Source organism: Stenella coeruleoalba (genome assembly GCF_951394435.1).
Source record: "Stenella coeruleoalba genome assembly, chromosome: 6".
NCBI lineage: Eukaryota > Metazoa > Chordata > Mammalia > Artiodactyla > Delphinidae > Stenella > Stenella coeruleoalba.
This window is the reverse complement of record NC_137151.1, coordinates 93,303,335-93,447,513: the sequence shown is the minus strand read 5'-3', so window position 1 is coordinate 93,447,513 and position 144,179 is coordinate 93,303,335. Positions and strand designations below refer to the sequence as shown.

At 41.5% G+C, this 144,179-nt stretch overlaps 2 protein-coding genes across 6 annotated transcripts; both read right to left on the bottom strand.

Moving 5' to 3' along the window:
• Window positions 1-37,861: 37,861 nt before the first annotated feature.
• AOX1 (aldehyde oxidase 1) lies at window positions 37,862-107,512 on the bottom strand. Of its 3 annotated transcripts, XM_079924058.1 has the most exons (36): window positions 106,883-107,512; window positions 105,857-106,691; window positions 100,722-100,779; window positions 97,958-98,054; window positions 96,339-96,447; window positions 94,703-94,829; window positions 92,484-92,545; window positions 91,394-91,483; window positions 90,665-90,745; window positions 89,693-89,837; window positions 88,892-88,984; window positions 87,915-88,066; window positions 87,631-87,724; window positions 86,179-86,288; window positions 84,972-85,156; window positions 83,840-84,002; window positions 81,679-81,771; window positions 76,945-77,114; window positions 76,471-76,597; window positions 74,150-74,272; window positions 70,734-70,830; window positions 67,876-68,000; window positions 65,681-65,814; window positions 64,552-64,639; window positions 60,057-60,143; window positions 59,028-59,219; window positions 56,479-56,706; window positions 51,734-51,829; window positions 49,542-49,670; window positions 48,776-48,850; window positions 47,307-47,359; window positions 45,968-46,082; window positions 42,038-42,103; window positions 39,754-39,942; window positions 38,954-39,121; window positions 37,862-37,994 (listed from the first exon to the last, which is right to left on the bottom strand). In XM_079924058.1, exons 2-36 carry the CDS (start codon window positions 105,950-105,952, stop codon window positions 37,944-37,946), a joined length of 4,068 nt encoding a protein of 1,355 aa, XP_079780184.1. In that variant the 5' UTR covers window positions 105,953-106,691; window positions 106,883-107,512; the 3' UTR covers window positions 37,862-37,943. The 3 variants fall into 3 exon arrangements, with proteins under 3 accessions (XP_079780184.1, XP_079780186.1, XP_079780185.1); XM_079924060.1 differs by lacking the exon at window positions 51,734-51,829; XM_079924059.1 differs by lacking the exon at window positions 105,857-106,691.
• A 2,707-nt stretch (window positions 107,513-110,219) lies between these two features.
• SGO2 (shugoshin 2) lies at window positions 110,220-140,600 on the bottom strand. Of its 3 annotated transcripts, XM_079924492.1 has the most exons (9): window positions 139,991-140,600; window positions 137,225-137,359; window positions 134,926-135,101; window positions 133,909-133,986; window positions 133,122-133,207; window positions 123,862-124,070; window positions 118,967-122,155; window positions 117,360-117,510; window positions 110,220-111,979 (listed from the first exon to the last, which is right to left on the bottom strand). In XM_079924492.1, the coding sequence occupies exons 2-9, from the start codon at window positions 137,355-137,357 to the stop codon at window positions 111,964-111,966; spliced, it is 4,038 nt and encodes a 1,345-aa protein (XP_079780618.1). In that variant the 5' UTR covers window positions 137,358-137,359; window positions 139,991-140,600; the 3' UTR covers window positions 110,220-111,963. The 3 variants fall into 3 exon arrangements, with proteins under 3 accessions (XP_079780618.1, XP_079780619.1, XP_079780620.1); XM_079924493.1 differs by lacking the exon at window positions 139,991-140,600 and having other exon boundaries at window positions 134,926-135,069; window positions 137,225-137,360; XM_079924494.1 differs by lacking the exons at window positions 123,862-124,070; window positions 133,122-133,207; window positions 133,909-133,986; ... (1 more) ...; window positions 137,225-137,359; window positions 139,991-140,600 and adding an exon at window positions 123,350-123,743.
• Between the last annotated feature and the right edge of the window lie 3,579 nt (window positions 140,601-144,179).

Sequence of the window (144,179 nt, the reverse complement as noted above, 5' to 3'; positions counted from 1 at the left end):
TTTCTTGTAGGGTAGAGCATGGGGTTTGAACACCAGCTCAGCTCTGCCACCACTTGCTCTATGACCTCAGGCAATTCACTAGAACTCTCTATGCCTCAGTGTCTTCATCTTAAAATGCCAACCTAGGAGGGTTCTTCGCTGTCTCAAATTCATTCTGAAATAAGGCTTAGTACAAATAAATAATCTAAGGTTCTAAGGTTGTGAGGAGGGTTACATGTGGTCCTGTGTATAAAGGCCTTTGGAAAATAGCACCAGGGAGTAGCAGTTGCCACTATGAAAGCACCGTGAGAATCTGAGACACTCTGGTCATACCACCTGGTCCTATGCAGATGGCCTTTCTACTTCACGGCCATTATCATGGGTCATCCTGAGTTTTTATCAGGTGGACCGCACCAGGCAATGCCAGGGCCTTGGAGGCATCAGTGGGACTGGGGAGGAAACAGAACCACAAAGGAGCCAAGTGTTACATGGGATGTCGTGGCCCTCTTATGTGTGAACAGCATCTCAAGAACCCAGTGTAATTCACAGGAGCACCACCAGGCAAGTCTATAATGGCAGTGTGTTAAAACCGTGCTAACGCTATGGAAGTGGAAAATATTGGTTTCATTGGATGCTGAGGATGACAAAAAAGGGCGTCCGCAGGGTGAGCATTTTGTTATTCTCACCTTCCACTGAAGGCATATCCTTGAGGTTTCCTAAACCAATGCTCAGCTTGTGGCACTTCTGGGAACTCAGGCTCCTTTGAAGATGGACATTCAGTAAAACAGTAGAGAGAAGTGTAGCTCTTTGGGATCTCATGAGCTGAGGAAGTAGTTGTCATCCTTTATATTCTCGGGTAGCAATGGCCAGCTCTTCATATACCAGCTCCTTATCTTGGCAGGGATGCACTCTTTACCTGCTCCCAAACCCAGTTTTCTTTCTTCTTTAAAAATTTTCTTTGACCAAGCTAAGTGCTGGGATTGCTTTGTTGTGAAATACTTTGATGTACTGAGTTGGGTAGATTGTTAATAGACAATTATGCCTTTATAATACCTGCTAGATATTTCTGGCTTTCTAACTCTGCCCTTGTTTACTTACGTGATTTTAGCATGTGGTGCTGGTTGCGCACCCAGGAAGCGTTCTCCTGCTAAGACAGGCGTGTCATCACAAAATACAGCCTCTCCTGCGGCATCTTTAATACCTAACGGGTGCGTGATGGAGCATCTTCCTGGGTCTTGGAGGGGCTGCTGAGGATCGACACTCCATGTTTACAAAAACAAAGCCAATCACGAAGCCAATCAGCCAAGCAGGAGTGTTGATGAGATGGAGACATCCACGAAGAAGTGGGTAGATCTTTCCCTAGTCTATGTGAGAAAGAACTTTCCAGACTAGTCTGTTCAACTTAAACTGGAATTTTCTTCTTCCTCGTTGTCTTACCAGTGTGAAGCTAAGAGGGTAGGTGTGATGAAGATGAGTTGGGGTGGGGACTGGACCACGAGAGAAGATGGACTTGGGACAGCTAATATGTGGGAAAGTCTGCTTTTCTGAGAAAGCATACATGTTTCATAAAACAGATCTTAGTGAAAGTCCACTTGAGGTAAACATCTCTAATACTGGCAAGTGGAAGGCCATGGGCTCTGGTCAGCGTCATCTGACAGCTTTGGAAGCCAGCCTATGTGACATCTCCCTCCAGGCAGGCAGTGCTGATCAAACGAGGGTCACATGGGAAACTGGGAGACAGGAGTTCTAGTCCCGGTTCTGCTGTCTTAATTTTGGGAAGGAGTTTTTGTTCATTTGCTTGTTTGCTTTAAGCCCTTTGGGCTTCAGTTTCTAAACCAGCAAAAGTGCAAGATTAGATCCATGCTTCTCAGCTAAAAAACATTTGAACTTATAAACCGAGAGCAGAGAATTTTCTGTTGACGTGGGACTCTGAATTTGGAGGTGGACTGAGGATAAAATTCCATTCGGGCAAATGGGGCAACATGTAGAAGAAGATCTTTAAGGAGTGTCAGTTCTTACCTTCTGTAATTCCATGTAACCAGAGGAATTCCATGTAACACAGGGAATACTCCTATCCCCTGCAGACGTCTTCCAGAGATCCTGGGGATGAACACCGGGCAGATCTCCAAATAACAGGCTCTTTTGTGCTATCTGGTAGACCTATGTGAGCCAACAACCAACCCAGCCACAGCAGATCAGTCAGTGCCAGTGCGAGAACCAGCTTTCTGATCTGGGAAACACGTTTGACCACTGCTCTGCCCTCTCTCTCCTGTTCATCCCGGGTCTATAGCAGTGGGTTGGTCTGGGGTCCTGAGGACCATGTGAATGTGACTGTCTGTCGTACATGCATACAACAATAAGTCTTTCTGCTTCCAGCCACAGGGGTCAGCCACAAAACCCTTTCCCTCTGCATTTCTCTCACGCTTCCTGCTGCCTTTTGTTGTATTTTTGTCCTTCAGATCTGTCTGTAAATCTCATTTTTGTGAGATTTTATTAGCATAAAAACATAACAGAGCTATAGGGAGGGTGGGAGGGAGACGCAAGAGGGAGGGGATAGGGGGATATATGTATATATATAGCTGATTCACTTTGTTATACAGCAGCAACTAACACAACATTGTAAAGCAATTACACTCCAAAAGAATGTTAAAAAAAGTCAATATAATTTTTTTAAAAACGTATAACTTCACGGATAATTAAAGAAATGCTAATCAAAATAATAAGATACCCTTTTTTCTAAACTGTCAAATATTAGAAATATATATGTTAGAAATATATATACTGTATATATACAATATATATAAAATATATATATACCCAGTGTTGGTAAGGGTGTGATGAAATAAATGTAATCATACTCAGTTGCTGAAAGTATAAGTGGAAATAATCTTCCTAAAGGCTACAAGTATTAAGGACCTAAAAAGTGGACAGAAACTTCACTTCTAGGAACTAATTGGAATTGGACATAAGTGGAAATGAAATGCAAAGATTTATGTACTAGAACATTCACTATAATGTTATTGTTCTCAACAATGAGGGATTGGTTACATAAATTATAGCACATCCATCTGAATAAAAAAACATAGCCATTAAAACTGTTTTTGAAAAATAGTGACATGGAAAAATGTTCATGATACACTATAAAGTGAAAAAAGAAACATGTCTGATTATATATAAAACATAATCATCACTTGGTAAAAATATGTGTTTTATTTATTCACATATTTATATACACCCTAAAAACTCTTAAGACTAGAGGAAATCTATTAAAATCATAATGATGTGTTAAGAAAAACTATCCAAGGCTTGGAAAAAAGAATGACTGTATGTCCTTTCCATGTCATATCAAAACAGTCTAGCAGAGCCGCTCAGTGATTATCTGATTCTCTAGGGGAACACTCCTTTGTTGTCACCTCTTATCTGAAGGGACTGTATTCCAAGACCCCCAGCGGCTGCCTGAAACTGCAAATAGTACTGAACTCCATACATATTGTTCTTTTCCTCTACATACATACCTATGATAAAGTTCATAAATAAGGCACAGTAAGAGAATATCCAGATTGCCAACATCACTACTCTCGCTCTTTGGGACCATTATGAAGTAAAATAAGGGTTACTTGAACACAGGCACTAGGATACTGTGGGTAACCGAGATGGCTACTAGGTGAATAACGGGAAGGAAACGCTGAACTAAGGGGTGATTCATGTCCCTGCCGGGATGGAGTGGGACGCCGAGAGATTTCATCATGCTCCTCAGGATGGCGCACAATTTAAAACTTATGAATTGTTTATTTCTGGAATTTTCCATTTAATATTTTTGGAGTGCGATTGACCAGGGGTAACTGAAACCACAGAAAAGTGAAACTGCAGATAAGCAGGATGACTGTCTGTACTATTGATTTAGAGCCTGGACTCTGTGAAGTTACATGACAACAAGTGGATTTTTCCCCCAGTAGCTAATCAAGTTATATCTGCTCTTAAAGATTACGGTTTTATTCTCTGCAAGATAGGAACCATCTTTGTATCTAAACTAGCAGTCTTCCTTCCTTGTTCTCTCAGTGCGTGTACACTCAGTCTCTCAAATTCACTTTCATTCAGTTTTATCATCTAGCTGGTTCCCTCAGTGCTGAGTTAAATAAATCTTTCATGTGTGCTTAGTTTAGATTTGTATGAGAATCAAGTTTTTAATATTTTTGAAATACTTTGACTGTGGCTGTATATTGGAGGTAGGTTTATAAGAGATTTCAGTGTTCTTCCTTACATCCTTCCATATTAGTCAAACATCCATGAAAGGACATGTTTCACTTTTATAAAGAAAGCACAAAATGTATGTGTATACGTGTATACGTACATTCTAAGTTGATTTTTCAGTCCATACTTGACCTGGTCCTATACCCAGTGAAGGGCTTACTTCCCCGATGATTTCCAAACGTGGCTTTGCAACTGACAGGGCAGACTCTGACTCCAGGGGACAAGAAAAGGCGTTATTATGCTCCCAGAAAACTAATCTGTGTTGCTGGATAAGTACAGGTAGATTGATAAAATCCATTTCCACTGTCAGCTGAGCTGGACGGGGAACAAACTTCTTTAGTGGGAGCTGAGGACAAGTGCCTGAGTAAGGACACGCCTCCTCCTGCCCCCTTCATCAATGGAAACGAGTCAGAGTCCTGAATGAGGGACAGGAAGCACAGGAAGGTCTGAAATGTGAGACCCAGGGGAAGACAGAGAGGACCACAGGAGGAAAGGGGGCCAACCATGAGAAAGAGCGGGAGGCAGCAGACTGGAGGGGGAGCCTGCGGAGACCCCAGTGCCCCCTTGTAGGCTGGGAAGGGAGCTGGTTCAGGCTAGTCTGTTGCACCCACACTCTGAATTTATCTTTCATCTTCCCCTCCCAACTTCACCTCGTTTCCAACCCCATAGCCATGCAGCTGACATGACTGTGGTCGCTGGTATTTGCTTAGAAATGCACATGAGAATTTCTGGCAGTTTCTTACTTTTGTTGCTCTCCTTTGCCTAATTTATTGACTATTGGAAACAATTCTTAGTGAAAAATCCAGATTCGAGTGCTTTAAATGCTGTCTTCCTGCAGAGACAGCTGCCTCACTCAATAATAACCTAGGAACAGAGGTGCTGTCATCCACTGGGCTCTGTGGTACGTATTCTGGCCTGGAGACACCACCTAGACAGCGACCACCTGATTTCTCATTGTCACTAAGGCCAGGACTGATAACACATCTGTTTTCTTGGTTCTGTCACGTCAGAAACCATATCAGAGAAAAAGCCACATCCCTAAAACTAGAACATAAATTACACCGAGGCAGGCGAGAAGGTCTTTGCTGCCCCCTGTTGGTGGGATCCTACTAACCCCTAACATTTTATTTCAAACATTTAAGCAATATGCTACTTGGTTTCCGTATTTTTACTCTTTGAGAGTTCTGGTCCTGGTTTTGCCACCTATTCGCTGTGAGACCTTGTTGAAATAATTAAATTTCTTTGGACCTCAACCCTCCTCACCTATACCACAAGCTTATTAGTCTCTTTCAATGATAGGATTTGTGGTGCTAAGGATCCTAGGTTTTTAGAACTTTTACAGAAGATGGATAAGAAACTAGTGCAATGACCTAAAGCCCTCTAATGACGTAGATCAACATCTAATCGGTTATTACTGTTTGCACCTAGGCATGTGTAAAATATTTGCTGCAAACTCTATTTTTATTATGTTGAATCCAATTCAAGATAAAAATAACTGAAACAGATGAAAGTGGACATCATAAACTTCATAATCTTATACCTTTCTAAAGACAGAAATGAAAACAGAAACTAGGACTTGATCTGGTTTAAGGCTTGCTTGTGTTTCTCCAGAAAGAAAATGATCGTTTAAAGGAATTTACTGCGTTCCTTCTTGTTGGGGAGTGGGGGAAGAAGCATTAATTTTAGGCACCATATACTACTGAAACAACCTTATACTTTATTAATCCGGTAGTATTCTTATTATAAAAAGGCATTCTAAAGTTAAAATGAAATTGAAAATAGCCACACATAGTATCGTGACTCTCCCATGATATGGTTATATCCAGATGTATCTAGGGACCCTGCCCTGGAGAAAAAGCTTTCCACCTGTGCTAACAGAGCAAGACTCCTCCAGCTTACGGGAAGCACTCTGCCGAGGCTACAAGGGGGCAATTTATTGGGCAGAAGGGTCTGAGTCAGTGAGTAAATGTGACAGTGGCAGACAGATGGTATACTGTGGGAGAGAGCATGTGGGAGAGTTTGAAGAGCTGAAATATCTTGAGAGGGTCAGTGGTAAACACAGGTATGTTACTCACAAGAACAGTGACATCAACAAATAAAATCCAAATGACAGCGATAACATCAATCAATGAAAGACAGCCATAGAGGCATGTGATTATTTTCAATCCAAATCCTGAACTGCAGACGTGCAACTAAATATTACTCCCCTGGAAGCAGTCTCCTTGGGAGAGACCACACGCTTATCTCAAGAGTGCTGTCCTCCTCAAGACATTTGGGGAGCCCTCTGGGAGGGATGTTCTTTCAAAGCCTGTGGCCTCTGTGGCAATAAATGTTTATCCTTTGAAGGGGGTTTGCTTCATGGTAGGAGGTAAAAGACATTCAAAAGCCAGCGTGATGGATAAGGCAGAGGGTCAGATTGGCTAAAACATTTTTTGGTCCAAAGTCAAGTAAAGGGCTTCCCTGGTGGTGCAGTGGTGAAGAGTCCGCCTGACAATGCAGGGGACACAGGTTTGAGCCCTGCTCCAGGAAGATCCCACATGCCGTGGAGCAATTAAGCCCGTGCACCACAACTACTGAAGCCCGCGTGCCTACAGCCTGTGCTCCACAAGGAGAGAAGCCACCGCAATGAGAAGCCTGCGCACTGCGGCGAGGAGTGGGCCCCGCTCACTGCAGCTGGAGAGGGCCCGTGCGCAGCGGCGAAGACCCAACGCAGCCAAAGGTAAATAAATAAATTTTAAAAAACGAAAAAAAGTTATTTAAAAAAAAAAAGTAAAAAGAGACCTATTTTTCTCATGTAGTTTGTAAACCAAAATGTGTTCTGTTTTGTCTTCAGTTTCACCACAGAGGGGCACTTCCCCAGGCCGGTCCTGTGGCAACTTCCGTTTCCAATTAATTTACCTGACAAGGTCAGTATAAATCTAGGTATTTTATAGTCAATAGGCTCTTGACACCGTGAAAGATGTCTTGTGATCCTCATGAATCCTCTTCTGGGGATTCCACTATAGTTGAAATTGTTCCCGGTGAAGCACTATTGAACCCATCCCATGGCTGCAGTACAGATGCAGGCAGCCCAGAGCTGACAAGGAGCGAGGGCGTCAGGTGTGAGTGAGGGCAGAGTAACGATGGCCCGTGGGCAACACACAGTCACAACCTTCCTTCTGGGGAAGCTGCCCCCCAGGGAAGGCCATGGATGAGGATTCCATCTTTGAAGAATTCACTTTGAACACTGGACTGCAGATAGACTGAGATTACCATCAGTGGTTAAAGGCCCTCACAGAGAGAGACAGCCGTTCTAACTCAAGCAGCTAGAATGTGAACAGAACAGGATCCCGAGGAAGCCAACAGGAACACAAAGCCCCAGCATTCAAAGAGGGGCGTTTAGACTGGGCTGCGGGCACAACCCAACAATTCTTTCATACAGAGACACTGAGGGCTAACAAGGATAACTCTGTGGTATGTTATTTATATGTAGATTATAGTTTATAGTTAATAATGTATAGCTATATATGACATATTATAGTTGCTATAATATAGAATTACCCTAAAAGGTTGAATAAATTGTGTCATTCTCATTCACATTGATTACCAGTTCAGTTGCTCTCAACGAATCCATTAGTTGTCTTTTTAAATCTCCTTTGGGGGCTGTTAACATAGACTTTCTGGATGGGATAGACCCTCAACAGACAATGGCAGACAGGGCCTGGGTGGGGGGACCAGGAAGGCAGCACCCACCTCCCTTAGAACCTGGTCATTCAAGTGGCTTGTGCCACGAAGATCTGAAATTAAGTAGTCCGTCTGATTTGGCCTTGTGGAAGCACAGATGGATGTAGCAGGAAACGGCAGCAATACTGAGTGACACAACCTTTCCTCACTAAGGTACCCACACCCGGAGGTGGGCCAAGAGAACACAGAGCCATGATCTGCTGTGAAGCCCAGGTTCTCAAGTGACTCACGGCTGTGTTTTCGCCTCTGGGAGCTGTGTGGCGGCCTCTCCCAGGCTGTCCTGCCCAAAAGCGAGATATCATCATTCAGATTCTGTAAGCCTGGAAAAGAAGGCGAGTAGGGAAAGAAGGCTCCAGTGGACATATGGTGACAACTTTTTCGTTCGTAAATGTCCCATTTTTCTGATTATTAAAGTAACATATACTCATTGTGGACCATCTTGTAAATACAGAAAGTAAGAAAAAGAGAGTCAAAATAGCTTAGAACCCCTGAAAAAATATGGACGGAAACCATTAGAACCCTTTCTTGCTCCACAAAGTCGGCGCTCCCTCCCGGGTGATGGGTCCATCTCCAGCCTCTCCCCTCGTGGTCCAGCAGCAGCACGTTTTCCATCTCCAGCCCCTGGCATGCGCTGCGCTCATCCTCTTTACCTGGTTATCCCCACTTACCCTTTGATCTCAGCTAGGAGAAGCCTTCTCTAACTCCCCTATAAAATCGGTCCTCCTGTTATCTCTTCCCCTAACACCATGCACCTCTCCTTTGGAGCACTTGTCCAGTTGAAATTTTAGTTTGTGTGATTATTTGTTTGACATCTATCTTCATGCTTAAACTGTAGGTTTTGTGAGGGTGGCGTCCATGCCTTTTTTTTTTTAAAGACCATTGTATCCCAGTGCCTAGCACAATGCTTGCTTGCTTCCTTGTCTAACTTGACCAAACCCTCCCCATCTTTAAGGTTAAGCCTGAATTCCACACCCTTTCCCTGTGCCTTCAGTAATTCTCTCTTTCTCTCATTTCCTACTAATTTGTATCCAGTTCTACATGACTGGCATGGAATCGTTCTCTAAATGGGTCACATTCCTAGGTGACGCTTTCAGCAAGTGCTAACCTGACTTCCTGCTTCCCTCTCTTCCTCCACCCATTAACAAATATTCCTGTGCACCTACTGTGTGCCTGGCACTGTTCCAGGGCCGAGAGCAGACAAGTTCTTCTCTAACAGGAAGCCAGCATTTTAGCAGGGGAAGACAGCCATCACCAGATCAATGAATAAATAAGGACGGTAATTTCAGATATGATTGAGTGCTGTGAAGAACCAAAGCCAGGTAGTAGGGTAGGTGTGAGAACAGGGGCTTGTAAACACTTCCTGGTGATTCCAGCAATGGTGGTTATAAAGCGTCACCATGCAGGAGTGAGGTTTAGGGGGAAAAATCTCAACTAACGAATCTCTACCTTGTAAATTACTCTCCTCCACCTTTCCATTCCATCCCATATTATAGTCGTGATTTTTAAAAAGGAAAATATTTTTTTCACTTCATAATTGCTTGTTTATAAGAATTTTCTGGCATCACAGGCACTGCACAAATTCTGTTTCATACAATAATTCACTCAGCAGAGGGAGCTCATGCTTTAATTTTGGGAAGTTGGACAGAAAGCAAGATTCTTTAAAAAGAACCTGAAATAAATGCTGCAACTCTCATTTTAAATAAGGTTTTCTTTGAGTACTTCTTGGAGCTAAGACCATTTGACTAATACATAAATAGATGTGACTGATGAATTCATTTTGGGGAAGAATTTTCTTTAATAAGGTTCTGTTTTACATATCAAATAGGCTAATTTAGAACAGGTATCCCAGCTCAGGAGTCTAAGGATTTATCTAGAAAGAAGACAGCTGTCCGCTTGTCCACCTTTCTGTTAAATTGCACTCTGAACTCAGAACATGAACTTATTTGACTCATTCTAACATGACTGTGATTTGACACTGAATGTGTGCATGTTGAGGTCCCTGCCTTTGAAATTATAAACCAGATATTTATTTAGACTTCAAAGAATGTTTACTACAACATGAGCCAAGGTCAAAGGCAGAGTGAAGATTGAGAGAATGAGTTAATCTCTTAAAGAGCCAGAACCATGAAGTTGACTCAGCAGTTCTGAAACCACAGATGAAATCAGCAGCAGTAACAGCTGGGGTTTTGTGTGTGTAAACTACAATTTTCAGTTTCCCAGAGGACTACAATAATGACAGAAAAGGTGTATTAGGTAGACTTTCTCTTACTGTACATATCTGATTAGTAATTCTGCATTCTAATTCTCATTTCTACAAGATAGAAAGCAACATTTAAAAACACACTGTCTTCTTATTAGCAAAGTCAAACATTTATTAATAGAAAATTGAGGAAAAAAACGTTAAGAAGAGCATAAAAAACACAAGATATTTATTTTAGATTAGCACTTGCAACTTTATATCTAGCTTTAAAATTAATGTATGCAGTGTGGGGTTTTTTTGCTCTGTTTTTAAAATTGACGTATAGTTGATTTACAATGTTGTATTAATTTCTGCTGTATAGCAAAGGGATTCAGTTGTACATATATATATATATATATATATATATACATTCTTTTTTATATATTCTTTTCCATTATGGTTTATCATAGGATACTGAATATAGTTCTCTGTGCTATACAGTAGGACCTAGTTGTTTATCCATTCCATATATAATAGCTTACGTCTGCTAACCCCAACTCCCCACTCCATCCCTCCCCCAACCCCCTCCCCCTCGGCAACCACAAGTCTGTTCTCTATGTCGGTGAGTCTATTTCTGTTTCATATGTATGCAGTGTTTAAAATGGTTATTTATTTTTGTCTTTTCCTCACTTAAAAATCCCCAAATTCTCCTTCATTAAAATTTAAAAATCGCCTTAACTGGGCTAATCCAAAAACAGTACAATTTTGAAAGCATCCCTTAGATTGTAGAGGAAGATTCCACTGATGAAAAAGAAAATATTGGGAATTCCTTGGCGGTCCAGTGGTTAGGACTCCATGCTTTCACGGCCTAGGGCCTGGGTTCAATCTAAGATCCTGCAAGCCGAGTGGTACAGCCAAATAGTATCACACTTATCGCTCTTTTTCTACGTCTATCTTTCCCACAATACGATGAGTTCCTAGGGAAGAAATCATGTCTTTTTCATTATTTAGCAGCATATAGCCCAGTGCCTGGCATATGGTAAGTGCTTAATAACTATACAATTAGTAGACAAATGAGTGTTTTGGGATTGCATTGGGTCTTTGTTGCTGCGTGTGGGCTTTAGTTGCGGCGAGCGGGGGCTACTCTTCATTGTGGTGCGCGGGCTTCTCATTGCGGTGGCTTCTCTCGTTGCGGAGCATGGGCTCGAGGCGCAGGGTTCAGTAGTTGTGGCTCGCGGGCTCTAGAGCGCAGGCTCAGTAGTTGTGGTGCACGGGCTTAGTTGCTCCGCGGCATGTGGGATGTTCCCAGACCAGGGTTCGAACCTGTGTCCCCTGCGTTGGCAGGCGGCTTCTTAACCACTGCACCACCAGGGAAGTCCCCCAAATGAGTGTTTTAAAATGATTTTATTTTACCTGTACTTTTCACAGAGTAATATTGGTCTATGGGATTGAGTACAAAAAAATAAAAAGAAAGAATTGAGTTCTAAATAGTTAAAAAAAAAAGCCTCTCCTTGTTGGATACCTTTGGGACAGGCTGCTTGGAGAAGGGAAAGCTGAAGGAGTGAGTGCCTGGTGACTATTTTGACCTGTGAAAACACCACGGGCTGTTTAACAGGGAATGTGGTCGCTGTTGCCCTCTGCTGCTGGAGGGGAGAAACTCACTAAGCCTGCTTGAACAATGGAGGTAGCTGGGGCAGCTAGAGGAGTTTCTGGGTGAATCAGCAAATATTTGTTGAGCCACAGCTCTGTGTAGAAAACTGAGTCTGAAGAGAAAATGTACAAGAATGGGCATCAACAGAAAATCTACAGACAACAAATGCTGAAGAGGGTGTGGAGAAAAGGGAACCCTCTTGCACTGTTGGTGGGAATGTAAATTGATACAGCCACTATGGAGAACAGTATGGAGGTTCCTTAAAAAACTAAAACTAGAACTACCATACGACCCAGCAATCCCACTACTGGGCATATACCCTGAGAAAACCATAATTCAAAAAGAGTCATGTACCACAATGTTCATTGCAGCTCTATTTACAATAGCCAGGACATGGAAGCAACCTAAGTGTCCATCGACAGATGAACCGATAAAGAAGATGTGACACATATATACAATGGAATATTACTCAGCCATAAAAAGAAATGAAATTGGGTCATTTGTAGAGACATGGATGGATCTAGAGACTGTCATACAGAGTGAAGTAAGTCAGAAGGAGAAAAACAAATATTGTATATTAACGCATATATGTAGAACCTAGAAAAATGGTACAGGTGAACCGGTTTGCAGGGCAGAAATAGAGACACAGATGTAGAGAACACACATATGGACACCAAGGGGGGAAAGCGGTGGGGGTGGGGGTGGGATGAATTGGGAGATTGGGATAGACATGTATTCCCTGATATGTATGAAATAGATAACTAATAAGAACCTGCTATATAAAAAAATAAATAAAATTAAAAATTTTAAAAAGTCAGTTTAAAAAAAAAAGACAATGTACAATCTTTACCAGGATTTTCTGAATTTTCGAAAGATCAGATGTGGTTGAGCATCACACTGGAAAGTATGATTTCTTCCAGCCTCATGATCCTGTGATTTGGTTAGTGGCAAGTAGCCTTAGCTTTCTTTAGCAGAACCATCTGTAACGTAAGGGTCTCGTTATAATAAATGAGAACACACCTTTTGTCTTAGTCACTATAAATAATTCCAGCATCCTTGCAAGAGAGATAAGAATTGGATGGAACATTTCCTTAAACTTTGTGTCAGGCCCTTACAGGTAGGAGAATTATCATTAGTGGGAAAGAAGCCAGCTAGATTTCATGTTGCAAATAACACTGTGACCTAGAAGCAATTATCATAGGCCTAATAAGCAAAGTGAAATAAAACTGTGACAGATGAGGCTTGTTTTCGACCACATTCTAGATTTGGACTGAGGTGGAATTGCTCTTTAGAAGCCAGAGATTTTAATTATATAACAAGCTGGCTATTAGTTGGGCAAAAGAGTGAGTTTGAATCGCCAGGTATGTATTTTGATTTGTGAGCAGATGCTGTGACACATCTTCTTTCATTAATTTTGATTTTCAATCAAAGTAGGAACTGTGGTGTCATTGCTGTCACCATCACAAGTGTTCCCCACAAGGGGAGCTTTAGGGTCCTTCATTTTCAGTCCCAGAGGTCATTTATGGTTCCTAGGGTGATCCAGGGGGTCCTCTCCCCATAGAAAGCCAGACATTTCTTTTTGGGCTCTTTTGCCAATCTCAGCAACAGATAAATTCAGAATTAATGCTGGTGTCAATGACAAACACACGGCCTTCATTAGAGCTTACAAACTGAACAAGATTTAATGGAACCCACCATGGATAACAAAACAAAGACAGATACTCATAGAACAGTAGCCTAATCACTTCACAATTAAATTCACTGCTTTGCATATTTATTTTTCCATCTCTTCTAGTTTAAAAAAAAAAAACTAAGTGGATTTTAATTAAATCTTATCTTATAAACAAACAAGAATCTTATGTGCTAGGGATGAGATTTCTAATGTCAACTTCTCAACCGAAGAAATAATTGCTGGCTAAGTTACAAATGATAACAGAACATCAACAGAGAATTAACTGTATGTGTGCTGGGAATGTGTGCTATTTATCATCAGGCAGGCTTGCAAAGTGCCAGAACACTGAGTCCATCAGGAAATGGGAGACCCAGGTTCTAAGCCCTGACTGACCACTAGGGAGCCAGGCGAATGTAGGAAAATCTCAGTGAGTCTCTAGGCTTGATTTTATCTGCAAATTAGGGATTTGACTAGAAGCTACTTTGGTTCTCAGAGGCCATACTTCTGTGAGGTGAGGCTGGCTGTGTGTTGAAACATGGTAAAAGAACAGAATGTCAGACTTTTTAAAGCCAATAAGGACCTTCCTTTCACCGACCATCATTGTTTCCCAAGCAAGATTGAGGGGTTTTACAGCTACAGCGGAAAGTTGGACTTTTCTCAGTTAGCAGAAGTAAAGAGCAGAATTTTGTTAAAGTTTTCCTCCCATTTCGTTTCTGTAAAGGCAACGGCACTGCAAGTGAGAGCTGACAATAAGATGGAAAGAACAAGTAAATATTTATGAGGGTAATTTGCAAAGAGTAGATCATGCTTAATTGGGTGACCGTTTCTTTTCCTTTTTCTTTTTTTTAATGGACTTCTATGCTTCCTGTTTTGACCTGGTACAGGGACCATATAATAAGTCATATTTTCTAAGTCTGAAATAGTTCCTATTCCACTCAGCCTAACTAAATTTGCCACTATTTTATGATGTTCAGCAAAGAAAATGGTGTTCAAGGAAAAGCCCTGGACTTCTGCTTGCTCCTGCACATGAGTGAATCTGAGAACCACTGGTCTAGTTTTATAGACGGGAATAACAATGAGGCTCAAAGAGGGGATGTGACCTAGTCAAGGAGACACCGATGGTTAATGTGAGCAGAACCATGAGCCCGAGGGCACCAGGCTCCCTGCCTGGAGTTCTCTAAAGTTGAAATGGTTCCATACATCTGGAAAAACCATGGTTTAAACAACTTTCGCTAGTTAAAAAAATTAAGGAAACCATTTCTCAAGGGAATTGAATTAATTTATTTGAAATTAAATTTGATGATACCTTTATAAAAATATTTTATGCAAAACTGTTTTGCTCTTTGTGGGAGCCATCAAAAGGGCAGATCTTTGGGTGGAGTTCTGTGTTTCCATAAATCATTTCACACTGAATAATTTCAACACTGAACAAAAATCATGGTGGAAGTTGCTTAACTGACTAAAGTGATGGAAATTGAACAGTAAAGGCAGATTGGCTAAAAGAGAACTTCTTTTCATAAGAATTCTGTAAATCTTGTCTTAAGTTATGTGTTTTGTCGGAAAGAATGACAGAGAGATGGAAGTTTCTGGGAACTGATTAAAAGCTCCAGTTAATGAAACAATCTGTACGCTTGTCTCACCAGGTTGGGCCAGTGGTTCTCAGAGGATAGTCCATGGATTCCTTTCAGGGGTTCCAAGGTCAAAACTATTTTATAGTAATATTTACCCTCTTCCTTCTCATTCTCTCACGAGTTACACTGGAGCTTTCCAAAGGTTGCATCATGTGTGGTACAGCAACAGGCTGAATGTAGAAGCAGATATGCAAGTCCAGCTGTCTTTTAAGCCAGTATTAAAGAGCTTTGCAAAAATTGTAAAACAATGCCACTCTTCTCACTGATTTCTCTTTGGAAAGATAGAGTTATTCTTCATGAACCATATGTTATTCATGCTAATGTGCAATGTGTTCACCCATGTTATTTTCTTTTTTTAAAAATTTTTATTGAAGTACAGTTGCTTTACAATTTGTGTTAGTTTCTACTGTACAGCAAAGTGAATAAGCTATACGTATACATATATCCCCTCTTTTTTTGGATTTCCTTCCCATTTAGGTCACCACAGAGCATTGAGTAGAGTTCCCTGTGCTATACAGTAGGTTCTCATTAGTTATCTATCTTATACATAGTATCAATAGTGTATCTGTGTTGGACTTCCCTGGTGGCGCAGTGGTTAAGAATCCACATGCCAATGCAGGGGACATGGGTTTGAGCCCTGGTCCGGGAAGATCCCACATGCCTGTGCGCCACAACTACTGAGCCGGCACTCTACAGCCCAAGAGCCACAACTACTGAGCCTGCATGCCTAGAGTCCATGCTCCTCACCAACAGAAGCCACCGCAATAAGAAGCCCGCGCACCACAACGAAGAGTAGCCCTTGCTCGCTGCAACTAGAGAAAGCCCGCGCGCAGCAACAAAGACCCAACACAGCCAAAAATAAATAAATAAATAATTTATTAAAAAAAAAAAATAAAAGGCTTCCCTGGTGACGGGGTGGTTGAGAGTCTGCCTGCCGATGCAGGGGACACAGGTTCGTGCCCCGGTCTGGGAAGATCCCACATGCCGTGGAGCGGCTAGGCCCGTGAGCCACGGCCGCTGAGCCTGCGCGTCCGGAGCCTGTGCTCCACAAGGGGAGAGGCCACAGCAGTGAGAGGCCCGTGTACCGCAAAAAACAAACAAAAAACAACAAGACAAAAAATTCCCAGTTTTAATTTCACATACTTCAAATGTTAATAGATATAACCCACATAAACAAAGGCTCTTTAGGGCCCTCAGTCATTTTTTAAGGGCTTAAGCAGTCTTGAGACCAAAAAACTGAGATGCCCTGCAGGGCAATGGTGACACAGCAGTGAATGCCACATTCTCCTCACAGGTGGCTTGTGCTCACAACCTAGTGAGTACATAGGTGATGTCAGTCTGGCAGAAGATACCCTACAGGATAAGGACAGAGCTCTAGGGAGCACAGGGGGATTCCTCCCCAGACTTGAGAAGACTGTTAGTGAAAGGTTTCTGAAAGAAATAGAGAAGGCATTCCTCAGTCTATGCTTTCGACCCACCCCTTCCATCTCTGAAGTTTTCAGCTTCTCCCTTTTACTTGTATTCTTCCCATCAATCGTCAAGCTTCTTCCACTAATAAATAATACAAAACTCAAACTCTTCAATCCCAATTCTCCACCAAACCCTATTGATTTTGCCTCTTAACCCTCTCTCCCGTCTGCCCTCTCTCTCCACCTCCACCACCAGCACCCTAATCCTAGACACCATTGTCCCTCTCCTGGGCTGTGTGATACCCACCTGTCACCCTGCATTCACTTGTGACCCCTTCCAATATTTACCCCATACAACAGCCAGAGTAATCTTTCCAAACGGTAAATATCCTTTATTGAAATCCTTTCATGACTCTCCATTACCTGCGCAAAATATTTATATTCTTTAGATCTGCACTAAAGGCCCATCAGGATCTGCCCTTCTCTGCCCTTTCCAGTCCCACACTTTGGGGTAGGGGTGGGGGTTACAGTGAACCCTCCAACAGGCGATGCCCTCATCATTTGGGATTGTTGGTTTTTCCTGAAAGCTCTGAGTTCCACAAAGCCACTAGCCAATACACGTGATTTTTACTTTACCTAGAATTCCCTCTCCGTGTCCCATTCATTTCCCCTTCCTACTTCTTGATAACTTCTATTGATAATTCAAGTCTCAGCTCAAGCTTGGCGCTTTGGCAAAGTCTCTCTGGATGTCCACCCTCTCCCACCTCTTGCTCTCTGCTCCACTCCCAGCCCCGGTTCCTAGGTCTCCATACAGCCCTCTTGGCCTTCTATCATTAATTGTTGTGGGCACATCTGTCTGACTCTTCCATCCGACTGAGCTCCTGAGAGACAGGCAGTGTATCATTTCTGTATCCCAAGGGCCTAGCAAAGTGCCGACGTATGGGATGCTCCCCATAGAGTCCAAGAGATGCCTGGAGGAACAGGTTTTTAAAAAGAAAAGAAAATGCTTTAAACCTGTGCCAGGCTGTCAGGTAAGTGATACAGGGAGCTGGTAACTGCCCTCACCTGCTTACAGTTTGTACCCTGGGTTTTCTCTGGATTTTAATAAAGATGCCTGTGTGCCAAAACAGACTCTGACTGTCCTGCTTTGGACACAGAAGGAGATGAGTTCTACTAGATGAAAGGTCATGGACAAGGTGGGTCCACCCAGGGGCAGGGCAGGGAGGGGAATGCCTTCCACAGTTTCCTGAAGGTGACGGTAGTGCAAAGGTACCCATGGGACAATTTGATATTAAGTCTATTAACATTTTGAGTAAGTAAAATTTCCTGTGATAGATAGTAAATCCTTGTTCACTTTGGCTTTATTTTTAGTGGGGCAAAAACCAAAGAAACAAGTTCTAAGGAAGAGAGTGTTTTTCTTTGAAGATGTTTTACATTTTCCTTTCGACATTCATGTTAAGATATCTGAGTTAAAGATGCTGGAAAGTATCACCTGGGAATGTGCTGATGGACTGTTTATTCCCTTAGAGTTGACATAAAAAGAGAAATAAATCAGGAGAAAAGAACATACCATTAGTTCAGGTGGAACTATAAGTTCCTGGGTTGAGTCCAAGGGCTGCAGGTCTTCTTTTTTACACAATTTGGTACAAACTTTAAGAAGAAAAATTAGTGTTTTAATCTTTTGATTAAAAAAAAAAAGTCAAAGTTTGATAAGCACCACGGTCATTAACAGCCAAGTACTGAGCCTCTCCTGTTTGAAAGGCCCTGGACTGGGCTCGGGATACATGGCAGTGAGGGACAGACCAGTCCCTCAGTTTTACTCTGACAAGAGGAGCATCTGTCAAGCAATTGTCCTGTGCCAAGCACAGGGCCTGGCTGGAGCAAGATGAACTACAATTAGGGCCAACAGAAGCCACGCATCAGAAGAGGGGTCCAGAGGCAGGCTCCCCGGAGGTCAGGGAACAGTGGTTGCAGAGGCTTCCTGGAAGAGGGGCGAGGAGGGAATGGAGCCAGCCCAGACCCAGATTGGGAGGCTGTCCACAAGGTGTTAGGAAGAAACCAAGTCGGTGGCTTTGACCACAGGGAAGTGATTAGAAGGAGGCGGTGTGAGGGGTCAGAGCAGACAGACTGTGGAGCGTCTTCAAAGGCGGGCTTCAGTTTTGAGACAGCATTTGGGGCCAGTGGGAGCCACTCAGCATCTCTGAACTGATAGTTCTGGAAGGTTTCTTGAGCTACAGTATGCAGTGGTTCCTGATTCCGGACCTGCAGACTGGTTGCGTTTGTCACCTGGGGAGTTTTGTAAAAATTCTGAGCTATTCCCAGGCTACTCCGCACGAGGTTCCAATCCAGTAAAACTGAGGGAAATCCTAGGCCATCACATTTTTTAAAAGCTTCGAAAGGAATTCTGGGAAATGTGAGGACCCTGCTGTGAGTTGCGTTGTGTGGGAGGTGTGGGAAGGAAGGTAACCAGGTGCAGAAGTTGTGTAATGATCTCAGTGTAAATGAAGATGGTCTGGATTAGGGCAGCGTGTGTGCGGAGGAAAAGCGACAGATGAGCTTGAGGGCTAGTGCATGTTAAAATCATCAGGCCTTGGTTCTGGGTGAGAAAAAGCACACAATGATGGTACCATTTACCATAAGCATGGAAGGCAGGAGAGGGGCTGGTTCAGCAGAGTAAGAGTGGAGGTTATAGTGAGCTCAGGATTAGGTATGGGAGGGAAGGGTCCAGAGAGAGCAGCGGTAGGAGAGGATTCAGGAAGCATTTATGGAGACGTTACCTGGAGTCTCAGGAAGGAAGAGACGTTAGAAAAATGTATGACAATAACTCAGCTAGAAAGGGGACAAGGAATGGATGCCAGGGTGGGGAAAAAAAGAAAAAGGAAAGGGGACAAGGAGGGTGAGTGCATAAGGATAGAGGGGATGAGAACTGGCTGCATCTATGGGAAAGGCTGTCTCATAAATGAGGCACGGATTTGCCCAACATTATCCCATATGTGGACATTACAGGAAAGCGGGTCTCAGACAAAATTAGAAATGGCTTTCTAAACCAGAGTTGGCCTGGGGAACCACTGAATCCAGTTCTGTCTGTTGGCTATTACAGTTCCAGGGAAGTCTACCCGTTCTAACAGGGACTAAACATGGTTAGTTGACACTTTGCAGGGAGGTGATGTAAAGAAAATTATAGCTGAAGAGTGAGGAATGGTGAGATTAAGCACTTTATTCGATTTCCTGTAACATTATTTTTTGTGTATATGAACTACCATCCTGGAGTCCACTCTTGTTTATATTTCTGTTGATGTCAGGAGTATCAAATGTGGCTTAAGGAGTCCATTCCCAACACCGTCCTTAGTCTCAGATTGTCGGGACTGCACTCTGGGTCCCAACTCTGGCCCCTTCTTGCCACACCCATCCCCAAGGGGCAAGGGTCCTTGGGACCAAAGGGACATTGCACTCACAGCCGGTACCCCACCTTCCAGCCACAAGCCACGGACACACACAACCTCCGAATTCCCTGCTGCCAAGGCCCCAAACCCACTTCCAGGGCCCATGTTGGCCCCTGCTCTGGTCCCTCCTCCCAGAGAGGGCAGGGGTACAACCAGGGGCTCACCCCCAGGCCTGTGTGGTGGCCAAGGACAGCTCTTTGGGGCATGGAAGGAGCTTGGAGACGTGAGCTGAGCGCCCAGTCTGTGATGACACCAATGCAGGACTTTAATCCATTCTTTAATCTTTCCTTTAGACATATTTCCTTGCACATCCCCCTTTGGCATCATCATAACGCTTTCTCACTTTTCCACATTCTTCTTAACAATTTAGGAATCCAAACATCTCTGGATATTTAACTTCTACAGTTTATACATTTGTAGGAAAAAGGTTATGTTTTTAAAATGAATAATTCTATATAGTCTTTCTTAGCGACTTATCCTAGGTTTTTTAGGGAGAGGGATGTGGAGGCAGTAGGCATGAGAGGGTCTGAAACAGAAGCTCTATGGATGGTACGTATACTTAGTGGCTATTGATTCCACACAGCATGAAAGATGGAAACAGCTTCTCTCTTCCCCATAGACCATTAGTACTAATCAAGGATGGAATCGCATTCAGAGAGAACACACGCAGTTATTTCAGAAAAACGTTTCACTTTGGCTATGACTCCACAAAACGTGCTGCTGAAATGACAGTGTGAGAAATAGATTCTTTTCTGTTTCTCCCTATCACAAAGCTAGATGTAAGGAAGATGGCATAATCTGTTTTCACTTAGAACATGCTAGTTTATAAACTTCACCTTCAAAAAAGCCATTAAGCCGCTCCCTGACTGTATTTCTGAGAAGAATATCTAGTTACCCTCATTGAGAAGGGCAAAATGGCAAACCTCTGAGTCTCTGATGCACAGTATTGTGCTTTCCTTGAAAACCAATTCCACGTAATGGGTGTGATGCTTTGCTGTTTCCTCCAGAAGTCCTGGCTCGGCAGCTCTCAGATGTTTTATACTCACAGGACTGAAACTTTTCCCACTCTCCACGATGGGTCTGTAGCCAGTACAGCAGCATAATTGCCTGGGTAGAAAGAAATATACAATGATTCGACCCAAAGTTCACTCCTCTGCCCTTGGAATGTCTCCCTCATTCATAACTAAGACTCCTCTCCCCTCCAAGAAATTACTGGGTCTACAAAATCCCAGTAATTTTTCTAGATTGAACTAGCGTCAGTAATTTTTCTAGATTGAACTAGCGTCATCAGAAGACATTTAGGACACATTTCTGGACTGCACTCTGTGGAAGGGGGCAGAGTAGGAAACCAGTGAAGAGAAAGGGCAAAGGACTGAGGAAACGTCTTCAAGGGTACAAGTCACGTGCCAGAGATGTGCCCATCTCGTGAGCAGAGGCTCTGCCTGTTTTTGTTCCAGACCCTCTTTCTTCTGTTGTCGTTCTTATTTCTTTTGTTCTTGTTTTTAAAATTATAATATTTATTTTTTATTTACATACAGTAAAATTCACTCTTTTTAGTGTCCAGTTCTGCAAGTTTAGACAAACTCAAACAATTGTATATCCACTACCACGAACAAGCTATGAAACAGTTCTGTCTCCCTCACAAACTCCCCATGCCCTTTTGGAATCAACCCTCCAGCAACTCCCTGTCCCCAGAAACCACTGATCTGTTTTCTGATTCCAGACCCTCGTTTTAAGGATGTTGGTATAGTGAACAGCTTTGGAAGATAAAGCAGTGTCTCCCATGGAGGAATTAGCAGACATTCTTACTGTCCAGTATACTAAAGATAACGTCACCTTCTGGCAGGCTTACCATCCATTATCAAAGATTTGAGTTCCCTAATCTCAGGGTTCCTCTCCTGCAATGCAACCCTTTGCACATCCAGGTGTCCACTGGCCCTACTCATATTGCCTTCGGAATTGAGGCTCAGGAAGCGGGCATAAATTCTAATAATCTAGCTCTGCTGTTGCTGTGAAGAATAAAGTCCTTTGTCTCTGATCCAGGAGTCTTGTGTCTTCTGCTAGCATCCATCAAACTGTGTCAGGCTAACTTGTTAGTTTGTAAGTAGGGTAAAATCTCAGACCCTTTACAGTTCTTGGAGGTCACTAGGTGGTATTAAGATATCTTGTAACATTGGAAGGACTGACCCAGACACAGAGGGAGTATCTCTTACAAAGGCTGGGAAAGCGTGTTTGCGGGAATGGCTCCTAGATCTGATCAGGATGTCACTGTATTGTAATTAGCTCTGTGTCTCTTTAGGCCAGTGATTCTCACCTTTATGGGAAGTGGTCATAGACTCTTTGAGAATCTGATGATAGTTTTGTTCTGTGAATGTTTCCTCAAAATCACATGTGGATACACACATATTTTGCACATTCACGGACCCCTTTAAAGACTTTAATTGGCCCTGGATCAGAACCTCTGGTCTGGATTGATTCTCACTAGGTGTAAAGACCATATAGGCATACTGCTCATAACACAGTAGGCACTGATGCTTGTAGAAAGGAACATGAATACATTTGAGCAATAATTAAGTAAATTAGAATACTAAAAACTTATATAGATGATACCCCACAATATGAAACCAAAGAAGACACTGGTTATAGTGGGGGGGAAAGTGATAATAATAAAAGAGGTCCTGGTAATTCTCCAGAGAAAATAACAAGGAAAATGACCTCAGGAAAATAAACATATTCAGATGAGTGGTTAAGAACGTGGATGCTGCAACCAGATTACCTGAGTTCCAATCTTGACCCTTCCACTTGCTAGTGACGTGATCTCAGGCAGTAACTTACCCACTCTGTACCTCAGTTTCATCATCTGCACAGCCAGCATATAGTACCTACCATAGAATAGCGCCCGGTACATAGAAAGTTCTCAATAAAAGTTAGCTGTTACGGTGGCATCTAGATATTAAAGCACAGACTATGGGTGATAAAGAAAGAAGACTTGCAATTTTGGTGCAATGATGCTACTGTTGTCTAATGGACACCACCAAAGCCTAGAGGGATGAGATCCACGTGGTACCTGGCAATGTTAAAAACAAGAAAACTAACAAAGGGCGGGACCATATGATCATAAAATATAAACTCGAGTGGAAATCCAGGAACTTCACAGGAAGAAAGGGAGTAGAGACCATTTGGGTGAGAATGCAAATAGAAACAAATAGAAATGTACCTACGACTCTCTCGTACCTCACACTACGGGCCCCAGTGCTTGCTAAAAGTAACTGTCCAGATTCCCAGCTTTTATTTTCCTAACTTAGTGGGTTTTTTGTTTGTTTGTTTTGGTTTTTTTTTGTGGTACGCAAGCCTCTCACTGTTGTGGCCTCTCCCGTTGCAGAGCACAGGCTCTGGACGTGCAGGCTCAGCGGCCATGGCTCACGGGCCCAGCCGCTCCGCGGCATGTGGGGTCTTCCTGGACTGGGGCACGAACCTGTGTCCCCTGCATCGGCAGGTGGACTCTCAACCACTGCGCCACCAGGGAAGCCCCCTAACTTAGTGTTTTTATACCTGACCCTCTGATCCTTGGCTTTCCGTGGCTTTTTTGTTTTAAATATCTTTATTGGAGTATAATTGCTTTACCTTTGATATCTGCCTCTAGCCACTTAGTTTTGGGGCTGAGACTTCTACTTCTGGCTTATTGCATCCAGCTTCCTTGATCTGAGCATATAGTTTCAGCATCCGCTGCGGCCCCAACAGGGGTTGTCTTCGTGCCTCCAAACCCATCCGACCACTTGAACCAGAAGCTTGCTCCCAGCGGGGTTTGGACAACACAAGCCTCTTGGCCCAACGAAAGGTACGGATGGGGCCTCCCTAAAGCAAATCACAAAACTTAAACAGAGGGAGAATATAGCTGGGAAGGGATCCTTCAATTACCCAGGTTTGAGAAGCTCTACCTCTTTTAAAGAAGAAGCCCTAAAAAATGCCTGCGTGGCTCAAAAAGTGAGAGGAATAAATGAGGAATGGCTGTCGAGCCAACCACAAAGGCTGTGATAGGAGAGTGACAGAATGTTTGGGGAGAACATCTTTGGGTTCATAACAAGAGAAAGACAAGAGTGCTGGGTGTTGTTATTCAGGGCTATAGGCTCCTCAGAAGTCCGTTTCAGAAAGTACAGAGCAGTGATGGCTCTTCTCCCATTTACCAGCAACTGTAAAAAGGAAATATAGCATAAAATGCCCAGGAAGCTCTCAGAAATGAAATTTGGAGGATGTAACTGTAAATGAAGAAGAAAAAAGCACTGTGGGTGCGGGGGGCACTGTAACCAGATTGTTCTCTGCTAGGCAAAGACAAAGAAAGGACGTGAACAAATTATGGAAGTAATGGGGCAAACTGACGCCAAAGGCAGAAGTGTGAACCAGAGCAGTGCCAAGTTGGCTAAGTGCCAGACAGAGAGAACTTTTGTGGGAAATGCTATCGAACATAAGATGTATCAATCAAAGAACAAATATACTGCTCAATGAAGCTAGAGTAATATTAACAAGTGTCAGAGAGAAGGCACAACTATTTTATTCCTAGTTTTGCTTCCGTATTTCTCACCAGAGGAATACTTGGTAAACCAAAAGCATCAGATAAGCACATTTAAAAAGATGTGATGCCCACCACGTGTGGAGATTTTAAGACAGCACTTAGCTTCTTTAGATCTGTTCAAGTGGTCAGATCGATCAAGGTGAACTTTGTCCCATGACCTTGAATTTATAGATGAGATCATGAAACCATGGTCAGTAGTGTTTTGGGACATCACAGGAAACCAGAGCAGAGCTGGAGCCTGGGAGACAGGCAACCATTGATCCTGGTCCTCGAAAAATGCACGCTGATGAGGTTGACTTTGTTCTCGGGCAACTTTCTGCATCTATTCTGGAATGGGTTATTGATGAGGGGGCCTCGAGAAGTGGTCCCTAAGAGGAGAGTGAATACTGAAGAAAACTAGCCTCTTTCCCTTTTGAGAGAAGATTTCTTTCTTTTTTTTTTTTTTTTAATATATTTATTTATTTATTTTTGGCTGCATTGGGTGTTCGTTGCTGTGCACGGGCTTTCTCTAGTTGCAGCGAGCAGGGGCTACTCTTCGTTGCGGTGCGCGAGCTTCTCATTGCTGTGGCTTCTCTTGTTGCGGAGCACGGGCTCTAGGTGCCGGGCTTCAGTAGTTGTGGCTCGTGGGCTCAGTAGTTGTGGCACGTGGGCTCAGTAGTTGTGGCTCACGGGCTCTAGAGCTCAGGCTCAGTAGTTGTGGCGCACGGGCTTAGTTGCTCCGCCGCAGGTGGGATCTTCCCGGACCAGGGCTCGAACCTGTGTTCCCTGCACTGTCAGGAGGATTCTTAACCACTGCACCACCAGGGAAGTCCCTTGAGAGAAGATTTCTACACTGAGAAGCTGGTCAGTGCTGTAGACACAGTGCGCGGGGGTTTTATGAGGCATTTGATGCTGGCTGTGCTCCCTCTGTGGAGGCGATGAAGAAATGTAAATGCATGATACCCCAGAAGGGTTTGTACTTGAGTGAACAAGTCCAATGTCAACAGTGTTGATTAATTTTCTCATAGTTCTCCACCTGGCTTATTCTATTCAGTATTTTAATCAATGACATACAGACAGAAGGTAATGTTTATCTGATTTGCAAATAATAGTATCAAAGTTAGAAAACAACGTGACAGGCATATATGCAATTTAATAAGAATTTGAAAGTTTCCAAAATGGCAAAAGGGGAAACACTGCTTTAAAAGTCTTAAGGCTTTTTTCAATTGAGTACAAGTTGATGAGTCATAGGGAGTTTCTTCTGATCCCTAAGAGTCTATAACTTCATAAGCGTTAATAATACTTAAATAACAACTGTAGCAGCTACAGCCACAACAAAACGTAAAGCAAACAAAAGTTCATTGCTTCTTTTGGCTGACGCTAAGTACATAATTAAAAGATTTTTAAAGGCCTAATATTTCCAAACACCATTCCAATAACATTGCAACTGCATCAGAATCACCCGTGCAAAGACTGTTTCCATAAACACGTGCTTCCCAAACATACATCATGTTAAAGTGAGCAGAAACGATTGATATGATGCCAAGAATGTAACAGTCATGTGGAAAACTCACTTTACTTCTTGGCTGGCTGCCTCAGTTTCCCCTCCTGCTAAATAGGGATGGATAATATTTGCCAACACAGCTTGAGAGAAGTGGGTCACAGAGATCAACGAGTCAATCTTTGCCAAGTCCTTTGGCCTGATTCCTTGGAGGGAAATTCTTGAGTGTCCTGCTCATCTTGTCAAGGATGGTACTCGTTCTACAGTGTAGAGGTTTGGGACTCACCACCCAAGCTTCCCATTGACTGCTTCCCATTGACTGCTGTGGTGGGGCTCTGGGTGGTTCCTTAGGAGAGTGAAGGTGCTCGTCACCATGCCTGGGGTGCAGAACTCGCAATGGGTACCCTGGCCTTTAGCAATCCTTTTCTAAAAGCAGAGAACACAGAGCACCCAGCCTGAAAGCTGAGGGGTAGGAAGCTCTCAGAAATGAGGCAGAGGCTCCGACTGGTGCAACTGAAGGTCGGCACGGGCCCGGCAGGTATAGGCTGGAAGTGCTGTGATTATTCACATGTAAGATGCCAAGGGATGCTTTCTGGGGAGAGAGTCCATTGATGTCGCTGGGGAGGAAGTCCTCGAAGTTAACCCGGGACATGACTTCAAGGGCACAGTTTGGATTCAACCAAGACCACAGACATTGAGATTATCTGCTTTTATTTTGTTCTCCCTCTCATTCTGCTACCAATTGGGGAAAAAAATTGAATTCGAGGGATTTGTTGTAAAGTCTTCTGTCCATAGAGAGAGCTCCAGCTTTTCTTCTTATTTCCACTGAAGGGTTACCTGGTGTTTCATTCATTGTTGGACATTTGTACTCATGCAGCTGAGTACCTGAGTTTAAAAATCCCACACAAACTCAGCTTTGAGACGAATGCGCCCAGCTGCGTGTCTCTGATGGTGTGAGGGGCTTCGTGGGAGTAGAAGGACAAAAGGCCAGTGAGGTTCCTTCCCCCTGGCCTCTGGCTCAGTGGTCTGCCAGCGACCTTCCTGGTACACCAGTGCCTTATGGTGTGGGAGGGTCCTTTACACGAGACATAGTCCTTGCCCCCAAAGGGTTTAGTACTTATTCAACATATATAGTCTTGACTAAAGACTATCACATAGCATGCCAAATGCAAATATCTTAGTCACAAAAGTGTTTTTTTTTTTTTAAGTATTTTTTTCTGGCTAGAATTAGCAGCTTGGCCATTTACACAGAACAAACACAGAATAGGCAACCTTGTCTTTTCCATTTCGTTATAGGAAACAAGATAAATATGCATTTCCTTGTCTTTGTGCATAGGTCCCAAAACCTTCCTGCAGGAAGGATTCCTCCCTGAGGCAATTAGATGGTCTGAAGTGACTCAGAGAGTCACTCCCTCTGCACCCCTTGCCCGTACATTTTTACGGAAGCGTAATAAGCTTCAAATAATAATAAAGAAAGCCACAGAATGAAAAAAGAAATTAAGAAAAGGTTACCATTTTTTCCTATGAAAGGGACAGAGACCTTCACCTACCATATATATTTTTTTTACATCTTTATTGGAGTATAATTGCTTTACAATGGTATGTTAGTTTCTGCTGTATAACAAAGTGAATCAGCTATACGTATACATATATCCCCATATCCCCTCCCTCTTGCGTCTCCCTCCCACCCTCCCTATCCCACCCCTCTAGGTGGTCACAAAGCACTGAACTGATCTCCCTGTGCTATGCAGCTGCTTCCCTCTCGCTGTCTGTTTTACTTTTTCGCCTGCTATCTTTGTTCTCTGAAACCATAAGCCATGGCCCGAACAGCTAAAGGAGCCACCTAGATCCATATCTATCCTGAATTCATTAACATATGCTCTTACCTGAACTAGATCAATCCTGGTTTTGGTGCTTCCTATGACTTCTAAGGTGGTGGCAGCAGCCCCATCGAGAGAGCAGATGGGCACCAGGCAGGCAGTGATGGAGGAGTGACTTCAGAGTTCACACAGGGAAGCTGAAAAGAATTGGCACAGTGACAGCAGCAGTTTCCAAAAAAGAAAAAGGAAAATGTATTTAGATGATTATAATAGTAATTACTTTGATATGAATACAATTAGTTGAGTATGTATCAAAGCTGGGCCATTACATAAATGATTTGGAACTTGAGTATGGAGACCTAAAAATAAATATTCTGTTACTTGGAATTAAAAAAGCCATTTCCCCCTCCAAACTATCTTGTTGAAAAATATTTTTGGAGTCGAAATGGTCTCTGTTTATTCCTATGCCCTTTTCAGTTTGCCAGCTGTTATATGTCTGGTCAAATAAATTCGTTACCCTTCAAACAATCTCCAGGTTACCTGTGATCTTATAAAGACCCAGAGGATATGAGGAAGTTAAGAGACCACCTTGAAGGCAAGTCATTCAATAACTTCAGCAGAGTGTAAACTCCACGAGGGCAGATAACTTTGGTTCCCAGTGCCTAGGACAGGGGAAGCTTGATAGATACTGGTTGAATAAATGATGAGGATAATTGAGCATTTCCCCTAAACGTTCAGGCTTTTGAATGCACATGAAATTCATTGTACCTCTCGAGAGGAGGAGAGAACTTGAGTTTGACCCTGAATATGGTCATCTGTCTACAGGAGGGTTATTAGGAAGGGTGAGAGCAGGCTTTTAGATCTCTCCTGGGGTGTCTCTCTTTTTTTAATTCACACAAAGACAGGAAAGGAGAAAGTATCTAAAAGGCACACAAACCATCGAAAATGGAAAATTTCTAATATAATTGGAGCCTCCCCAGTACCACTTGTTTTAAACAAGGAAACATAGGATAATTGGAAGAGAATGTAACACAACTTTGGGTGCTTGGCCTAAAAAAAGAAAAAGAAATCTATAGCCATCCCGCACAAAATGCCTGAACTTTCAATTCATTCATAAATCGATGATGGAATGAGCAGAGGGGATGTAGTGAATTAGAGCTGGTTTTCTGCATGGTTGTGGGACACACCCCAACGCTGTCATGACACCTTTATACAGTCACAAGAATGTGAAAATGTCAAAGTGGAAAGAAGGTACACGAACAAGGTACTGCTGCCTGTTGAGTTTCTAAGGGCACTTTTCACACTTTTTTTGGGTATTGAAACAAGCAAAAAAAAATCAATGTCTCTCAGGGTCCTTCTCTTGATGGTGGCTTTCACTTCTTGCCTGATTGCAGGTATAGATGTGTTTTCTGGTCTCCAAACCTGCCCCAAGACAAGTCTACAGGGGCACCTGTCTTCACACTGTGATTGAAGGTTAGGAATCAGAACAGCCTCCAGGAGGCCGGACTGTCAGCCACAGTCTGGGGCTCAACTCTGGTGAATTCAGGCAGACCCCAGCTCTCCAGAGCTCTCACTGGTCAACCCTCAGTTCCATAGAGGGTCTGTGCAGACAGTGATCACATGCTCACAGCTGACCTGGCGGCTGGCCCTGGAGACCGAGGCAGGACCCTCAGCTACATGTGATACTGACCAAGAGGCTGAGGGCCCCCATGAACTTAAGTTTCTCAGAATGAATCAGGTGTAGGGAGTGGGGCTCAAAAACTTCCACATTTTAAACAATATCTCCACGTAATCATTATCCTTGATTAAGTTCAGGAACCATTGTTTTATACCATTCCATTTGCAAGACAAGCCACTTACTTTAATCCTACCTACAATCGAAATGTTCGTAATGCCTATTTAGGTCTTCCGCCCATTTTTAAATTGGATTGTTTGTTTTTTTGATATTGAGCTCCATGAGCTGTTTGTATATTTTGGAGATTAATCCTTTGTCTGTTGTTTCATTTGCAAATATTTTCTCCCATTCTGAGGGTTGTCTTTTTGTCTTGTTTATGGTTTCGTTTGCTGTGCAAAAGCTTTTAAGTTTAATTAAGTCCCATTTGTTTATTTTTGTTTTTATTTCTGTTACTCTAGAAGGTGGGTCAAAAAAGATCTTGCTGAGGTTTATGTCAAAGAATGTTCTTCCTATGTTTTGCTCTAAGAGTTTTATAGTGTCTGGTCTTACATTTAAGTCTTTAATCCATCTGGAGTTTATTTTTGTGTATGGTGTTAGGTAATGTTCTAATTTCATTATAAAGATATATTTTTTAAAAAAAGAAGCTTACATTACATCTCCTAGTCAAGGCCTATCCCTGTGAATACAGATCAGCCTTATTAAGCTACTGATTAGAAGAGGGAGGAGGTGGTAGAGTCAGCTAAGCTAGGGCTGGTGTAAGTTGGCACAGTTGCCTTATTTAATATTATTTAATTGCTAAATAAACTGATTCAGTGAATCAGCCCCACAGTAAAATGATGTAACAAGCAATAAATCTGGTTTAAAAAAAATGTTTGCAATGAAGCATGATAGGAAGAAACAGTTCTAAACTTTGCAAGAGAGATTGCAAAGTTTCCAGAGTTTCTTATTAGCTTTGATTTCCCAAACAAACAAAACGATACAGTGTTTTCTCAGGTGGAATAATAAATTTACTTCAGGATCTGAATTACTCTCAATGACCCCTGCGGAGGAAATGATGCTATAGATTGAGGCAGTTTACCTGTAGCCCGTTATTTCTGAATAATAAGAATCATTCGAACTATGCTTGTTGATCTTGTTTGCCTGAGTTGATCAAACATCACTCTTTGCAATTATAAAATTACGTAACACTGTATTGTATTTGGCTTTATTTTGGCCAAATGTCTGCCTTTGTGTCAGAGGATAACCAACAAGGATTTGCATTCTAACACAACACAGGTTTCAGGAAAATAATAAAAGATTATGAAATACTGAATATTATAAACTTTTTAAATTCTTGAGTTCACAGAGTTGAGTAAAATGGTTTTAACTCTCAATACTACCTAAAAAACATACTCCTGTTTTTCACTCATATTTGCAAAGTTAGAAAACAAGACCTTGGCAGTAGTAATCAAATAGCATTATTTCAGCACCCATGGGAAAACATTTGCACAACTCAGTGCCACTTCCCGTTGGTGAAGGGATTCTAGAAGGCTTGCTACCACCTGAGGAGAGGAAACTTGGTCCAGGGGAAGCAGCACAAACTCTGGGAGCAGAAAGATGAGAAGCAATGTCCCTCTGATGCCTATTAGCTGAGTGATCTGGGGCACATTACATAGCTGCCCTGAGCCTCCATTTCTGTACCTGTGGAGTGGGCGCACATGGGACCATTATGCTCAGTTTCAACCTCAACTGCCTCTTCCTCTCTGCCAGTGGGACTGAGAACAACGATGCTGGGTTGTCCTTCAGGCCCAGCGTTAAAGACAGTGAAAAGCAAAGTGCACATTCCATTCGTGGATTGTGTCTTAGTTAAATCTCAAGAACTCAAAACAAAAGTGGGACCAGAAAATTATTTTGCCCTTTGTCCTAATTTAAGGACAAAGGTCTGATTTAAGCCCACTTAAAGAAGTAACAGATTAAAAGGTAAACTAACTGTAAAATTTATCCCTAGCTTTCTCTTCTAGTCTTGCTGGTCAAAAGTTTTATAATTATTTGCAAATGATCTGAAGATTTTACACTTCTAATTTGTGTGTGTCGGGGGAGGGTGGCTTGGGGCAGAGGGGAGGAAGGAAGTGGGGAGGAAGAGAGAGATGGGGAAGATGGTCATAAAGAGAAATCCATGCCTAACACTTAGATGAATACAACCTAATTTGGCATGCAATGACCAAATGTAGTCTGAAGACATCAATATAATCAAGTGCTTTTCATCTAGTAGTCCTAATGCATTTTACAAGTAGATTCCACCCCCTCCTCCCAGAGACCTACAGATTGATAGAGTGCCATGGTCACTGAGTCAATCACCAGTTCACACGCTGGTCACCTAAACCTAATACCTTCTTGCTACCATGGTTTCTTTCTCTACATAAATTTAGAAACTACAGCGTGATAAGCTTACCTTCCTTCCATTCACAAAGAAAACAAGTTCATCTGACTCCTTAGAATGAGACATTACGCCAGAATAATTGGCCGAATGTTGTGGAGTTGCCCCTAAAGCACCTGCTGTTGTGTCCACCTGAGCCGGGGGCCGGGATGCTCCCATGGGAGCGTGACCAGCAGGACAGAGGGCAGCCCCGAGGGGTGATTCTGGTCTGCTCTCTGTCTGCGTTCCTGCCATCAAATCTTGTTTGCCTGCGCTCTCAGTCGTCTTATTTCCCTACCTCCCTCTGTTACCCTCACTTTCCTCCTCCCTTAGGCCAATTTGAAAGGTCAATCTCAATCTAGTTCTTACACAATGTACACTTTTCCCTGCCCTGGGGGCGACCCACCGGAATAAAATTCCTTCTTACAGCCAGCAACAAGAACCTTCTTTAATCTGAAATGGAACTAAATCATGTAGATATAATGCGTTCAGGTGTGTTTTTAGGTGTTAATTTTTTTTTTTTTTTTTTTGTGGTACGCGGGCCTCTCACTGTTGTGGCCTCTCCCGTTGCGGAGCACAGGCTCCGGACGCGCAGGCTCAGCAGCCACGGCTCACGGGCCGAGCCGCTCCGCGGCATGTGGGATCTTCCCGGACCGGGGCACGAACCCGCGTCCCCTGCATCGGCAGGCGGACTCTCAACCACTGCGTCACCAGGGTTTTAAATTATGAAGCGAATGCTTATTTTTTAAAAGTCAAAACCACAGAATTGTATAAAGTAAAAGCGAAAATTCTCCTTCCCAATTTTCACTTTTCAGAGTTAACTATTACCAGATTCCTCTGTATCCATACAGAATTTTCCCATGCGTATATGAAATATATGTACATACATGAATCTAGAAAGTGAAATCAAACTATTCATATTACTTCGAAATTTGCTTTTCTCAAGTTACTTAGGTGCTTTGTGCCTCAACTGCCTCACCTGTGAAATGGACAAAATAGTAGTATCTCTCTGGGGATTGCTGTGAGGATTCAATCAGCTAATAGGTGTGCTTAGAACAGCACCTGGCAGCTAGTAAGTTCTCAATAAATGTTAACTATTTTTATTATTGTCATAATTAAACTGTCCTCAGTTTACATTGTTTTCCATTTTTCACTATTACAAGTAGGCTTTATCTTTGCCCATTTGAGCAAGTATATCTGCTGCACAAATTCTGAGAACTGGAATTCCTGGGTTGGAGGGTGTGCATGCTACTAGGTCCAACTAAACTGGCTTCCAAAATGTGCAGTAATACAATGAATCGTGTATGAGAGAGTGTCTGTTTCCCCATATCCTTTGCCAGCACCGAGTACCATCCACACTTGGCATTTTTCAAATATCTGGGGGGAATTTCAGTTCATAATTGGCATTTCTTCTGTTATTGTGAGATATTCCATCTTGCTATAGATTTAGTGAATATTTTTATTTATTCTTCTGTTCTCTAGTTTCTATTAGGTTTTTTACTTTCTTACTAATTTGAAGAATTTTCTTATATACAAGGGATATTAACCATAATCTGCTGTAAATGTTCAGGTATTTTATGCCGGTTTGTTAACTGTCCACTGGAGACATCACATATAGCCCTTTAATTGCGAGTATCCTGCATCTGGGAGGATGGCGTTCCATCCCCACAAGCCTTCCAGATGGCATGCCAGTTGTACCCTCTCTAGGTCATTCCATTGCCCAGGCGCTTCTGAGTGGTACAGATGTGATATGCCCATTGGATCCCATATCTCACGCTTACCCCACCCTGCTGCAAAGCAGGTGACAGTATTTGCTGTAAATCGTTCTGAGGTGATGTTATGTGGGATCTTACGAGAGCAGATTTAATACTAAGTAAGCCCTTAGGTAGTGGTGATGGCTGAGGTCCTGGAGGCAGGCACAGCAAACCTTCACCCAAGATATGCGTCTCTTCCTGTTAAAATAAATCACAGCTCCTTCCAGGGTAGAAGTGTTCGATGCTGTCAGCTTGCCACCAAGTGGCGAATTGGTCTCCTGGAAGGATGCTGCCAAACTGGGGACTAGCTTTAGTCTGTATTGGGGGCCGTTGGACATTCAGCAGCAGCTACATGGATGCCCAGGGCCCACCCCTGCCCCCCGGCCCTTCCCACATCCATTGTGTCAGCAGTGGAGTGACCAGGGACAGAGGTGGCTAATGTCAAATGCCATTTTGTCTACTTTGCCTCTTTCATGGTGGGTGTTTTCTGCTAGAACTGGAATTCCTGGGTCGAAGGGTATGTACACTGCTGGGTCCAACTAAATCACCTTCCAAAATGTGTGCGGTAGCACAACCAATGACGTATGAGATTGTCGCTACTACACATGAGTCCACGGGCCACTTGGGCCACTCAGCTTTCCACACAAAATGGATGACCAGGTGCGCCATCCAAAGCTCTGCCCATCAGGAGACTCTGCCCTCACCACCTCTGAGTGGGGCTCTAGTGAAGACACCACCCATACCTGGCTTGTACACACATACTGAGCCCACCCATTGGTGAACCAAGCTGACTTTTCCTTTTCCATCGGTCTGTCCTAAAGGACCTCTCACTCCACCGTGTAGCCACAGGGATGATTTGCGGGAGACATGCTGATGCAACAGAAGTGGGTAACGGGGTCTGGGTTACCTGCAGCTTGCTTGTTCTTTCAATTCCTTGTGTTTGATTTTGGATGTGCCACTTCCGGCTTACCTTATTGCCTCTGGGCTTGCTTAATTGCATTTTAACAAGATCCTCAAGTTATTTGCGTGCATTTTAAAATGAGAGAAGCACTACGTAGTATCAGACAGACAAAAGGATAGGTCAAAGTGATAGTGTCTTCCAGGCAGAGGACACAGGCAAAGGTTCCAAAGTGAGAAATAGAACGGGAAGTGCTCACGGTAAAAGAGAGGGGGTTGTGAGATAATGCTGGAGAGGTAGGCAGGAGCCAGAGCACTGAGGGTACACACGCCACCTTAGGGACTTGGAACAGTATTCTGGTGGGATGAATAGGAAGCCATGGCAGGATTTGAGGCAAGATCGTAACATGATCATATTGTGTGTGTGTGTGTGTGTGTGTCCATACTTCTACACATAACTTTGGCTTTAATCTGGAGAATGGTTTGGAAGGGAAGCAAAATGAACACAGGGCAAAGATGAGGAGACTACCGCAATAGTCAAGTTAGAAATAATGATGGCTCGGGACAACATGGGAACAAAGAGAGTGAGAGGCAGATGTAAGACGTTTCTCTGAGGTGGGATTAACAGGACTTGCGCACCTGGATGACGGAGCATCTCGGATCACTCCCTCCTTCCCCCCAACCCCAGGCTTCGGCTCAGCGTCTTGTGGATGGCTGCACTGACAAGAAGATCTGTTTGGGACCCATTAAGATGGAGGTGCCTTTGAGACATCCAAGTGGCAGTGACAGGCAAGTTGGGTTTTCAGAGCTGGACTTTGAGTGAGAGAAGCCCAGGCTGCAGGCAGAGAAGCCACAGGAGTGAAGGCACCCGCCAGGGAGAGGGAGTGAGATGAGGACCCAGGGCTCCCTGGGAAATCCCAGCATTTATAGACGTGGGCTGGAGGAGGGGTTGGCAAAGGGACAAAAAGAGAGGGGGAGAAAGCAGAAGAAACAGAAAACCTGGGGAAGCCAAGCTGTGAGGATCCCAAGAATGTGCCCTCCTTTGATCTGTGTCACCACAGCACAGGGTGAGACTTTAAAATGGGTCAGTTCGTGTTACTTCTCTGCTCTGCCTTTCACTCAGATTAAAAGCCACGTCCTCACAGTGGTCTCAAGGCTCTGCTTGTCTGCCCCTCCCCGGGCCTGTTCTGGGCTCACAAGCGCCATTTCTGTCCACAGAGAGGCAGGCACACCCCCCCGGCGCGGACTTTGCCCCCAGATGCTCCGACGTGCTCTTCCTCCAGGTACCTTCTTGGCTCAGACCCTCACCATCCTCATCCCCAGACCTACCAGCTGCAACCAGCTCCAGGCCTCCCTCACTCTCCGTCGCCTTAACCTGCTCTACTTGCATCGTTCCCTCAGCACTCGGCTCCTTCGATCACACTCTGTAATTCAATTATATTTGTTATTTTCTGTCTGTCTCCCCTGACTAGATTATAATCTTCACAAGGGCAGGGATCTTTGCTGACTTGGTTTACTGTTATGTCCTAAGTGACTAGAACAGCGCCTGGCACATAATAGGTGCTCCATAATCATTTGTGATATGAATGAGAAAGCCTGCTCTTTAAAGGGTTTTAACGTAACCATGTGTAACCGTAATAAGAATGACCTTAGTCTTTAGTCCTAGGTCACTGAAGAAGTTTTGCCGTCTTACCTGGCTCTGGGACAAGAGTCAAGAGTTGCAAGTGTGACAGGGAGAAGATATTATACTCTAGTCTCTAGTCCTTTATACATCAGTGCCGATGTTTGGAGTTTTTCAGTGATTCTGTCTTGCTGCTTGGTCCACTTTGAGGTTTCCCGTCACTAAAGGCCACTGGGATATATTTCTTATGAATCTCACAACTTCTCACTCTTTTCCTTGTTTTCTGTTTCTCACATGCCATAAAATTCACTCTTTTAAAGTGTGTGTAATTCAGTGGTTTTTAGTATATACACAGGTTGTTCACCCATCATCACTATCCAATTCCAGAACGTTGCCATCAGCCTGAAAAGAAACCCTGTACCCACTGGCCATCACCGTCCCATTCCCTTTTCCCCTCAGGGCCTGGCAACCATTAATCTACTTTCTGTCTGTATGAATTTGCCTATTCTGGACATCTCATAGATGGAATCATATTATTAATATGTGGCCTTTTGTGCCTGGCTACTTTCACTCAGATAATGTTGTCAAGGTTCATCCATGCTGTAGCACGTATCAGTATTTCACTCATTGTATGGCTCAGTAATATTCCCTTATATGGACATACCACATATATCAGTTTATAGAGTTGGGCTGTTTCCGGTTTGGGCTATTCTAAATAATGCTATGAACCTTTGTGTACAAGTTTTTGTGTGAACATACGTTTTCAATTCTCTTGGGTATATATGTAAGAGTGGTCATATGGTAATTACGTGTTTAACTTTCTGAGGAACTGCCAAGCTGTTTTCCAGAGGACCTGCACCATTTTCATTCTCCCCAGCAATGGATAAAGGTTCCAATGGCTCCACATTCTTGCCAGCACTTACTATTGTCCATCATTTTGATTACAGCTGCCCTAGTGGGTGTGAAATGATACCTCATTGTGGTTTTGATTTGCATTTTCTTCATGACTAATGAGTTTGACCATCTTTTCATGTGCTTATTGGCCACCTGGATGTCTTTGGAGAAATGTCTATTTAATTCCTTTGCCCATTTACAAATTGGGTTATTTATCTTTTTATTGTTGAGTTGTAAGAGTTTTAAAATATATTCTGCACAGTAGATCTTTATCAGACGTACGATTTGCAAATATTTTCAATATTTTCTCCTGTTCTGTGGTTTGTCTTTTCAATTTCTCATAGTGTCTTTTGAAGCACAAAACTTTTTAGTTTTGATTAAGTTCAATTTATCTGGTTTTTTCTTTGGTCCTACAGACTCTTTAGACATAGTGCCTAGATCCATTCTGACAAGAAAAAGAGGGTGATAGCAGATGGGGACAAATGAGAAAATGATAACTTTACAGTTCATACTAATAAAGTTACTTAGAAAACCACCTTTCACTAGACAGTATAATTTCTGTTGGTGAATACAAGCCAACTATGAATTACATATAAACCATCATCTTCCATTCCATTCAGCTGGATGGATTTAAGGGACAGAATAATAAAGAATACCATTCTAGAGGAAACCAGTTAGCATTTATGCCATTTAAAATATGATTTCTAAATTGCTTAAGCATATCTATCAAATTCCAAATGGAACATTTAAAATTAGCATCCTATAAAAGCAATACTCTGTGAAATGATTTCTGAACTGTGAAAATTTGTCTTTCAGACCCATCATCCTAGAGCATTGAGACTGGATAGATTGCTTTGTTGGAAGAGCCACCCCATCTTCGCCAGAGGTTTGTATTTGGTTCATATGGGTACACTCCAAGGAACATAGGATCCAGGTTCATCTCTTGGAATCTGGAATAAAAGGACAAGTTTGGATGTTTGCAACTTGGAAAATGTTTGTGATGTGTGACAAATAGCAGACTATAAAATAGGATAAAAACCACCCAGAGGGTGACCAGGACAACGAGAGGTCTGGCCATGACAGTATGAGAAATGTGGAGGAATCCAGGAGGAGACCGAGGGTCAGGCGAGGCAGGACAGCTATGAGAGTCATCTCATGCTTGAAGAGGGACAAAGGAAAGGTGGAATCAGCCTCTGTGCTTCTCCAGAGGGAAGCGGCGATTTGTGGGGTTTAGGAAGAGCTATAAGGGGTACCGTGAAGAGCCCTCATGAGAGGAGGTATAGGACGGGGCTCTCCCCTCAGTATAAGGAATAACTTGTTTACAGTCAGAGGAGTCGCTGGCAATGGCATGACCTCCTCCCACAATGAAAAAGCCCACTGGGAACGCCCAAGGAGAGCTGAGATGTTTGCTCAGCTGGAGGGGGGCGGGGCGGGAGGGGGTTGGCTTGCAGGAGGGATTCCTGCTGCTGGGGGTTGGGAAAGGGCCCGTCCTACTTTGTGGTTCAAATGAGGAATGGCACATACTCCCAGTGGTTTGGAAGGAAGTTTAGTCTGTCCTCTAAACTTCCTTCCGAGGAAGTTAGACTGTGGAGGTGGCCCAGATTCTCGGCCTGGGATTCTTGGGTTCAGGGCACGGTTCCTGAACTTTATCCCCGACTAATGTGTCCTGGGAAGGGAACAAAACTAATAAGGAGGAATATACAATTGATGAGTGAAGAAATGAAGGATGAACCTTCCTTTTTTAGTGGTGTAGAACTGAGCCCCACCGCAGGCAGGCTGCTCTCCTGCTCAGATGTCTTCAGGATTCCTGTCACCTCTTCTTCCGTGGAAAACCACCACGGTGGGTTAATGAAACTTAACCACAAGGACAGGGGAAAAAACAAGTCAGACTTGCATGAGCAGAACATACCATTTTTGTGAACTTGTCTTCACAGGCCATTCTAATCTTCTCTGGGGTCAGCGGACTATTGAGCTTCAACGGTCCAAACAGCCCTCTCTCCTGTCGTGCTGCACTTACCGCGTCCCGGATGGCGAAAAACACCGAACACCCCAGGAATATCCCAGACTCTCCCAGACCCTGGAAGGGAAACAAGTCAACTAGATTATGACTCTCTCTTTCTCTCTCTGTGTATATATACATATGTATGTGTATTATGTATATGTGCATCTATAGGTACATATGTGCATGTACAGGTACATAAAGTATTAAATATTACATGTACAACTTTTTCCTTTAAAAAGCTAATTCACTATTTTAACCCAGTATTCCCATTCTTAGGATTCCAGCCTAAGGAAATGATCCCAAATGGAGAGAGCAGATATAGGCATTAAGATGATTATTGGCATGAAGATGAAAAATCAGATAACCTGATGGTAATAGTAGTTTGTGTTGGTCTCCACGATTTGGAGTATTTTTTAAAAACTGTATAATGTTGTTAAATTACTTTAAAATTAAAATGTGTTGGGAATTCCCTGGTGGTCCAGTGTTTAGTACTCCGTGTTCCACTGCGGGGGGCACAGGTTCAATCCCTGGTTGGGGAACTGAGATCCTGTAAGCCGCATGGCGGCCAAACAAAAAAAAATGTTTAATAGGGCTTTTTTCCCCTACAATCCTGGCAAAACCCCCAAACAACCAAGAGATGAATGTAGCCCCTCCCTCCTGGCACAGATACCACGTAAACATGCATTTATTCATAGAGCACAGCTTACCTTAGACGAATACAGGGTATTTGAGTTTTGAGACGGAGGCAACAAAGAAACGTGCAACTCCGTGGGGACGTCACAGATGGCAGGGATCTTATATTGGTTTGGGCCCCGAGTGTACAGGACCCCCTGAGGAGAATAATTCAGTTCCTCTATTGTATAAAGTCCCACGCCTTGAATAAATGCACCTTCAATCTGAGGCAAAAAATAAATAAAAATAAAAATTTCCATATATGAGAAGAGACAGTCAACAGTAACATTTCACCTTCTTGCTGTTAGTCTGAATCTTAAAAATGCAGTTGAAGGGGGTTTTCAGCATGTCTTGGAGTATGTCTCCAAATGTTTACTTACAAGTTCACCTCGAAGCATGTCTGAACATCTTAGTGAACGCTAAGTTCACTCAAAGGACTTGAGTTCGAATCTCAGCCTGGCATTAAAATTGCAGCTCTGGAAGAACGCTCAGGGAGCCCGTAGCCCAAATGCCCTGACTTTTTCTGCCTACAAGGCAGATGAAACGCTCTCTGACTGGTTGGCGACAGACCCCAGCACCCCAGGAAAGACTCTCGGGGCTCCGGAACCTTAGCAGCTCCTCACTTACGAGCCTGCTGGCCTCACATCTCTGGACTCAGTTTCCTCGCTTGTAACATGAAGGGTTCGAACCGTGTGCTTGCTTAGCTTCCTTTACAGCTTTAAAATGCTCCAGTTCTGGGCTTCCCTGGTGGCGCAGTGGTTGAGAGTCCGCCTGCCGATGCAGGGAACACGGGTTCGTGCCCCGGTCCGGGAAGATCCCACATGCCGCGGAGCGGCTGAGCCAGTGAGCCATGGCCGCTGAGCCTGCGCGTCCGGAGCCTGTGCTCCGCAACGGGAGAGGCCACGACAGTGAGAGGCCCGCGTACGGTAAAAAAAAAAAAAAAAAAAAAATGCTCCGTTTCTTAGATGTCAGCACGTGGACAAAATTACCTTTCCACATAGACTTCTTTTTTTTTTTTTTGGTACGCAGGCCTCTCACTGTTATGGCCTCTCCGATCTTCCCGGACTGGGGCACGAACCCGTGTCCCCTGCATCGGCAGGCAGACTCTCAACCACTGCGCCACTAGGGAAGCCCCACACAGACTTCTGATTTCTGAGTCTCTTCTTCCTTTCTTTCCTTCCTGTGGCCATTTTTTTCTCCACCCATCTCCATCCTCACTTCTATCTATTAGCAGCGATGTTCTTCTCTACCACGATGTTAGAGGAAGCTTCCTAACACTCCAGACTGCTCCCCGGGCCAAGTCCCCTCCCCCTGCTAAGTGAGGTGCCTGTCTTTGGAGGCTTCCACCAGCCCGGCCCTCTTCTGCTCCCTACCTCCAGCCTCACATCCTGCTCCTGGGACATGGGTAAGCACTGCCACCAGCCTCTCCTCACTGCCAGCCATGAACACAAGGTGTGCAGAATCTTAGCTCTTTCTTTAGGTTGATTTCCTCCACTCTCCTCCCACCCGGAACACCTCTTCCCGATCATTCTTTGACTACCTGGTCCACACCACTTCCTCCCGGAAGCCTGCTTTGACTTCTCCAACCCATACATTCTTCCCATTCTCCAGTCAATGTCCTAATTGGAGAGTCCCTCAGACTATACGCTCCATTGCAAGTAGGGAGCTGAATGGCCCACTGGGGTTGAGGCAGGTAAAGAAAGTGAGTGAAGCTTCCAGAGAGCATGTGACTCTCTAAAGAAGCAGCCAATCAACTTTTCCTCGTGGAAATGTAGTGCCGGTGTTGGCAAATTTTCTGTGTTTCCAAGAGGTGCTAGCCATTTGAAAATTCATGTAAAATAGCTTGTGATTTTTCAATCTTGTTAATTAGTTCAAATTTAAATTTTAAAATGTCTGTGGGCAAAATAGGCTACCCATCAACAGCTGCTGTAACTATTTGACGTTTGTTATCTCAACCCAACATTAAACTCCCTGAAGCCAGAGCCCATCATCTCCCCAGGATTCAGCACTAAGCACTGCATTCTACTTCCAGCCCACAGGTATGGGGCTCACTTTTCACCTCTAGGCTTAGTCCTGCTCATTCAGGCTCCCCAGTCACAGACTGTATGTTTCTTCAAAATCTACCTGAAACACCTTTGTCCCCTTCCCTTTTTTAAACACTAAGAGATTTGAGTTCCGTGGCTTTCCTGAACGGAAGGATTCTGAATAAAGGGATAGAATAAGAAGACGATGAACAAGCCAACGGGATGTGTTCCTGGCAGATCCCCCAGAAGTTTTGACTTTTACAAATAGGGAGTCAGGAAAGTCAGTTCCACATACCTGGCCTACGTCAAGGGCCGGATTTATACTGCAGCCAACATCCATGACAATGTCTGTTCTGATGTTCTAGTAATTAAAAAAAAAGTAAAAACGTTTAGTTTAATGAATACAACTTGGGGAGACAAAGTCGAGAAGCAGTTCCTGTCAGGATGGCATTGGAAAAGAACCTATCTTTGGGCCACATTATATTTCAGGAGAAAGAAGCAACAAAGTTTACTATGTATAACTTTCAAAGTTATATAAATACTCAACCAGCTTAATCAGTGATATTTTTTTTCTTGGAAAAAATAGGAGAGAAAAATATTTACTTGACTTTGATTCCAGCTGAGTGATGTAACATATTCAGTTTAATCCACTACAACAAATAGAACATATGCCACAGAAAACAGGAAGTGTCTATGGCCCTCCTGATCCTTGTTGCAAAACTCTGTGGCTACCACACAACCCCACATTCAGAGTCCAGCTGGCTGGGTGATAGTTACTGAATCAAGAGCTCAGGGCACATCAGCAAAAAATCTGTTATATGCTATTGTACATTTTTCACTTTTAGAGCAGAGCAGAGATGAAATCTAACATTACCACCTTGGTGACCAAAAGTTCTCTGATAACCTACGAATGAGGAAAAGGACAGCAGGCCCAGCCAGGCTGGTGGTGACACCTTTGCTCCCCAGCAGGTCTGTACCTTCTTTTCTGTGACGTATGGTCTTTGTCATGACAGATTCTACTTATAATTATGAATGCAACAAAGGAAACCCAAGAATTTCCTTATTTGATCTGGGACTTTCATCTAGCATTTTTCTTAAGTAAATTAGATAGTGATCTAGAATGTTTTACTATGATAAAACTTCAGGTACCCACCCCTCTTGTTTAAAGACACAGTGAAATGTAAATTTCTCTTCCACACCAGTCAGCAAGGCTGGTGGCCTCTTCTAGGAGACCAGTGGCCTCAACTGGAGGCGAGCGGGGGTGCTCTCAATTCTGCAGTGTTAGTGAAGGTTTTGCTTTCAAGGCTGTGGACTTACTGCTGTCTGCACTGTCATCTGATAGGGCTGTTCTAGGCGGTGGCAGCAGACTCCACGCTGGCCCCCACCTCCCCGTATTCACGTTCTCATGCAGCCCGCTCCCGCACTCTACCAGGGGTGGCTTGTGTGGTCAGTAGGATATGGCAGGAGTAATAGTTCATCACTCCGAGACTAGGCTGACTCTGGCTTCTGTCTTGGGTTTTATCTTAATCATCCATACTCTCTCTCTCTCCTTTTCCTTTGGACCAATCCCTCACGGGGAACCAGCTTTCACGTCCTGAGGACACCGAAACATCCTATGGAGAGGTCCACGTGGTGAGGAATGGAGACCTCTGGCCAACAGCCAATGAGAAACTGAAGCTTCCTGCCAACAACCACGCAATGCAGCTTGGAATCGGATTCTCCAGCTGCCACTGAGCCTTGAGATGACTGCAACCCTTGGCGGTAGTCAACAGCTTGGCGGTAACCACATGAGGAAACCCAAGCCAGAATCACCCCAATAAGCCACTCCCAGGTTCCTGACCCTCAGAAATGGTATCAGCGAATAAATGTCTGTTAAAGCAATTCCATCAATATGAAGAGAATTTCTGAAAAACAGGCCACAGGGAGGTCCGTTAGTGGGATGTCACATTATGGCCTTTTGCCTTGGGGTGATACCTAACCTGAGCCTCAGATCTAGCTTATATGAAGACATCTGATAAGGCTTCTCGTGCATCTCTTAGGATTGTTCAGTTAGGCTTCCCTGGTGGCGCAGTGGTTAAGAATCCGCCTGCCAATGCAGAGGACACGGGTTTGAGCCCTGGTCCAGGAAGATCTCCCATGCTGCCAAGCAACTAAGCCCGTGCACCATAACTACTGAGCCTGAGCTCTAGAGCCCGCGAGCCACAACTACTGAGGCCGCATGCCACAACTACTGAAGCCCTTGCACCTAGAGCCCGTGCTCCGCAACGAGAAGTCTCTGCCATGAGAAGGCTGCGCACTGCAATGAAAGAGTAGCCCCCGCTCGCTGCAACTAGAGAAAGCCCGTGCACAGCAACAAAGACCCAATGCAGCCAAAAATAAATAAATAAATTTATATAAAAAAAAGATTGTTCAATAAATTATAAGAGCACACCTTAACATTTAACACCAAGGCTAATTATTACCCAGTTCTTAGATCTTAACAACACCAAGGCATATGCAAGACACAAGGAAACCCAAATGATTAAGTTTTCACCAACATTTTCTTCGAGGGAGGGGGGATGTAGAAATCAGTTAGCATGAGAGGACTTTCTACTGAACTCCCTAACACAGGACAGCTACTGTAGCATGAAAAGCATGCTTAGAGAGATCACTGGCCCCAGTCCAAGTTTCCCCAAAAGTAATCTGGTTTGAATCAGAATCCTGACAAGCTAGATACTTGAATGGGCAGATTGAATAAAGGTGTAGGTGCAGTAAGGGTGTATATACTTTCAAAGATTAGGCTGACTACAGCGTAAAAACATACAGGCTGGAGACATATTAAATGCAAGCTTATATTTGATCATGATCCAAGATGCAGGCACGAAGGATGTTTGGAAATATCAAGAACCAGAGCTTGCCTCTGGGTAGCTTTTGGGCAGATTATCACATGACAGTTGTGAGGGTATCACAGTCCCATTTAATCCATCGATGATCATTTATTGTTATTGATAGTGGCAAGGGACTTCATTTACCCTCAAAGGCCCAGCTACAAGAGGAGAAACTCTGAGTCCTTGAAGCAGGAGCGTGTGTGTGTGTGTGTGTGTGTGTGTGTGTGTGTGTGTGTGTGTGTGTGTGTGTGTGTGTGTGTGTGTGTGTGTGAGAATCTGTGTGAGCATCTCCTCATAGCTTTTTTTTTTTTTTTTTTTTTTTTGCGGTATGCGGGCCTCTCACTGTTGTGGTCTCTCCCGTTGTGGAGCACAGGCTCCGGACGTGCAGGCTCAGCAGCCATGGCTCACGGGCCCAGCTGCTCCGCGGCATGTGGGATCTTCCCGGACCGGGGCACGAACCCGTGTCCCCTGCATCGGCAGGCGGACTCTCAACCACTGCGCCACCAGGGAAGCCCCATAGCATTTCTTAAAAGCATAAGGATGCTCTTAAACTATCTAAAAAGCAGGACCTAGCTGGACAAAAGATATCAAAAGCTGGCCACCAGCTCCCCTGGGCTGGCCCTTGGTGCTTGTTAGCAGATTGTGGATGCTTATGAAATCCTTCAAGAACGCCATATGGGGCTTCCCTGGTGGCGCAGGGGTTGAGAATCTGCCTGCTAATGCAGGGGACATGGGTTCAAGCCCTGGTCTGGGAGGATCCCACGTGCCACGGAGCAACTGAGCCCGTGCGCCACAACTACTGAGCCTGCGCGTCTGGAGCCTGTGCTCCGCAATAAGAGAGACCGCGACAGTGAGAGGCCCGTGCACCGCGATGAAGAGTGGCCCCCGCTTGCCACAACTAGAGAAAGCCCTCTCACAGAAACGAAGACCCAACACAGCAAAAATAAATAAATTAATTTATAAACTCCTATCCCCAACATCTTCTTAAAAAGAAAGAAAAGGATGCCATATGATGGCATTTCATGGAAGAGGAAGCCCCCTGTAGGCTGTGTTTCTACATCGAAGCCCCCTGTAGGCTGTTTCTTCCTTGAAGCCCCCTGTAGGCTGTGTTTCTTCCTTGAAGTGATTTTTTTTCCTGATTCCATTTGGAAGAGCAGGGGAAATAAAGAAGAGAGGCTGCCAGTTGTTTTCCACATAAAACACCGAGGCAATTGCTGAGCTTCTATCTTCCTTGGTAAAACAGACAAATTATCCTTAGGCCGATTACATGGTGCCTCTCTGGTGCTCAGACAGATGGAACATGTGGAAAATAGATGTATCTAGAGTTCAACTTGAAGACCTTCCCAACTGGTACTGACCTTATGAGCACCTGTCAGACAGTCTATCTCAACCTCGGAACAGGCAGCTCCATAAACAAAGTATTCGAAAGGACGGCCTTCGCCTGTCTCCCAGTTCATGTTCGACTCATAACCCCTGGAGGAAATAGAATTCTTGAGGAGCGTTGTTAAGTGATCAAGTCCCCTAATTGCAGACCACATGATTAAACAGACCCGTTAAGAGCTATGCTCAATTTGTATGCACAGCAAACCAGAGGAGTGCACAGGTACAATGATGTGTAGCACATAATACATGCAATAAGTCTGCTGAATAAATAAATATTTACTTCTTTCTTATTAAACTTGCTTTGCCTGATAAAAACATGAAACCACTCCCTACCACTGACTCCTTATGCTTGGAAGTTAACTGCTGACTGTCTGGATATTCATCCTATTGCTTTGGCTAATATTGGGTCATGTAATCCTATCGTCATCAGATTTGGGGGATTCCACCTGGATTTTACACCAAACACTGCATCAGAGGTGCACGCTTGCCAGTTCACCCGTCTGCTGGCTCTAGGATTCAGCCTTCTGTGCGAGGGATCAGGCCCCTTGGCTCTCATTCTGTGCCCTACTCTGGTCGCTCCATCAGGCACCATGGCCTGCTCTGTTCCTAACTGTTCTTTAAGAACACCAAACAAATGCCATGATAGAGGAGAAGCATAGGCCAGCAGCTTGCCGGTACTTTCTACCCTTCTCTCCTCTGCTCCGCCCAGTCTGGAGGGGCTTATTCCTGAGAGCCAATTCCTGATAGCCTGGGACTCCCATGACAAGTGACAAAGAGACAAAATCAGGTATGACTCTCTATATCACTCTATTCTCTGGTGGCTTCCACTGTCCATTAAAATAACTCGATAAATTGACAGATTCTTTTCCAAAGTGTCTGAGTTCTAGTTGTGCCGCATCTTGACAACACACAGTTATCGTCAAATTCTTATATTTTGCCAATCTAGAAGGTGTGAGATGGTATTTATCTTATTATGGGTTTAATTTGCATCCCTTTTCCTTCATTTCCTAACTTAAGGGACACACTGAGTTTTCAACAAAAGGTCAACCACTGTTGTGGGTTCCAAGCACTAACCCCCAGGTTAGTACTTCCCAGTATGATTTGAATCATCGATTCAGCTGTATTTTATTTCTGTGTCTATTTTTTCCCAGGCTTTCTGGAAATTTGGATTAAGTAGCACCTAAATGTTCTTTATAACAGTGGGTTAACACAAGGTACAAAATCATTTTTTGCCAAAATGGCAAACAGAAATGAAACTTCCCCTCAAGATACCGCTGCCATTTTCCATAGCATGCGATTGAAAGGACTATTTACCTGAAGTATCCAGTAGCTGAAAGACTAATGCTTTCATCAAAAGCAGCCTGTGCCTGGAAAAGAAGAATACAACGTGATGCAATAAAGTTGTTTAAAGTAAGAATCACTCGAGACTTCAATATTAATTTTACTCTGTGTTAAATAAAGTGATCGGTAGTAATAACTAGGAAGGACCAAGTTTAATTTATTCCTTTCAGCATTTTCCATCTCTATAGGCATTTATGGTTCACTGCTTGTAGGAATAGCATTTGTTCAATGCATATCATCATAATAAACGACTCCCATGGTATGTGACACTTATAGATTGGACTATTGGGGGCAACACATGTTCTGCTTATAAAGAATTTCACTCAGTCACCTGGTAAGACTTAGCCTATTAACACAGAACATTTCAGGAAAAAATGGGTGGTCAGACATTTAATTTTAATATCATGTATCCATAACAGACTTAGGAGAGGGGTACAATCTTACTAAATTGTACCATTTACACCAAAAGGGTTCTCCTGACTCTGCAGTGTACACAGTTGACTAAGATACAAAATGATGCCCCCAAGTCTGAGAAAGAAAAATGTGAGAAGTGCAACCATTACAGAGGAAAGTGGGCTGAATGGCAGCATTTTTTGATGGTGGAGGACCAACTCTCTTGCACTGCATTTCTCTCCATCTTTCTCCAACCAGACTCTCCCAGGAAGCACTGGGCAAAGGGCAGAAATAAATATGCCCAGAAAGGATTGACAGCTCCTATAGATATGAATTATAGAATGAATCCTAACTCTATGGAATAGCAGGAACCATTTCTAAGTAAGACTCTCCAATGTTATTTCCTCCACACCAGTGCTTTAATATGACTTGACATCCTAGAACTGTCAGCCTTCAGTGGGTATCCATTCCACACCACCTGGTACTTTAGAACCTGTTACTCTGAAAAGTTTCCTAGTTGACTTTAGAATGTGTGTCTTCTCATCCAATTAGATTTTAGGTAGATGAAAGGAAAAGGTTGAATATTTCCATTCCATTTAGTGCCTACGACTTGCTGAATATATACCCAAATGGCTTGGTTTCCTCTGTCTAAAGAGTGCTTATATGATTTTTACTTTTATAAAAAGATTCTAGTGTTATCTTCCAATTTTAGGAACAGGGGAACCCCCCAAAAAGAACAAATAGGTGGACTGCTATTATCTAGAAAATACCTAGTTTCCTTAGGAAGAAACATTAATTAATTCTTGATTAAAACAAGAGTTCTGGACACAAGAACCATCTTTTCTCTAATAGAGAATTGTCCCAGATGTAGGAGTTCCTCCATCATGCTGTGATAACATCTCCACATGCCGAGAGCCAAGGGCTTCTATTGATCATGATGTAACCGCAGTACCTTTTAATGTGCCCTTTCTACTGGTATTTGATTCACACGTCTCACTCTCCTCTCTTTTTTTTCCTAACATACAACACAAAGTAACAGTGGTTCTCACCCAGTCCTTCCAAGTGCCTCCAGGATTCTTGCTGATGATGGGTTCAAGGCGTTTTAGAAGAGTTTGACAAGCGTCCTAGGGATTATTTTTTAGTTAAAATTATGACCAGAATGTCACGAGAACAACAATTTCAAAAACACACTATTATGTGCTGTTATATAGGCTTATTTAAGAGGAGAAGGAAGACACCAACCCCGTAAGAGGTGGGGTGAAAGGTCTCATGGAGTTGGGGGTGAAGCATGAGCTGGTCTTAAAGACAGACCGCCTGGGATGGGGGCCGTGTAAGCCCTGCTAAGCGGTCAGGACTTAACAGAAACGCTGTTGATAAACCACCGGTCACTGTTTTCAAGCACAGCACGGTCAGATTTATTTTGTGGGAAAGCTTTCCCTGGCTGCAGGAAGCCAGAGTGAAAGGCAATGAAACTGGGGTGGACAGACAGAGGCTCGCAATGGCCCTGACAAGAGGCGCGAGTTTGAACCAAAGCAGCCATGGTACTGCAACCTGGAACTGGAAAGAGACATTTCTGAGTAGAACTGATAGGGCTTGGGGACCAGTGAGCTGTCAGGAGTGAGGGAGAAAGGAGGTGGCATCTCCCGCTCGGGAGAGTGGCCAGTCCTGACACTGACTGAGCCCCCGACTGGGGGAAGGCGCAGTTTTCCCCAAGAGGGTGTGGGAAGGAGACAAGAGCTGGGTTGATTTGCCAGATCTTCTGAGCTCCAGCCTTGACGGGGTTCATGATTTGGGTGCCACTGCAACGATTTTTACCTTTACTGCCAACCCATTGAGATCGGCCACCACGGAGCCTCCAGAGATGTTTGCATTAGGGACGGTTTCCGTGCTTGTTCCCCGAAGGTGGATGTTGGACAATGGCATCCTTAATTCACGACTGGCCACCTGGATTTTGGAAGAGATCTTCTTTCACTTTTCTTTGGTTAGTCATAGACCCGTGCACTTAGCACATGATAGCATGTGTGTGGAACACCCCCATGCCCGACTGGAACAAGCGGCAGGACCACGAATTCTTCCAGCCACAAGAAGTTCCTCTTGTCTAAGACCCTGTAGCTAGTCTGGCCCCCCAGCCCTGAGCACACTTTCTTGTTCTTTGACTTTCTTTTGTGCAATAGCACCAGGAAGAGGAGGTGAAGCCCCAAGCCAAGCCAGGAAGAAATGCTTCATGTTTTCATCATCATGAAATCGGCACCTTCAAGGCCCCTCCTACCTCTGCACTCTGCAAAATTCTAGCAAATCTGACTTCATCAGAGAGGAGATGCCTTATGCACATTTCTGGAGATGCTCCAGGAAGAGAGCATTTCTGAGAAAGGACAATGGCTTTGTTAAAGCAGCTGCACCAACCAGAGATCCCAGAAGTACATGGTGCCAGTGCCACTGGCCAACATAAGGACTTAGCTGGCTGCTAGGTTCTTCCTTTGTGTTTAATGATGGGGCAAAATCATACTACTCATCTCAGCTGGTTCCACATTCTCTTTCCTGCTAGCAGTATGGCTTAGTTGAGTTTGTCCACAATTACGACAGGGGCATAAGGCATACAGAGCCCTCCCCATCACTGGCTTTCAGAAGACTGCCTATACCAAGTGCATAGGCTTAGAACAGAAAGGTTTCTGGTGGCCCAATAAGGAAAACACAGAAGTCTCACCCCAGAAAGGGGGACAGGTATGACCACACAATTCTCAAGCGAGTGATAACATGAAATAAAACATATATTCAGCACCTCTATGATCAGAAAAGTGCAAATTAAAGCAATAATGAGATACTTTCCTCTATTAAATTATCTAAGTTTTTTTTTAAACAATCCATAATGTACAATGTTGGGTAGTGGTGTAACGTGATGGATACTTTCTGGAAGACAATTTGGTAATGTGGCGAGTGACTTAAGATATATTCTGTGACCCAGTAATTCCATTCCTGGAATTTATTTTAAAAAAAAATCATTGGTTTGATCACAGGCTTATGGACAAAAATGTTCACTGAAGTGTTCAGCAATTGGGGATGGCTAAATAAATTATACAGACATATACATGCAGCATTAAAAATCATGATTGTAAAGAATTCTTAATGACAGGAGGAAATGGTCACTCTATATAAGGATAGGTGAAAATCCAGGATATAAAATTATATAAAAAGAATGCTAGTGATTTTTTGAAGAAGAAAAAACGTCAAAATAGAGAGACCCCAAAACAGTGATTATTGCTAAGTGGTAGAATTGTGCAGGGTTTTCTAAAATAATGTTTGCCTTTCAAATGTTTTATAATCTGTAATATTACAATAACTAGCAAAATAGAAACAGTAGCTAAAAATTATTCTAAAATAATTGAGCGAAAAGAAAACTGGTAGTTCGGTTAGAAATATCAAATGTGTTTTATACTATCAGTTGTTCAGAGTCCTTACTATAAAAAGGGCAAGAGGGAGATGCAAGAGGGAAGAGATACGGGGACATATGTATATGTATAACTGATTCACTTTGTTATAAAGCAGAAACTAACACACCACTGTAAAGCAATTATACTCCAATAAAGATGTTAAATAAATAAATAAAAAATAAAAGGTTGGGGAACCCTAAAAAAAAAAAAAAGAGGCATTAAAAAAAGGGCAAGAAACAATGCAATACATGAGAATTTCTAAATCTTTTTATTGCCCAGCAAAGGTTCAAAAAAGACAACACACTTGTTAATATATCCAAAGGAAAGCAGCAAATGACCAAACAACCTTCTTTAGCAGTAAGACAACCAGAGGCTATTCTACCACATTCTTTCAGGAGGGTCAGTTACAAAACTGGCTTGTTTACCCAGTTTCTGTGAATAGCTTAGCAGTTGAAGTAGTCAAAGCTAAAGTCTCCTATCCTTCTTATTTGGGAACAGAAGATGTACACTCCAGGTTTCTCTCTCCTACACATATCTACAAGCACACATCCGACTTAATCCAATTATCTGCATTCTTACCTGAATCATTTTAGTGTGGACCCCCTGCCCCATTTCAATTCCACCATGAGTCACCAGCACAGACCCATCTAGATAAATGTGAACCAGGGCAGCAGCCTAAGCAAAAAAGATGAAAACAGTTGCCACGATCTTTTTGATTGATATTATCACATATCTTGTCAATTAGAAAACCTTTTCCCCGTAAAGCATCCCCTCCCTCCTTTCCCTATCTGCCAAAATAAACGCAGACCCTTTCCCCATTGTCCTGAGAGCACTGAGCAGAGCCAGGGCAAGGCTGGGACAGGTGCTGCCTCATGATCGTCCCACAAGAGGCCAGCTTGTCGCTGGATGGCTGTGAGTCTGGGGCAGGATTAGGCTGCTTACGCTACTATTTCCTCAGTAGAAAAGCTGAGCGCACTGGTACCTTCAAGGATCCCCCCTACCCAGGGTGGAACAATAATCTGGATTTGGGTGTTTTGGGGGAGAGGGTGTCGTCAGTTTTAAATGCAAAGTTAAGTATAGATAGTTTGGGGAAGAAGGAAGACTTGTTTACATGAACACTTATCCCCATAGTTGTAGGTATGTTATAGAGAAGCAAAAATAAAAATCCAAATAAGATGGGGCAGATAGACATTACATTTTTGCTGCAAAATGAGCTAAGCCCACCCTCAGTCATCTTGGCCCAGAGTTATAGGACTTTAGAGTTCGAAGAGAACTTCGAAGTAATCTTATCTAACTGCACAGCTCCCACAGGAATACAGAACGAACCAAACAGCTAACATAGAATAAAAGGCTGCTGTGGTCAGAAACACCCAGGCTCTAAGCTAAGCATGTTTTACAGTCGATAGGAATGTGCCTTCTTGCCAAGTCTGCCTGTGCTAAACTAGGGGGTATGGAGATGGGCCAGGAGACTGAGATATCCCAGGAGACTGCAGAAAATGTGAATGGCGTCTTCACTTTGAGTCTCCAGTATACGAGCAATATTAACAGCATATGGTCCTAGAGAAAAATGCTTCTACTGGTTCCACTGTGATTCAGGGGGTCTCCAAGGCACACCTTTACTGCTGCTCAACTGGGAAATGTCAGCCTCTTAGATGTAGTCTAGGCCAGCCAGGGGTCACTAAAAGCTATCGGCTAGGTTTCTTAATATCTAAGCTTCTATGCAGAGTGGCATAATAATCTAGGATTTGTAAAGGCAGGTCTTCAGAAAATTCTGGTAACAAGCTAATTTCCATTTAATGAAGCTAAAATTTTTAAGCCTTGCTTTACTCACTTAGATTACTTATAAACAACCCTGGTCAGAAGTGAAAGTCAAAGGAACTGCATGTCAATCACCAGATATGCCCAAGGAAAGGAGTGCATTCCTAGATCGATTCTTTGCCCACCAGAAGGACCTTTAGAGCCACCTGTGGGCCATGGGCCACACTTGGAGAGCTGCCTCTTTACTGGCATCCAAAGGTTCACACTACTCTAGCAAATGACACGCAGAAGCCTCTAGCATTCCAAATCAGGCACTTTGACAGTGAAAATGGGCTCTATTTACCTGGTCAGCTGGTATAAACTAGGGATGTATTGAGAAAATGGGGACATAGGAGCACTTTCTCTGAGGACAAAGGCACCTACACTCACAGCCCAAGGGAGAATCTTAGAACCTTAGGAAAGGCATCGTTGCCAGAATAATCATATCCAAGTGCCTTGGGGAGACCCAGCAGAGCACGTTCTACTGTCTGTTGACATATCAGTCCTGGAAACACTGTCTTGTGCTCCTGGTCATTTATTCTCTAAACAATAAAGATAAGGAGTGACATCCTCTACAGAGCACCCGGGGCGGGCTGCCCAGGGGTTATGCACCAGACGGCGGGGGGATACCAGCTGCAGCGGCTGCTCCTGGGCTCTTTGTACTCTGCTGGAATGTAAGCCCCCTGAAAGGAAAGTCCATGTCCTAAGGCATCCTTTGCAAAGCCACATAGTAACCCATGAGTAGTAAGTACTCAATAAAAGTTTGATAAATGAATTGGCAACAGCATAGCCATTTAATCTGTTCCTCAAGCTTGTAGACACTCTATTTGGCCTCCTTGGCTCTGCCAGCAATTCAGAAGTTGCTTGTGGGTGAAATGTGTAACTGGCACATGTGATTGAACTACAAGTACAGGGGATTGTGCATTTCATCACGTGTGACCCCGCTGGCAGCAGCGCTCTGCCTGTGTGTCAGGGCAGCATTTCTGTCTGAGACTGCTGAGAAATTGTCCCACGTGCTGCTGCAGGCTTCTTGGGCCACTTACAATGTCGAATTCGGTTCAGTTAAGTGGTACCACCGGGTGGCTCATGGTTAGCGCCAGAAAAGATAATTCTGCAAAGCTGCATCTGCGAAATCAGCACAACTGGCACGTGGGAACAGAGAGTTGTCCAATATAAACTTGGAACTTAGTCTGTGAAATGTAAGTCCTCAAGCAATGACTGCTGGTGTTGGTGAGACATGAGCTTTGACCCAACAGATTCCCAAAATGTCTCAGCCATTCAAACGTTTGAGTTCCTCTTCTGTGCCAGGTGCCGTATGAAGGCCCTGGGAATACAGAGGTTCATTAGATACTGTGCGCACTTCAGTGCTCTCTCTAGGAATTAAATATAATGCAGGTGAGGCACCTGAATCCCACCTCAGTTCCCCCCAGAAGGTGCTATGGGGGAGCAGCTTGATGTAGCTACAAAGCACAGCTTCTGGAGCCTCTGAGACCTGAGTTCCAGCACCGGCCCCGCCTCTCACCAGCTGTGGGACTCTGGACAAGTGATTTAAGCTCTCTGAGCCTCAGTTTCTCATCATTAACATAAGGTTACAAATCTTATAGATTGCCCTGAGGGCTGAATGAGATAAAATCTAAAAGAACTTACAACATAGTAGGTGCTCAGTAATTACCGTTAATTTTTATCTACCTTTTGAGAAATTTCTGATGAGGGAAATGGGACAGACCTAGTCTCCTGTGGAGGCCAGGTATTAAGTAATGGCAACCATTGAATAGAGACAGCCTGCCATGTCTACCCACAGCCTAACGCCCCCAAATTTCCAGAAGATTCATATACAATGGAAATTGTTTTCTGCATGATCCTGGTCGGTGTACTCAAGGACAGACGGCCCAGACTGACCTCTTTGCTGGCCGCTGGCTAATCAGTTTGCCCCAAAGCTATATACAAAGCGTCACTGCTCGCTAACCCTTTTCTAGGGATAGTTTTCCCCCTTCCTTTCCTTTTTAATAACCTTGTTTTTGCCTTTATTCCTCAACCACAGCCTCTTGACTCCCTCATCTGAGTAAACTGTAGGCAGATGACTAAACAACATCTGTGCTGTTGCCATCGTAAACAGGAGAGGCATAGGAAGGCTGCACTCAGATCGCCACTGTGTTATGTGCCCCTCTGCGTTAACCCACCTACAATCAAAGCTGCATGAAAACGTTCTGGTGATTTCATCCAGGCTGAGTCAGGATAGATGGGTGAATGATGGGTGTGGAAACGGGGGAAGGGCCTTCCTGCCTGCTTTTCCTGGCCTCCCCATCACACGGCCTACACACTAGTGCTCTTCACGGCCCCACCCCCACTTATCCCTATTCTGTCAGCGCTCAAAACACACACCTGCCGTACCTTCTTCACGGTTCAGCCAAAGGCGTGAACTCTGCGAAGGGGAGGGACTACTGTTTTGAGGGCTCTGCCACCTCATCCACATGTATGTACAGATACACATACGGACACGTAAGAACGTAGGGAACAGGGTTCCCACGTCCCTGCTGTACAATGAGCGACAATGAAGACCACCAGCTGTTCGGGGTAAGTTCCACTCAAGAATGAAGAGGTGGAACCTGCAAGTGAGGTTTAGCAACCGAGCAGGGAATTCATTTAATCAATTAAAGAAAGTAAGCAACAAGAATAGATTTTTCAGGACTTCCCTGGTGGCGCAGTGGTTAAGAATCTGCCTGCCAATGCAGGGGACACGGGTTCGAGCCCTGGGCTGGGAAGATCCCACATGCCGCGGAGCAGCTAAGCCTGTGCACCACAACTACTGAGCCCGTGTGCTGCAACTACTGAAGCCGATGCACCTAGAGCCTGTGCTCCGCAACAAGAGAAGCCACCGCCATGAGAAGCCCGCGCACCGCAACAGAGTAGCCTCCGCTCGCCCCAACTAGAGAAAGCCCACGTGCAGCAACAGGACCCAACACAGCCAAAAATAAATAAATAAATATATTAAAAAAAAATAAGAATAGATTTTCAGTCCTCCCCGTGATACCTTTAATGGCTATAAAGTGAAAAAAAACTTCGATTGTTTGAAAAGATATTTAAATGATTTATTTTTCTGAATGTAATTTTCCCCAGCCCACCAAAAATGGGAGGAGCACCGAGTGCCTTGCAGCTTCTCGTTACTATTCCATTTCCTGTTTCTATCTCACAGAATCAGAGTATCTGAAGAGGAGTCTTGGGGGTCATTGGTCCCCCAATACTTAAGTATTTTATACTTAAGTGATATGGGCCCACAGTGAGCTAATTCAGCTGTTCAATTCCAAGGCCAGGAATAGGTGCTGGGTCTCCCAATTTCCCAGCAAGAATGCTTGTCACCAACCCTGGGGAAGTGGGCAAAGTAGCTCTCGTCTCCTCTGGAGAAAAACTGGTTGGACGGAGCACAGCTCTGGGGAAGCTGAACAGTTAGACATTGCGACCATATGGCTAATCCACCTCAATGGAAAGTTTCCTCAACACCTTTTGATTTGTCTGTTTGGAGAACTGACCTGACCAGCAGCAACTGATCCAAGGCCGACAGGGAACTTCAGGGGGACCATTGCCAGCCCCTTCTTCTTCCAGCAGTTCTCCGAGTTGAATTTTTCTACGGCTGCTTTCCTTAGGGCGTAGGAAGACATGGCCATGCATTCTTTCCAACACTGGATCAGGTTCTTGGCATTAATCTCTTGTTTGTAGGGTGTTTGATCAATTTCCTTATACATGTTTATCGTTCGGACCTACAAAAGAGAAGGAGATCAAAAGGGTTGGTGGGGCACTAGGCAGACATAGTCTCTCCCACCCACTGTCCTCCTAGTCAAATTCTGCTCATCATAGAAAACCCAAACTGAGTTCAATCTACTCCTTGCTGAAGCCTTTCCCAACACATAACATCTTCCTCTTCCTCTACTCAGAGCCTCTATCAAATGTGTTAGCACTTATATGCCTTTGATGCCGCTCCTGTGTTAAGTTCAGAGGAAGGACTCCTTTCCTCATATTTCTTATATAACTCAACAGTGCAGTCCAGGTACACCGTGGACTCTTAATTCCAGTTGTACTTGTGAGTATCTGTTGAAAGGTAATGCTGAATTTAATTCCAGGCTACATGATCCGTGTGATTTCAATTTTCAGATGCTGAAGCAAGAGAAGACCACTCACTTCCAAACAGGAAACTATGAAAGTTTGTTTAAATATAGCCCATAACTAGGATGAAAAGCCAATTAAGTGATTCTACCCCAGGATGTCTGAAGCAGAGTAGAATTCTTCCTGAATTCCCAGAAATTGGTGACTAAGGCACCCAGCTGAGAACAAAAGGTCAAGTACTTCACATTTGCAGCTGAGAAAACTCTCAGCAGTTGAGGCCAGCCCTCTCCCCAAGCTGACAGGGGTCATTACAGACATATCTTCTTCCCATCTCCCCCTCCAAAAAGTCCCAGATAATTATAAAAGGATGACTGGAAATTAGTGAGCTGTGCCATTTTGGGGAAGGTGTTTTTTTTTGTTTTGGGGGGTTTTAAAAAATATTTATTTATTTATTTGGCTGTGCTGGGTCTTAGTTGTGGCACACGGGATCTTTAGTTGCAGCACACGGGATCTTTAGTCGTGGCATGCAGGATCTTTAGTTGCGGCATGCGGGATCTTTAGTTGCAGCACGCAGGATCTTTAGTCGTGGCACGCGGGATGTTTAGTTGCGGCACACGGGCTCTTTAGTTGCGGCACACAGGATCTTTAGTTGCAGCACGCGGGATCTTTAGTTGCGGCATGTGGCACCTAGTTCCCTGACCAGGGATCAAACCCAGATGCCCTCCATTGGGAGTGTGGATCTTAACCACTGGACCACCAGGGAAATCCCTGCTGTGGTGTTTTTTTTTTTTTTTTTTTTTTTTTGTGGTACGCAGGCCTCACTGTTGTGGCCTCTCCCGTTGCAGAGGCTCCGGACGCGCAGGCTCAGCGGCCTTGGCTCATGGGCCCAGCTGCTCCGCGGTATGTGGCATCTTCCCGGACCGGGGCACAAACCCGTGTCCCCTGCATCGGCAGGCAGACTCTCAACCACTGCGCCATCAGGGAAGCCCCCTGCTGTGGTGTTTTGAAGGATGGCTACTCTCTCCTCCATCTTCTCTGGGGATGAAGGGAGGTCATTAGCTGATCCTCCTCCTAGTGCTATCAATGTGACAGCACATCTGGGAAAGAGGCCATGGTGAGACAGCCAGGAAGGGAGGGGCAGGGCCCCCCCCCAAGTTCAAGAGACATAAAGATGATGGCTCCTGTCTATGGTCACAAATTCTAGTGCTGGTGGGGGAGGAGGTAGATGAATCAGGGACTGGGGCTTTCCATGGATGGCTGCAGCATGGGGCCAAGAGGTGTGGGCTTCAGGGGATGCTGCGTGAGGGGCTAGCTGAGGGTCAGTTGGAGACTTAATGCTTGCAGGGGACTGTCAATTTCTGAGAGGGCTGGCAGAAATGGAGCCCGGAGACAACATACTTGAAAAGTGGCTTCATCTAACCAAGAAGAGGACAGAGAGCTTGCTGGGAGAAGTCAGCTGGGGAGATGCTGTTTTCCCTGGTCCTCACGGGACGGAGAAGGGGGCAGGGGGCACACCTTCTGCCCACCCTAACTCTACTCCAGGATCCTGGGCAGGGAACCAAGCTTGTTAATGAATGAAATTGGGACCAAGACTTAAAGAACAGAAAGGAGGCCATTTTGGTAACTGAAATGACTCAGATGACAGCTCCCTAAGATGTTAAGGAAGCAGAGGAAAGAAGGGTTTGACAGAACTTATTAGTAGCAGTTAAACTTCTAACCCATGGAGACTTCTCACTAACAATGAATCCAGAGCTCACTTCTCAATACCCTCTGCCCCAGGATTTTTGAGGAGCCCGAGTAAGACAAGGACCCCTGAACTCTGGAGTCCTGCTCTAACTAGTATTACTAGTTAGCTGGGTTACCTGCAGCAAATCATGTAGCCCCTATGGACCACAAATTCCTCAACAGGAAGACTCCCCGTGGCCCTCCCACCTCTAAAATTCACTATCGTTTGTCTGTGAAACGAATTCAGTTTTACCTTCTCAGGAGACAACCCGCATTTGGCTGCAACTTCCGTGATACAGGATTCGGTGATCAGCCCTGTCTGAGGAAAGCCAAACCCTCGCAAAGCCGTGTTGGACGGAAGGTTGGTTCTGCACGCCCATGCCCGACAGCGCAGGTTGGGAAACTTGTAGGCATTTTCCATTTTCAGAAGTCCCATCTCTATTATCTGGGGAAATCCAGAGTTGATGTGATGAGACCTCTTCCTTGTGCACCTGTTTTACCATCCTGAGACTTCGGACCAAAATCAGGCCAGAAATGACCTACGTCACATCAAACATGCTGACCTGGACCCATGTCTCAAATTAAATGCATTTTTACTGTAAAATGATTTTTAAAGATTTGAATAATTTTTTGGAAATCATGACTTTTACATTTTCACATTAGGGCTAATGCATTTTTCCCCAGGTTTTAAAAATTTCCAAAAGCCTTTGAAGCATTCATAGGCCCTCTCAGTCTACAGAATGTAGACTCTCTCTCAGTTTACAGAATAAAATATCCTGAAAAACAGGGAAAAAAATGCTGGTATTTGGCCTAATGCATTTGTTCTCAACCAGGGGCAATTTTCCCCTCTTCCTTCCTGGGACATTTGCCAATGCCTGGAGATATTTTGGGTTGTTAGGTCTGGAGGGTAGCTGCGCCACTGACACATACTGGATAGAAGCCAGTGATACTGAGGGACCTCTTATAGTGCACAGGGCGGCCCTACAGCAAAGAATTATCCATTTCAAAACATCAGTGGGGTCAAGATGAAGGTCTAATGCTTGCATCTGGGAAAAGAGCTCTCAGTTTGGGAAACATGGAGGTAACACACAGATGCAGACTTAGCAGTATCTCTGGGCTCACCCTGGAGGCACCAGTAAGTAACATGAGTCTACTCGCTCCCTGCATTGCGAATCTTTACGCTTTTATAATTAAATATTATTTAACTACTGAACATTTTTCTGAATTAAATAATTTTACGTAACACTTTCCAGAATGTGAATTTGCTCATTAAAACACTTACAAGCAATGACTCATCCAGGGAGGCACCTCCATTGCTATAATGCTCTACATCCAGGGCCAAGATTCTGCCATCGTTCATGAATCCAGCCTGGGGAAAGAGAATGGACTTCTGATACTGGTTCGGGGGACCCAGTCTCTCTAAAGTTTACTCTGTCACTTGTGAACCCGCTACATATAGATGAAAAATTTAATGACCTTAGATTTGACAATTTTTTGGATAAGACACCAAAAGCATAAGCAACAAAAGAAAAAATAGATAAACTGGATGATATCAAAATTTAAAACTTCCTGGTATCAAAGGATACAATCAACAGAGTGAAAAGGCAATCCAGAGAATGGGAGAAAATATTTGCAAACCATATATCTGATAAGGGGTTAATATCTGGGATGTATAAAGAACTCCTACAACTCAACAACAAAAAGCCCCAAACAACCTGATTAAAAAGTAGACAAAGGACTTGAATAGACACTTCTCCAATGAAAATATACAAAATGGGTAACAAGCACATGAAAAGATGCTTGGCATCACTAATAATTAGGGAAATGCCAATCAAAACCATAAGATACCACCTCATATCCATTAGAATAGCTACTATAGCAAAAAAAAAAAAACCCCCCAAAACAGAAACAAAACAATAAGCGTTGGTGCAGATGTGGAGAAACTGGAACCCTTGTGCACTCTTGGTGGGAAGGTAAAACGGTGCAGCTGGGTATTTATCCAAAGGAATTGAAGGCAGGATCTCAGGGAGATATATGTATACCTATGTTCACAGCAGCATTATTCACAAGGGGTAGAAGCAACTCAAGTGTCCATCAGTAAATGAGTGGAGAAACAAAATATGGCATATACATACGATGGAATATTATTCAGCCAAAAAAAGGAAGGAAAAAATTCTGACACATGCTACAACATGGATGAACTTTGTGGACATTACGCTAAGTGAAATAAGTCAGTCACAAAAGGACCAACACTGTATGGTTCTATTTATGTGAGGCACCCAAAGTAGTCAAATGCACAGAGACAGAGAGTAGAATGGTGGTTTCCTGGGGCTGTTGGGAGAGGAAGGAATGGGGAGTTATTGCTTCATGGGTACAGAGTTTCAGTTTTGCAAGGTGAAAAGAATTCCAGAGCTGGATGGTGACGACTGCACAACAATGTGACTGTACTTAATAATGCCACTGAACTGTACACTTAAAAATGGTTAAGATAGTAAATTTTATGTTATGTGTATTTTGCCACAAATAAAAATAATAACAATAAAAAGGAAGGATAAAGATATAAAAGCAAAACAAACACACACAAAAACCCTCCTGTTTAATCTGTCACTACTGTTCAATCTTTTTTCTCCTCCTAAAGCAAATCAACTGCATATTTCTTGACCTCTTATTCTCGCCATAAGTTCTTGAATTCTGACTCCCATCCTCATATTTCCACCAAAACCTTTTCCCCTAAAGCCAGCGATCTTCTAATCTCCAAATCTGGTGGCCTGCACATAATGGACTCTGCACATTTTTCTCATAGGGCCCAATTTCATCACAATTCTCAGCAGCATTTGGTGTTGCTGGAGGTCTTTTAAATAAATATCTTCCTTGCTTTTAAGATGTATTCAATATTTCTGAACTTATTAAAGTTCATTTTGGGAATTCCCTGGCGCTCCAGTGGTTAGGACTCTGTGCTTTCATTGCCAGGGCCCGGGTTTGATCCCTGATCGGGGAACTAAGATCCCGCAAGCCATGCGACGTAGACAAAAGAAAATAATAATAATAATAATAAAAGTAAAGTTTATTTTAATGATTTTTCTTGACTGGAGCCAAATTCAAACTGAAGTCAAGGGCATGAACTGTGAATTCAGCAGTTTAAGTCTGAATCCTGGGTCTGCCACTTAACCCACTCTGTGATCTCGGGCAAGTCACATAACCTCTCTGACTATCTGTGACCTGGCAATAAGTAAGGTAATGCAGGCAAAATCATAAGCCAGTGACTGAAACCTAGCAAGTATCCTAAATAATACTACTGTAAATATTATTAATATCATCTCCTGTCCTCATACTACCCTCCATCGGAACACATTATCTTCTCAAGGTTTTAATCATCACTATGCTGATGGTTTCTATAACTTATAATCCAGTCTTTTCAATAAAGTCCCATATCGATGAAGGACATTTCCACTTTCAAATGTCCCACTGTCACTTCTTCTCCAAACACACAAATAAACTCATCCCTGTCCGTCTAGACTGTTTCCTCCTTCCAACTTGGCTCTTTTTATCAGAAACCTCCAAGGCATGTTTGCGGTTTTTATTCTCCATTATATTTTGCTAAGTTTGTCACCGAATTCTATTTTATTTTATAATAGCTCTTGGACCCATCTCTTTTTCTACATCTTCCTATCGTAGTCAGACCCCAACTGCTTCACGTCTGAAAGCATCAGCTGCCTCCAGGCGGTCTGCGTCCTCCCTCCTCGCTAGGCCGTCCTGCCCAGTGCCATCATATTCTCCCCCTCAAAGCACCCATGTTTGGTTATGACACTTGACTGGTCAAGCATCTACTCAGTCTCACTGTATCTTAGGAGATCAAGTTTAACCCCCCATCCTGGGATTCTCAGGCCACTCTGAGCCTGGCATCACCTAACCCAACCCATCTTATTTCCCATTACTTTCCAGTAAGTGCTCTGTGCACTAATTCCCCTTCTCCCGTTACTCCTGCCCCTATCAAACAGGCCGTGTGTATCCCACCTCTGCATTTATGCTGCTACTATCCCACCACCTGGTATGCCTTCTTTCTGCCAATCCATTCTTGAAGGTCATTTACGTTTCACCTTCTCTAAGAAGTTTCCTGTACACACCCCAACTCATATTCATCTCTCCCCATAGTTTTACTATGTGCACCTCCTCCTTTAACCTGAGATTATTATGTTTTCATAATGACTTCATAGGTGTAAGTCTTATTTCTCCCTCAACGGCTAAAATGTGGTCTCCTTCAGGACAAAGTTTGCTCTAATAAATCTATGTTGCACTAAACCCAATTCAAAATATAGCTTAGGGTGAATGTAAGTTGAAATAGATACATTCGTTATCTTCTAACAATATGTATGCAGGTACACCAGTTGTGGTAGAAACGATGTGATGTGTTCAACAAATCCTGTTGTCTTTCATCCTGGGCATGCAGGAAGACTACATTTCCCATGCCCCCTTGCAGTTAGGTGGCAAAGTTCTGGCCAATAATGTGTCGATTAAAGCAAGGACCACCACTTCCAGGCCTGGTGCTCAGAACATCTCCCACACAACACTCTGCTCCCTCTCTTCCCTTCCCTTCCCTTGTCTGCTGCCCTCTGCAGAAAATCCAGTGGAGGACAAAGAGTCTTTAGGGCAGTGCTAACCAATGGAACTTCCTGTGATGATGGCAATGTTCTCTATTTGCATGTCCTATATGGCAGCCACTAGTCACAGGTGGTTATTGAGCACTTGAAATATAGTTAATGCAACTGTGGAACTGAATTTTTTTTTTTTTTTTGCGGTACACGGGCCTCTCACTGTCATGGCCTCTCCGGTTGGGAAGCACAGGCTCCGTACGCGCAGGCTCAGTGGCCATGGCTCACGGGCCCAGCCGCTCCGCGGCACGTGGGATCCTCCCGGACCGGGGAATGAACCCGCGTCCCAGCAGGCGGACTCTCAACCACTGTGCCACCAGGGAAGCCCTGGAGCTGAATTTTAACTTTCATTTAACTTAGTAGATTTAAATTTAAATAGCCGTATGTGCCTAGTGGCTTCCGTATTCAACAGTGCGGTCTGAGGGGAGGATGGTGGTGTTACTAGATGGAAAAAGCTTGAGTCCATGAGTGATTCTGTGTAGCAGGGTTCTCTCCTGTTCTCCGCCCACCTCCCACCCTCCTCTGATTACACTGGGCTGTTACTTGAGCAAGAATTAACACAAAAAAGGTCTAAGTCCCAGAGAGTTTTTAGTTGTTAGAGCAGTTAGCCCATTCTGGCAAGTAAACTTATTTCTTATAAAGCAAAAGAATACTTATTTTCTGCTACAGAAACTTTTCTAGGAATTAGGAATTTCTGGTACAGAGTTTTACCAAAATACCTTTGACATATTGATAAATGAGGAAGCTGTTGGCAAGCATTTGCAATTTCGCATAACATTATTGTTACAGAAATTATTCTGTTTTTACCTCCCACGTATAAAACTGTGGGAATAGTGTGGTTATCAGATCCACTTTCATGGACGTATGTATATACTCACATGTTTTCCAGCTATGCACTCTGTAGCAGCCAATACCAGCTCGTACTTTTTCCACAAACTGGTATCTTTGAGGAAAGCAGAAAAGCTTCACTGAACCAGCCAGTAATCAGTTAGCACAAGGAAGAGACAGTGTGACGCACAATTTGTTGATTTGCTCACTGTCATTCCCCAGTAGAGAGTAGCCAGATCCTGCCCTCTGCATTTCTGTTATGTTATATTTACAACATAAATCCTCCATCCTTCTACTCACTTTATACTTTCCAAGGTAAGGGTGGCGGCCTCCAGTTATTAACATGTCTTCTCCTCGTTCCAGAATGCAGCGGACTGCACGACCATGCCTGAAACAGGAAAAAAAAAAAAAAAATCGGGAGAGGTAAACTCTTTTACCTAACAGGTATTATCTAGGGTTTATGTAACGCCTAGTGAGAGCCTGGTGGCATCCACACACACCGCAGAACAGCAAAGTGACTCCCTGAGCCCAGGCTGTGCTGCTCTCAGGCACACACCAGTGACTTCTTCCTTTGGGTCAGGGCACAGTGCCTGGCACTCACTACTTATGCAAGGGGGCTCTCAGGCCCAAGGCTCCGGAGTATTGCTTTGGGGTTATTTCCCACTGTGATAATCACCTCCATGATAGGCAAACAGTCCCAAGGCCACATTATAGATGGTTACAAATGGAGGAACTCAAGTGGTGTCTGACTGCCAAGTATTCCCTGATAGGACAGGTCTGGAATGAAGGTCTTTTTGTGTCATGGGGCAGAGGAACTGACGTACATTAGTTAGCAAAGAAATTAAGCCTTCTAGGTGTGCCTGTTCCAAAGACAATTTCCTATGGTTATATTCTGACACCCTTAAAGGAAAATGGTACTATAAATAAAGGTAAGCATAACAGAAGCAAATTTTCCATTTAAATTAAGGGGAAGAAATATATATACACACACACACAACTTTTGAGATACACATATTTATATCTATCTATATGTATATAAACCTTTTGAGATATGTATAGGTGTAGATATATAGATAGATATAAATGTCTACCTCAAAAGGTTGAACGGACCTATGTAGATATACAGGTGCTAAGGACAAGTAACCCCACCCTTTCAGGATCTGCTTCTGGCTCTCTCCAGGTATTATATATTTTACTGTGGTTTTTACTCTTTTCAGTAATTGATTCTCATTTTTGTTTTTATAGTATGTAGTTTGACAATATAAAATAAAGAAGTTGTAATAAGCTGGCAGCTCGTTTGTACATTTGTATATTATATGTGATTTTAAATAACCTTGACCCAGATTCTTCCTCCTTAACCGCAATACTGAAAATATTCAATGTGACCTCGCTTTATTTTTAGTCTACTTAACAGATTTTCTCCACTTACTTGTTTGCAGCAAACGCGGTGATGGCTGCCATGATGCCAGTTTTCATCACCTTCCCCCCGAAAGCCCCACCAACACGCTTTACATGACACATGACCTTGTTAGCTGGGAGCTTCAAGGTTGAAGCAACTATGTCCTGCGAATGATAACAGTTCTCATTAATCTGACCCATCTGCAGCAAGGGAGTGGGAATAGTCCTTACACATGTTGATTCCTTAATGTTGTACATGATACACAAATTGTGTGTTTATACTAAATAATGGGATGATTTCCAGTAACCTAAGCATGCATCCATGCTGAGCTCAGCAGTATTTAGCTGTAATGACAGCACCAAAACTATCATTAATATTAAGTAGTCCTTCCAATATCAATGAGATATTTTTGTGATAATAAAATTATTTAAAAAATTTTTTCCCCATGAACTACACCCAAGGTATCCTTTGGGATATGTTTCCTGCAGCAGTGAGATTTCGTGGCCTTCCAAGCCTCTCTCAGACTGGGTCTTTTCCCTGCACACCACTGTCTCCACTGGAGAACGAGCACTCCTCACCCTCCATTCGGATTCAGTTGGCTGGTCGGTCTTCCCTGGATGTAGGCCTTGCTCTTCCTTGCCATCCTAATGTTTGAGGTCATTAAGTCTTTTTTGTTGTTGTTGTTATAAATTTACTTATTTATTTGTTCTTTTATTTTTGATTTTTGGCTGCATTGGGTCATTGTTGCTGCGCGCGGGCTTTCTCTAGTTGTGGCGCGTGAGACGCGGGGCTTGCTCTTCGTTGCGGTGCGCGGGCTTCTTGTTGTGGTGGCTTCTCTTGTTGCGGAGCACGGGCTCAGTAGGTGCGCAGGCTCAGTAGTTGTGGCATGCGGGCTCTAGAGCGCAGGCACAGTAGTTGTGGTGCATGGGCTTAGTTGCTCCGTGGCATGTGGGATCTTCCTGGACCAGGGCTTGAAGCCACGTCCACTGCATTGGCAGGTGGATTATTAACCACTGTGCCACCAGGGAAGTCCAGGTCATTAAGTCTTAATAACTCATTTTTATAGGTGGGGAGCCCAAGAGGAATGAAGTGATGGGACCAATGTCACACAGGGAGTGAGAGGCACGACAGGAATGGAATGGAATTCGCCTGATCCTTCTTAGTGTTCCACCTTCTAAGAGGCCTCATTCTCCACATTCCCACATTCCTACTTGCTCTGGTAATGACACTGGCTCCTTGTGACCTACTGAATCAAGACCCCAGTGTTTGTTCCCCTTACTTTCACCCTGATGCTTAAACTAGCCACCCCAGGCACCTCCAGCTTGGGCAGTCTTCGTACTATTCCTCCTGCTTTACATGCATGCTGCCTGGCATATAGGACACAGGCAAAAAGTGTTTGCAGAAGGGACAAGGGAATGAATGAATGAACGAATCAGTGGCATTTGACCATGGTGTGGAACTCCCTGGAAATGGCTTCTCCTCTCACCATCTAGACGAACCTCATTCCCACTGTAAATCCCAGCTTAAGACTTCATCTTCATGAGACTTCCTGGATGATTCCCGGGCTTTACAAACCTCCATTCCCTTAATTCTTCCACCTATGTAAATTCTGACTTTGCTGGTTGCATTCTTCCCAGTACTATTTCTTAATTGCTTCATGTGAGTTAGGTGACGGTAAGTTTTGGAGGGCAGGCCTTCCTTTGTAAAATTTTGGGGTTTTTTTTTCAGTTTTATTGAGCAATAATTGACATACATCACTGTATAAGTTTAAGGTACACAGCATGATGGTTTGATTTACATATATTGATTACCACAATAGGTCTAGTTAACATCCACCATCTCATATAGATTCAATTAAAAGAAAAAAATTTCTCCTTGTGACAAGAACTCTTAGGATCTGTTTCTTAACAACTTTCATATATAATACAGCAGTGTTGACTATAGTCATCATTTCTTTCGTGTTCTTAACAGTGTCAAGAGTATAGAAAAAGAGACCGGCTGATCCCATAACTGATTTTAAAGTTACAGACCCACAAACAGAAGGCCATTACTTTCATAATACTATCTTAAAAGTTTTAAAGTTGTATGGTTATTAATACCCAAATGGATATGGCTATTAGTATTCCAAACGCCTTCAGTTTCTAAAATGTTCTAAATTGTTCTTGGTATATCTTGTTGACAGAAACCACTTAGCCATGTCCCCTCCATAATGGTCCCCACATTACCTGTATGTATTTGGGAAACTGTGTGGACACGTAGACATCAATTTCTTGATCCTCTCCTTTGGGAACAACAAGCATGCTTTGGGTTTCCATATAAAAATGTTCTTGACCTCCCATGTGTATTTCACCTGTTAGAGGAAAATATTCCAGAATCAAGGAGGCAGTCAGATAGGACAGGTAGCACCCCTCAGGTGTTATCTCATTACAGAGAAATTACGACAGTGCTTCTGCTGGGGCAGTGGGTTACATTTCCATTTTGTTCTTTTATATCTTCTGTTTCTTTGCTGAGATTTTCTATTTTTTTTCATTTGTTCCAAGTGTTTATGTATTCCAAACATAACAATATTTAGCTTTTATTATACCTGCATATTTGAAGTAGAGTTCTGCAGGGGAATGTGTCATGTCTGCCAGCAGGGTAGGTCTTAGAGTGATAGGGAAAGATGTGTGACTTTTCAGAGTCAAAATACTACAGCAAGGAGAATTCCAGTTCCAAGACAAGATGGAGTAGATATATTTCTCCCTGTTCCTTCTTCTATGTACAGCTAACAATTCTGGACATTATATGTAATAAAAGAAACATAAGAAGGTTCTGAAAAGTAGAGGAAAAGGCAAACCAGCTAGGGACTTTGGGACCCAAGGAAAGACACAATGTTGAGTTCAGTGGGTTTTGTTATTGTTTGCTTCATATATCCCAGACTTGGTGCCAGGGAAGCAGAAATCCAGAAACACCAACAGGCAAAGAGAAAAAAAATCCCCCAAGAAAAGCCTACTTTCTCTAGCCAAAGGACCAGGAGAGCGGAAGCCTATCAAGACAGAAAACTTTTATGCAATACCTACTCTGCTCTAGCCAAACACTACAGAAAAAACTGAAGACTTATCTCTGTTTGCAAAAGTTGAGTGGGGAGCTTAGACTTCCACCCTTATCAAGCTGTGATGAGGTACCCCAAATCTTCCGCTGGGGTGGTGTTAATGGGGACCCTACGGGGAACCTGGACTTCCATGCTCCACCTGGCAATAACAAGACATCACCCCTCGTTCCTTCCAACACAGGGTCAGAGGAGTTCTGGTAAAATAGATGATTTAAATAAGATCCAAAGTCTTACAACATAATATCCAAAGTGAACCGGGTAAAATCAGAAGTCATTCATCATACCAAGAACTCAACTTGAATGAGAAAAGACAATCAACAGATGCCAACAGCGAGATGACACAGATGTAGGAACTATCTGTCAAGGATTTTAAAGCAGCCATCATAAAAATGCTTTAATTTACATAAACACTTGGGACAAATGAAAAAAAATAGAAAATCTCAGCAAAGAAACAGAAGATATAAAAGAACAAAATGGAAATTTTAGAACTAAGAAATACAACACTCAGAATATAAGGGGCTCAGTGGATGAGCTCAACAACAGAATAGAGAGAACAGTGGGAATCATCAGGGAACAAGAATACAGAACAATAGAAATTGCTCAACCTGAGCAATAGAGAGAATAGACTGAAAAGAAAATGAGTAGAGCCTCAGACACAGTTGTGATTAAGATTAAAGTCTGAACATCTATGTCATTAAAGTCGAGTATTTGAAGATGTAATACGTGAAAATTTCCCAAACTTGGTAAAAGACACCAACTTACAGAAGCTGAGTAAATCCCAAAGAAGATAAACCAAAGAAACTCATGCCAAGACACATCACAGTCAAACTTCTGAAAACTAAAAACAAAGTATGTTGAAAGAAGAGAGAGAAAAACACTGCCTCTCCTATTGGGGAAAAATACTTCAAAAGACAGCAGATTTCTCATCAGAAACCATGGAGGCCAGAAGAACTGGTATAACATATTTCTTCAAGTGCTAAAAGACCTGTCAACTCAGAATTCTATATTCAGTGAAAATATCTTTCAAGGATAAAAAAGAAATTAAAAAGACATTCTCAGATGGGGGCTTCCCTGGTGGCGCAGTGGTTGAGGGTCCGCCTGCCGATGCAGGGGACACAGGTTCGTGCCCTGGTCTGGGAAGATCCCACATGCCGCGGAGCGCCTGGGCCTGTGAGCCATGGCCGCTGAGCCTGCGCGTCCGGAGCCTGTGTTCCACAACGGGAGAGGCCACAACAGTGAGAGGCCCGCGTACCGCAAAAAAAACAAAACAAAAAATCAACTGTATGTTTATGTAAGATAATATCCTTGTTCTTAGAAAATGGACACTGTGGTATTTAGGAGGACAGAGGCATCAAGTCAGTAACTTACTCTCAAATGGCTCAAAAAAAAAAGTGTGTGCGTGCATATGTCTCTCTCTCTATATATATATAGAGAGAGAGAGACAGACAGACAGGCAGAGAGACAGAGACAGAGACAGAGACACACACACACACAGAATGATAAAGCAAGTGTCATGAAATGTCTATTGGGGAATCTGGGTAATTAGGAGTTTCTTTAATGTTTCTGCAACTTTTCTGAAATCTAAAACTATTTCAAAATAAAAAGTTACAAAAATTTTATTGGAAAGTTCAAATCAACTGATTTCCAGGAGGGAAATTTAATTTTCATTACATATATACATAACTAAAGGAAGTCTGCAAGGAAGTGGGGGAAGGAGACAGGGAAGGAAAGAAGAAAGGAAGGAGAAAGCAGAGATGGAGGGGGGAGGGAGAAGTCAGAAAGGATGAAACAGAAAGAAACATGGGCTTTGGAAATCCTGAAAAAAGCTATCAATCCACAGTGCTTCGTGGCTTAGTGGCTGTTGTATGACGGTGCTCCTTAACCACTCTGAGCCTCAGTTTCCAGACCTTCAGGAAAACAGACACCATCTGTATAACAACTGGGCAGGCCGGGGTTGCTTCCCCTCTCATCATTCTTTTCAGATAGTTTTACCTTCAAGAATTTGATCCACCATTTTAAATGCTTCATCAATATTTCCATACTCCAGTTTCCTTTCTTGCTCGAAGAAGGACTTGTGTTGTATAGCTTCCTAGAAAGAGAACAGAAAAGTGAGGCCCCCGGGGCAAGAGACCCAGCCCTACAGCAGTAGCCACATGTGATGCTGCATCGTCTGAGTCTGCGCAGTGCTTCTCTTGCTCTGGAATTGCATGAGCTGAGCTGAGAACCAGGCTGCAGAAAGACTCCCCATGGAGCAAATGCAAATGTCCGCATCAAAAAAAAAAAAAGTATGCTCAGAAAACACCTAGCACCAGGTGGTCCCATTACGGAACTAATATTTCCAGGCAGATTATTCTTTTCATTCCACAGCCCATGTTATGCAGCCAGTGTAACAAGGCACAGGGGTTTAGATCTTGGGCTCTGGACCCAGTCAGAGTTATGTCCATTTTCTCCATTTACCAGCTGTTTGACTGTGGGTCTGTTACTTCACTTCTTTGAGCCTCATCTGTACAATGAAGGTAGAGTTGTGCACATAGCTCCAATAGGGTTGTGGAAAGAATAGAATGAAATGAGGCATGAAAGAGCTTACACGGCATATAATAAGTGCTCTGTCAGTGTTAGCTGAAGACACTCTAGTGATAAGGACATGGTGGCCTTGCCTGCCAGCCCCAAGCTCCTCTGGGGGTATGAGTACAGCATTTGCACCTGGGACCTCCAGCCCTGGAAGAAAGATTCCATTACAAGTCCAGAGTGGGTACCACAAATCCACTTATATTCTGGCTCCTAATGGCTTCTCCCAGATGCCTACTGAAAGGGGTACAGTAGTAGGTACACATAATCAGGGATGTAGCTATAATAATCCAGGTTGGTTTTCTTATCTATCCTTAGGAATTCATCTTGCTGTAATCCCTGGGTCCTTGGCAAACGTGACATGCCAGCTCCTGCCAGAATTTCTACAATGGATTATTGTCCATCTATGAAATTCCAGCCTGCTGGCGGCTAGGGATTCTCCTAACTCTGGTTCCCTCTGGCCACCAATCGGTGTCTAGACCTATCAGTATACCTTACGGGATGTTCTATTGTGATCCTGCCATTTCCTCCATTCAAAAAGTGGGTTGGTTTTTTTCTACTACCATGGGGCCAAGGGTCTTTGATAGAGTGTCTGTTGATCGCTTCTATTGCTGATCAGCTGCTGGACCTTGGGTAACTGTGTCTTTCAGTTTCTGCATCAGAATGGGGATAACAACTGTTTTTACCTCATAGGATTGTTGTGAGCATTTAGTGAGTTAATGAAGGAAACCTGCTTAGAACAAGGTAAACACACAGAGAACTCTAGGTATTAGCTATGGTCACGTTGTTGACCATGACGATTGATGAGAGATTCTGGTCGGGAGCATAGTTTTCTCACCATGGTCATCAGCCTGACCCCGTGAGCCAAGGGTTTTGATAGCATTTCCCCACTCAAACTATTAAAAATTCAAAACAGCATAAGCTAGGTTAAACAGTAGTGATAGTGCTGGAGATCCATTTGTTTTCATCCTATTTTGATTGATAACACACTTCCTAATGGAATCAATTCATATGATTTTCTTATTAATCTAAGACTCAGATATTCTAGGTTCAAAACAGAAATTAAGTTTTATAAATCCAATTTTTTTTTAAGTTTAATCTTTTTTTCCACTTCCCTTGCTGCTTGTTCTTTGAGTAACTTGGAGCTAATTTCCTGAATATTTCTTGGTCAGCAAAGTGATAAAAAGAACTGTAATGTGTAGGGAGCAGGACATACTTCCTTGCTATACAGTTTGATTAAATCTACTTGATCTAGTTGATTAACCCTGGAGAGCTTAACCTCTGATATAAACATATATAAAGATATAAAGAGGTAGCTCTTTTCCACGATGTCAAAGTTTGGTATTTGATGCTGAGATTCTCTGGCAGACAATTAGAGATGTGCCGGTCCAAGTTGGGGGGGAAGGGGTGGGAAGAGAGTGGTGTCTATTTGCTTATTTGGAATTTTATTTGGCTGGAAAGTGGGGTGAGGGGGAAGGGAAGATATTTAGCTACTGGAATTGGGCCAAGAATTACAAACAAGATTTTTGATAAAGTATTACAGACATAATTTCTTACTAAGAAGTAAGCCTAACTCTAAAACAAAATGTTGAGGAAGGAATGTATAAAGTAAGCAAGAAGAGCAGGCAACACATGAATGAAAAGGGTTTAAGAAGGGAACAGAATGTTTGAATTTGAAACTGGCCAGGAAAATTTGGAAAGCATAGTCACTCTTGGACTCCAACTAAACTTTTATGTTTTTGTCTCCTTGACATGATTTTATTTTAATTTCAGAACACTGAGGACATTGTCCAGAAACAAACACTATGTTCCTTGGCATAAAGCAGCATGATAGGAAACATAACCAAGGCCAAGTTCTCCTGGAGACACTAATCTTGGCCAACTTATTTCCTTATTTTCTGCCTCAGGGCATGCTAGTCACCTAGAGCCCAATTTATTTATTATGTTGTGGAGATAATATTGTATTCCGAGATTACACTGAGTCTGTATGTGCTGAATCTTATCTATTCATGATGCTTTCCCAACTTTCATGCTTTTATTATTTAGTAAATTATAAGAACCAGTGAAATATATGCAGAAGAATACTCATATCATTTCAGGGAGATGAGTCTGAAAACCTTTATAAATTTCAAAATCCTTTTTAAAAAACAGGATAGGAAATGCAGTTCCCCAATTTGTTTAAGTTGCCAAAATAGCTGTAGGCATCATAGGATCTATTTCTCATACTTACTTAAGATATGCATTAAAGGATCTAAAACTAGTGTCTCCAATATATGCTTCATAGAGCATCTTGTTGGTTCTCACTGTGTACCTGAAAGAGTCTGGGTGAAGGTGTATATGGAGTCCTAGGGTGTGTCCCCTCTCCTGAACATTGTGGGTTACCCATCCAGCATTCTTTTCACCTGTCCCCTTCCAAATAGTGCTCAGATTTCTGTTTAGGTCTCCATCACTCCCCCATACAGCCCATAAACCGCAAAGAAATCTGACCCCCCCGCCAGCAGTAACCACCAGTTCTTGCCAGTCATGAATCCAGAGAGGGATGTGACCTACTCGTGGGATGTTGGGACAATGGCATCCTTTCTTGCTTATTGGACGTGAACTGGAAGCTCCTGGCTGCCAACCTGTCACCACAGGAGATAAAGCCTGTACCATGGGCAGCAAGGAGGAGAGGCAGAAGATCAGCTTTCTTGCTAACACTGATAGAGTTTGAGGCCAACAGAGCCCCTGTTTTTCGGAAGCCACTTTGAGTTGGATTTTCTTTCCTGTTTCTGCAGTCAAAAGCATGTTAAGTGATACGCCACTGAAATCTGCTCTTCTGGTGCAACCTTTGAACTCATTACCTCGATGGTCAGGATCAGTGGCTCCAAATCTCGGTAGACAATCTTCACTCGCTGTGCAGCTCGCTTTGCCTGAACCTCGGAATCAGCAATCACGGCACAGACAAGCTCACCCACGCAAAATACCTACAACACAGAAAAGACCTCTGTTCCCAAGGAGGGCAGGCACCAGGGCCTCTCCTTTCGTTCATTCCCCGCCTCCCTGCTATCACAGAGCTAGACACACAGTTAATGACCCCTTCACGTGTGACTTAACCGCAGTGCTGTGGTGAACGAAGGCTTCGGTAGGGAAGCACATTTGTCAGAGTTGGTCTGCTGACCTCGGGCACTGGGAGAGTGCAGGTCTTTGAGCTGCATCATTGGCAGCGGTGGCTGAAGAGGGACACGTCTGAGGCTGCCTCATGTACAGCAGAAGAGTCAGTCCCGTGGTTTGACCTGGGGTTGCCACACCACGAGCTGGGCCATTCTGAGAAGTGGCCTCTCCTTCATGAACCGGGAGCACAGACCATCTCACCCAGAGAGGAAGGAGGGAGAGAGTGATAATGCAGCACTGCTGGTGAGCACATGTCTGCCCTGAACTGTGGTGGAGCACAGGCTTTTCACGGAGAGAAGTGACTACAGGAGCCAAGAGTGAGCCCGGAGCATTCTTCGGTTCACCAGCAGGTGGGGTAGGTAGGCGGCCTAAGGAGGTCACCCAGGGACCAGGGTAGAAAGCGGATGGGGATAAACAAGGCTAAGGCTCCAGAGAGGTAAAACAGGACTGGAAGAAGTCATATGACCCTTTGATTCTCTTTCCCACCTTTTACTGAGATCCAAATCAAAACATAATCACTCATTTTTAAGAACGACATTAGATTATTAGGTCTTTTCTACAATGAACATATAGTAGTTTTATCACCAAACAAAAATGGTAGTTAAAGAAAAGTTAAATCCAGCACACACACACAAAAGGGTGTTGGGTACGGGTGGGCGGGGGCAGTGGGGAGACACATGAAACAAAAATGGCAAGTGTTAATAACGGTTGGAGCTGGGTGATGGGCCTAAGGGGATTCATTGTACTAGTCTCTATTTTTATGTGTGTTTAAAATTTCTGCAATGAAACGATTTTTAAAGATATAGCATGCTAAGGACAAATGTTAAAAAAAGGAATGAAACTAACAGAGGCAATCATTCGCAACAGCTCTGTTCTCCGCTCTCCACAGACGTGGGTCTTGCCCTGTGACCTGGTTCACAGACACGCCCCTGAGATGCTCAGAATCAACGTGCACACACCTCAGGGCCCAGGAGGGCTTCGCTTGGTTAATTAACATTTACGCAAAGGCCATAGCTCTCATTGTCCTCTGCCTTGGGGGAGGTTCAACCTTGACTTCAGACTCTCAGTCACCAAACTTTCATTTTTATCAACTGTGTCTGCTAGTGAGAGCCAGAGGCAGGGACTCTTGCAAATGATAAAGCTCTTTTGGGTAAACACTGAACTGAGAATCTGGAGTTATGCAGGAAACCTTCTGGACACTGCCCTTGCTGCATCTTCCGATAACCTGAGATACAGTAGTCAATGTTTCAATCATCTGAAACGTTCAAATGGCAACAATGCTATCACTGTTCCTCTGCTCATTGACTCTTCTTTGTAGGAAGCAGTGTATGGAATATGCCGATGAATCAGACGTGGGCCCTCACTCAAGGCATTTTACTAGGTAGGAGAAATAGGTAAGACATAGACATAAGCTCAATATAAGATAGAAAGTGCAATAAAGGTCCACTTTGCCTTCTCCTGCAGACTTTAAGTTCTGCAAGGGCAAGAACCACAGGGGTCTTGTTCACCTACGGCAGTAGGTGCTCACTTAAAAGATGCCTGTTGAACATATGGCATATGAATGAATGAGAGAGAGTGAGTTCCGAGAGGGAGAGAGAACTCCTGGATTAAAGGATAAGGAAAGACTCCATGGTGGAGCTACCCCTTGAACTTGGACGTTGGACTGAGACTGGGGCAATGGCAAGGGATTCTCAGGGAAAGTATCAGAAAATAAAAGTCATTATTCTCTTCTCATATATCCTTTCATAAGTATGAAAGCAACACATGATCTTACTACTAGAAAATATAAAACACTCAAGTATCTTTTATATAACTAGTCAACTTCTTTACTTACGTGGAAAATGAATATTTTTGAACTAATTCACTATTAGAATATAGTGATTTATAATAAGCATTCAAAGAATACTGGAATCCTTTATGATGTGCCAAGTTCAATGTTATCTTTTAAGAAAATACGAAGTGTCATAAACTGAGGAAGTTACTTTTAAAACAGAAAGCAAAAATGCAGTACCTCATCTGTCGATAGAAGTTTCTCAGGTACGGTTAAAAGGCGGAAGGAGTTGATGCCATGAAGATGTTCCTCAGTCAGGATGTCCACCACACCTGGCAGACTGAGAGCTTCTGACAGATCCACAGACCTAGATGAGAACACAGAACAGGGCTACTCAGGGTGGCCCCGCAGCCTGCAGACCACAGAGAACTTGCTTAATCCGAGAATAAGATACGAGAGAGGGAAGATACATCCAAAACCCTCCAATAGTTCTATGCCAGACAATGGGGGAAAAATTCCTGGGACAATGAAGTTATTATACGGAGGGACAAACTGTGGTGAAGCCTACACTTTGATCCCATTTCACTTCAAATCTAATACATTGGACATTGCCAACAAATAGCTTACCCTCTTCAAACCGTTACTTTTCACTAATGTGACTTGGCCAAAAAAGGCAATCATTTCTGTCTACTGGGTAAAAACCTTATCACTTACACAATCTTAGCGTGAGCTCTTGAGCTTGTAACAAAAGTCAAGAACAGCTCCCGGTCCACTGCAGGCATGTCATCACAGTAGATGGCTTCACCTGTGGCATGCTTAATACCAGACAGATGCATGATGGGATGGCCAACTGGGTCTTCAGGGAGCTGCTTTGGGTCTGCATTCTGTTTAATCAATAATCAACATATCATTTTTATAATCGTATTATGCACATCTCTCATAAGAGGGGAGCTATATCATTTACATCCAAACCAGAACACTTTCGAAAATAAAGACGTCACTATTAATAACACCAGGACAGTAAGCCTATTTCAATAATTCAGTAGGCAAACTGGGATGTAGAGCCATGATGTTGTTCTTATTTTTTTGCCCACTATTTTGATACAGACCACAAACGTCTCTAATGCAAATTCTATTTGTGTAAGTAAATGAATATAAATCTTTCTTCCTGACAATAGAAAATGATGTCCTCTTGCAAATGCTTATGTATTTCTTTAACTTTTATTATCAAAATTATTTTACTGCTGTAGCTAAGCATGGTACATGTACTATTTTGCAGAAAAGCCTGATGACCATGTTTATAGAAAATGAGTGCATGCATTCAACCACAAGAGCTTTTGTTATTTTCTTCTTTGAGTGAGGAAGTCTAAGAAATAATTGGTAAGACTCATAACTCAGACAATCCTGATAAAGAATGAAGACAAAGGAAGCTGCATTTTGAGGAATGATTCACTAATACGACTTTTTCTTAGAGACCCACGGAGTAAAATGTCTTGCCACTGGTATACCTTAAATATGCTTCATTAACCAAAGTCGAAATTAAGAAACATAACATCTCCTCCAGTATTTTAAAATGAGAGAGTTGTTAGCTTTCTTGGTTGGGAGAAGAATTGGAGGTATGAAGAAAGAAGGGGTAAGAGACATGGTGTAGACCACGCTCAGAGGCCAGGGGCAAGGCTGAGGCTGCCGAGGGGTCCGGTGATGGGACTGTGGGAGGTGGGAATTCCAGGAAAGTTGCCAGCCAAGCGGCCACTCCCAAAAGGCTCCTCTCAAAGAAGGCAGCTCTGGGGCCTGGAGCTCTGCGGGAGGAGCCGCCTGCGAAGCAGTGCCGAGCTGCCCCGTCCACACCTCGCGGGGTCAGTACTGCATCCGGCACCAGGGCTGAGGCCAGACCCCCTAGGCTTTCTCAGGAAGACCCGGGCAGGAGGAGGGCTGGCCAAGGTAAGGCCCGGAAAAAGCTATGGAGGCTCCCTTTCCCACCCCATCTGCTGCTCCACACCGCTTTTCACGGCGTCACCCTGAGCCTGGGTGAGACACGGGCTCTTTCTTTGAGATGAGGCTCACAGTGCTCCACTACATCACACAGTAGGAGGGAAGACAGAAAAGGCACCAACAGGGCTTCCCTGGTGGCGCAGTGGTTGAGGGTCCACCTGCCGATGCAGGGGACGCGGGTTCGTGCCCCGGTCCGGGAATATCCCACATGCCGCGAAGCGGCTGGGCCCGTGAGCCATGGCTGCTGAGCCTGCGCATCCGGAGCCTGTGCTCCGCAACGGGAGGGGCCACAGCAGTGAGAGGCCCGTGTACCGCAAAAAAAAAAAAAAAAAGAAAAGGCACCAACAGAACACATGCTGGTCAGCACCTCTACTGAGAGGAAAAGAAGCCATAGAAGCTGACCTGTTTCCAGCTCAGCATCATGTAAGGCATCTGAGAAATTTTTAAAAAGTAAATACATTTGAATTTGATTCCCAGAATGTGCAGTTTGAGAAAGCCTACTTGTTACATATTGACAATACATCAGATGTTTGATTCCATCTAGAGTGGTAGCTCATGTCGATCATAGCTGCAGATTTTCCAGAGTCAGAGCTTCCCTTGGTTCAACGAAAGTGCTCTGAGGCTCTTGCTGCCCAGAATGGAAGGGAAAGACCCTAGCTGTCTGGGATCCCACTGATCAACGGTCATGTTTTCTTCTCATGCAGGCGTTTTGCCTTTCTGAACATTTGGATTCCATTTACCAAATACCATGAATGGAGGAAAGCCAGCATGGTTACAATGGGAACTTTACATAAAGGTATCTGTAAAAAGACACCTCCCCAAGCCCCTCTGCTGCTCACGAGATCCGGGAAGAATGGTTGTCAGTCACTGCCAACCTACTTGAGGGACTCAAAAAATATACCTTCAGCTTGAGATAGATCAGAGCTTCTCTAGGCAGGAACCTGGAGAAACCTCTGATCTGTCAGAGGGAAAGGGAGAGTGGCACATGTAATCCGAAAACGCGTTCAGCATTTTTATTGGTTATTAGAGAAATGAGGAAAAAAACCCTATTGTTTTTATACTATAAATGACAACAAGTAAGATATCAGCCAAACTTTCCCTGACAATTATATGTAGAAAGTAGAGTCATTTCTCAAATGAATTTGGCATAAGACATATGTGTAGGATGCTCTGAACTTATTCCTATTTCATATAAAATATACTGTTTTACAGTAAAATACATACTTACTGATAAACCTTTATTGTTTTAAAGCCCATATTTGCTTCACTTAAATGTAAACTTCAATTCTGTAGTTAGTACAAGACAATGCACCAGAAAAGGAATGTTGGCTAAGTCTCTGTGTTTTGTTTTGTGGTGGTTGTGTTCATCCTGACTTTATAAACTAGAAAGCAGAAGATTATGAAGAAAAATAATTTAGAACTTGGCCTAGGCACCGTTAAATAAAGGTGGACATTAGGCCACAAATGTAGGGGAAGGCGGGAAATGAGAGAAAATTTTCCATGTTGGGGTTCAGGCAATATGAACAGGAATTTGAATCAGCCCCAGTGCACACCAGCCCCATCCTCACGGCCAAGTGCTCTCAGCAGGCTTCTTCTCCCTCTTCTCTGAGAAGCTGAGGTGGTGATCCAAAGAAAAACATGTATCAGGTCCGGTTTGTTTCAGATGGTAGGGACTGATTCCGCTGTGAAATGCCCCCAAAGTGCTGCCCTATAGTGCTGTGTTGAGTTCTCCATTTGAACAACATTTGAATGAAGAATCACCCACATCTTTTTTTTTTTTTAATCCAAAGAGATTTTTTCTATCCTGAAGAGCAAAATTCCAGGTAATCCATAAGCTTAGACACTAAGGAAACATATTCATAGGTCTCTACATAGGCTCTGGGAGTTTTCTATGACATAATACTTTTTACTATAAATACTGAAACACATCACTGCTTTGGGAAAAAAGTGTTTTGAAACCTTGCTGTGAGCCCTGCCTGCCAAAAGGTTGAAGATAAATGCCAAAATACATCTTTCATATATATATATCTATAAATATAAAATTGATTAATTTAGCTGAAGCTATAAAATTTTTTTTTAAAAAGTCAGTTGTGATGAATCTACTGATGAAAGAGGTTGTATTTGATTACTTGCTTGTGCTTGTTATATGGCTAAAGATACCACAGAGGAAAGAATGTTGTCTCCTCTAACTGGTGATCTCTGTCAAAAGGCTTTTAAGCAAATTAACTGATTTGGGGGAAAAAAAATATTGGTCATGACTGCTGAAGTTCCTCTAGCAGTGTGGGTATTTGTGTGTGTGTGTGTGTGTGTGCCTGTGCGTGTGTGTGTATGTATGAAAACCCAGAGGAAAAACAAAAATAAAACATATATGTGAGAGATACACTACTTCCAAAACTTGATCTTGCAATCTATAATAACAAACTATGTGAAGATTATCACTTTTCTTTGGATGACTTGAAAGCCCATTAATTTGTTGTTGTCCCCGTGGTTGTTGAAGTTTATTCCATGGTCAAGGCAGTGTTAGGGTATTTATAAATGAGCCAAAAAAAAAAAAAATAATAAGCCAAACGTGGCAGTGGTCGTATTTTACACCGGGGAAGAGGGAAGCTATTTTTGACTTTCAAAATGATCACTTTCAACACTTTCAATGGAGTTTGGCATATTTGAATTTTGAATATATTGAACCTAAAAACTGAAGAGATATATACCAACAGGGAACTGTTTGTTACGACATACTGTAAGCTTTTATAACTAAATTCAACAATAGATCCAATGAACTGAATCTATTTAAAAAGCATCTTTAAAAAGCCTTTTCATGCTCTTGACTTAATAGAACTCTCAAGGTAAAGTTTCTTGATAACAATTTCAAGGAGAAGCACTGAATCTTATCTAGTTTACCAATAGGAGGACTTCAGGCGATACTCTTATGATGTTGTAGCTGAAAATTCTGTTTGAAAGTCATGAGGACTTGTGTTCTAATAGGCAGCTTTCATTAGGAGACCTTGAAATTAGCTCTTAGAACTTACGTTTGATTCAACTCTAAAACTCTAACTCACAGAGAAAACACTTGGAGAATGGGGACTGGGGGAGCAGAGTATCTCCACATCCAAACAAAATAAATCAGCAGCTCTGCCTTTGGTTGTGTTCTGACTTCCACAATGCCAAGGGCAAGAGCATATGGCAAACTAGGCAGCTTGTTCATGTCAGTGGTACAAGGCCACAGAACAAAACACACAGTCCTCAAGTTGAAAACAGACATTTAAAAAAATTACCACTGCTAGCTTTATTTTTAATCACAATACTGCATTGATTTTGAAATTTTAATTAACAGTAAAGAAGGCTGTGGGTTCACCAGAAGGCGAGCTCGGGCTAATACATCTTGACAATCACTGAGAGATAAGTGAAGAAGCTTTAGCCCAGGACCTCTGAATTAAAAAGAAGAAAAAAGCCACTAACCTGGTACTTTAATGTTCTCCAGTGATGTCTGGAATGAAGCTCTTCTAAAGCACTCTCGTTCTTGTCTGTAAGGCTAGGATAGTGAACCGGGTCCTGAAAAGTAGAACCACTGTAGATATTTAAAATATGCCAGAATGGTCTTGGGAGGGAGGCTAACATGGCTCTTAGCAAGCAACTCTACTATGAAGTCTAAATTTGTTAAGTACTTCCCTAATTCAGAATCCTGGAAGTAGAAGCAGGGTTCTCCCTGACCTCCAGGACACACACTCTGGAAGGTCCACACATATGACCACATATTATGAAGAGCCACATGAAAACAGTAGATTACTGACTCCCCATATCTTTATGTTTCTTATGATACTTTCACATGCCTTCCTAAATGATTTGAGGACTTACAAACCAATAAAACAGGAAAGTAGAAGCTAAGTAAATGACTGGAAAGGAAGAGAGTAGTTAAACCAGGAAAAAGTCAGAGCCAAGGTACACCACTGCAAATGAGCATCAAGCTCTGCTTTGTACCACCTAGCCAATCAGGAAGAAGAGAAACTGCGGCGGGCTGCACCTCTGCCACAACCTCACAGCAGTAAGCATTCTGGGGCCCCGGGAGGAACACCTCCTAGAGCTGAGGAAAAGTGGGTCAATTTGGTCCTTAGGCAAGACTTCAAACAGTGCACCTAATGGTTATTTTTTACAATTTAAAAGTTTTAACAGAAAATTAAAGCCAACAAAGGCTATTATTTTTAATAGCAGAGGAATATTAATAGAGGAAATTGAATAGAAGGTAAAAGACTATAAGATGGAAGCTGTAATTTATATCATTTGATTCATCCAATAAATCGTATTAGTTTGCTATTAATTGGAGGAGTGTATAGCTGGCTTTATTACTTTTTCTCTTTTGATTACTGAGTGACAATATGTCACTTATATATGATTTCAAGCTTCTATTCTAAAAACTTTGATACAAGTGTTCTGGTTCTTAGTTCTCATTATACAATGAGAAGATACCGTCAGAAACAATGATAAGAGAGAACTCTGACTCTAATTTAAAGTGATCATACTAGGGCTTCCCCGGTGGTGCAGTGGTTAAGAATCTGCCTGCCAATGCAGGGGGACACGGGTTCGAGCCCTGGTCTGGGCAGATCCCATATGCCGCGGAGCAACTAAGCCCGTGTGCCACAACTACCGAGCCTGTGCTCTAAAGCCCGCAAGCCACAACTACTGAGCCTGCATGCCACAACTACTGAAGCCCACGTGCTGAGAGCCTGTGCTCCGCAACAAGAGAAGCCTCCACAATGAGAAGCCCACGCACCGCAGCGAAGAGTAGCTCTCACTCACCACAACTAGAGAAAGCCCGCATGCAGCAACGAAGACCCAACACAGCCAAAAATAATTTTATTTAAAAAAAAAGTGATCATACTAATTTCTATACCACATGAGGAATGTTCTTGGCTTCTAGTCTAATTTGGTCCGCTGATTGTAGCTTGGGATTAATGAACCAATATGGCTGAAGTTCCCTTTGGGTCTAGCAAATTTATTCCAAACTTTTTTCAGTTGTATCCTCCCTTGCCAACAGTCTTGTAACTCTAATTGTTTGTCATAAGGGAGGCCAGGTGAAAGAATGCCCAGATGCTTACTACTGTGATTATGACTACCAGTAGACAGTCTTCACCATGGTTCTCTGAAGCATTAGGGACCATATGAAGCTTTTTCCTATGATGACCCATTTCTCAATAACCTTGTGGAGTGGCTGCCATTGCCATCTTACAAGTGAGAGAAAACAAAGCTGAACCCAGAGAAGAAAGCCAAACGTACAAAGGTAAACCTCGACAGGTGGAAGAAACGCTTTCCTAAGGGAAAATATATTCAAATCATTAACAAGTTTCTGAACACAGTGGAGACATACAACAGGTCAGAAACAAAATAACTGAGTGGTATTAAACCAAATCCCGCACAACTCTGTGTTCTACTTGCCACTCTTCCCCAAACACTCACTCCATCAACAGACGGCCTGCCATACGCCCAGCAAGCCCGTGAGTCTCCGATTTGGGTTGTTTTTTCTATTCTGTTCTACAGCTATTTGGCAGGGAGTTGTTGCCGCCACTTTGTGTATCCCCAGAGCCCCCAAGACTGGGAAAGGTAACGCATGGTCAGTTCCACTTACCATCCTCTTCAAAATCTGTGACACTTCCAGGTAGAACTTGAAGAGGAAGCTGATGATGAGAGTCCTCCTGAACTCCACCCTCCCACCTGGGGCTGAGCCTGGGAGGGAGACTTCATCCAGAATCAGCCTGCAAGCTGTGTCCAGCATCTCTTCATCCCAGCGCCTGTGGGCGTCAAAAGAGAAGACTCCTAGCCCAACAGGACTCACTACCTCACAGGCTCAGTGAGCTTGTAAGACAAATAGCAACAGTTTAACGCAGCAGAAAAAGAGTACAAACTCCAGAGTCAGGCAACCCAAGTTCAAATCACAGACCACCACTCTCAAGGTGTCTGGCCTGGGCCCACCAGTTCATCATCTCTAAAAGGGCAGTAATGGTAGAACACAGCTCCTGGAATGGTCGTGAGAAAGAAATGACAACTCATGTTAAGTCCTCAGCCCAGGAATAACTGCTCCCTAGATCACTAGAACATTTATTGCATTCCAGGTTCTGTTTTACGTACCTTATCTGTATCCATTCATTTAATCCTCTCAACTGTCCTATGAGGTGTGATTATCTCCCTGACTGATAAGGAAACTGAGGTACTGTAAGATTAAGCAAGCTGAAAGAGATCACATAATTTATAAGAGTTGAACTGAGATTTGGACGCAGGCAGTGTGGTTCAATCAAGATCGTGGTTTTAACCGTTAGTCTATTACTTCTGAAATGTTAACGGGTACCTAGTAAATGCTCAAGAAATAATGGCGACTAGTATTACGTATAGAAATAAAAAAGTTAGGTATGCATGTGCATTTAGCAAGATATTATAAAACAAACTCCCATAATCTATCTTTCATAAAGGTAAATTATTCTCTTATGATAAAGAATGCAGATTTACTCATTTTGCTTACTGTGTCTATATACTATTGGGAGATGGGTTCACACACACACACACACACACACACACACACACACACACACACACTATATGGTGTCCACTTCAGAATTCACTAAGACACATGGGAATAATCATGAGATCTTATTGGAATTCCATGTCATTAAACAGAAAATAGTAAGCATTTTTCTTCTTGTAATTACATGACACCACAGAAAGAGCTGCTCTATTACTTGGAGACTAAGGACATGAATCCATACCTTCCAATGAGTTTCTGGCAGGAATTCTTTGCACAGATGGTGGTTGGACCAACGCCTCCATATGCAATGGATAACTCTCTAATGATGCCATCTCCTCCTCCAAAAAAAACTCTCATTCCCGAATTGACTATCGCTAGCGCATTCTGTTGCCGCTGGGCTTGTCGGAAGGCTGACACAAACTCCCACTGAAAGCAAAAGTGAAGTGGCACCTATAAAAGCACACTGAGGGACAACTGTGCACAAGGCGGTTTGTTTATGTTGCCTCATTTGACCCTTGCCACACTCTCTGTTATGGGCCAAATTGTGTCCCCCTCAAAATTGATAAGTTGAAGTCCTAACTCCCAGTACCTCAGGATGTGACTGTATCAGGAGATAGGGTCTTTAAAGAGGTGATTAAGTTAAAATGAGATAATCAGGGTGGGCGATGATGCAGCATGGTGGTGTCCTCACAAGAAGAGGAAATTTGGACACGGACACAAACAGAGGGAAAGCACACGGAGACACAGGGAGAAGATAGTTATCTAAAAGCCAAGGAGAAAAGCCAAGGGAAAACCAACTCTGCAGCACCTGGATATCACACTTCCAGCCTCCACAAGTAAGAGTGTAGTTAACCACCCAGGCTGTGGTTCTTTATTATGGCAGCCCTAGCAAATTCATACACCCTCCAAGGCAAGCTTGATTATTCGCATTTACAGATGAGGCATCTGTAATTAGGAGTGATTCAGTAATGAGCTCAGGGTCAAAGTAGGTCTAAAACTAGGATTCACTCTTGAGTCTGACTCCAAAGCCCTTCTTCTTACCATTAAGTTCTATTGCAAATTTATAGCCTCTTCAAAACCTCAAGATATAAGTAGAAGTATAGTTTCAAGTCTTATTTAGGAAAAAGCCTCATGGGACAAAGTATTTTTAAAAATCTGTAAGAAAGTAACTTTAGAGGCTGGTTTGGGTGGGGGGAAGGTGGGGAGGGAGAAAGAGACACAGAGAGTGAGAGAGAGGTGGCAGGCAGGGTTGGGGAGGAAGGTAGAGTCAAAGGTCTCCAGATTCTAGCAATGATGGGGGGTATATAACACAAGTGAAACCTAACTATTCACAAATCCTCATATTCTCCACTGCAAACACTCAACACCTTTTCTTAACCCACCCTATGTTGGAATTAACAAGCTGTGCAGTCACAAGTAAAACGAAAAAATTGAAAGGACATTCTCACCTTCCTCAAATAAGGGATGTTCACTGAGATCAAGATTTCTTCAGGCTTAAGGTCAGCACTGGGGCACTTTCTGAGAAACTGCTCATTTAAAGGAATCTGTCGTTTTCCTTCTGTGGAAAGAAATGACACTTTCCCTGGAATCTGTTCTATTAAACAATCAAACTCCCAAAACTTGGGAAATAATTCTACCAAATATCACAGGAAATTTATTGTTTGAGGAAAAAAGTGCTCTTCCTATGTTTAAAAATCTTTCACCATGAAATGGCCATCTTGCAATGTTTCTTCCCAACTAGGGCCCACTTTTTTTTTTTCTTTTTTGGCTTCCTTGCTTGATTATAAATAAAAATATCTAGCAGAGTAGACCAGAGGTCAGGTAGAGTCGGACCTTAGCACTCTTTCTGAACAGCATGATTCATTTTGAGCTTTGTAAGAAGGGAGAGGACATTAATATCCCTTTTGATATTCTAATAAAGTCATTCAACAAACATTTATTTATAACCAAGAACCCTACTTGATACAGTAGTGAATAAATAAATTGCCTTTAATGAATTTTTATACTAGTGGGATGCAGTCTTATTTGTTTATATCTTTTCTCAGCACCAAAAGAATTTCTGTTCTTTAATCAGTATATTGGGGGGAGGAACTGTTTAAAGCTATAATGAAATAGGACTTTGGGATAAAGCTAAGAAGCTTTTGATGTTCATATTTACATCACAAAACCTATTTCTCAATAAATGATTTTTTTAAAGGATGTTACTTAAATTGATAACTGAATGTACACCTTCTTCCTTAAGATAATTTTGTGGTTTAGACGACATGAAGAGTAGGCATTTAACAATGCAGGCAACAGAAAGTTAGTACATATTTCTAAATGAAAAAAAAAAAACAACGGATGTATAGAGGACCAATGAAAACTTCCTAATAATTGTCGACAAAGTTAAAATAAAAGAAATAACTGAAAAGTCCTGGACTTAGTTTCAAAAAACAAAACTCAAGTAAATAAATATAGAATGAAGCCCAACCACTGTTCAATAGAAAAAGGTCTGCAGGCTTCCATCAATGACAGCATGAGCACATAGCATGACGTGGGTCTCACACACTCCTGTACCACCCGGAGAAAGTCTTTGACAAAGGGGCCCAATCGTTGTCAATAGCCTAGAGTTCTCTCCACTATTCAGATCACACCGGGACACTAGCCAACACTGGTCGATGTCAGGTGACCAGTATGGGAAAACATCTAGCACAAGTCCTCAGAAAGAAAGAGATGAAGACATTGGGTGTGTGTGCATTTAAGACCAGACTGACCAACTTTCCAAGCATCCAGAAAGGCAGAGGAATTATTAATATTATAAAGGATAGTAATTTTCAAAACTGGACTTCCTGCATCCCTAGAGAGGCAAAAGGGTAGGAGGAACAGGGTTTAATAGTCCCTAAGAAGGAGCTGTCACTTACCTTTTGATAGCAAGTTGAGGGTACAGTTGCCCACGGCGAGGAGGGGGTTCAGATCCGAATCTGGATGCCTGCTCACTATGTGGCCCCCTAAAGACTTTTTAAAATAATGGGTTATTTTCACTCCACTTATGTAATTATAAAGACACAAGTGGTAAAATAAGAATCAAGCAAGACTTTGGAAAACTATTCTTTTTGTCTGTTCCAAAAGAATGAAAATGTCATGATTTATCAGGGACAGTCATTCATGGGACACATACTAGATGTTACAGTCGTCAGATACATACAGCCATGTTCCTGATCTGGGATCCAGCCAGAGTTCCCAAATGCTTCAAGAGAGCATGGTACGTCTGTGTCTTCTCCTCCGGGAGCTTCAGGATCCCATTAGCCAGGACGTCCTTCACCTGAGCCAGGCTGAGGGCAGCACCTAAGGTCAGGCCTGAAATGAAATCATTTGTAGATAACGCAATGTGATCATTGCTGACCTGGAAATGTCCATTAGATTTTAGACTACAGATATGGGATCTTTATTGGTGGTCATGGTGGTGACGGTGGGAATAGTGGTTGGTAATGGAGGTGTTAATGATGATGGTGAAGGAGGTGATGGTGCTGGTGACAGAGGCGGGGTTGAAAGTGATGGAGGTCATGGAGGCTAAATTTTCTGAATACTCACTGGGTCAAGCACTATGCTGAATGCTTCACAGAATCTTCTTGAATTCTAACAAAGCTCTGAAGTATTAATAGCCCCCCACACACTGAGATTCAGTTAAGTAACTTGACTAAGTTTTTCAGCTAATATATGACATGGTCAGGAATTGGACTCCAGAGCCAGCCTCCAAACCGACATTTCATTGCTTCTCATCATTGTCATTAAATCAATTTCCTTTATTGAAATGGAAAAGCCAGTTTGTAAGCTGCTTCATACGTAAACTTGTTTGGTTACTACTGTGCTTCTGGAGAGCAAAGACTCTCATCTTTATCTTCTACCCAGCACTTAGCACAGTACCCTTCACTGAAGAGCTGTTACATTTCCCTCATACAGCAGACATAAAAGTTCTTCAGTGAAAACCCGGCTCTTCAGACAATTAGTATCTCGTATAATCATAGAGAATTCTTCCCTGAGCCTCCTCCAGTTATCACCTTACAAGGGAGTCTCTCTGTATATTCTAATTATGAATAAGACTTTTTTTGCTTGTCTGCTGATCAAAGCAAATAAGCTGATTAATGCATTTCAACTAAGAAAATAGGGACCTTAAGAACTCACCATTATCTGTATAGTTTACAACACTCAGTTCTTCAATTCTATCAGGAGAAATTATAACTGGGTGAAAGATGCCTTTAAATTTCATGTCAGGCCCTGAAGGATTAGGAAAAAAAAATAAGCAGACTGAGATGAAGGGGGGCTGACTGCCTTTTAAATTTTGAAATTGTGATTAAAACTGATGTCTTTAAATATATAAAAATTACATATCTATTGGTCTGTTCATTGCCAAATCGCACGCACAGAGAACGGATGGGTGGATTTTCAGTAAACTTGGGGAACTCTTTGGACTCGTCAGCCTTAACACTTGGCAGACACGTCCAAGACCACGCGTGGCATACTCAAAATTCTCCTTGGGAAGACTCTAGAGACTCCTCAAAGAAGTAGGCAGTCAAAATGAGTTTACAATGGACACCATAGGAAGAGCCTGTCACTGCAGTTTAAGAAAACCTATTATGGCCATTGAGACACCACTGAGAGAGGAAACAGCAATTTCAAATACAAGCCCCAGATCAGTCTCTACATGGAAAGACAGGACAGCTGTCACTGGAGCTGCTGCTGCTAATTTGTCATGGAGCAGGCCTCTTGGGTACAGCTCTGTGCACTGCTCCGGTTAGGGCAACAGGAATTCACTTATGTGATGGAAATTGTAAAAGCCTCTTGAGCAGTGCTCAACTCAAGTATAAATGATTTAAAATGTTATTTCAGACTGCTTTTTCTGAGAACATGCATATATGAGGTTTTCTCCTCCCCAAAGCCCTTTTCCTCAGTTTCCTCATAAGAAGTCCCTGGGGATCTACATACCCACAGAGGTGTTCCCCATGACAACCGGGGCCTGGGGATACTTGACTTTGGCTTCTAGAAGTTCCTTCAGGGTCACTGGAGAAATCCATGTCATTCTATCACCACCAAAAATCCTGGTCCTTTGTGGTTGTTTCTCAGCCATTGTCTATTGAAAAAGCAGTAAAGATTCAAGATCATCTTGTGATAATATTTCCACCTGTTTCTTCTCTGTCTTTACAGGAACAGAGACAGGAGATAGAGATCTTTTTAAAAAATAAAATAAAAGTGGGACTTCCCTGGTGGCACAGTGGATAAGACTTGGCGCTCCCAATGCAGGGGGTCCAGGTTCGATCCCTGGTCAGGGAACTAGATCCCACATGCCACAAGTAAGAGTTCATATGCCACAACTAAGGAGACCATGCACTGCAAGTAAGACCCAGCTCAGCCAAATAAATAAATATTAAAAAAAAAATCATCATTGGAAAAAACAAAACAAAATAAAATAAAAGTCACCTAAAAGTAGAGCTTTACTAGGAATCAGAGTACAAGATAAAATGTGACAATATTTTACTCCTTCTGGAGACTATTCCAATACATCTCCCTTTGGTGCTTTTATATCTCAAAAGAATCCATTTCAATGCTTAAAAATATTTTACATGCTTAATTTCGTCAAAACATTTAATGGAAGAATAAAACTCAGCAAAACCGGAAGTAGAAAACATGTCTAAATCTACAGATGCTGTGATGTCTTTTCAGGACATTTTTTAATACATACCATCTGCTGCTTCTTACGTTCAACTGTCCCCTGGTGGTGACTCCACCCTCATTCCCCCATCTCTGCCCTGGTCCCATACTCTTTAGACCTTGGACTGAGAATGGCAGGTGGATATGACCTATTCGCCAATCAGCTTTCGAGAGGATCCATAAGCAAATATCCTTCCTGGCATTTCACCGTGAATTCCTCTAGGATGAGCTCAACTTTGTCTTACTTACCATTAGCTCAGGAGGAAATATCAATTCCTGAGTTGGATCCAATGGCAGAAACTCCTCTTCTGAGAAGAGTTTTAGATTTGTCTTAAAAAGAGAAAGTACCAGAAGTTATTGTCATCAGGCAATTCTCCCTACTTTAAATCCTTTTGTGGAATAAGGTCAGATGAAGATAGGCATAGAAGAGACAGACAGACAAAAAACCCCACTGGTCAGCCATGGTACCTGGGCTCTAAGCCAAGGGCTCTAACACAGACCAGGTCACCAGCATCTCAGTGCAGATGCTGGTGGGCCTCCAAAGCCCTCAGCCCCTGCACATGCTCCTTGGAGTCTGGGGGGAGCACAGGAGGCAGCAGCGTGAGACACAACTGAGAGCCAGAACACTCTCCTGAATTGCCACCTCTCTTATCACTCCCTGCCCTTCCATTTCCCTAACATCTCCACTAGAAAAAAGACTTGAAGAAGGCTTTTTTTAAACTAAGAGACAATAAGAGATCAATGTGTTCTCCCTCTTATAGGTAGTTGTATGTGACTGAGAGTAACATCAGGAGTGAGGGATGAAGTTGTTAGGTTAGAATTTTTTTTTTTTTGATAGACATGGGGTGAGAATGGGGGAGGGGACATGCTACACACCTCAAATTAGCTACCTTACACAGCCATTTAACCTTCCTAAAGGTAAGTTGGTCTCTACTCATGTCCTGAGAAAATCTTATAAAAAATTTACATTTCACTGACCTCATTTCCTTCCTCAAACTCTGGTAATCCATTTATTCCTTGATCCAAACAGCAAACCCCATTTTCTTTACTTTGATAGCAGCCAGAAATCTAGTGGGTGAAAAAAACAAATAACCAAGAATTTATTGTTGATTCTACTAAATATTTTTTCAGCTTTACTGAGATATAATTAACAAATAAAACTGGGTATATTTAAAGTGTACAATGTGACTATTTGACATGCGTATACTTTGTGAAATGATGACCACAACCAAGTTAATTAACACATCCATCACCTCACAGTTACCATTTGTGTGTGTGTGTGTGTGTGTGTGTGTGTGTGTGTGTGTGTGTGTGGTGAGAACACTTAAGGTCTATTCTCTTCACAAATTTCAAGTACACAACACAGTATTATTACTATAGTCACCAGGCTGTAAAGATCTTATAACAAAGTCTGGCACATGGCAATAAATATTAACAATGGTTGATTTAATATTTCATTAACAAGAAATAATTTATTAATTTATTATTAATAATTTACTAATAAAGAAATATTAACAAGTGTTATTATTATCACTCTGTGCTTACGATACACTGCTTTCATCATTTAAATTCCAAAGGGCCATCTTATGTCCCTCATTTCAACATTGTTTGTTCATCTATTCATTCAACAAGCATCGATTGAGTGCCTAATTCCGTTGGTGCACAGTGACTCAGCCTCTGCGTCAAGCAGACCACATTCTGGTGAAGAGACGGAAGAGCGAATGGGCAATTACACCACCGTGTGCCCAGCGCTGTGATAGGGGTGCGGGAGTAGCGGGGCAGGGTACCCAACCCAGACAAGCAGGTCAGTTAAGACCCCTTGGAACAATGACCCACAGCCAATGTCGAAGTGCTCAGGTGCTGCCTGTGTGGCTACAGGGCAAGCTCAATGAACCAGGGTAGGCGCCCTGCTCAAGATCAAGTAACAAACAGCAATTACGGACCTTGAGATAAGAAGTAGCCCTGCATTAGTGACAATGGGCTATTCTCCTAATCACACCTGCCAACCTGCACCATTTTGTTTCATTGAGGAAAAAATATACTCAAAAACGTGTTCCTTTCTACTCACTTTACAGAAAGTCTTGCATGCATCGATTATAGGCCTGTATCCAGTGCAACGGCACAAGTTACCTGAAGGGGAAAAACCCAACTCTGTTAATCAAGGAACCTAGAGAGAGGCACCGTCTGCCAGATGCATGTTGGAAATAAGGACCCCATCCAAGAGGGAAGCCCTGTTTGACATTTTGGTCCCCAAATCCACAAAGTCGGATTTTTTTTTGTCAGCTACTTGGGATACTTGGTTGATAGTCTTGAGGTAATCTAACAACTCAGCTATTTGTACTTTCTCTCTGTAAACAGTTTTTATATCCTCTGCTTGTGACAGGTGCTCAAAGAACACAATGATTGCAAGCCAAGAACTCTTGGTCTATAGGCACATTCAAGAGCTAAGCTTCACAACCCAAATGCCCATCAACAGATGATTGGGTTAAGAAGATGTGGTATATATAGATATAATGGAATGTTACTGAGCCATAAAAAGAGAATAAAATACTGCCATTTGCAGCAATGTGGATGGACCCAGAGAATATTAGGCTAAGTGAAATAAGTCAAAGACAAATACTGTATGATATCATTTATATGTGGAATTAAAAAAATAATACAAATATACAAAACAAAGACAGACTCACAGTCATAGAAAACAAACTTGTGGTTACCATAGGGGAAAAGGAAGAGGAAAGGTAAATTAGAAGTATGGGATTAACAGATACAAACTATTATATATAAAATAAACAACAAGGATTTACTGTATAACACAGGGAATTTTACCCATTATCTTGTAATAACCTATAATGGAATATAATCTGCAAAAATACTGAATTACTATGCTGTACACCTGAAACTAACACAATATTGTAAATCAACTATATTTCAATAAAAAAAATTTATTTTCCATATGCAGTAAAAGACAATGTAAATAAAGCTACATTGTACGTCATTTTTTTTTTGATATTTAAAAATACTGCTATTTTGATATTTGATATTTAAAAAAAGAGCTAAGCTGCAGTTGATAGAAAGATCAAAGGCATTATATAGCAGCAAAGATAATTTTTAAACTCTGGAAGCAATTGGGCACACAGTTTATTTACAGTAAATCATTAGGCCAGTGCTCCTCCACAGTGGTCCATATCCCATGTTCTCCTCCAACCCCCAAACCTGGCATCTATTTAAAACACAAAGCCACTGAAGCCAGCTGTCTGGGGTTGGGTCCCAGGAATCTTCATTCTTTACAAACTCCTATGTAAGTCTTAAGCACCCGAAAATTTGAGAACCCCTTGTCACTTGTTCACATCACAAACGGCCACGAGATCAAATGCATAATAAGACTTAAGGGAAATAAGGCAGAAGACAGTTTGTGTCTTATGCACCTCCCCTTTCTACTTCTGTTTAGTCCTGTCTTCCCTGGAACACTTTCACAGAGGAGCTGAACACATGAGCTTTAGGTCCATGTAACACGGCAGAGAAATAAGGTCCCTGGGAGACAGCAGACAAGTAGAGCCATGGAGAATTTCACCAGAAATAGGATTCGGGAGGCTCTTATTCTTTAGAATTGTTCAGAGTCTTGTTAATGAAGGCCTCCTCCAATGCTCCCCCCATCCCCCGCTACACACACACACACACACACACACACACACACACACACACACACACACACTGAGCTCCTGAACTTGATAAACTAGCTCCAGATAAAGGCAGTTCTTTGAAATAAGTATCACCAGAAGATGTCAGTCTCTTTGATTTCATGTTGTATTCATCATGAGCCCTCTGATAACTTCATATTGCCCTGAGAGCACCCACCCAATAGGAGAGAGCAGCATGTGGAGATAACTGGACCGTTTCCAAGGGTAAATGAATAAACTGGCTTTGTAATTATTATTAAAATAAGCAAACAATAAAAAAGGGAGACGACTCTTATAGATTAAGAGAGACTTGAGAAATATATCAGCCAAGTGCAATGTGTGGATCGTGTTTGAATCCTGATTTGAACAAACTAACTCCTCCACTTATTGGTGGCATAATTTTTAGTAAATTACTCTCTTTAAACCTCAGTTTCTCCATCTATGAAATGGGGGATAATAATAATGCCTACCTTATAAAGTTATCATAAAGAGTAAATGAGGTAATGTTTATATAGCACTTAATGCAGTGTGTGGCACCTGATAAATGGCTAATGTTAGCTATCATTATCAACATCATTTAAAAATTAAAGCACACACACATATAACCTACCACCAAGAGCATCAGTTAACTGACTCAGGGTGGGCTCTGGATGGTTCCTCAGCAGCGTGTAGATGGACATCACCATCCCAGGGGTGCAGAAGCCACACTGTGTGCCATGACACTTGGCAATCCTCTCCTGGAAGCACAGAAAGGTTGAAAGGCAGAATCTTGGGCCTGACCCAAGACCTAATGAATCAGAACCTGCATTCTAACTAGATCCCTGGGTGGTTCACATGTACATTAAAGTTGGAGAAGCCCTGGAAAATCCTTCTCAGCCTTGGTGTCTCCCTTTCTTGGGCTGGGGTGGCCGTGATGACTGGTCCTCAACAGCTTTTGAGCTTCATTGAAGGTTCTCAGCTTTTGAACTTCATTGAAGGTTCTCAGCTTTCAGAATCACCAGGGGAGCTTTAAAATTTCCAAGGTCCAAGCAGTACCCCAGACCATTTGACTGAGAATCTCTGGGGGTGGGGCACAGACATGTATTTTTTAAAGATTCCCAGGTGTTTCAATCTGTAGTCCAGAATGGGAATCACCGAGATAAAGGAAGTCCTTCAAAGAAATGAACTGAATTATATTCAAGTTGAGGGGAAAAAACCCTTTTATTTCCCAAGTGCCTTTATCTGCCCCTATTGCCCTAACACTTCAGCACACAGGGACTCTTTTACAAAGTGCCATCTTTAATCCAAAAACAATCAAGAAGGAAACATTGCTTTGATTTCTCTTCCAAATCTCCCCCCAGCCCCCAGCCTGTTCTCTTTGGAGTCTAACTTCAAAGGTGCAACCCCACTTCAGAAGCCGTCATCTGTCTACACTGCAGCCAGGAGATGGGCGGCAGGTACTAAATGAAAGGGTGTCTTCATGCCTCCGAACAGCCGTGTCTCACAAGCATAACCAAGCAGAATCTGCTCCTTCTAGGTAAAGAGGTTTCATAGAAAATAAACAGAACCCAAGATTTCTTCAAGCACAGAGAATTTGAACTTTGGCCATTTTCTATGTTGCCCCTATCTTTTTCCTCTTCCACCCTCTCCTCTTAAGTGGTACTCATTAACTTAGATAAAAACAAGTAGCAACAGCATTTTTCTGGGCAATGTATATATAATTGAAAGAGTCAGGAGTCTGAGGTGCCCTTTCATTGAGGCAAGGTTCTAACAAGGTGCCTCCTTAGGAGAAAAGCTTCAAAATTCATTAACAACTCCTATTATATATCTTCCGAACAAGCCCTAAATTTAACAAATCTTTTTGGTAGCTGAGATTTTCACTCAGCTTTAAAATCATGTTATTTTCCTCTTTATAGAAAAAAAAACATTAAGATTATATCCCCCAATGCACTTGGCTCTCAGTTCTTTATAAGTTTGGAAAATGTAAAATGGACAGGTCCCATCTAATTAGAATACAGAAAACAATGCTAGTGATGTCAAGATTTTTTTTTTTTTTAAAGAGGAAGCTCTCTAGTCTTTCAAAAGTATTTTTCTAAGAAGTCAGTCACATGTCCCAGGTTTCACTCCTGGCCCCCAGCTTGGTGTCATCTGTTAGCTGTGACCAAGCAGCAGGGCTCATTGATCTACTGTATTCATTTCAAGAGCTCATCATGTCATTAATGGTTTTCGAAGCACAGAAACCCTGTGAAGAAGAGGTGCATCCTCACCTGAACAGGATGAATCCTGGTCTTGGTGCTTCCTATACCTTCCACTGTGGTGACGGCAGCACCATACAGAGAACAGATGGGAATCAGACAGGCGTTGGCTGAATAATGTCTTCAGAATGAAAAAGAGAAGCACAAACTACATTGTATCCAGTGGGAAAGGAGCACCTCCAACATGGCAGGTTTTGTATAATGTCCCAGGCTTTGCATATACATTTTGTCCTTAGCTCATGGCCATTTTACAGAGTAAGACTGTGAGGGTCAGAGTGAGTTGCTCAGGATCACAGCTGGAGTGTCAGATAGGATTCAAATTAGGCCTCCTAATTCTAACTCAAGAACAGTTTCCACTAACGTTGTTTTTTTCTCTTGATTGAGGGGCTGACATTCTCCTCTCCAGTCACATGTGACAATCACCTAGAGCATATTTCATCCTCCAAGCAGATGCTGGGCAAGGGGTTAGTTGGGCAATAGAGTTAAATTGATATTGTGCCTCAGAAGAAGAAATAGGGTGTGGATACAGAACTCCTCAATCCCACAAACCTACTGCTAGAAAATGTCTAACTCAAAACGACTCCTAAAATGTTCTCATTTACCAAACAAAATTACAGATGAACAATAAATACATGAAATGAACGTTCAACCTCAAAAGCAATCAAGAGAGATTCAAATTAAGCAATGAAAAATCATTTTTATCAAAGAAAATGACAAAGGTTAAAAAAATTGTAATATGCATTATTAGCAAAGGTTTGGGAAAATGGAATTCACATACTGCTGAAAAGAATGTAAACTGATAGAGCTCTTCTGAGAGACATTTTGCTGGAAGGCATAAAAACTTAAAGACGCACTCACTCTTTTATCCTCTAATTCCATCTCCGTGGATCTATCATAAGGAAATCATCAGAAACATAAATATAAACATATATATACACATGAATGCTCACTCTCCTTATAATAGTGAAAACCAAAAAATAATCTAAGTGATCACTATTTGGGTGTTGGTTTTGATACACCCAAACAACAGAACATATACAGCCATTAAAATTATATTTATTATTTTGAAAAGATACTCATGAGAAGTTCAGCAAAAAATAGAGGTTTCTAAGCTCTATAGGCAGTATGCTTCCTTAAGTATACACACAAAAGAAAGACTGGAAGAATATTTTTCATTTATTAAATAAATGTAAATATTTATTGAGTGACTACTGTGTGCCAGGTGGAGTACCAGGCACTAGGATTCATTGGTGAACAAGACAGATAAAATCCCTGCCTTTGTAGAGTATATATTCTAGTTGAGGAAGATAGACAATACATAGGTACATAGACAATACATACATACACAAACATATGGTGAGAAGTGCTATGAATACCTTAATATAGGCGAAGGGAGTAGGGAGTTGCCGAGGTGAGATGGGGCACTGCTATGGAGAAGGTGATCAGGGAGGGCTGAGAATGTAACATTTTTGCTGGAACCGGAATGATTTGATGCCCATCAATGTATCCCCAATGCCTATCACAGTTCCTGTCACATAGTAGGTGCTCAATGCATATTTACCAAAGGAAGAAGAAAAACAAAGTGCAAAGCTACAAAATTTCAACCATATCTGGACTTTGCAGCAAGGTACCTTATCCTCTTGGTAATGGGGTTACATCGTGATATCATCACCGTGCAGGCACCACAGCCTCCCGCTCCACAGCCATATTTAGTTCCTGTGAGTCGGACTGGAAAAAGCACAGTTAAAGATAATGTGTTTTCCATAATTCTCTTTGTGAAATAGCTCTGACCTTAGGAGACAACACCATCAAAGACTCTTAAATGTACAGTCAAGCTTGATACTTATTTATCAGATAATGTATGTATGTCTTAGCTGCTATTATTTATAATCTTGTAAATTCTTGATTTACATTTGCATGCTATATCTAGTCTCTTCCTTTCTAAAACAACTGGACCCCAGGTTGCCAAAACTAAGGCCAAACTTAAGAAAAGGAAGAGTCTACACATATAAGGCCTTGAGGATTTGAAGGTCTGAGTACACTGCATATCTGTTCTTATCCTTATCTGTGTCTTTGATGACATACAAAGTAGAATGTCAAAATGTAAATAATTCTTAGAATATTAGTGTCATGTTATACAAGTGTGCCATATTTCTCTGCTTCTCAGTGGCAGAAACTGCTAGTTGTTTCCCAATATCTTTTCCCTCATTCTTTCTTGGTAATAGAAATCCTCATTTTTGAGCTACACACACGGTTGCCCAGAATTAAAAAAATACATTTTCACAGCCTCCTCTGATGCTTGGTGGGGTCATTAACAATGTTGGCCAATGGGATGTAAGCATAAAGGCTGTTTTTGATGTCCAGGAGGGAAATGTCCTCAGAGGGAGAGGGGTGCCCCTCCTTCATCCCTTACTTCTTCCTATTTGCTGGAATTCAGATATGATGGCTGGACCTCAGTGAGTTATCTCTGACCATGAGGAGAAAGCTTCTTGCTGAGGAGGGTGAAGCAGCAAGACAGAAAGAGCTTGGTTCCTGATAATGTTGTGACAATGCTTTGCTAGCCTGGATCTACCTACCTTTGGGATTCCTTTACATGAGTATGACAACCATGAGAATGTGCCTCAGAGACTTCCTTCAACACAGAGGGTAACTGACCAAGAGAGCCAACTGCTGCACTTTGATATCCATCACCCCACTTTGCATCAAGGCCATGCCTCGCATGGGGTGCTTCCCACCAATGGCTCAGTGCTATGCAGAGGTGTGGGAGTCCTTGTCAACCATTCTCAGTGGCTTTGATGAACGTGCTTTAGACTGCACAGCAGTCTGAGACCCTTCAACTCAGCCTTCTCTCCCTCTCTTCCTTACAGGTATCAGTCTTCCGTGGCTGCCTCCCTATTTCACTCAGACATTTTTCCTAATAAAACCCTTGAATATTTAATCTCATTTTTTAGTGTGTGCTTCCCAGAGAACCTGAAATAACACAATGAGAAAGAAATAAACTATCTTGTTTACTGCTATTGGGATTTTCTGTCACTCACAAGTGAACCAAATCTTAAATATCACATTGGTACCATGGATAACCAGGAAATTAGTATTAATTACTTTTATGTCCAAAAACCTTGAGTACTTCCCTGGTGGCACAGTGGTTAAGAATCCACCTGCCAATGCAGGGGACATGGGTTGGATCCCTGGTCTGGGAAGATCCCACATGGTGCGGAGCAACTAAGCCCGTGTGCCACAACTACTGAGCCCGCGTGCTGCAGCTACTGAAGCCCGTGCGCCTAGAGCCCGTGCTCCGCAACAAGAGAAGCCACTGCAGCATGAGAAGACTGTGCACCTCAACAAAGAGTAGCCCCTGCTCGCCACAACTAGAGAAAGCCCGTGCACAACAATGAAGACCCAATGCAGCCAAAAATAAATAAAATTAATAGAATAATAATAATAATAAATCCTTGAATGACTTTCAGAAGATAGCTATTGATATTTTCTGAGTTGTGTGCTCTTTTGGGAATTTCACTCTCTCTGGGGGAAAAATGTACAAATTCCCATTGTCACACAAGTTTGCATATAATGTAGTGGGGTCCACAGACCTCTGGAACCCACTGGAGTTCATGCATAGCAGGGTAAGAATCCATTCCTTAGATGACTTTTATTGAGAAAGTTTTTCCAAGGTAACATTTTCAGGTTTAATGTCTCTATTGTTCTTTCACTTTCATTTCAGGAGATTTCTGTGCTCTTTTTCTTTTTTAAAATAACTTTTATTACTTGTTTATTTATTTATTTTTTATTTTTGGCTGCGTCAGGTCTTAGTTGCAGCATGCGGGATCTTTCATTGCGGTGCGCAGGCTCTTCACTGCAGTGCGTGGTCTTCTCTCTCTAGTTGTGGCTTGCATGCTCGGTAGCTGTAGCTTGCGGGCTTAGTTGCCCCGCCGCATGTGAGATCTTAGTTCCCCGACCAGGGATCAAACCGTGACCCCTGCATTGGAAGGTGCATTCTTAACCACTGGACCACCAGGGAAGTTCCTGTGCTCTCTTTTTCTAATGGGCATGATGATTAGTCCTTGAAGGTAGAATATCAATATTGTGACTCAATTCTAAAGGATGTTTAATTAAGCCATTTTAGCACCCATTGTTTTAATTCCCATTGTTAGCTTCTCCATTATATTCAATATATTTAATGCCGAAACAGAGATTAGAAAGAACTTGGTTCTCTGATAAGCACAATTGTTCACTGCCTACAAAACTCCAATCTAGGACTTTCTTAAAGATGAACATAAAACCCCAGTAGGGAATATGACTCATTGTGGCTCTAAAAAGATATTTCAAATAACACTTGATGAGGATATCAGGGATATACACACATACACACATATGCACACTCAAAGCAAAGGATACGCTTCTTCCTCAGATATGGTAACAGCATTGTTTCAGGATCGACATTTTTTTCTATCACCTGTACCAAAAGAAAGAGTTTAACTCACAAAGCTGAGAGAACTAGAATATTTACATCGGCGATTTCATGAACATGCACTCTTCTACTCATATTCTAAACTTGATTTAATGTTTACGGAACACCTGTGATATACAAATCACCTCTCTGAAGTGTGAAGTCTACATCTTGAGCCCCGGCCACTACTCTGCCACTGTCCTTGGTCCTGAATTATCACTGTTCTCTAAGGCGGTGGTTGTTTCTACTAACAAAACATTACTGACTCCTGTCCAACTTCTCCTAGAAAGTCTGAAGCAAGTGAGGGTAAAGATAACAGTAGAACTGAATATAGGAGCGGGAGGAAGAGAAAGAGAGAGGTGGGGGAGGTCTCCTGGACTAGAATAGTCTCTGAGAAATTGATATAGTTTTTTTTTAAAGACTTATTTGTTCACCATGTTCAAAGAATTACAGTTTCCAGAAAGAGATCACAACCAACCATGGCTCCCAAATCTAAGAGACCAAGGATGATACAAAGATGTGCAAGCAAAGACACACTTAAGAAGTAAGTTTGTGTGGGCAGCCTGGCAGCATGGCAGTTAGGACAGCAGCACCCAGTGGATGGCATGACTGAAATGTCACGATTGGTTATGTTTTCCAAAGTGATCGTGTTTTCTCTTTTTTGATGACAAATTTGGATTTCTTCTACCTTCACAAATAGAAGCATGATTTGCTTCACAATTTCAGAACTAGAAATCATCCTTCACCATGTTATACTAATTTTCCCTTCTGGAAAGTAGGTGACGAGGGGACACGTGCTTCCTCACCCTCAATTCTAAGTGGCCATAGGCCGGGCAAAGTGAGGCACGTGCCAATTACCAAGGTCAGATCTGTGCCCTAGAGGAATGTGCAATATGGTAACAGACAAGTGATTATGTGTGTGTGTACATACTAGAATACAAGGAAAACTGTGGGATATCCCCAGGCATCCCTAACTAAATTGGTCCTCAAATGGAACTCTTTATTTCCCAAACTTACTTCTTCCTTTCTTTTCCCTAACTTGTTTAATAGCCTTACCACCTGCTAGGTCACCTAAGCTTAAAAAACTGCGCTATCTTCGACATTTTCTTTCCTTCAATCCACCACAGTCAGCATCACCAAGTCCTGCCATTTAAACTTCCAAAACGATTCTCTAAACACCCTTCACTTCTACTGTCACTCCCTGAAATCCACCCTTATTACCTCCAGCCTGAACAATGATAACAGCTGCCTAACAGGTCTCCTGCCTCCATTCCGGGCACCTGCAATGTCCCCCTCTATACCACCACTGGAGCAACCTCTCTAAAATCCAAGTCTGATCATGTCCTGTATCTGCCTAAATCCAACACTGGCTCCTGGATGCCAAACTGCTCTGCTGGGAATTCCTGAATCACACAGGGTGCTTGTTAAAATGAAACCCCTATCGAATCAGGATTTCTGGGAGAGGGAACCAGAAAATGTGCATCTTTAATGAATACACTGAGCGGGTCTTAGGTGAATTTCTACTCAAGAGCTCCTGGAACACAAGAAGAAATTCAAACTCCTTAGCATAGCCTACAAGGCCTCTTTGAGAAACTTCCCATCATTTGTCATTCAACCCATGCATCTTGAACTCTGGTCACATGGGAGAACTGGCTGGTCCCAGCAGTGCAGGGACTTTTACCCTTAACTACTTTTGCTTATAGGATTCCCTCTGTCCTGAAAGTCCTCCCTCTTTTCTCTACTTAGCAGAAGTTTGTATGCCACTCAAAGCCCTGCTCAAGTGTTCTCTCCTGTGGGATTTGCTGCCATTTAATATATGCTTCCCACTCTCTGCTCCAAGAAACAGTCCTCCTCTGTGCTCCCATGGTCAACATCTACCCATCTTTCACAGAACGTGTTACTCTGCAGCATAATTAGTTGTTTATGTATAAGCCTCTCTTGATCCTGAGAGAAACCACCTTCCATTATTCTTTATGTCAAACACTGAACTAGGTGCTGGGGATATATGATAAGGACATAATAAATGTTAATTAATCTAAATGAATAACTTGATATGTACAATTTGCTATGAGAACACTAAGAAAGGAGGGATGGTTTCTCACAGGCTGGGACTTATGAACAGAAGAAAAGAAAGAAAAACAGAAGAACCAGTAATGGTGGCAGAAACTACTGATTGTCTATCTCAGCATGCTTTCTCCATTTCTTCCTTCCTGCTGCCTGTAATAAAGATGACGTGGCTAGAATGCCAGCAACCATTTTAGACCATAAGGCAACACATTAACGGCAACAGCGGAAAAAAAAGAAAAGAAACTTGGGTCTCAGATGACACCAAGAAGCTTCTAGACCAGCTCTGCAATGTCTATCCCCAGATACAGTATCCTTTATGTAAAAGTAAACATGAATTATATCTTTTTTGAACTAACTTAGTTTTGAATTTGTGCCATTTGCAGGGGAAACTAATTCTAATTCATACATATGATGATGAATCCTCAGAAGCCCAATTTTAATGGAGAGACAGGATCTGGGTAATAAAGAGCACTTTAGGCTTGAGAGATATTTGTATTTCATAAGGAATTAATGGAAGAGCAGGCCTGGCTTGCTTGGGTATTTGTTCCCGGAGATGTCTCAAGAGATCGGACTTTGGCTCAAGGTGCCCCTGGCTTGAAATGTGTTTACTTTTCTTGATTTGGTGGATGGCACATTGGGAGGAGGGAAGTGGGGCAGGGATCTGGCACGTACCCTGTCCCGGCAGGTCTTGGAGTGAAACAGGGAGGTCAGGACTCAGATGGTAGCTGGCAGGGGGTGGGGAGGGAGGGAGGGAATGAGGAACAGAGTTATTCTCACTGACTCTGGTTGGGAGAAATGATGCCAGCTCTCAGCTCAGGGTCATTGCATATTTTGTCTCAGTAAAGCCTTGCATGTTGCAAGGGTGGCATGTGTCCCTCTGTATTTCCACTGGCCCTTTGGGAGATAAGTTCACATTGCACAAGGTTGACAAATCACTTTCCTCTGTGCAGGGCTTGTGACTAGTGCATGAAGGGGGCCTTGCCGGATACAAGACAGAGGCAGAAAGAAGAAAGAGAAAGAGATCAGGAGGAGAGAGAAAGGGGTAAAAGAACAGAAAACAAGGAAAGCTGAGAGGAAGAAGACAGAAGAGGTGTGTATTGTGGGACATGGTGAGGAGAGAAAGACGGAAAGAGGCCTGAGGGGACAACCAATGGGGACACTTGCTCAAGGCCCCAGAGCTGCTGAGCGTTAGAGCAGACAGCACAGGACTCAAATCCACGCCTAACCATTTCCAAAGCCCACACCTTTGATCTCTACACCTCACTGCTTCATAAAACGAGTTGCTACGGTTCCTGAGATGTGTTGAGAGTGGCATCTAGGATGTAATTTATTCCTGGGCTCTGCCTCCCGCAAACTCCATGTTAACTGAGTCACCTGCTTTGGAGGCTGCTGGTGAAGCGAGTAAGATTTCAGAAATCTCTCTGCAGCCCGATCTCTGACCAACCTGCATGGCCTCAGCCCCTACCCAACGACACCTTTTGGTGACTTGGGGGGATTCTGCAAAAAACCCAGACTGGAGGCCAATCACATCACCCAGAGTCTCCTAACTGGCTTCAAAGCTTCCTTTCAAGGGCAGGATTTTAATCCCAGAGGTTATGTTTGACTTCAAGACCCCCTCTTCTGGTGGCTTTCTTCTCTCACTTTTCTCGACATCCACTCGCCCTCTGAACCAGAGACTTTATTCTAATTCTATCCATGTGGCAATCAGGCTTGCTTGCTGGGATTGAAGCACACACCTAACAGAATTTGGAAGGGAGGGGCAGGAAAGGGAAGGGGTGACATAATTTCTTTTAACAGGGTAATTGCAAAAACTAAATCAATATTTCTAGCCTGCACTTTCCAAATGATCACAGGACTTTTGGCTCATAGATAAAACAAGCCCATAGATAAGAACCAGCTTATCTATTTTTAAAAATCAACAGAGCACGAGCTTCCCTGGTGGCGCAGTGGTTGAGAGTCCGCCTGCCGATGCAGGGGATGCGGGTTCGTGCCCCGGTCTGGGAAGATCGCACATGCCGCGAAGCGGCTGGGCCCGTGAGCCATGGCTGCTGAGCCTGCGCGTCCGGAGCCTGTGCTCCGCAACAGGAGAGGCAACAACAGTGAGAGGCCCGTGTACCGCAAAAAAAAAAAAAATCAACAGAGCACAAACTATTATTAGCCATTCTGTTAAAAGTTCCACTACAGTTTGTTTGGGAGCAGGGGAGGGAGGAGGGGGAGAAGAAGCTAGACTCAAACACCTGTTTCCTCCTTTAACCAAAACCCTTACCATCTCCTCCAAAGCCCCTGGCCACATCTCCAGCCCCACCGGCCTCCTTGCTAACCTCCCGAGCACGAAGAAATCCTCGTGTCTGAGGATCTTTGCACCTCCGCTCCCTCGGTCTGGAATGCTTTTCCCTCAGACGTCTGTTCCTCACTTCATACTGGTCACCACTCAAATGTCAGCCTCTCAGAAAGTCTTAAACATCCATCCCGCCTGAAGAACCAGCTCTCGCCACTCTCTGGCCCCTCACTCTGCTTTATTTTTTATCCTGGCATTTATCACTGCCTGGCTTGATACATTTCTATTTATTTATATGCTTGTCGTCTGTCTCCCCAGCACAACATAAACTCCGTGCAGACAGGGACTTGGTCATTTCTGTGCTCTGTTGTGTCCCCTGAGGGCACTGGAACACTGGCATATAGCAGGCCCTTAAATAAACGGATTAAAAACTCACCATCACTCTTTGTGAAGTAGGCAGTATTATCTCTCTTTAACAGAGGAACTGAGGCTAGGTTAGGTTGTCTCCATAAGAACTGGAGCTGGAAATGAATACTTGTTTGTCCAAATATAAAGGCCAGACCTGTGTCTACTATACCATTCAGTTATGCAAAAGAAAAAAAAATGACATCACGTGATCACTTCAAACCCAACTCCCATCTGCCATCCTCGCCCTTATCATGGTTCACGCTCATAGCAGTCCTGTGAGGGGGTCCTAACGGCCCCCAACACAGTTCAGGAAAAACAAGCTCATCTTACCCAGGGTGGAATCCAGGCAGCAGGAACAGAGGAAGGTTTTATAGAGCCTAGAACTTGCACAGTTTGGGGGAGGGAATCCTCTTTAAGAAAAATCATACAAAATCCAAATTTGAAATTAGGCTCAGGGCTTTAGAAGAGGCTTCACAAGTGAGAGGCCCTGACGCTTGACCTTCCTTAGCTTTCTGGTGAGTCCCTGTGCCAGTCAGGGAAAGTCGGCCTATCCCGGCCCAAGGGATCACAGGGCGGCTCTGAAGGCGCTGGCGTGTGGAAAGGCCGCTATCACGGCCCTTGCTCCTTTGTCTGCTCTTCAGGAAGCCCTTTAACACTCCTGCCTCAGTTTCCCCCTTGCAAAGTGGCGGCAATATGCTGGGACAACATGAAGAGTGAGCAATCTATGGTCACGTCCGTGGGAGTGTTTTAAAGGATTCCCCGGGCACTTTGCTGCCTCCAAACATCGGACAATCGCTGGAACTGCCCCAGAGGATCTGCAGAGCCAGCACGGCTTCTGAGAGGGCAGCTGCCGCGCCAGCAGTGGACCCACTAAGGACCTTCGAGTCCCCAGAGGAGGGTGTCGGCTCAGTGCTGCCAGGAACTAGCTGTGACTTTGGAAACGATGGGAGTGAGAGATCTCAATGAATTCATCTCTGTGGTCCTGTCCTGACTCCAAACCGCTCTCTGCTCATCCAAACACACCCAAGAGCTGAAGCCTAATGAAAGACGTTCCCGTTTGGGGGTGGGTTTGACGGAGGGAAGATTTGGGAGCGCTGACTCTGCTGAATAAGGACAGTCATTTCTCTTCCTGTTTATGGGATGGGGTGCGGTTGCTACTGTGCGTCTTGGAAGGAGAGGAAAAAGGAACATGAGGAAAGCGGAACCCAAAGATCCAGGCAGTCCCTTAAGACGCATCCTTTCCGTGCCCCGACGCGCAGGCAAACCCGCGTGCAGCCGAGGGCCCGGCGCGTGAGCAGCGCTCCAGCACCGGGGAGGCCCGGCGGCACCGGCCGGGCAGCCCCGGGGCGCGCTCACCTTGCGTCCGTTCACGTAGAAGAGCAGCTCGGTCGTCCCGTCCATGGTGGCGTCCCGCGGTCCCACCGCGCAGGCCCGCGGTCCGAGGATCCCGAGGAAGAGTCGCCGGCACCTGGGACCCGACACGACGACGCAGACCGGGCTGCAGAGGCCTAAAGTCCAGCCACCGCCGAGGGATAAAGTCCCAATTAAAATCCAAAGTGCGGTGAGCGCCCGGCCAGGGAAGCTCTCCCCCCGGATATCAGGACGTCACCGCCGCGCCCCCTCCGGCCTGAGACCATTGGCTGAGACCCTCGTTCCCTCGCCTGCGGCGGTGGGCGTCTGCGCCCCACTCCCCCGCCTCTTAGCAGGTAGGGCGGGTCCTGTGACTCTACGGTCTCTTATATTAGTACGTATTTTAATGGCTTTCCAGCTAGATTTGAAGTCTGGGAACAGTAGGGTTTTTTTTTGTACCTTTCCTGCCACCACGCCTGCCTCATCCTGTGCTTTTAACAGTTGATAAACAATCACATTCATTCCAGCTTTGCAGGAAAGAAACTTAAGGACAATGGATGGTTTTACAACTTTACCTCACAGTTTTACAAACAATTATTCCAGTTTTTTGTATCAAGAGCTACCTTGATATAAACTATCTTTTTTAAGTTTTATCGTTATTCAGTTTATCCAGTAAATCACTATAAAGTTTATCTGATGAGTGTCAATAGTGATGTAAAACATCTTGAAAAACTTTTTAAAAATAAAACTTGGAAAATACTGAAAAGCATAAAAAGAAAAGTCACCTGTGTCCACAACTTAGAACTTACCACTGTTAACTTTCTGGGTCTATTTTTACATTTTTGAAATCTGCACTATAACACCTTTTAAAAGCTCAAATGGACTCACACTCTTTTCCAGACTTCTCTTAACATACCTAGAACATTTGCCATCTCATTTATGTAAATGTATACGTTATTGTGAAAATTTCTAAAATTTGTACATAAAAGAGTACAACTAGCATCCCCATACACCTGACTCACTGAGCTTTAAAAATTCGCAAGATTTTGCCACACTCCCATGTCTCTTCTGGAGTATTTTAAAGCCAATGTCAAGCACATTATTTTACCCCTAAATACTTCAGTATACATTAAAATTTTTGTTCTTACAAAGGAAAATGCCATTATCAAATATAACAAAATGAGTATTTTAATATCTTCAAATTTCCCAGTGTCTTAAAAAAATGTCTTTTTACATTTGGTTTCTACTTGATGTACGTCCTTGTTGTCTCTTCAGTCTTTTAAAATCTAGAATAGTCTCCTCATCCACTCCTCCTTTCTAAAGCTATCAACGCTTTGAAGAAGAAACCTAGGTCAGTTGTCCTATAGAATGAACCACATTTTGAATGTGACTGGTTGCTTCTCCCTGGTGTTCTTTGTTCCTCCATGCTACTGACTTCTTGTACCCTGCTTACGGATCTAAAGCCTTGATTTAATTCAGGTTCAATTTTTTTTAACCATCTTGGGTTTTACAATTGTATCTCTTTTCGCTTATGCCAAAAATCTTGGTTCTAAAACTTCAACATAATTGCTTTATCTTGTCCTTAGATCGATTTCAAAACAACCACATCAATACTATGGCCACAATAAGGTTAGTGAATAAAAGTTTAAGATTTCTTTACAGTTCTTTTATTCTTAGAGTATACCCTAATAAAGATACATATTTAAAATTCTTTTTCTAAGGTCAGTTATCTCTGTGTTTGTCACCATCTTGATAGTTTTCATTTTCACTTGTTTTTCAAGTTAGCTGCTCCCTATTGCTACTTATGTTGTTCCTTTTTTGTTGTTGTTATTACAAACCATACCATAGTGAAATTTTTGTATTCTTTTCAAGAGAATTTTTGGTATAGTTTCCTAAAAGTGGGATTGCTGCGTCAAATGATTTTATATGCATATGTATTGAATAATTTTGCTAGATATTGTCAAAACCTTTTCTATAAATGTTGTATCATTTTGCATTCCCTCCAGCAATGAACAGGAACCTCCCCGGGGAAAAAAGGAAGCGGCTGGGATTATTAGAACTTGGAAACTTAAGAGGAGACCTCTGAGGGGAGGGCACTGCTCAGCTGCTGTTAATACCTCAGGATGTAGGAAAAGGGCTTCCGGGGGTCAGTGGGCACTCAGATTTCACATGACTTTCCTTCTATCGTCCCCTATTGACAGAAGCTTCAAAGTCAGCTAGCAAAGAAGAAACGTGATTTGCAGAGTTCTGGCATCACACGGCAAAGTATAGAGAGATGGGCTTAGAGTTGAGACAAGAGCTGGCACACATTAAAAAGTGGGGTTTATTCCACAAGAGCAAGAATTTGTTTCAGGATCAACAAATTAATGAATATAGTTCACTATGTGAATATATCAAAGGAGTATAATCATATATCTCTTTTGTGCTGATTCATATTAAGCTATTATGTTTTGACTTCAAATCCACACTTCTCTACTCCACTTTAAGGCTAAGCCTTGACAAACCACATTTCTCCTTTGCCAGGTTCCCTTCCAGTCTCTGGCGATAGGTGATAGAGGGGAACTGGAAGGATGGAGGAGAGGGACATTTGCTGTTCCTGTTTGCTTCCTGTTCCTGTCAGGGTCACCACAGAGTGGTTCACGCGGCGGGAACAACTGACTTCAGCAGCCACAGCTGGCTCCAATTCGCGGCTTTTCCACATTATCGGACCAGTCTTGTGTAGCCCTTCAGGGAAACAGCACCAACCAGTTGCACACCCTCCCCCTAGAGTCCTCTAAGCCTTTAAAGTCTTCCTGAAAGTCTTCCTCTAAGTCTTTAAGTTTCAATACTTCCATCCTTTTCTCTGTGTTCCCTCAGCCTCAGAGATGGTGGGTGCTTCCCATAGTTACTTCCTCTATGATACTCCCCTAGTCCCTTTTGCCTTTTCAGTTCTTGTTCAGTTCTCTAGAATATGGTTAACAATTTATATCTGTGGGGGTTTTTTTGTGGTACGCGGGCCCCCCACTGCTGTGGCCTCTCCCGTTGCGGAGCACAGGCTCCGGACACGCAGGCTCAGCGGCCATGGCTCACGGGCCCAGCCACTCCGCGGCATGTGGGATCTTCCCGGACCGGGGCATGAACCCGCGTCCCCTGCATCGGCAGGCGGACTCTCAACCACTGCGCCACCAGGGAAGCCCAGTATATCTGTGGTTTTTATCTCTTGGCTGGACCCTAACTAATAGTCTCCATCAGCGCCAAAAGTCACTTGACAAAACAACATTCATTCATAATTTTTTTAAAAAGCACTCAATAAAATAATAATCAATAGTTTAATGTGATTATAACATACAGAACCACAGCATCTTACTTAATGGGATAAAACCAGAGGCATTCCCATGAAAATCATGAACAAGACAAGGATACCCACTATTGTCACTGCTATTTAACATTTAACATAAGGTAGCAGCCATGCAATTAGACAAGAGAAAGCAACAAGAGGCATTAAGAATTGGGGAGAAAAAGGGAGTAAAGATAGCTTGGTTTTCAGGAGATAGATCTAGAAAATACTGCAACAATAACAGAGTTTATTTCCCATTTATATTACCAGGAAAAAAGAGAGAATGCCTAGGCATCAAGAAATGTGGAAAACATCCATGAGGGAAACTTTGAAACTCCCACAAAGTCTCTATAATTTAAAGAGGATGGTAGTGGGGCATCAAAAGAAACACAGACAAGTAAAGGGAACAGAAAATTGAGAAATAAATGTAAGTGTACATGGAAATACAACATTGAAAAAGGCGGCACTTCAAATCAGTAGTGGAAAACACAGACTTTTTAATTAATGGGGAATCATTTGGAAAAAGGTCAAAATTGCATTCCTATCTCACACCATGAAACAAAATCCATATGAATCAGAAATTTAAATGTAAAAACAAAATGGAACCATGGGTAAATGTCTTTATAATATGGGAATAGGAAATTTGTTTCTTGCTGTGACCAAATTCCGCCAACAATAAAAGAAAAGGTTTATAAGTGTGATACATACAATGAAAAATAATTTGCATGGGAACAGAAAAAAAGAAAAGACAAACCTCATGGAAAAGAGAAAAAAATAGAACTAAACAATAGGAAACATAATACCAGAGAATGACTCTAGGAGGTCTGAAGCCTTAAAGTAATAGGAGTACAGGAAAGGAACAGACTGTCAGGATGCCAAGCTCTTAACCACTGTGTAAACTGTTCCTTTAATAAAGCCTCTAGCCTCCATTCAGCCAACACTGTTGATAATGAGTAAGTTCTGTGGGACTCTGTAGTCCTACAGCAGTTTCTCAAAGTTTGGTCCTAGGACAATCTGCCCCAGAATTATCTGCAGTGTTTGTTAAAAATGCAGATTTCTGGGCCCACCCTTTTCGTTGTCGGATATTGTCTAAGAAAACTTTTCCATATAGGCAGAATAGAATTTGACTAGTCATCTGAATACAGTAAGCTATGTTCATTAATCTCAGATAGGAATAGGATTTACTACTTAAAGTTATAAAAACCAAATTCAAAAGAGCCTGAGAGGTTAACCCCTCAGCCAACCCCTCATCAGATTACATATAATGGAAGTAATACAGAAGCTGCAATTGAAGAAGTAATCTTGAAAGTTGAAGAACGAAGGGTGAAAGACAACTGGCCAGGGCAGAAGGTGACTTTTAAAATCTTACAGGTGTTCACATTTACTGAATGGTTTTAAAAACAAAACAAAACAAGATAGCTTGGTGTACAACAAGGTAACCAATACAAAAGTATTTATAATACATTTTATTTGGTTAAAAGGCTAATAGCTATTGTTTACTTAAAGGTTGTTTGGTTGAAAGGAGCTTAAATGAGCAGGAAGATGTTATAGGATGACCATAATAATTTTAAAAGGTTAGTATTACAAAATAGCTATTTTATGCATATTATCTATACATAAGAATAAACACTCCATGAAAAGGCAGAAAATGAAAAAGAAAAAAAACCCCAAAACTTTTTGTCATACGTTTCATCTTCTTGATCTTAGGTATACCCTTGTTTTGACTTGTTATGGTTTGAGAATTCAGAAAAACCAGAATGTATAAATTCACTCATCTTCTCATCTTCCTGCAAAGTAGGAAAAAAAGGAAGATTAACAATAATAACAACCTAAAGCTAATGCTTTTGCTGCAAAGTATGGAGAGGAAAATTGCTGCATCATACCAGTAGAAAGCAGTTTCCTCAAACCACAAAGCTTCGTCATATATTTAAAATACTCTATGATAATGGGAATTATAAATAAGGTTTAAGAGAAATTAATCAACATAGATTTTACACATTTCATGATTTACTATATATTTCCTTTTTATTAATGAACTTTAGCATACATATAAGAATATATAAAAATGTACAATTTTTTTTTTTTTTTTTTGGTATGCGGGCCTCTCACCGTTGTGGCCTCTCTGGTTGCAGAGCACAGGCTCCGGACGTGCAGGCTCAGCGGCCATGGCTCACGGGCCCAGCCGCTCCGCGGCATGTGGGATCTTCCCGGACCGGGGCACGAACTCATGTCCCCTGCATCGGCAGGCGGACTCTCAACCACTGCCCACCAGGGATGCCCAAAATGTACAATTTAAAAACTCAAATAAATGCTGATACACCTACACCCAGGTTAAAAAATAAACTCTTACCACACCTCACAAGCCTCCAGTGTGCCCCTTTCCAGTGTGCTCCTTTTTGTGAGACGAGATCACAGTTCTCTCATCTCCTGAGAAGAAACCACCATTTTGAATTGAGTTCATCAATCCCTTGTTGAATAGTAGCAGAAACAGTGGGCATTCTTGCCTTTTTCCTAATTTAAATGGAAATACCTCCATTGTCTCCTCATTAAACAAGATACTGCCTTTAGGATTAAGGTATGTATATACAATTTATCATTATAAGAAAGTATCCCTCAATGTCTATCGAGTGTTTTAATCATGAGTGACTGTTGAATTTCGTCAAAGGCTTTTTTCAGCATCTATGAAAGAATCATATGCTTTAGTTTCTTAGGTTTATTAATATGGTATATGAGGATAGGTTTTCTAATACTGAACCAACCTTGCATTCCTGGAATAAACCTTACTCAGTCATGGTATATGTTTTTCATAGCATGGTGTGGATATGCTTTTGTAATTGTGCCATGAACACTTGAGAGGAATATGTATTCTCTCTTATCAGAGTGTGGAGCTTGATATGTATACATAAGATTTACCCTATTCATTATGTTGTTTAGACTTTCCATCTCCTTACTTATTTTTTGCCCACTTTATTTGTTTTATACTGAGTATATTAAAACTTATTAGTGTGTTCCTATCTGTTTCCATGTATCTCCTGTAGTTTTTGCTTCATAAAAGTAGTTGTTCTGCTATTTGGTACATAAATATCATAACTATTACATACTCTTTGTAGATTAGGGCTTTTACTATTTAAAATGTCCCCTTTTGTTATATTCAGTACTTTGGGACTTAAGAGATAAAGACTTTAAAAAATATACTTGTATTACCTTCCTGGTAACTCCTGCTGCCTCTACTCTCAATGCCTATGATGACCACTCCATAATATACTGTAAGCAGTTTCCATCAGGATTTATCCTCAGTGGGGGCCTATCAAAAGCTGTGATGTACCTGCTGCATGCCATTCCCAATCCAAAAGGAAAAAAACAGCAGCTGGATTGTTATTACTCTTAGTATTTATACTAATGTACATTGTGATATTTGCTTTTAAAAATTTTGCCAGCTGGGCTTCCCTGGTGGCGCAGTGGTTGAGAGTCCGCCTGCCGATGCAGGGGACATGGGTTCGTGCCCCGGTCCGGGAAGATCCCACATGCTGCGGAGCAGCTGGGCCCATGAGCCATGGCCACTGAGCCTGCGCGTCTGGAGCCTGTGCTCCGCAACGGGAGAGGCCACAACAGTGAGAGGCCCGCGAATCGCAAAAAAAAAAATTTTGCCAACTAAACTGATTACCAGATAATCTGCATGCCCAGAAGATCTAAACTAAAATAGAATACTATTTCATTACAGCATTTTGCTATATTTAGTTTAGAATAGGTAGCTCTTTTAAAAGAATTAATTATTATTCAGCAGTAAAAAGGAATGAGAAAAGTCTCTACAAATTGATATGGAGTGATTTCCAGAACATACTGTTAAATGATAAGCAGCAAAGCCCAAAAAAGTAGTTAAGTATGCTACCTTTATGTAAGAAAAAGGGTGATATACATATATCTGCTCATTTGTGCAAAAGAAACACAGGGGCAATAAACCAGAAACTAAAGGAACTGATTATCCACAGGAGGTGGTGAAAATAGGATAGAAAGGAGGGGTAAAGGGAATGGGGTAGCAGGAATGAAAGTAGTTGACACTTCTCTGCATATACCACTTTGTATAGCCCTGACTTGTACAACCCAAGAAATGACTCACATACTCCAAAAGTAAATGACTAAACCTACCAAGATGTGGGAGAAGAAAATGGAATACAAACAATAACAAATGAATAACATAATTATGTTGAAGGTGGGTGGTAAGAAAAGAACTAACCTAAGACAAAAAGAACTGTACCTAAATGTTATGATCTAGTTAGTATGTTTCTCATAGGGATATGGGTCAGCAATTCTGAAACTACTTTATGTGTATGCTAGAATTTAACAAACAAATAAATAAATAAATATGTTATAGATAATGAGAGCCAAGCTACTTACCAATAGAGAAAGAAATTACAAATAAGCAAAGCTAAAATGAACCCTGTGATGTTGAACAGGAATCAGAGGTATCAGTCTAAACTCAAGGTTTTCACTATACACACAGATAGATAAATATAAAAGTATGCATATTCATGGATTAGTATAATACATACATTTCCTAGCTCTGTCTGCTGATGGGGCCTAATATCAATTGTCCCTGTGGTAGAGAGACTCTGTGGAGGACCCCGCCACGATCCCTGCCTACTGGTGTTCATGCCCTTGTATAATACCCTTTCCTTGAGTATGGACAGGAGTTGTGACTTGCATCTGACCAACAGAAATGGCAACAGTGATGGGGTGTCTCCCTTTTGAGTATATGTTTCATTTTATAGCACTCCATCTTGCCAGAGGATTTGCTCTAGAGACTCTCTCTGGTTTTGAAGTAAGTGGCCATGTTGGGAGGCCCATGGGGCAAGGAGCTAATGGTGGTCTCTAGGAGCTGAGGATAGCCTCCAGCCAACAGCAAAAAAGCTGGGGCTCTCTGTCCTATAACCACAAGGAAATGAATTCTGCCAACAATCTGTGTGACCTTGGAGGCGGATTTTCCCCCAGGAGAGCCTCCGGACGAGAATCAGCCTGGATGACACTGTGATTACAGGTTTGTGAGACACTAAGCAGAGTACCCAACTTAGCTAACTAAGTGCAGATTCCTGGTCCACAGAAACCAAAAGAAAATAAATGTGTGTTGTTTTAAGCCACCAGGTTTATGATAATATTGTTATGCAACAACAGATAATACAACACAACATAAGCAGTGAGAATACCTAGTGCCCAGATCTTGTATTGTACCACTGCTAATTTTCTAGCTTTGATAATTGTAGTATAGGTATGTAAGATGTTAGAATTGGGAAAAGCTGGGTAAGGAACATATGAGAAACCTCTTACTATTTTTACAACTTTTTGGTAAGTATAAAATTAGTTCAAAATAAAAAGTTTAACTCACAACTCAATAGGAAAAAGATAACCCAACTGAAAAAAGGGCAAAGGATCTGAATAGACATTTCTCCAAAGAAGATATAAAAATGTCCAATAAGCACATGAAAAGATGCTCAACATCATTAGTCATTAGGGAACTGAAAACCAAAACCATAATAAGATACCACTTCACACTCACTAGTATGGCTAGAAGCATCAAAAAGTCAAATAATAACAAGTGTGCTGGTGAGGATATAGAGAAATCAGGACCCAACGGAGTCCCACTGTTGGTGGGACTATAAGATGGTACGGCAGCTTTGGAAAACTGTCTAGCAGTTCCTCAAACGATTAAACATAGCTAACATATGACTCAGCAGTTCCACGACTAGGCAAATACCCAAGAGAAATGAAAACATATGTACACAAAAAAACTCACAAATGTTTATAGGAGCATTATTTATAATAGCCAAAAGGTGGAAACAACTAAATGATCATCAAAAGACAAACGGATAAATAAAATGTGGTGTATATATACAATAGAATATTTTATTTAGTCATAAAAAGGAATGAAATACTACTCATTCATGCTACAACAGGGATGAACCTTGAAAACATTATGCTAAGTGAAAGAAGCCAGTCACAAAGACCACATATTATATGATTTCATTCATATGAAATGTCTGAAGAGGATGTCTATAGAGACAGAAAGTAGGTGATCGGTTGGTTGTCTAGGGCTGGGAGATACAGGAGTGACAGCTAAAGAGCATGGGGTTTCTTTTTGAAATGAAGAAACGTTCTTAAATTGACTGTGGTGATGGTGTGCGTATCTGTGAATCTACTAAAACCCACTGAATTGTACCATTTAAATGAGTGAAACATACGACAATGTGAACTATAGTTCAATAAAGCTGTTTTTTAAAAAAGCCCTTGGTTAACTGGCTTCTCTTGCACCCTCTCTTGCATTGCTGCCACCTGCTGGTTATTGTTTTAAAATACCTGTCAAAAACGATCAATGTTTTTAATTTTATAGAAGCAAACACTGAAACAAATGCAAAGAGAAAATTTGAGGATATTTCTCTCTATCCTTTTGGAAATACCATCTCAAATATGATCAGGTTATCTGAAATAGCAACTTCATTTATCCTTGGAAAAATAAGATTCTGAATAAAACATATGTAAAAGGCATTTGGACATTTTTTGAGATAATCAAGGAAATGTGAATTGGGATTTGCTATTAGATGACAGTGAGGAATTATTGATAATTTTGTTAGTTGTGATCATTGTTGTCCAGTTTTGTTAAGTTTTTATATTCTAGAGATATATACAGAAGTGTTTTAGGAATTAAATGACTCAATATTAGGGATTTGCTTTAAAGATACAACAACAAAAAACAGATAGTGGAAGTAAATATGGCAAAATATTGGTAACTCTCAAAGCTGAGGGATGGATAAATGGTGGGGGGAGTACTATTCCCTCTTTGGGGGTATATGTTTGAGGTTTAAAAGAAAAAGAAAAAGGACTATTATTCTTTGAGGCCAAAGGACATATAAACACTCTGAATCAATAAATGGGGGTAACAAATAATGAGGTTTGCAAATTATAGGCAACAAAAAAAACCTTTTAAGCCTGTTCAAAGAATAAAAGAAGACATTTCTTCAAATCTTACCCAGATCATACTGTGGTTGTTACATGTCAACAATACATGCTTCACTGATACTCAGAAGTGTTCAAATACTAATTCAGGCAGGAATCTTTTTGAAAGCACGTATTTTACAGTACTGCACTGAAATCGCTTTTATGTCATTGAATACTCACCCTTTGAGACTTGGCTCTTTTAAAGAGAGAGGAGTACACCTTCTTCTTCGGCTTGACAGCTCCGAAGATAGATCTTCTAACTTGTTTTCAGATTTAGCAGTGTTATTTGAAACAAAACTGGTATTTGTCAAGTCCTGTAGCATTCTAATACCTGAAAGGAGTATTGTTTTCAAAAATATTTTTAACAGTATATATAGAGATATGGAACTACACATAGGATATTTACTGGTTTGTAAATTATTGGTAGCAAATTTTTAAACTTAATAATCAAGTTATAACTTTAAGTTTTACAAAAGTAGCACTGAAATTATCTGTAAATCAGTTTTTTTCTAGCAATAATGAGAGGAAAAGAGACCTACCATTTAAGACAAACTAGCAAAGTAGTAGCCTGCAATATTTTTATTCTGAAATCACATTTAGGCTGACAGAAATTCTTCATGAATTCAACTCTAGTCACTGAATCATGCAAATTACTGCACATTCATTCAACATTTGTCATCGACTGCTCACGCTATGAAAGGCACCATGAGGAACAGAGATGAAAGACGGCTCACCAGTCTCTAAAATGTCCTGCAACTCTAGACCTTGGCACTTCTTTTGCGTCAGTATTCCCTTTACATGAAGTCTTATCCATAAAAATCCTAGTGTTCTACATACGTACATTGAAATGTTAGGCTCCCAGTAGAAAACTTTAATTGACATGGGAATGTCTAATGTTGCAAAATTGCTAATAACAAAAGAATGTCAATGTTAAGGGGAAAAAGTGAGGTAAGTAATGTTATATATAGAATGATTTCAAGTATATATTTTAAAATGCATAGATTCAAGCCTGCATGCATATGCCAAAATGTTGACTGCAGTTCTTCTGGGTGATTGTTTTTTCTACTATTTTCTGATTCTCTACTTTCAATTTTCTGCAATGAGTGAGTATTATTTTAATAACTGGGGAAAATAAGAAATAAACACTAAAGGTAAAAATCCTACCTATGCTTTTGGGCTTAAAATGCTATCTATTTGATGATGCCTCTGCAGATTCCTCTAGCCAAAATTATTCCCCGTCATTATATCCCTTAACATGTGTGGTTTTATTAAAGCATTTGCCATATTTAAACACTGTACCTGTTACTTTTCCATACATGTACTCTGAGGAAAGGGAGTTGGTATTATTTTTTAATCTTCTAAAATACCTAGAATAAGTTTTGATCATATTAAATATATGCTATTGGAGAGAGTCCCAACCTTAAGAAATTTGCAATTGTCTTTGGTAAAATCAAACCAGGGCAATTCATTATTATATACATTTAAAGCAGCCAATTTCCTTCAAAACTATGAAAAATGAAATTATCTGCCTAATGTCATTATCAGACAACTTTGTGCTAAAGGCCAAATACATTTTTTAGTGTATAAATGTCCAAGCCACTCTCACTGTTATCTTCTCAAAGTATTAAACTTTCTTTAAATTCCTCCATATTGCTTCTACAGATCGGGCTACACAATTATACATTGTTTTAAAATTCCATAAAAATGTTATAACAGGAAAGGCTTTACTGGTTAAATGAAAAACTATATAGAATTTTGAAACTTGATCACTTCAGGTATGGACATACCTATTTCTGATCTTTGTGTTCTTTGGTTGACTTTAAAATTCATCTTTTTCATCTTCTCATGCACATCATCACTTATTTGAAAGACGGGTGAGCTCTCCAGAGCAAAATTTTCTTTCAGATTTTTACTAGAAGAAATACTCAAAGGTTTTGAACCCTCAGGAACACTGTTAAAGGAAGAATCTTGTCTGTTAGGTGAACATATCTGAGATAAAGATTTCAACATTTTTGTGTGAAAGTCTGGCTTAATTTTGACAATTTCCTCATTTTCCAATTTTTTTTCCTTAACAGCATATTCAGATTCAACTGATATTCCCTGAATGGTGTCAGATATTATCTCCATTAGTTCATGACTATCTGGAGAAGGATCTACGAAGGTCTTCCTTTTCTTTGATTTGGATGTCATTTTATTTATTTTTTTGACCTGGCACTCTCCTTCCTTTGTCACTTCCATGAAGGGGATCTCTCTCTTTTTATTCAGCATTGTAGTGCTTTGCTTTGGATTCTTATGTAGTTCCATTTGGTTTCCAGGGTCAGAATCTGTCTCATCAGTAGTGTGTTTTAAACCTAGTTCTAAGGAGACAGACGTCTGTGAAGAACCTGTTAAGTGCAAAATAGGTTTGTTGTTACCTTTTGCCAAAATGTTCTTTGCCTTGCCTGATGATTCTTCCCCATGCTTTTTAACTGGTTTGTAAGGATTTGAAATTTGACCACAATTTTCTTTTTCATTACTGTTGATTTCCATACAGTATCCACTAATACCTTGGCCTTCAAGTCTTTGTTTAGATTTATTTATTTTAAAATTAAGATCTTTTGTATAGCTTTCTTGGCCATGCACATCTTTATCATTATCCTCATATATCCGGTACATTTCAGAAATTCTTTCTGTCTTCCGACTTACTTTCTGCCTAAGCTTATTTATTTTTGATTCATTCTGCTGAGCGGGTTGCTTATCAGTGACATGCTTTTTCAAATCCAACATATTCTGGGTCTTATATAAATTTCTATTATTTTTGGTGGGAAGATAAATTGTTTGAAATTCATTTGTGACTTCTAGGTTTTCAGAAATGGTTTCTTTATCCTTTGGGGTTAGGGAAAAGAAGGCACCTTTTACTGTGTCATGTATACCTTTGTCGTTAAATTCATTTTTTTGGTTCATTTCCAAAATTATTGCTGTCTTCCGACTTACTTTCTGCCTGAGACTCTCATTTATTTTTGATTCATTTTGCTTCCCAGTATCAGTAGCATGCTTTTTCACACCTAAAAGGTTTTGAGTCTCATAATCACATGGATTCCTATTACCTCTGAGGGAAGGATCAGCTATCTGAAACTCATTTGCATCTTCTAGGTTTTCAGGGATAATTTCTTTATCTTTCTGGGTTAGAGAAAATAAATTACCTTTTTCTGGGTCATGCATTCCTTTGTCATGATTCTTATATATTTGGTTGATATCAGAAATGATTTCTGTCTTCCGACATACCTTTTGCCTAAGCTTCTTATCTATTTTTGATTCATTTTGACAAGCAGGTTGTATATCATAAACATGCTTTTTCATCCCCAAAACATTTTGAGTGTCATAATCATATAGGTTTCTACTATCTTTGGAAGCAAGAGCAGATGTTTGAAACGCACTTGTGCCTTCTAGGTTTTCAGAGATAACTTCTTTATCCTGGGTTAGGAAGAAAGAGTTACCCTTTTCTGGGCAATACCCACTTCTGTTATTATCTAAAAGATTCACTTCGGAAATTATTTCTGTCTTCCGATTTACTTTCTGCCTAAGATTCTTATTAATTTTTGATTCATTCTGCTGAACAGGGTACACGTCGGTGATCTGCTTTTGCAGACCCAATACATTCTGGGTCTCACAATCACACAGGTTTCCATTATTGCTAGTGGAAACACCAGATTTTTGAAAGTCATTTGAAACTTCTAGGTTTCCAGAGATGATTTCTTTATCCTCTTGGGTTTGAAAGGAAAAGTTACCTTTTTCTGGGCCTTGCACATCTTTGGCATTATCCCCAAGTATTAGGTTCATTTCAGAAATTATTTCTGTCTTCCGATTTATTTTCTGCCTAAGCTTCTTATTTATTTTTGGTTCATTTTGCTGAGTAGGTTGCCTATCAGTGACATGCTTTTTCAAATCTAACATATTTTGGGTCTCATAATCACATAACTTTCCATTATCTTTGCTGGAAAGATAAACTGTTTGAAATTCACTTGTGACTCCTAGGTTTTCAGAGGTGGTTTCTTTAACCTTTTGGTTTGGGAATAAGTTATCTTTTTCTAACGTATGAATCACAAATGTCTGTCTAGAAGTTTTACTTTTCTTATAAGCTAGAGAACTAGGACCCATATCAAATTTACTGTCCTGCTCGACTTTATCTGAACTTTGGGAGAAAGAGTATATTTCCTCTTGATCATCTGTTACATGAATTATTTTCCTCTTTTTGTTATACTGTGTACTTGGTCTGTCATCCTGATCAAAGCCATTGTGAAGGGTTATTTTCTTCGGCATGTTCAACTGAGTCAGCTGTTCAGTACTGAAAATAAAATTTGGTTCTTCTGAATCCTCTTTGCCATCCAGGACAACAGATCTTCTTTCCAGTCCATTTTTGATCTTGTCCTCAATATTCACATCTGAACTATTTTTAAATTGTCTCTTTGATCTTTCTCTCTTTTTTTCAGAGCTTGGATCTTTCACTTTTCTGAAAGTTTTTATTCCACAATCATTTGGTTTTTTATTATCTCTTTTATTTTTAATGCCTGTTGAAACTGTAACAATTTTGCTTACTTCACTAGCAGTTAAATCCATGTCACCATCATACACAGTTTTTTGCAATTGAAAGTCATCATTACCCTGAACTGGATTCAGGCCCTCTGCAGTAGGTTCACTTGCAGACTCAGATGAGGCAGGAAGGCACATTATGTTTCTTTGCATTTTAATATTTGCTTCATTAGTACAATCTTTTATTTCATTATTCCAATTTAATATTGGACTTGAAATCTGTTGTTGATCCAAATCTGTTACACAGGGAGTGTCTGCAGGATTATTTGATTCCCAAGATGATACACGTTTTTTCCTTTTAGTCACATTACTAGGAGATGACTTCTTTCTGTGGCTCATTGACTGGGCATTTTTCATCTCACTCATTAGAGAACTCCTGGAACTTTGGTCTGAGTGGGAATGGCTTTCTATAAAATAAAGGGAAACAAAATTCAGAAATAAGTAGTAACAAGGAATTTATTATTTTAAACAAATGAGATTAGGAATCAAACTGTTTCAGAGAAAGGATTTCTGACAATGTGTTCTGTTCAGATACTAATATTATGAAGAATCTATGCTGATAAAAAATAAAGTAGGGGACTTCCCTGGTGGTCCAGTGGTTAAGAATCTGCCTTTCAATGCAGGGGATGAGAGTTCAACCCCTGGTCAGAGAACTAAGATCCCACATGCCATGGAGCAACTAACCCCGTGCGCTGCAACTACTGAGCAAGTGGGCCACAACTAGAGAGCCCACGTGCTGCCAACTACAGAGCCCACATGCCACAACTACACAGCCCACGTGCTCTGGAGCCTGTGTGCCACAACTAGAGAGAAGCCCGCGTGCCACAGCAGAGGATCCCACATGTTGCAATGAAGATCCCGCATGCCACAACTAAGGCCCGACACAGCCAAAAATAAAAAAATATTTAACAAATAAATAAAGTAGAAATGAATGGAGTAGTCATAAGTCACATTTTACATTTCTATCTACAGAAAATATATACTGGGAATTCACTCTGCCTTGGCCTCAGCAGTAGAGTGGAGAATAGCCAACAACAGAGCCATTAACATTAACATATGTTTCTAAGTGAGAGGAATCTGGGAAATGAACCCAAGTAACAGTGATAACTCTGATAAGGATTACTATCAAAATGTTATCAGCAAGTAGCTAAAGTTTATAAAAATTATATACACACAGTCATATACCTTTTAGAAACGAAAAATAATTCAAACTCCAAATTCAATATAGTTATGGTTCCATATCCCAATCTGAAATTCTATGTCAAATATATAAACCAGACTACACCACAGGATTATTATTTTAAAATACCACATAATTAAAATTTAAGTGTCATCATTTTTTCTTGCTCAACCATCACCTAGGCTCAAGTTCTTGCTTTATCACCAATTGGTTATGATCTTGAAAAAGTCACTACACGTATCTAGAACCTCAATTTTTATATCTCTGAAAAAGAGAAGATATAACTAAATAATATATCATGTCTTTCAATTCATAAGCTAAGATACCAAGAAAAGCTCTTTAGGCCAGCTCACTTCTAAATACTGTTTCCAGAGTAGTAGTATTAGGCCACTGTAGACCTGACATTTGTTGGCATATTTACTTTTTTTTGGCTGCACTGGGTCTTCGTTGCTGCGCGTGGGCTTTCTCTAGTTGTGGCGAGCGGGGTCTACCCTTCATTGCGGTGCATGGGTTTCTCATTGCAGTGGCTTCTCTTATTGTGGAGCACAGGCTCTAGGCACACAGGCTTCAGAAGCTGTGGCACATGGGCTCAGTAGTTGTGGCTCACGGGCTCTAGAGCGCAGGCTCAGCAGTTGTGGCGCATGGGCTTAGTTGCTCCATGGCATGTGGGATCTTCCTGGACCAGGGACTGAACCCATGTCCCCTGCATTGGCAGGCAGATTCTTAACCACTGTACCACCAGGGAAGTCCTGGCATATTTACCTTTAAACTAATTTTTTCACCAGAAATTTTAAATAGTAGAAGTTAGGAAATCTGTAACATAAGAAGTCTAACTTATTAACTGTTTATACATGATGGCCCCCAAGAAGAAAATCCAATGAATGTTAACTATTTAATACTGACACTCAAAATGAATTTAAAAAAAAATCTCACCTTTGGGAAGTATATCAACAATAGAAGAAATGTGTTTGGAATCATTTACACCACAAACATTCTGATCATTTTCTTTAAGAAATAACAATTCCAAGTTATGCTGAGTTGATACCAAAGAGGGGCTATCAGGTGATGTCTTTGACATGATATTGTCACACTGCTTTTTTTCTTTATCTTCATCATCATCATCATTTGAAGTTAATGGAACCCTAAGAGCAAGTAAGAATGAATGAGGAATTTTGTATTTTACAAAAATTATTTAGAAAATTACATGGATAGTTCTTTCTATATTCGATTTATTTAAGATCCAACCACAAACCCACCCTGATACCATTTTGTGTTCAATGAAGGCAATGATACCATTTTGTGTTCAATGAAGGTAGGAAATAGGTAGTTTCTAATAGTACGGATGAGTAAAACAGGAATGCTTCTTATTCCCTTATCTCCAGTGACTCCAAAAGGAGATAAATGATATAATCACTGGTTGAGCTATTAGGACAATAAAATTAATGAAATGAATAAAGTTCAAACATACTTATAAATATTCGTGTATAATAGTTATAATTTTCCTGTAATTAACTCTATGGAAAACCCAAAACTCTTCCTCTGGTTTCAAACAAGTACAACTTGTATGTAAAGTTTTGTGTGTAATAAAGTCTGCTATGTTTCCAAAAGGTATCCATGTAAACTAAAGCCATATTCCTAGAGTAGTTAAATCTATGGAGGGAAAAAGAAATCTATGGAAATAGACAAAATGACCTTTTTGAATTCAAAGAAGAAAGAGTAATATGCTCCAATGATAAGGATTTTGCTTTGTATGCCAAACAAATCATAGATATTTAAAAATTATTGATAATGAAAATACTAGAAAATATTTGTTAAAAATTTAAAGGCACCTATCAGTAGAATAGCCATTGGGAAGAAATGTCTATACCACTTGAAGAAACAGGTTAGCAAAAATTGCTTATTTTACAGAGGAGAGGTTCTGCTTCAGGTAATGGCCAAATAGCTACTATTGAATCAACCTTATCAAACATAATGAATATAAATTCTGGACAAAATATAAAAAAAACAACTACCCAAAGTCACTGGAGAGTGAATAAAAAGCAACTAGATACAGAAGAGGGGTTGGCACTTAGAAAAAGGGTGAGCTTCTCACTGTTTACAAACCTCAGTCAGTGCAACCTTTTCTAGAAGTTAGAAATCCAGTCTTATTATTATTAGTTCAAGGTCAGAATTCAGGGCAACTACAACTGCTGTAAAGTGTGTGTGATGGGAGAAAAAACAGGAAAAGTAGACAGGGAAGCCCCAAATTTTGTGCATAAACTCTCTCCAAATCTCTAGCTCATTCCTGAATCACATATATGAGAAAGATTCCAAGTGGCCCAGCTAAGGATTATAGAACTGAAATGAGATTTCATATGTTGTTCATCACAGGGAAGTATTAACAAGTCTGAGTTCAGATAAGGTAACTTATCTACTAAAATAAAACATCAAACTTGTTGGAGGAATATACCTGAATCCAGATTTTCTACAACATAGGAGTCACAATGTCGGGGGTACAATCCAATATTATTCAATATATGAAGCAACAGAAAAACATGATTCAAACTCAAGAGAAAAGATAATCAACAGAGAATGATCCAAATAAATAAATGTCCAATAAGCACATGAAAACATGCTCAGTATCATTAGTCACCCAAAAAATCCAAATCAAAACCACAGTGAGATACCACTTCATATCCACTAGGATGGCTATAATCAAAAGGATAGGTAATAACAAGTGTTAGTGAGGATATGGAGAAATTGGAACCCTAATACTTTGCTGGTGGGAATGTAAAACAGTACAGCACCTTTGGAAAACAGTTTGCCAATTCTTCCAAAAGTTAAACATAGAGTTATATGATCCAGCAATTCCACTGGTAAGGGCGCACCCAAGAAAGTGAAAAATATGTCCACACAACAACTTTTATATGGATATTCATAGTACCATTACTCATTCACAGTCTAAAAGTGGAAAGAGCACAAATGCTCATTAACAGATAAATGGATAAACAAAACGTAGTTTATCCGTACCACAGAATATTAACCGGTCATTAAAAGGAATGAAATACTAATACGTGCTATAATATGGATGAAACTTGAAAATGTTATGCCAAGTGAAAGAAGCCAGACACAAAAGGCGACATACTGTGTGATTCCATTCATATGAAATGTCCAAAATAGGCAATCCATAGAGACAGAAAGTGGATTAGTGGTTGCTGTGGGCTGGGGAAGAAGAGATGAGAAATGACTACTAATGGATATAGGTTTTCTTTTTCGAGTGATGAAAATATTCTGGAATTGGAAAGTGGTGAATGTTGCACAACTTTGTAAATATATTAAAAACCACTGCATTGTATACTTTAAAAAATAAACTTCATATTAATGAGAAATTTTATGTTATGTGAACTATATCTCATTTTTTAAAAAATAAGTAGAAAAAAGGAAGTAATAAGGTGCAGACACCAAAGAAATATGAAACCGAAAAAAAATTGAGAAAAAAAAATCAATGAAACCAAAAGCTGAGTTTTTTTAAGAGATCCGTAAAATTGACAATACTCTAACTAGTTTGATCAAACTTTACTGTCTAGATGAAATGGATAATTTTCTAAAAAGACAAATATTTTCTAAGTTGGCCTGAAAAGAACAGAAAATCTGAAAAGCCCTCCATATCTATCTAAAAAATGAAATTAATAATTAAAAACTCCTGACCCACTTCTCTTATGAATTCTCTCAAATACTTAAGGAAGAAATACCAATTGTACAATTTTTTTCAGAAAATGGAGGAAGAGGGAATGCTTCTTATCTCATTTTACAAAGCCAGCATAACCATTATCAAAACCTATCAAATATATAATAAGAAAATTATAGACCAATATTCCTTATGAAAATAAGTACAAAATTCTTTAAGTAATTATTAGCAAATCAAATCCATCAACACATAGAAATAATAATACACCATTATTATACACCATGACCAAGTGGAATTTATTCTAGGAATGTAAAGTTGGTTTAACATTAAACAAATCAAAGTCACATTAATAGAACAAAGGAGAAAAGTTATGATTCTCTCCACAGATACAGAAAAAACAAATTTGACAAAATTCAATACAAATTCATTATTAAAACTCTCAGCAAACCAGAATAAAAAGGAACTTCCTCAACTTGCAGAAACGGTGCCAACTTTTCAACAGTAAAGACAGAAGACAATGAAATAATACCTTTAAATTGCTAAAATTTAATAACCTAAAGTTTTATCATTGCAAACATAATCTTTAAAAATGAAGGTGATATAAATATGTTTCCAGAAAAATAAAAGCTGAGCGGATGCATTGCTAGTACCTGAACTAAATAATAAAGGATTTCTTCAGGCAGAAGGAAAATTATTTCAGAAGGAAATAAAATGCAAGCTTATTTGTGAATTTTACCTCAATAAAGCTGGAAAAACAAAAAATAAAATACAATTAAAAAGGAGCATACAATTAAAAAATGCAGGAAGCAAAATGAAGAAATTGGAAATGAATATTGACTACACAAAACAGTGAAAGTAGTTAATTTGTGGGATTAAAATATATGCAGAATGAAAATACATAATAATAACATAAAGGCAGGACACAGGAATGTCGAGTCAGTGTTCAAAGATGCTAGCATTACTGAGGAATGTTAATATAATAATCAGTATTAGAGTATAATAAATCAAGGATGAGTGTTGCTATCATTAGGGTCATCATAAAGGAATAGAAGTTAATAGACAAGGAAAATTAAATTATGAAAAATGTTTTATTTCAAATGAAATAAAGAAAGGAGAGAAAAAAGGAACATAAAACAGGTGGCTCAAACAGAAAATAACTAGATGGCAGATATAAACTCAACTCTCAGGAATTATATTAAATGTAAACATAACAGCTATTCTAATTAAAAGAGATGATATTACATTAAATTCATTTTTTAAAAAAGGTAAACCTACATGCATTTTAAATATAACAGAGAGTTTGAAAGTATAGAAAAGGACATACCATGGCAATGTTATATCAGACAAGTAGACTTTAAAGCAGTATCATTTCCAGAAATATTTCATATTGATAAAACAATTTATCAGGAAAACAAATCAATCCTAAATTTATATGCATCTAGTAACAACTTTAACATATATAAAGCAAAAACTGACAGAACTAAAAGGAGAAATAGATAAATCCATAATCACAGTGGTAGACTTTAATGCACTTCTCTCAACAGCTGATAGACAAGAGAAGCAGGAAAGATATGGAAAGTCTGAACAATATAATCAGCAAACCTGACATAATTGACATATATAAAATACTGCATCCAACAGCCACAAAATACACATTCTTTCCATGTGTACCAAAAATATTTACCAAATTAGACCAAGCTGTGTTCTAATGCAAGTCTCAATAAATTTAAAACGACTAAAATCACTTGAACTATATTCTGTAATCACAGAGGAATTAAATTAGAAACCAACAAAAAGTAATTAGAAGAAAACACCCAGCTGCTTGGAGATTAAATAATCTTGTAAATGATCCATGAGTCAAACAATGTATCTGAACTGAAGGTAATAACTACTTTGAAATAAATGATAATAAGGATACAGCTTATCAAAAAATGTGGGATGCAGCTAAAGGAAAAAAATAGCCTTAAATGTAGGCAGCTATACCCCAACAACTTCATATTTTTGAAAAGGCTTAAAAACAATAATCTAAACCATTTTAAGAAACAAATAATTACAGTAATAATAAAACTTTTAAATTGAAAAGATAAACACAACACTGTAAATCAACTATACTTCAATAAAATTTAAAAAAGAAAAGAGATAATAAGAAGCAGAATAAATGCAATAGAAAATAAATATACTAAAAGAACGATCAACATAACCCCAAAGATGATTCATCTTTGTAAAGATGACAACATTGATAAATCTCTAGGGCAAAACTAATCAAGAAAAAAGTGAGAAAAAACAAATAGCCAATATTGAAAGAGAACATCATTATGTACCCTACAGCAGACATTAAACGTGTAACTAAAGCTATTCTGAACGATTATATGCCAATAATTTGATATTTTAAATGAAATGGATAAATCTTTTTAAAAATTAACAAACCTGACAAAAGAAGAAATAGAAAAGCTGAATGCTCTTACATCTATTAAAATGGGATGTTATCAAAAATGTTTCCACAAAAAAACTTCAGGTCCAGATAACTTCTCCCAAATATTTAAAGAAAAAAAATTTTTTACACAAATACTTCCAGAAAATAGAAAGAGGGGTATTTATCAATTCATTTACTTTGACCAGCATAATATAAATATCAAAACTTGACAAAATATATTATAATAAAGGAAAATTATACATCATCTTCATTATTAAAATACATGCAAAAATCCTTTAAAGGATTAGCAAAATAAACTTAGTGATATATATCAAAGGGATATATCATCAGGAGCAATTCATTTCAGGATTGTAAGTGATTTAACATTAAAAATATCAATTATAATTCATTACCTTAGTAGAAAAAATATTAAAAATTCATTACATTAATAGAAAAAAAGAGAAAAATATTATCTTCTCAATAGTGACAGAAAAAGCATTTGATAAAATCCAACAGCCATTGATGAAAAAACTCTTAGCAAACTAGGAGTACAATGGAACTATTTTAATCTGATAAGGAGAATCTATAAAAACCTAAGAGCAAACATATTAAATAATGGGAATACAATAAGAATACCCACTGTTAGTACTTTTATTCATTACTGAACAAGAAATAATCAGTCCAACAAGGTAAGAAACAAAAGATAAAAGGCCTATAAACTGGAGAGGCAGGTGAAGGGAAAACAGTTCTTATTTACAAATAATAAAATTCTATTAATATAAAATTTTTTAAAAACTATGGATAAATTATTAAAATTAATAGCAATGTCAATGTAAACAAGGTTAATATTCAAAAATTAGTTGTATTTCTATATACTATCATCAAAAAGAAAAAGAAAATTTGAAAACTATCAAGAATAGCACTAAAAACATCAAATAAGTAGGAATAAATGTAAGATGTGCAATAACTGTATTCTAAAAGCTCTGAAACTACATACATAATATCTAAAAAACAGAGTGATATACCATGGTCATGGAAGAAATACTCAATTTTATAAAGTGTCAATTTTCCCCAAACTGAACTATATTCTACATAATCCCAATCAAAATTCCAGGTGTGTGTGCATGTAAACTGACAAGCTAATTCTAAAATTCACATGGAAATGCAAAAGGCCAAGAATGGCCAATTAATATGTATTCTTAAAGCATAAATAACTAAAATAGAGATTCAAACTATCAAATATCGAGACTTATTATAAAGTTAGTAATTAAGATAGTGTGGTTTTGACAAAAAGACTCATGTAATAGAATAGTGAGTTCAGAAATAGACCCATACATATCCAGTCACTTGATTTTTTATACAGATGACACTGCAATGAGGTGGGGAAAGGATGGTCTTTTCAATAAATGGTTCAAGGTCAACAGGATTTCCACACTAAAAAAATAAATGACTCTTCTCTCACATCATACCCAAAATTCTAGGTAGACTGAAGATCTAAATATGAAAGGGAAAATAATAAAGCTTTTAAAAGAAAACATACATAGGAGAACACGTCATGAACTTGCAATTGGTAAAGCCTTTCTTAAAAGACACAGAAAGCATAACCATAAGAGGGAGGGGGACAAACAGATATATAAATTGGATTCATCCAAAGATACCATTAAGAGAGCAAAGAGGCAAGCCACAGAGTAACAGACAATTGTATGCACAAAGAATTTATACACAATGTATAGAAAGAACTCCTACAAATCTGAAAAAAAAAAAAAAAAGATAACCTGATAGAAAGAAAATAAACATATAAACAGATGCCTTACTTCATTAAGTATCGGGAAATTAAAACTTCAGTGTAATACCTCTATACCCCATATGGCTAAAATGAAAAAGACAGACAATAACAAGTGTTGTTGGAGATACATAACAACAGGAATTCTCATATATTGCTGTTAGAAATGTAAACTGGCATAATCCCTTTAGAAAACTGTTTAGCAGTTCCTTCCAAAGCCAAATACATGTAAACCCAGCAATTCTACTCCTAAGTATATACCCAACAGAAATGTATACATATATTAATCAAAAGGCAGATACAAGGTAGAATTATTTATAATAGACCAAACCTAGCAAAAAAACTAAAAACAGAAGAATGGATAAATTATGGAATACATACAATGGAATACTATACAGCAATGAGAATGACTGATCTACAACTACATAGGACAATATGGACGAAATCTCACAAACACAATGTTGAGCTACAGAAGCCAGAGACCAGAATCATACATCCTGTATGATTTCATTAAAGGAAATTCAAAACTAGGCAAAATTAATTAATCTACAATGTTAGTAGTCAGGATAATATTTATCCTCGGGTGGGTGATGAGTAGTGACTGGCAAGGGGCACAAGGCTATCTGAGGTACTGGTAATAATCTGTTTCTTGGTCTGGGTATTGGCTATACCATATAGTGTTCACTGTGAAAATTCACCATTCTCTAAAGATTTTTGCACTTTTCTAAAATGTACATTATACTTCAAACAAAAGTTTACTTAAGGGCTTCCCTGGTGGCGCAGTGGTTGAAAGTCTGCCTGCCAATGCAGGGGACACGGGGTCGTGCCCCTGTCCGGGAGGATCCCACATGCCGTGGAGCGGCTGGGCCCGTGAGCCATGGCTGCTGAGCCTGCGCGTCCAGAGCCTGTGCTCCGCAACGAGAGAGGCCACAACAGTGAGAGCCCCGCGTACCGCAAAAAAAAAAAAAAAAAAGTTTACTTAAAAAAACACAGTAAAATTTTCTGGAGGGCAAGTTAACACTTGATTCATACATTTACATGAAATAATGCATGCATAATGACGGCCAAGATTTTCTTGAAAAAAACCTGAGCACCTACAAGACAACAAAATGTACTATTTTAAAACTATATTAATTAAAATGTACAGGTGCAATGTGGCGCCAGTACAGAACAGACAAAACAATGGAACAAACTGGAATGAATAGAAAATGACACAGTGGATATAAGAATTTTTTTTTTTTACTATAGTACAGATACCACTTCAATACATAAGTGCACTTTGTACACTTAAAAAAATGCATTAAACCTATAATTTATGTAACAGAAAGAACACTGTCTAAAAGAGACAAGACAATTCTGATCAATGCTATTAATTCATTGAGTCATTTTACCTCTCTGGACCTCAGTAACTGTCTTTAAAATTGATAGGTTTGGGCTTCCCTGGTGGCGCAGTGGTTGAGAGTCCGCCTGCCGATGCAGGGGACACGGGTTCGTGCCTCCGTGTGGGAGGATCCCACATGCCGCGGAGCGGCTGGGCCCGTGAGCCATGGCCGCTGAGCCTGCGCATCTGGAGCCTGTGCTCCGCAACGGGAGAGGCCACAACCGTGAGAGGCCCGCGTACCGCAAAAAACAAACAAACAAAAAAAAACGGTAAAAGTGATAGGTTTGAAATAGAGTATTTACTAAGATTATAATCAAATTAATCAGGAAATGGGAATTTTGGTCAGGAGAATAGTAATGATGAAAGTTTATTTTAAAGTCTGAGTAGTATGCAAGATAATAAAGGTAGAAATAGTTATGAGATTTACCCAGCAGAAAACATGAGGCCAGTGGTGACCTGGAGGAAAAGAAAGAACTGAAGAGTAGCAGGATTCTATAGATGACCTTGGTTATTGAATTGATGGGTAAGTTTCCTTGGAGCCCTGGAAATACAACCTGTAGTAAGATACCACAAACCATCTCATTTCTACCTTAACAGGCAACTACAGGTTGATGAAACCAGAACATTGCATAACACACACAGATTATGTTGTATGAAAATCTAAGTATTCTGAACCAGTGTAATTCAAACCTATGTAACTCAAGGTCTACCTGTGTCTCTTTCTTCTCTAGAAACTATGGGAAAGCTGAATATTATTTCAAAGTTTAAAACTGAATTCTATTAGATTATATCTTCAATTTCTTTCACTGGTACAATATTGACAAGTATTTCATTATTTATTTTTAAATGTTTTTCTGTTTCAAGGAAGCAAACCAAATAAAAACTTTTCGAAGTCCAATTCAGGTAAAAGTGCACCAGTCAGTATTTAACCAAGTTTTGGAGCAATTACCTTGCAAATGGAAGACGCATCAATTTGCACTGTTTACTAACCCGTTTCTTCTTGCTACTTGGCAGAAGAAAGGGACTCTCATGGAACTATTTTTGAAAAGAACAAAGAAAATGAATGAAATTTCTAATCTCATTAGATCATGTTTGTCATTAAAGTACCAAATTATACAAGATACTAACAGTAATAGAACAATTCTTATGTGTAGCCTTCAATAGTTTAATGAGAATAATGTGATGATAAGGTCAAACACAGTTCTTCCTTAATCATGCCATACAAAGATAATCACTACTAATATTTTGGTGTATAACCTCCCAAACTTTATTCTATGCCTATGAATATATACACATGTCTATACTCATGCATATACAATATTTCTACATGTACATTTGACCCTTGAAGAACATGGGGATCTAGGATCTACCTCTATTTTTTTCCCCAATAGTTTTTCGATTGTGTCCATCTTTTTAAAAATAATACAAATTCTTCCCTAATTTGAAATGACTTTTCTACTAATATCTTTTATGTTTTTGAGTCTGTTTTGTCTTGTGTTCCATGAGCTGTCTAATCCTGTGTTACTTTTAATCGAAAGCTAATTTTTATATAAAAATTTCAATAACCAATTATATCAAATAATAATGTGCTGTTAGCCAATTAAAATTAATATTATCTCCATTCCTTGGTACAAAGTTTAAGATATGCATCTCTAACCTTGATGCTACTTAACTAATCTGAATTATCCTCAGTAATGCTAAAAATATTACACTATTTAGACACAAATTCTACTTACCTCAGAAAGAGTGCTCATTTCAATGGCAGTTATCAAGCTATTGTTCATGAGTGCTTCTATTTCTATAAGCTTCTTATTCTGAAATAAAGAAAGAGCCTTCTAATCAACTAAGATTTGGAGTTTATTATACCATATACATTTACAAATACCATCAGTTGAGAAGACTTAAAAAATAACAGATCACATTAGGCTAAAATGGTGCTACACTGCATAGTTCAAAAAGACACAGACACAGACACATACGCACAAGTTTTGAATGCTTTTGAGCTATCAGTCATAAATTTTCCTACTTTTTTTTTCTGGCAGCACCACGCGGCATGTGGGATCTTAGTTCCCTGACCAGGGATCGAACTCGAGCTCCCTGCATTGGAAGCACAATGTCTTAGCCACTGAACTGCCAGGGAAGTCCCTTCCTACAGTTTTTAATCTTCTCATAATAATAATACATCATGTGGCAACTGAACACAGTTTGTCAGCCACAGGAATTTAACCTCCAAGAAGTATAGTAAGTCATTTTTCCATTTTAAATTAATTTCTACTCATTTTGGAGTTAGAGCTATAGCTGTAGCTGTAGCCTAGCTAAGCACTGGCTGTTACTGCCCTGCTGTGGACAAAGTTGGAAGTTGGAAGGAAAAGCAAGGACTACAATCTTCATTCTACTTGGCTTGTAGCCAGTGGAATGTTGCCATTAAGAGAGAATACAAACACTCAGGGAACTTTCCTCCTTTCAATTCACTAGAGGAATTATGCCCATCTTCTTATAATATATTAATGTATCAAGTTTTGCTTATGATAAGCAATCAAATGTTGATCAAGGTATTATATTAGTTTGCAGAGCCACAAGTACACATTTAGAATGTAGATTCAAGACACCTATTTTATTACCCATTAACAGTTTGTCCATTAACATGGCACACTCTTTCAATAAATTTTTTACATTAATTACAGGTCTGAAAAACATTTAGAGCTTCTAAAATAATACAGTTTTAGAATTCAAACACAATATAGTTTCCATACCAAATTATTTAGCTTTAGACGAAGAAATGTGTTCTCAAAATTCAGTTTCTCCACTTCTTTTTGCAATAGCATCTTTTCAGTTGTAATTCTTCGAGAATTCTCTTTCTCTCTGCTAAGAGCCTGAGCTAATGCCCTGTTGTTGTGCTTTAAAGAAATTTTGAAAATAGAAGAATTATCTGTAAAAAAATTTTAAGAGTTAATATTGAACATCTTAATACATTTTCATATTCCTTAATAAAACTACTTTGGACAAAACATATTTCACTTTGTTTTAGCTGAAGCTAGAAAAGAAGAGCATGACAACACAGATGGAATTTTGAAAAAAATGTACCCAGAGTTTGGAGCTGAAGAAATAAAAGCTAGATAGAAGATGAATAAGAGTTGTGAGAAATGCAGAATGTTTGTGAATACAGAGTTAGGAATAAGAGGACTCTAATATAGACACAGTATTCTAGATAATTAGATCAGTCACAAAAACTAAATCTTGATACTTGTTACTCTGCCTTCCTTCCTACCTTTGACTAGGAGGTACAATGGAGAAGCTGATCCCACAGCTATAACTAAAGATGTCCTAGAGAAATTGGGGTAGCCAATCCGTGAAAATTTTAGAGCCAGTTTCTGTGGCTCCAGAACTGAATTAATGCTCCCAAAGTCCATTTTTCAAAACCTCAAGTCGAAAGGCAGCATACTTACTGTAATGTTGGACAGATCATCTAAACCCTGTGGGATCTTCTACCTCCACCTTAGATATCCTACCTCTTATTTCTAGGCATCTATTGCAATCTAAACTTGACCCCTTCTCTTTACAAGTACTATGTAAATATAATTTAAATCAGAATGCTTCCCCGTTGTTAGCAAAAGAAATTTAATTGTGAATTCCTTGGTAACGCTCACCTTACATATAGTGTTCCCTTAGTACACCTAAAGCATAACTGTATTTTCATAATTTTGATTTACATGCCACTATTCAATAACACATCCCATGGATTTAAAGTTATAGTATATGTAATATGTTTTATTTTTTTTATTTTTTATTTTTTTTGCGGTACGCAGGCCTCTCACTGTTGTGGCCTCTCCCATTGCGAAGCACAGGCTCCAGACGCCCAGGCTCAGCGGCCATGGCTCACGGGCCCAGCCGTTCTGCGGTATGTGGGATCTTCCCAGACCGGGGCACGAACCCGTGTTCCCTGCATTGGCAGGCGGACTCTCAACCATTGCACCACCAGGGAAGCCCTGTAATATGTTTTATAATAGTAATATATATTTTTATGTAATAGTATTAATAGCTATAGTAATAGTAATGGTAATAATAGTTTATAATACTAATAATATATTTTAAAATACTCAGGGAAAGCTTGGGTGTCTAAAAAAAACAGAGTCCAAAAAGTACTTTATTTTTGGCACAAAGAAAGTAGATTCAGACAGCCACCTTTGACATATCAAGTGGAAATAGACTAGAACCAGTTTAGGACTTGCAGAAGCTAAAGGTTAATAACATTTTCCTGTTGCACTCCTCAGACTCAGTGTATTCCTTCATAGCAGTGGGCGTGCAATGGTCCTGCCAAAGAGAATAGGAAACTGCCACTATAGAAAGTGGTCTAATACAAAAGATGGTCCTAGAGACCTGGGTAGGAGCAACATTACGATTTAAAGACACTCAGGAGGCTGGGCTATTTCACAAGGCACAATTACTTTTCACACGTGTTGATCAACAGGAAACCTCCCCCAATCCTGCTAAGATGGAAATGAATCACTGAGATAATTTTCAGAAGTAATGAAAATTTATCTTGGGGTGTTTCCCTTTTTTTTTTTTTTTTTTTTTTGCCTTCTGACATCTTAGCTCCAGAATCCATGAAATACCATCTCCAAAGAGGTCAGTGCCCTCATGATGAGCTTTGGTTACATAAAATCACCCAGTACAGCACACTATCTGGGCCAACCACCTCTAGATTACCCATCATCCAAATGCTGCAACATGTCAGAAGGACAATCCGTCACTTTTTTTTCAGCTCTTTTCCAGAAATGTCATGTTGGTATTTTCTTTGCAGTGTAGGAGGTAGCTGCCTTGGGCCACCCCAGCCTCACTGCTGAAAATTCAGCTGTCACCACTGACAGTAAATCATCATAACCACCCAACTAACAGGAGTTGAAGGAGATAGGAAGAATTGAATAGAGAAAGTCTCATTTAACAAAATAGTCATTTTAGTCATTTTCTATACTTGAAAAAGTATCAAATACTATATCGATTCTCCAGAAAAAAGTGAAAATGTGAGTATACTTTAAGACTAATAACACTTACTTAGTATTTTTGTTTTGATTTTTGAAGCAAGAGAAACATTCAACTTAGCAGCCTTTGAAATTCTTTTCTCTTTCACATGTCTTTTAATTCCTGAGGTAAAAAGTGAACCAGTTTCCATCACTGGGTACTCCATCACTGAAGTAAAAAAAGAAAGCAGGAGATCACAGTATTGATTAATAAAGGGAAAAAGGATAACTGATAAATACATTCTAAGAAGTAAATCATGACTTAAATAATATACTTTGTACATAAGTATTTGCAGAACCCTTCATATAAAATCTAAAAGTATGAATATAATCAAAAGTGGTTTAAAAGTAGAATCCTAAAAAGGTAAATGACTTTGTTTTTTCGTTTAAACCTATATCATTATATCTGCTTGCCAGGAGCTAGGCTAGGCACTGGGGACAAAAAACAGGATAAAGCTGCATAGGAATGCACAGTCATGGAATGCACAGTCCAGTGTGGGCACAGACTCTATTGTGATACAAAGTAAGAAGTGTAACCTTAGAGACATGCACAGAACAGATGTACCTAATCCTATGGGGACTGTTCCCACTTCATCCTCGGACATACACTCCATTTCTCTGCAGCCTTTACAGCACAACTCCTTAAAAAATTGCCTATACTCAGTTTCCAATCTTCTTGTAACCTATTTCACTCAATTCCAACAAAACTGCTTTTGCCAAGGTTTCTAATGACCTCCACACTGCTAATCTAACGGTCAGTTCTCAGTCCGCATCTAACTTGATCTAAGAGCAGCATTTAATGTGGTTAATTTCTCTTTCCTCCTCAAAAACAATATTTCCTCAGCTACCAGAACACCAAACTCCTGGGTTTTGTTTTTTTTTTTTTCCCTAGCTAACTAGCTGCTTCTTTCCAGTCTCTTTTACAGATTCTTCCAACCTATAATAAGTTCTCTCCTTGGATTTCTTCTCTTTATCTACCCTCAATCTTTTGGTGTATTTTATGTATTTAAGTCATGGCTTAAAATACTACCTAGATATCAAGAACCCCAAAGTTTATGTCCTCTGTCTGGATCTCTTTCCTGAACTTTCCTGGATTCATATAGTTGTCTACTCCACAATTCCACTTGGATAACTGAAAGAGCATATCAAACTTAACCTGCCCAAAACTGCTTCACTCAGAGCCTTCCCCACTTCAGTTAATGGCAACTCCATCCTTCCAGTTGCTCTAGTCAAAAATCTCTCACATCCCAATTTACCTTCACAATGCATTTAGAATCTGACGACTCCTCAGTATCTCCACTGCTACCAACCTAGACTAAGGCACTAACATGTCTCACCTGAATTATTTCAATAGCCTCTTACCTCCCTACTTCCACTCCTGCCCTCACTACAGTGTATTAATCTATACTATCTAAAACTCTTCACCATCTGCTCTTCTTCCCATTTCTGTAACTTTAAACTCCTCCTTCTCTCCCCCCCTAGTCCATGACTCTCAAGCCACAGTGGCCACCAAGATCTAACTGCTCCTGACATATGCCAGGCATTTTTCAGCTTCAGGTCCCTTGTATTGGAGTACCCATTCCAGGGTGACTTACCACACAGAGATTGAGGTACAGTCATTCCTTGGTATCTGCAGGGTACTAGTTGCAGGACTCCCACAGATACCCAAATCCAGTATGCTCAGGTCCATTATATAAAATGGCATAGTATTTACATATAACCTGGGCACATCCTTCTGCATAGTTTAGATTACTTATAGTACCTAATACAATGTAAATAGTTGTAAATGCAATATAAATGTTATGTAAATAGTTGCTCGGCAATTAGCAAGTCAAACTTTGCTTTTTGGAACTTTCTGGAATTTTCCCCAATTTTTTCCTTCAGTGATTCGGTTGGTTGAAGGAGATGATTCGGAACCCGAGAGTCGGACAGGAGAGCTGACTGTATTATAAATAGTGGTTAGACTGTGTTGGTGCCCCAGTTCTAATATTTCACAGCTACGTGATCCTAGCATCTCCAAGTCTCAATTTCCAGACTTAGAAAATTATAAAAAGTCAGAGCATCTCATTGTAGGGACTTAATGAGCCAACGCATATACAGTGCCTAGTACTGGACGTAGCACAGAGCGCTCAGTAACATTACCTATGTATTATTACTCCGTAGCTCTTGTCTGGCTAGCATCTCGGCTAAAGCAGAACTACTCAATCCCACATTCAATTCTCCTGAATTGGAGTCCTCATCTAGAAAACTCATAGTCCCTATTTGCCTACCGAAATCCTACCTGTGCGTCAAGACCTAGTTCTGGTTCTAAGTTCTTCCCAGTCGTCTATCACCGCTTCGCCTTCAGTCAGTCTCCCTTTTAATCGAGCACTCCAAAGTAAAGGGCTCCTCCAAGAACTTGAAAAAAGCAGTCTCTAACATTCATTCAGCCTATTTACTGAGCGCTCACAGTGAACCAGATACTGTTCTAAAAGCAGTAGAGCAGTCATATAGACAGAAATTCCTTCCTATAGGCGCTGGGTTTCTGCCTGGCGGCTGGCCCCCCTCACGGAGCCGAGAGCTCAAATCCCAGGGGCAAGAAGCAGTGACTTAGATCCAAACCAGGGCCTTCCTCAAGAAGCCCCTCCGAGCCAGCACTGGGCCCGGGGGCCGGGAGACCCGAGGCGGAGTGGGCGGGGCCGCGCGCGGCTCGGCGGACCAGAGACCCGGGAGGGCAGCGCCGGGAGGTTCAGCTCGGGAAGGGCATGGGTCCCGCCAGACAGGGCAAGGCCACGCCAAATGTCACAGATCACTGACTTACCGCTTCTTCAGCGTGGTGGGACCACCACTCAGCTCCCGGAGCCCGGCGCTCGGGGTCAGGGCTTGGGTTTAAACTCCGTAGCCGTTAGCGGTTGCCTCGTCAGCCAATCAGATCCCGAGAAGGCGGCGCAAAGCAGCTTGGTTACCAGGAAGTGGGAGGTGGAAGGGGCGGGACCTCGCCGCGGGCTTTCGAAGGGGACGTGGCCAGGCAAGCCTGGGGCGACTTAGCCTGGGTGCAAGGCTTTGAGCAGGTTCTGTTGCGCTGTCGCCTAATGTTTTTGAAAAAGAAAACGCTCCTTTGACAAAGCTACCTTTGTCAGTCAGATGTTTAAAAGGCTTGACAACCACCTGAAGCCTGTTGGAAAGTTTTTGTTGTTTCTGACGTTACTGTGAGACTGCCCGCCCACATTTTACCAGTTCTTCTGCATCTTTGCACTATGATGCCAGCAGCGTCATTTAGTTTCCACTTAAAAGCCCTCCCCATTTTTCTTTTAACTTTTCGAGGGGAAAGCGGCAATGAAATTTCGTTGAAAATCCTGGATCTCATTAATATTTAGGTCTTATACTAATGGTTTGTTTTAGCTAAATATACAAGAATGGCATTTTCTGTGATTCAGAGCTACACAAAAATATATATTACTCACTTTATGTTACAGGTCAATTAGCTTAGTTTCCTTTCACAAGTGACTTTCATATTCCATACAAAGAATTTAGAAAAACTATACAGAGAATAAAATTTCCTCATTGTATGCCATTAGACTGAAAACGAAAATAGCTTGTTAAATCTAGGTTTTAATAATTAATTATACAGTGATGCAGTCAACTTCATATTCTTGTCAATATTTTGTTCATTTGGGGACATTTGAGAATCACAACTTTCCATTTTACTTTACAGAATCTAGACAAATGATGCAAAACATGGTTTTGAGTTAGATCTTAAATATATTTCAAGATTGGTCTCCATAGAGATCTAGCTACTTGAGTCTTGTGTAAGTAGAACAGTTTTTATTGATTGGCCGCCTGCTAAAATAAGTCTACACTACAGTAAAAACTTCAATAATAGTGGTTTAAAATGAAATATATCAATTATAGAAATTTCTGGTTATCAAGGGGTTAACTAGCTCTCTATCTTGTGTACCCAGCCTGACACATTAAATGCTCAATATATATTATATGTACTTTATTTCAGAGCAGTTCAGGGAATTTCATGAACCAAATGCCTGTAAATTATAAAAAGCTCTTGAAAATGTAAGTTCTTATCATACAAAATCATAAACCTAAAAAGTGTAATTGACTGGGCTGAATTTAACCTGACCTCAGCTTGCTTTTAGGTCATTTGCCTCTTGGGTGGAGGCAAATGGATAGAACCAGAAGCCCTGGGCTAGGAGTGTGAAGATACAGTTAGCTGTATCTTGAACACACATTACCTTTGGGTTCTTTGTTCCAAGCTCCTTATCTATAAATTAAATGAGCTCACAGTTGTGTTGGGATACTCTCCTGCACAGGGCACTGATTTTGCTCCTCTCCATCTCCTTAATTTTCGTACTCATTAGTTACCTAATTTTCTCTACCTAGGAGTAGATTCCAGTCAATTAAAATTTGAATGTCCTGACCCACACCCCAAACACACACCAAAAAAGAGGAAGGAGGGCAAGGGAGAAGAGGAAAGCTTCCTGCCAAACAACAATAAGAATGAACAATCCTCTTTACCATCTCAGCACTACTAAAACAAAAATCATCCAAGAAAAACAGTCCCTGAACAGGAGCAACGTAGAAGCACACTGCAAATCAATAAGCCAATAAAACAAAGTAGAAATAGTGTACGTATATTTTATTAAACCATCTGACCTGATAATCCATATCAGTCTGGCAGGTTGAAAATTAGCCCAAGAAAAATTAACCTAATCTGATAGAAGCAGAAAAGGACACTGGGTTATTTAAAGGATTTCTGGAGAGTATAGAGATACAGGCTTGGAAAACAGGCAGGAACAGGGGCTCTGGCAGCGGACAAGGACCCAGACACAGTCACAGCCTGTGAAGATGCTGCTGATCCTGCACAGCCAGCAGTGGCTTTGAATGCTGCTGTTGGGACCATCACTGCTGCTACCTCCAGGAAAAGTGGACATACTGTATGTCAGTGCCCTACACCCCTGCCACTTGGCATCACTATCTCCTGTTGCTAGGCCTGGGTTGGGTGTGCCTGACTGGTCAAGCCTGGATCACAGGCTACAAACCCTAGCTGCAAGGGAGTCCTGAACATTCAGCCTGTACCTGGCTTTATCAGATTCTTAGTGAGAGGCCATCTCTGCCTCCCACCTAGACTCAGGAAGCGCATTTTGAGCTGGGCAACCAAAAGAATGACAAAGGTTTGTTTCAGTATTTGATGCTACCTTACTACAACCATTATTTCTATTCTCATTAATGAGAAGACTTCCTGCTATGCCCGGTGAGGGACAGGTAATAATTATAATTGCAACAGATAACATTTATCAAGTGCTTACCATTTCCTAAGCCCTGTGTCAGGCCCTTTATATAGCTTTTAAGTTGTCACAACGATCCTATGTGGTAGGTACTATTATTTCCTTTTTATGGTTGAGGAAACTGAGGCACAGAATATTTGAGTAACTTCTGCAAAGTTTAGTAAGCAGCATACCTGGGATTTAAAACCAGGCAGTCTGGCCTGGGCCTCTTTGAAAGAGGATAAGTGACTTGTCATCTGCCACTTCGGTTTCGAGGCTTGCCAGCCTCCTCTTTTTCTTCAGTATACATTTTTGGGGAGTCCCTTTTGGCATTATGCTAGAGGTGAAGATCATTGAGGCTGACAGGCAAACTATCCATTCCCATACATTTCTATTAAGTAGAGACTGGAGGTGATTTGACACTGTTTCTTTGATTTATGCAAGGACAGGGAAGATGTAATAGGGACACCAAGCATTCTTCTCTCTGCTCTAGGTATATGTATGTGTAGAAGGAGGCTTCTCTGGGGAAGGATAAAATAATCAGGGGTCTTGGTCTATCATTTGTCTGGCCGCATAACCTCTAGCAGTAGTTCTCATTGCAGCTGTTTCACCTACACGACACTAGTCCACGTGCTGGACTATATTGAGAGAGAGGGAGGGGATGGGGGCAGTGTCTATTTCCCAACCTCTACTCTGTGCCTCCACAGGGAATTCCAAAAAGACTTAAGCATTTCTTTCCTCAAGATTTCCAGTGATAAGATTCAAACCATACAAGCTGGGAGCTTGGGGAGGGATTGCAAAGTCAGCTGTTGTGCTCACTAGCTTTACTAAGGGGCTTACATTTACATGCACCATCCAACAACGCAAGGCCCTGAAGCCCACATCTCCAGAGTTCTCTCCCAGAGGACATTCCCCTGGCTGTTGGAGAGGGTCCCAAGAGGTCTCCGTCCACACCCTTCCTTATCACATATCCCGTCTCCCTTCTACCCCTCACTGCAAATGCGAAGGAATAGCAGCTGTGGATAATAATGAATTCTGCTGTTTTGAAGTCCCTTTGGGATGTGTGGGAGGTAACGTCCAGCAGACACACAGGTATAAAACATGGAGCTCAAAAGAGATGTCTGGACTTGGGAGTCGGCAGTGAACAGTAACAGAAATCAGTGGAATCAATTAAGTTAAGGAGGGAGAGTGTTTAGAAGCACAGGGACAGTAGAAGGTAGAACCCTGGTAAGCATCAGTGCAGGGAGGAAAGATGAAAGGGCAGCAAGAAAGGCAGTGAGAGGGAGGAGGAGACATAGGCTTCACAGAGGCCAAGAGAGGAGCTCATTTCAATGAGGAGACAGCCAACTTTGTCTTAAGCAGCTGGAGTGAGCACAAACAGCTCCCGGGTCAACAGTTAGGATGCAGCAGAGAGGATGCAAAGATGAGAGAGCAGACAATTCGTTGAAGATGAAAAGAGAAGTGACAATAGCTCCAGGGCATCCAGGTGGAAGGAGGGTTTGTATTCTTTGCATAGGCTGGAGGAAGTGTTGGTAGAAAAGGAGAATGGATGATACAGGATGGTGGAGCAGAGGTCCATGGATGCAGAGGTTGGAACAAGGGCTAAGCCATGGGCTGAAGGGTTGCCTCTTCCTCTGAGGCAGGAAGAAAAGATAAAAGACCAGATGTAGACATAGATGAGTTTAAAAACAAAAGTGCTTTGTAAGCTTTCAAAGTCATACAAATATAAGA

What these genes read in the sequence shown, in the direction of transcription:
- AOX1 (XM_079924058.1), bottom strand. Translation starts at nt 105,952, where the DNA reads ATGATTTTTCTTAAAGAGGATTCCCTCCCCCAAACTGTGCAAGTTCTA. An exon ending in CCAGGATTCATCCTGTTCAG is followed by an intron (nt 94,830 to 96,338) that starts GTGAGGATGCAC and finishes CTGTGCTTCCAG; the next exon opens with GAGAGGATTGCCAAGTGTCA. An exon ending in CCCTGGATGAGTCATTGCTT is followed by an intron (nt 59,220 to 60,056) that starts GTAAGTGTTTTA and finishes GGATTTCCCCAG; the next exon opens with ATAATAGAGATGGGACTTCT.
- SGO2 (XM_079924492.1), bottom strand. Translation starts at nt 137,357, where the DNA reads ATGGAGTACCCAGTGATGGAAACTGGTTCACTTTTTACCTCAGGAATT. An exon ending in AAATGAGCACTCTTTCTGAG is followed by an intron (nt 133,208 to 133,908) that starts GTAAGTAGAATT and finishes TTTCAAAAATAG; the next exon opens with TTCCATGAGAGTCCCTTTCT. An exon ending in AACACAAAGATCAGAAATAG is followed by an intron (nt 117,511 to 118,966) that starts GTATGTCCATAC and finishes TACTCCTTTCAG; the next exon opens with GTATTAGAATGCTACAGGAC.